The 117,650-nt window shown below is 40.8% G+C and overlaps 4 protein-coding genes across 6 annotated transcripts in view; 1 reads left to right on the top strand and 3 right to left on the bottom strand.

Annotated features, from left to right (window-relative positions):
* The window catches only part of LOC307265527 (putative G-protein coupled receptor 21), a 2,625-nt gene extending 677 nt beyond the window's left edge, over window positions 1–1,948 (bottom strand). Inside the window, exons 1-2 of the mRNA XM_080047281.1 lie at window positions 375–1,948; window positions 1–287 (exon numbers count right to left, since the gene is read on the bottom strand). The exon at window positions 1–287 is cut by the window's left edge and continues 677 nt beyond it. Of these exons, the coding sequence (XP_079903407.1) occupies window positions 1–287; window positions 375–1,130 (1,043 nt within the window). The 5' untranslated portion in view covers window positions 1,131–1,948. The remainder of the gene's footprint in view (window positions 288–374) is intronic.
* The window catches only part of rabgap1 (RAB GTPase activating protein 1), a 77,298-nt gene extending 32,476 nt beyond the window's left edge, over window positions 1–44,822 (bottom strand). The window contains exons 1-14 of one of the 3 annotated variants that reach the window (XM_080046959.1): window positions 44,718–44,821; window positions 33,630–33,865; window positions 31,346–31,375; window positions 29,421–29,682; window positions 28,485–28,698; window positions 26,746–26,920; window positions 21,619–21,779; window positions 19,665–19,775; window positions 18,503–18,569; window positions 18,263–18,365; window positions 17,250–17,419; window positions 16,961–17,129; window positions 10,844–10,937; window positions 9,082–9,232 (exon numbers count right to left, since the gene is read on the bottom strand). In XM_080046959.1, coding sequence (XP_079903085.1) covers window positions 9,082–9,232; window positions 10,844–10,937; window positions 16,961–17,129; window positions 17,250–17,419; window positions 18,263–18,365; window positions 18,503–18,569; window positions 19,665–19,775; window positions 21,619–21,779; window positions 26,746–26,920; window positions 28,485–28,698; window positions 29,421–29,682; window positions 31,346–31,375; window positions 33,630–33,782 — 1,860 coding nt within the window. In that variant the 5' untranslated portion in view covers window positions 33,783–33,865; window positions 44,718–44,821. Of the gene's footprint in view, window positions 1–9,081; window positions 9,233–10,843; window positions 10,938–16,960; window positions 17,130–17,249; window positions 17,420–18,262; window positions 18,366–18,502; window positions 18,570–19,664; window positions 19,776–21,618; window positions 21,780–26,745; window positions 26,921–28,484; window positions 28,699–29,420; window positions 29,683–31,345; window positions 31,376–33,629; window positions 33,866–44,717 lie in introns of all 3 variants that reach the window. The other 2 variants (XM_080046961.1, XM_080046960.1) reach the window with 2 other exon arrangements.
* A 5,275-nt stretch (window positions 44,823–50,097) lies between these two features.
* On the bottom strand, window positions 50,098–73,918 carry rc3h2 (ring finger and CCCH-type domains 2). Its single transcript, XM_080047082.1, has 20 exons — window positions 73,842–73,918; window positions 66,937–67,268; window positions 65,971–66,088; window positions 64,797–65,033; window positions 63,865–64,040; window positions 62,399–62,599; window positions 61,807–61,939; window positions 60,924–61,042; window positions 59,551–59,663; window positions 58,477–58,797; window positions 56,711–56,913; window positions 55,544–55,857; window positions 54,981–55,127; window positions 53,433–53,576; window positions 52,348–52,515; window positions 52,002–52,251; window positions 51,534–51,618; window positions 51,070–51,265; window positions 50,776–50,942; window positions 50,098–50,283 (listed from the first exon to the last, which is right to left on the bottom strand). Exons 2-20 carry the CDS (start codon window positions 67,165–67,167, stop codon window positions 50,136–50,138), a joined length of 3,471 nt encoding a protein of 1,156 aa, XP_079903208.1. The 5' UTR covers window positions 67,168–67,268; window positions 73,842–73,918; the 3' UTR covers window positions 50,098–50,135.
* A 16,001-nt stretch (window positions 73,919–89,919) lies between these two features.
* On the top strand, window positions 89,920–117,400 carry jak2a (Janus kinase 2a). The gene is made up of 24 exons (XM_080046266.1): window positions 89,920–90,172; window positions 99,016–99,296; window positions 104,299–104,422; window positions 105,813–105,933; window positions 107,019–107,164; window positions 107,757–108,051; window positions 108,209–108,328; window positions 108,591–108,748; window positions 108,854–108,965; window positions 109,221–109,407; window positions 110,055–110,179; window positions 111,209–111,343; window positions 111,510–111,597; window positions 111,949–112,076; window positions 112,281–112,419; window positions 112,585–112,736; window positions 113,272–113,422; window positions 113,599–113,732; window positions 114,141–114,330; window positions 114,680–114,804; window positions 115,425–115,597; window positions 115,816–115,933; window positions 116,258–116,371; window positions 116,584–117,400. The coding sequence occupies exons 2-24, from the start codon at window positions 99,044–99,046 to the stop codon at window positions 116,689–116,691; spliced, it is 3,396 nt and encodes a 1,131-aa protein (XP_079902392.1). The 5' UTR covers window positions 89,920–90,172; window positions 99,016–99,043; the 3' UTR covers window positions 116,692–117,400.
* Window positions 117,401–117,650: the final 250 nt, after the last annotated feature.

Here is a 117,650-nt window from a genome sequence, read left to right as displayed (position 1 = left end):
ACACCAAAGCTACCGTCGCCGCCACCACTGCGCTGTAAACAGAAGGAGCAAAGGCGTTTGAGGCCCTTCCTGAAGGCAGAGTTGGAGAGGCTGTAGATGAGACAGTTACAGAAGCTGTTGCTGATGGCCAGCCACGTGGTAAGAAATGAGGCCGCCGGGTGGTGGTAGATTCCTGCGCTCTCCAACAAAAAGTAGAGGATGTAGGGCAACCAGAGGATATAAAACACGCTTGTAATGCGAAACAGTACCATGGCGTAACGCTTGTCTGGGTATGCTGATGTGGGTTGCTGATAGTGTGATTGGGATTGTTGTGGTTGGGACAATTGGGGCAACTGCCCCATTACTGCACTGTTGTCCTTGACCACAGGTCCAACTGTCAACCCAGGGCCCTGCAGCTGCTGTGGTCGGTAGCGTGCGTGGCGTTGGCTGATCTCCCGGGTGTGCTGTCTGCAGATCTTGAAGATGTTGGCGTAGGTGAAGCAGACGGTGAGGGCTGCCGGGGCGTACAGCAGTGCAACGATAAAGGTGGTGAAAGCCGGACGGGTCCTCCACTCAACTGCGCACCACTCCACTACGTCGCCGTGGTAGCCAGGTTTCCCCCAGCCAAGGAAAGATGGCAGAAACACCAGGGCAGAGTACAACCATATCAAAAAGATGCAGCAGCGCACTCGACAAGGCGTTACTAGAGACGCATAGGTCAGAGGTCGTGTGATGGCGATGTAGCGGTCCACGCTAACACACGCCAACGAGACCATTGAAACGGATTTCAACACGGACACCATGTACCCGAACACCTGGCAGGTGAGTTTGGGGTCGAGGCCCTGCAGGTGATGGAGGAGGGACAGGGAGGGGAACAGGCAGCTGACCCCCACCAGCAGATCAGCGTAGGCCATAGTCTGGATGAAAGCACTGGTGGTGTGCTGGCTAAGCAAGGGGGCACAGTGAAAGACAAATATCACCACCAGGTTACCGGAAATAATGAGAACAGTGAGAAGTAGTATGACGGAGACTTCGAGGAGGCAGGTGGTGAAAATTTGGGAATAGCCTATCTCAAGCAGGCAGAAGGGGGCTGATACGTTTGACAGGTCAGCAGAGCTCTGGTTCAGTGGATCCAGGGAGGAATTCATCATCTTGGGCAGGAATACTTGTCTGAGGGGCCCGTCAAGGGTTACGAGGAACCCACAATTTTGTCAGGTAGCTGGCCGGTTCTGACAGTAGCTGTACAGTATAAGTCCTAACGAAAAGCTCCATGCTGCGGTTCGACAACGAGACTGCCGTCATTTGCCATTTCAAAGGCAGGAGGGATGGAAAGGATGGAGCACGGTGACAAAGCTTCCTGGGTTGGTCTTGGGTTCATTTGGCAGTTGTGGTTTTTCCAGAAAGATACAAAACCATCAAGGCAAAAACAGATTAACACGCAAAAATATGTCTTTTTTTGCTTCCCCCACTAAAGCTAACTCCCAGGCTGAAGGCACAAAATGGAATGTGACTTTGTTTAAAGGAATTCCAGTCCAATCTATGCTTGAAATGCCTCCGCTCCCTATAAAGTCAGAGATGTCTTCAACATCTGCTGCAGCTGCAGAAAGCACAGACTGTGAAGCTCTCCCTTATCTGTCTGGAGCCCACAGAGTCACAGACACAGCTTCGGACCTAAAGACATTATAGTGTTTAAATGCTGATTATATAAACTGAGAGGAGGCTGTTCTGTCCTTCTTTTTCTTCCTCTTGTTCCTTCCGTCTCATTCACCCTCTCTCTTCAACACTATTCCATGTCCGCTTGCTCTTCTTGTCTCAGTTACAATCAGGTCCTCCACAGTAAAGATCCCAGCAGACAGATGAAGGCAGTGTGCCGGCATCCAAACACACCGCAGCTATTATTTCTATCCAGAAGTACAGCAACTAAGTCTGGAGTGGAAATGAGGTAGGTGGTAAATACAGATGCAGGGAGAACCCCCCGTGTTCATTTATCCTCCTTTGCTGTCTGTCCTTTACTCTTTTCCTCGCTCCCTCTGCCACTCTCTCTACAGAAACAGCGGATATGAAACCCCTCCCCCTCCCCGTGGCTCCCACCAATGAGAAACTGCAAGGGCACGAGGCTGCCTCCTTCCCCCACCCTCCCTCCCTCCCTCCCTCCCTCCCTCCCTCCCTCTCTCTCTCCATCCCAGTCCCACCCCTCCCTCCTTTTCTTGCCAGCGTTTCTCATAATCACCCCGAGATTCAACTGTTCAACAACAACTGTTAAGATTAGGAAAGTTTCATTGTCAACCCAGCTCTTGTAAAAAGAAAATCTACTGCTGGCTGTTAAGGTCTCTGCAGCTCCTAACCTCATCCCGGAAAAATTCTGAGCGGTACAAATCTAGACGTTGTCTTTCTTACAGCACAGAAAAGTGATTGTATTGGTTTGTTGTGAAACGATAACAGCATGACTGGCTGCAGTTTACAGGAAGCATTCCTATACTATTCCTCTTATTGTAAACCAAAAGCCATACACAGTGCAGCACAGTGGCTGCCCCCTATAGCTTTGAGCATCCTGGCTTGTTCAAGCATTCTTTATAGTATGTGCTTAATATTGTAAAGGTAAAATGAGCTTGTAAAATCTGCTTCTATACATAAAATGCACATACAGAACTTGGCTCAAATGTGTTAAAAGGCGGTTATATAACTGGTCGACTTAAATTGAAAGAATCCATTAAGTTGGATGCATTATTATTTTCTTCAATTCTAATGTATACTTATCAATTCTAAAGCATTGCATTTGTACCTGGTTCCCAATGCCGGTACTGAATATCACCTGAATCAATTGTTCCTGATGAAGTCATTTTTATATTTGTAATCTACTTATAATAAACTGCCGCCACATACAAGCCTAACAGACTGAGAGATAGAGTTGAACACATGAAAGCACAGCGCAAATAATTCAATTTGCGCTCATAGCTGTGTGTAATCTGCAGCCGGTTCACTTACACAGAAAGTAATTATGCAATTAGCAAGTGGGTCTGCTTTCTAGGTGCAAACTGCAAGGGAAGGAGAGCTTGAATGCCCCAATGCAATAGTCGTCAAGCAAAACTTCTGGAAGTTGGGATGAAATACAAACATGTCGTGATGCTAAACATCGGAGGAACAGCACCGCCTTTGTACATAAGATGGTGTTTTCCTACTGAATATCCATGTCTTAGTGAATAAAGCAGTTTAGCCACTAATCCAAATACGCGTACATCATTATTTGACACTTTGGCAACGATTAACATAACCATCCGTCACATTGCAATAAGTCAGGAAAGACAGAAAAGCCCAATTGGTCCCCTTTTAAGTGATACATCTTACTTGACCTCCTGTTACTATTACATCATGGCATTTTTTTTGTGTTCAACTGTAACGTCTTTTTTGAAATACATAACTGGATAGACGAGGCATTCTTAACAGAACTTGAGGACAACGGGTGGAGTATCATGTGGAATCTCGTGATCGGCAAAACCTTTTCCTGACTTCTCTCATTTTTGCAGAAAAGTCACGCTGGTGACATTGACAATGATAATAACAATATTCATTAAACTAATATCATAATAACATCACAATTGGTCATATACACAGAACTAGGGCCTTTTACTATGTAAACCAGCAGATATAACACTTTGTGTGCATAAGTCTCGGGAGAGAGGGACTACAACTGTACGGATACTGAAAAATCTACAGTACTGTTGGCACAAGCTATATCTTAACGAACGATTATATTCATACTGTTCATGTTATAGATTGTCCGTATATGCATGTGTTTGTTTTTAAGTGTTTTTCTGTCTACTTGGCCCTAAACCGATATGCACCTGCATCTGATTTAGCATGCATCAGCAGATGCTGCACCTCCACTAAGATGGAGAGTTGCTTTGAAACAGTCAGCTAAACCCAGGTAGCATGACCTCACCAGACATTTTTCAACATCAACACAGCCAGCCTTTTATTTCAAGGCTGTGAAGGACTGGACATGTCTCAGTTAAGGAGCACTAGTATTCATTACATTTTCTTAAGCAGGTGAGCCACAGGAAATCAATTTCAGCCTTCACAATGTTTTAGAATAATCACTAAACAATATATTTTAAGGGTCATATGATGTGAAGATTCCCTTTAATTACTCCAAAATCCAAAATTGGTAACATCACTGGGTAACAGAGCTGTATGGTCTACATCGTCATCCTTAATGAATATCCTAAGACTGCAGATTAGTCTCGTGCAGAGCAATTTGGTGTAGCGTGATGGAGAACCCAAACATAGCCACACAGCCACTGACACACACACAAACACACACACTCACACCAACCTGCACCTTTCTCCCCCCACCCGCAATCCAGACACACTCCCGTGCCTTCACGCACCTCCTCTGCCAACTACACGAGGGGCTAAAAATAGATGACAGTATACCACGAGAAGGGCTTGGAAGAAGAGCATGAGGAATGGGAGAAAAGGACAAAGGACGGGAGTCAAATGAAGCGAAGTGCTCATCAAAGATAAGAAAGAGGAAGAGACATAGTGTAACTGCTGTAAAAGCATTTTGAGGCCAGGAGCAAAGCCGATGAATACAATTATAATATGATAAAAAGCTCAGAACTGTTCATATTAAACCCACGCTGGCGGTGGTGTCTCATAATGCTGACAATTCTATTCTGTTGTTATATAAATATAAAAAATAAAGAACTGCTCAGCTGATGTCTTAGGTTGTTATCTTAGGTTATTATTAAAAAGTCAAATGTCTGGAAGGAATGGAAAAATGACTAACTGATGCGCTATTGTTTATATCTGAAAAATAGTGAGGTTTACCCCCGAGCTGCAACAGAAAGAAAAAGCATAATCAAGAGATGTATGAACACATTATTGGGTGAAAAGATAACACAAAATAAAGCCTGTTCTTATGCAAGAGCAACAATGACTAAACACTTTCACCTGACTTTCCAAACCTTCTGGTGTTTGCTGCTTATTTCTTAAACTGGGAAACTGACTTCAATTGAAAGAGTTTCCATTTCTGCCAAACCGAAGTCAGAACGGCAATGCACACATAAGCCTATTGGGTCAGACAGGCAGACAGACAGACAGACAGACAGACAGACAAGCAGACAGACAGGCAGACGGGCAGTCAAATAGTCACACAGGAAAAGAAAGAAAGAAGCAGACACATCCGGCCGACAAGAAAGCTAGAGAGCAGACGGTGTGACAAAACACAAATAAGCCTCAGGACAGAGAGAGGTGGAGAGACACACACAGGATGACAGGAGCACAAGCAGGTTTGATGTGGAAATCAGAGTCAGAGTCAAGTGTAAACAAGTACAAATGATTAGTAAGACAGATAGACAGCGGCAGACAGTTTTGGTCATTAAGTGGGTCAGACAGGTAGACAGGTAGGCAGACAGACACGTAGTTACAAGTGCTTGTTTTTGCACTCCACAGGAGGCTGGCGCAGCAGGTCTGTGGATACATCCATGATGTGTGTGAGTGTTTTATGCTCAAATACACACACCTCAGGAGACATTTATATCATTCTATTCCCCTCAGGCTTGACACAGCTTTAATTTCAAGCTGTAATGCAATATCATACAACACCACAGGCAGGAGCTAAGAAGAACATTAAAAGATTGTTGCGACTAGCTAACTCTTTCACAAACTGTCAATACTAAATTGTGCTTTAAAAGACAACACTGACCTGCTGTTTACAAAAAAACTGTCTATAATGAACACAAAAGGTACATACAGTACAGTATTATATTATCCATATCCATAAGGCTTTGCTGGTACATAAAGAAACAGATAACATCTATAAAAATGGGTTGACCCTTATGCTGCAATATGGTAACAAATTCGTACAATAAAGAGGTGTTGCCTGCCAATATGTCACGTTGTATTTCATAAAATCCTCCTGATTCTAATCAGCGGGCGCCCAGACCTGTCTGCTGCCCAAAAAATACTTTGTTTGCCAGGCTGAGTAGCGGTCAGTGACTGGCTTATACACACTATAATCCATTGAGCAAATTAAAAAATGTGGGCCATGGCTACAGCGGCTTAATTAATTAATTGGTTACTTGTGGAGCGTTAATTAGTCAGCATTCAAAGTTAGACTTGTACTTTGAGTACTTGGCGGGAGGGACCCTCATGTCGGGGTGTATTCATTAGGGATCCAGGGGTCGGACCAGGTCAAATGAGACCTAAAGCCATGTTTCCAATTCCGTCAATGCTCTACATTCAGAGTTCGGATACAAAAGAGGGCTGGGACTGGGACATAATGTGCGTGAAGTGCAATACAGCACAAAGAGATGCACACAAGCCAGGCCGAATACGGGAATCACACAAAAAACTTATTAGGAGCTGGTACATCTATGTATGTATGGTATGGGGAAGGAATTAGTACACAAGAACATGAGCTTTAATTAGTACCACCAACAACCATGAATGTGAATACAAATGATTTCCTAATTAAGGCGTTTAATATTCAAAGTGCCATTACGCAACACATTTCAATTATCTTCACAACATAAAAGAGCAATTCTCTTAAAGGTGGAGTCAGTTGACTTTTTTTAAATCCATGTTGTACATATTACATATATTTATTTTTTATTGTTTTTTGCAAATTATGAATCGATCCAGAATTGCAGAAGATAGCAATCGCGATATTTACATGACACAATTTTTTCCAACCCCCCTTGTCTATAAGCTCTGTTAACGGTCAGATTGCTAGCTACAGCGGGCCCCCTGGAACCTAGAGCGAGGCGATACCAAAAAAAGTAGAGTTGAGCCGAGTCGAGTTGAGCTGATACCATGCAGTGGAAAAGCGCCATATTATGTTTACATACCCTTTGTTTACATACCCGTTTACAGAGACTAGGCTGTGATTTAACACTGGATTGCTGTTTTGGCGCCGCACACACAGTACGGCAGGTAGCAGATCGTGAGGTGATTTGAACTGATTTTGACAAAAAGTGATTTTGTCAACATTCTCCAGAATTGCTGAATCCACTATTAATATTCAAAGCCCATTATGCAACACATTTCAATACTCTTCACAACAATTCTCTTAACAAGACTGTTAGGAGAAGTGTTCTTGGCTACCTTGCCCATACTTGCTCAAAGGAGACTAAACAATAAAAGGCAAATTGTCGGTCAGAGTCAGATATAGCTGCACGTGTTCTCCACACTTCTCTGTTTGTTGGCTGACGTACAAGCTGTAATACTTCAGTGCTTCTGCAATAAATTCCTATTAAACTTTCTGTCTAGTGACTATCAATGCAAGTGGCATTGTGATCCACTGTTATTGTTGTCTGTCCAAAGGTTGAAATTCCATTCATTCCATTCATAAAAACAGCGGGGCTCCTACATTATTTTGGCATACAACTATATGAGTTTCTTCCTTTTTTTTTTTTAAATCAATTTCCAGCATCCAAATTCACCATCATCCCATGCCAGAGATGTAGAGAGGCAAAATAAATTAAAAGGCAGAGATAGGAAAAGAGCAAAAGAGAAAGGGAGGGAGGGGAGGGGGAAGAAAATGAGAGTGGGAGAAGAGAGTAGAAGGGAAGGAAGGGCAAGACCAACATCTTGTCACCACCTGGGACCCAGCTTGCTGCCCGGGGATGTTGCCTTACATAAGAAGAGTGGACAGATTCGCAGCCCCGGAAAAAAAGGACATAGACTAACACATTGTTCTCGGTACACAGGGGGGGTCTAACCATCCACAGCAGGACTTAAGTCACTACTTTTCACACACATGCACGCGCACACTCACACACACACGGTCACACAAGCGCACACACACACACACACACACACACACACACACACACACACACACACACACACACACACACACACACACACACACACACACACACACACACACACACACACACACACACACACACACACACACACACACACACACACACACACACACACACACACACACACACACACACACAGGCAGACCTACACATGCCTATACTGATTATTGCTATTGCAAATTGAAATGAAAAAGCTAGCTGTCACCTCTGAACATACGTACAGAAAGGCAACAACAAGTCGCTACGACAAACTTTATGTTTAAAATAAGCCTGTCAAAATCATTACAACTGAACAAACAACAAGCAGAATCATTTCAGATCCTAGACCAAGCATTGTATACAGAACATTTTGAAATCAAGTTCATGTTTCTACCTTCTTTTTTTAAATTATTGTTGCAGCTCAAAATCATAGCTAACCTCCTTAAATCGGATTCCTTACTTTCAGATATTTTGTTTCTTTTTTACGAACTTTGTGGGTATTGTTATTAGAAACAAGTGAAGGAATATTAGTTTTGAAGGCACATGGAATATGTCCTCTTGAACAAATTGTGTATAACCTTTTCCCTTGCATAATATGTTATCAAGCGGCCTGATCTTACAGGGCAAGTGATAGTTAGTAACTGTCACAAGTTCGAAAGCACATGCAACTTATGAAACCGCGGCTCTGTTATGAAACAGGGTCATCAGTAGTCCCTGAGGTGTACCTTCACAGAACTACAGTTTTAAACTTGTTTACACAATCACTTGGGGCAACCAGCATGAGGGGAATCACGGGGAATTCAGTGTGTCCTGTCCTGGCCCATCTTAACAATACTTTTGTGTGGTCTTACCTAGCCGGTTTCAAAGTATATATGGAAAAGTCAAGGTTTCAATACGGCCATTATCTCTGTCGTACCGTTCTAAGGTACTAGAACACACAGGATGTTAACATACAAGTTTATTAATGTTCAGAATATTCCTGCATCACAACCAACTTTTATTAAGAGAATTGTGTAGAAGGTGAGCATGTCTCTAAATACCTTGTTGAGTTGCTCACTTAAAGGACAGCTTTATTGAGGATAATTCAATTATTTATTTTATTATTTTATCATACAAGGTTATTAATGTTTAGAATATTCAATAAGTTGTTTAAAAAATTAAAAAATGATGTTCAAAATAACACATTTGAGGGCTGTAATCTCAATACCGCTCTACTGTGAAACTGTGGTATTTTTGCATAAGGTTATCATACTGTCAGAAAATCATACTGGCACATGCCTAGTCTTACCTTTGTAATTAGAGTGCGGTACTCCTCGACTTGGTGGTCATTGTTATGGCAGCCTGCCAGAAGCTGCCACACTTCCCCACGGAGAGCCTCTGGAATGCCACTACGCACCAGAGCCGGCAGCTGCCTAGGACGCACCGATAGGTTCAAGTGCCTGGGAGAAAGAGAGGAGAACGGAGGTAGTTTATCAAAGACATTCTCATTTTCTAATCATCTAAAAAAGGACAATCATTATCTTGATGATGGGTCAAGAGCATGACAATGCGGAGGAGTTGTTAAGTTAAGTTAGTTGGGTTATCTTCATTAGTCAATTTACACGAGGCACATTGAAATTAGTCTTTTCGCATATCCCCTCTCAAGGTACTGCATTTCGGATGGGGTCAGAGCGCAGGGTCAGCCATAGCAAAGCGTCCCTGGAGCAGTTTTGGGGCTAAGTGCCTTGCTCAAGGACACAATGGTAGAGATGGTGGGCACCGTAGACGCAATACCAGCCCTCACTAGTGTTGGTGCAGTCTTTTCAAAGGTCCACTATCGACACTCAAAGAGGAGACAATCAATCAAGGTCTCAAATGTCAATATTTCAGAATTTGCAATATAAGTACAACGTACACTCTGCTTTATTACTCAAATGTTTTCATTTTCTCACATACGTACCCTACTTAATTTTCCTCATGCACTATTTTTAGCCGAATGGGAAAAACAATAAACAATAGAAGACACTCAGCCAATAGATAATTGTAGCAACAATAAACAGAGGCAAATTATATTGCCTTCTCTGTCAACACATTTAAATCTTAAAAGCTGTTTGGGAAAGACTCAGAGTGATTAACACTGTAGTAGTGTAAGCAGCATAAAACTAACTCTGGCATCTGGCATCTGCCCTCTTGTAAGTGATTGAGACAGACGGAAGAAGAGGGTAAACTTGGAAGGCCACAGCTGCACCCACCTACTCACTAACGCCTGACTGACTTTTCTCCACTCTTTACTTAATTCATTCCTCTCTATTTTCTGAGTTTGTTTGGTTTATTTGTTCCAAGCGTCAGGTTATGCAATACATGGCATTTTCTTTTGGGGCTAAGGAGGGAAACAAAGGTATACTCTGTCAGTGTGTGTGTGTGTGTGTGTGTGTGTGTGTGTGTGTGTGTGTGTGTGTGTGTGTGTGTGTGTGTGTGTGTGTGTGTGTGTGTGTGTGTGTGTGTGTGTGTGTGTGTGTGTGTGTGTGTGTGTGTGTGTGTGTGTGTGTGTGTGTGTGCCTGTGTGTGTGTACCCGTGCTCATGCGCGCGCACGTGCGTGTGTGTGTGTGTGTGTCTGACGTATGTAATCCCAAGCCTTGTCCTTAGGGGTAAGAGATTGTGAGGGGCTTTCTGCAATTTGCCCCTCTGGACTCTCCAAGCGCTACATCGCAAGGGAGAGGTTTGTTGTGTGTTTTTCCGTGTATGGGTGTGTGTGTGTGTGTGTGTGTGTGTAGAGCTTAACACAGCTTATTAAAGTTCAGGCAGTTCTATTCACTTCATCACAAGCTTTTGATTAAAAGCAAATGCAGTAATGGGAGAGGGGAAGCCATCTTAATGAGCTGCTTATCACAAACTCATGCCTGCCTGCTGCTCTTTCCTCCACATACTACAGTACCTCTGCTAAACCTCTGCAAAAATAATTTGTTTGGAGCGTGTGTGTGTGTGTAGGTGTCTATGTAAGTGCACTTTAATTGCAAACGGCAACAGAAGTACTAAGGACAAAGTGAACAAGGGAACAAAGCCTCCTCACCACTTGGTTAATAAATCTCCCCAGGTCTCCAGGATCTTCTCTGCACACTCCTTGGAAACGTCACCTGAGCCGCTGAGTAACGGCTCATCATTATCTGGACACACAAAGTAAGATAAATTAGATACATTATTATTGTCCTTTTCCTTTTTAAATGTTAGATTAGCCCTTTAATGACTGAAAATCATATACACTTCACCAGAGCTTAATAGATAGATTGAGAAAAGAGTTCAACCTCTTCTTCTTCTTCTTGGGTCTTTCATTTCTACTTTTCATAGTATCAGCGGAAAAACTGTACTATTTATATGTACTTTTGTATCTTGAAATACAACAACAACAACAATAACAAGGAATGGACAAGCGGTCCAAGAATAAGATCAAACTTTACCAAAAGGAAACCAAAGACTACACTGTCAGTTACATAATAGTACCTTATGTAGGATCTCTCTGCCTTTTATTCTCATTGAAATCTCTCTCCCATTTACAGGAAAATACAAAAGACACACACACACACACACACACACACACACACACACACACACACACACACACACACACACACACACACACACACACACACACACACACACACACACACACACACACACACACACACACACACACACACACACACACACACACACACACACACACACACACACACACACACACACACACACACACACACAGCACTGATAGCTTAGTACTCTGTGGGGATACAGTACAAACAGTTCAGTAACAGTGTCTGCTCTACCACGGGATCTGATACAGCCCCACATGATAGACGCTACATTTTTTTAATATAAATTATGAGTCATCGAGGCAGGGCAGTAAATGTTCAACAAAAAATATCTGAAGGCAAGAAACATAATTCAGCTGTGGGTTGTGTGCTGGTCAGCCGTGTTTCATTTCACGCTGCTGGGCAGTAATACTTTGACTTGTATTGTTGTGTTCTGGAGGTGCACACTTCTGATTGAGGTCAGTGCTGACCAAGGACACCACAATGGTTTAGCGTTCCAGAGTCCAAGCAAATTATTATTTATTTGATCTTTCTGGCGAAGCTTTGAGGTCGTTTGTGTCTCACATGATCAAACACAATAAGTGGGTCAAAAAGTTATTTAGTCGAAAGTATTTTCTGGTTCCATGTGTTTACAACATTTTGTTATATATATATATATATATATATATATATTAGGGCTGTCAAATTAGCGCATTCATTTCGATTAATTAATCACAGAAAAATTAACGCGATTAAAAAAATGAACGCAGATTATTCGCACTTCTATAGTGCCCTTTGACCCAGTGCAAAAGTGGTGCGCAGCTCGGTGAGCTGCACCGAGCTGCACCTGTAGCTTGCATCATGGCTTGCATACACAGCCCGCACGAGTGAAAGGGAGAAAAGTAAAGAGAGAAGCAGAGGAAAGGGCGGGGCCGAGGGCTCTATGGACGGTTTAAGGGATGCTTTGGACAAATAAGCATGAAGGTAGGAAGACATCTTACTTTATTCTCCGCAGTGTCTGTGCATTATTGATTTAGTGGGTGCAACAATATAGGTTCAAAACAGTATCTCTCAATCTTCCTCCGTGTGTCTCAATTTTGTTTGCTAGCTGTCTCGTCTCCCGCGTAAACGGACACCCTGTGTGTGTGTGTGTGTGTCAATATTTTTGCCTATGAGTACGACGATGTTGAATGAATCGGCATAGGCATCTGTGGAAGTGCAGCGCTGTCTGTTGTGGAGACAGAAGTTACGAGAGACGGAGAGAGAGAGAGAAAAAAAATGTAGCAGGCTATACAGCTGTTTATAAACAGGTATAAAAGTGTCATAAAAGTATGCGATTAATTTATATTTATTAATCACAGAGCCTGTAATTAATTTGATTAATTGTTTTAATCGCTTGACAGCCCTAATATATATATATACAGGTCCTTCTCATATAATTAGCATATTGTGATAAAGTTCAATATTTTCTGTAATGTACTGATAAACATTAGACTTTCATATATTTTAGATTCATTACACACAACTGAAGTAGTTCAAGCCTTTTATTGTTTTAATATTGATGATTTTGGCAAAAAAGTTAAGAAAAAACAAAAATCCCTATCTCAAAAAATTAGCATATTTCATCCTACCAATAAAAGAAAAGTGTTTTTAATACAAAAAAGTCAACCTTCAAATAATTATGTTCAGTTATGCACTCAATACTTGGTCGGGAATCCTTTCGCAGAAATGACTGCTTCAATGCGGCGTGGCATGGAGGCAATCAGCCTGTGGCACTGCTGAGGTGTTATGGAGGCCCAGGATGCTTCGATAGCGGCCTTAAGCTCATCCACAGTGTTGGGTCTGGTGTCTCTCAACTTCCTCTTCACAATAACCCACAGATTCTCTATGGGGTTCAGGTCAGGAGAGTTGGCAGGCCAATTGAGCACAGTAATACCATGGTCAGTAAACCATTTACCAGTAGTTTTGGCACTGTGAGCAGGTGCCATGTCTTGTTGAAAAATTAAATCTTCATCTCCATAAAGCTTTTCAGCAGATGGAAGCATGAAGTGCTCCAAAATCTCCTGATAGCTAGCTGCATTGACCCTGCCTTTGATAAAACACAGTGGACCAACACCAGCAGCTGACATGGCACCCCAGACCATCACTGACTGTGGGTACTTGACACTGGACTTCAGGCATTTTGGCATTTCCTTCTCCCCAGACTCTGGCACCTTCATTTCCGAATGACATGCAACATTTGCTTTCGTCCGAAAAAAGTACTTTGGACCACTGAGCAACAGTCCAGGTCAACAGGTCAGGCGCTTCTGCCGCTGTTTCTGGTTCAAAAGTGGCTTGACCTGGGGAATGCGGCACCTGTAGCCCATTTCCTGCACACGCCTGTGCACGGTGGCTCTGGATGTTTCTACTCCAGACTCAGTCCACTGCTTCCGCAGGTCCCCCAAGGTCTGGAATCGGCCCTTCACCACAATCCTCCTCAGGGTCCGGTCACCTCTTCTGGTTGTGCAGCGTTTTCTGCCACACTTTTTCCTTCCCACAGACTTCCCACTGAGGTGCCTTGATACAGCACTCTGGGAACAGCCTATTCGCTCAGAAATTTCTTTCTGTGTCTTACCCTCTTGCTTGAGGGTGTCAATGATGGCCTTCTGGACAGCAGTCAGGTCGGCAGTCTTACCCATGATTGCGGTTTTGAGTAATGAACCAGGCTGGGAGTTTTTAAAAGCCTCAGGAATCTTTTGCAGGTGTTTAGAGTTAATTAGTAGATTCAGATGATTAGGTTAAGAGCTCCTTTAGAGTACCTTTTCATGATATGCAAATTTTTTGAGATAGGAATTTGGGGTTTTCATGAGCTGTATGCCAAAATCATCAGTATTAAAACAACAAAAGACCTGAAATATTTCAGTTGGTGTGCAATGAATCTAAAATATATGAAAGTTCAATTATTATCATTACATTATGGAAAATAATCAACTTTATCACAATATGCTAATTATATGAGAAGGACCTGTATGTGTATATATATATATATATATATACAGGGCTGTACAGTGCGACAGTTTTGATCGCATTTGCTACTGAAATTGATCACGTGCGATGATGAATACGAATCCTTTCGCACTCGTGCGACAGGTTGATAATGAGGAGAGGCTGTCTTTAAAACACAGAGGTCAGATGCACAACACTGCTTAAGAGGGCTCTACATTAACACTGCGGGTAAATGAGTCTAAGGCAAGTAAGTTATTGAGTCCACCCTTCAATTTGGCTGGTGAAAGATGTGCTCGGGATCTGTGTTCATGCAGCGATTCTAGGTATAAAAACTTCACGGCTTCAACGGCAATTACCGGAAGGAGACGGCACATTACCGCAGTTAAGTTAGCGCGTGTACAAACAGAACATTTCCTGTGCGCCTTCACATTAAAAGCCTGTTACTAGACAAACGTGAGTTGACTTTTATTTTGAAGCCAGTAAGAACAGGAAGTTAGCGCTTTTTTCTAACTTGAAAGGCAACTCCTTCAGCTGCAGAGAGCAGTCAACAGTAGCCTAGTCTATTTAAACAAAGTTTTAAATAAGCCACTGAAAAGCTACTCCCAACACATTCACAACAACCTATTTAATTTATCCTAAATTGTACCAATATGTATACTTATTTATTTAATAGGCTATGTTTAATGTTTTAAAGTTTGGTTTTAATTAACAGAAGGACATTATAATAATAATTCTGAATCAGCAAAAAATTGCAATTGGCAGGTTAGATTCTTTTTTCTAAATTGCAATCAGTGCACCCCTATTCATTTTTCTACAATTATTACTGCATCATATTAATTGTGAATCTCAAATGAGACCAGGATGACATGCTCAAAGGTAATTAGAGCAAAATGCAAGGGTTAAGGTTATGCAAGTTTTCAATAGCCTACTTTGTGTGCTACCAAATTTATTTTTGTGCTACTGAATTTTTTTGCTTGCTAGCACCGGTGCTACCACCTAAAAAAATAAGCGTACAGCCCTGATATATATATATATATATATATATATATATATATATATATATATATATATATATATATATATATATATATATATATAAATACCCTTTGCTATATCAAGAATTTGACTTTGAATAACACATCCTTCTGTTTTGTGTGCCTTTAATAAAACTAGTGCAGTGCCCGTAGTTAGCAGGTAAACAAAGAAAGATATTAGACAGTACATTTGGCTGCTATCATTGATGGCTAATTTTACACTGTTGAAGGTTATTATCAGTAACTTACTTTGTAGAAGTTGGCTATAGAGTAGGGCAACATTCCTTAGTGTATTGTGTAACAGTAAAGATAACCACAAACTAATTCCATGTGATTTGTTAAGTGAAATGAAACACAAAATGTGGTAATTAATTAAGTGTTGAAGCGTAAAGAAGAATCGAGCTGTACAGGTGTTACCTATACAATCTGATACCCTGCAAACTGCCATCCATACTGCACAATGCACTCAAACTTACAATCAGTTGCCTGTATAGTAGCCTAAATGGCTGCACTGTGTATAAAAGGAGGCTATGCTGCACGCCATGACAACATGGTCAACCCCATTACCATTACTGTTAGGTATTTGAAAGATAAGACAGAGTTTGGATAACTGTCAATTAACGTTAACGTATCAGTAGTCAGCTGTGTGTGTGTGTGGGGGGAGACTTGTGTGCGCGCACAGGCACACTCGGGCTTTCGGTTTAGCTTTTAAATGGATATAAAACATTTTGTGGAAGCATCCGAGACTGTGCTGTTAATTAACGTTAACGTGTCAGTAGCAGTCAGCTGTGTGTGTGTGTGTGTGTGTGTGTGTGTGTGTGTGTGTGTGTGTGTGTGTGTGTGTGTGTGTGTGTGTGTGTGCGCGGGCTTTCGGTTTAGCTTTTTTAACGTTAACGTGTCAGTAGCAGTCAGCTGTGTGTGTGTGTGTTGGGGGGGAACTTGCGCTCCGGCTTTCGGTTTAGTTGACGTGTCAGTAGCAGTCAGCTGTGTGTGTGGGACTTGGGCAGATATAAAACATTTTGTGGAAGCATCCGAGCCCGTGTTGTATTATTACAGTGAAAATAGCGTAAAGTGCAGTCTTTACCACTAAAACGGACAGGTGGAGCAGGTGAGGAGTGAGGAGTTGTTGAGGAAGTAAGAGTAGGCTGTGTGCATGGGCTGTGTACGGACTCCTGTGTGTGTCCCGCTCTTCAGAGGGAGGCGGGGTTTATTCTGAAATTACTTCATGCTCCGTTCTCACTGTGGCCTTCAGTGTGCGCACGTACTTCTAAAAACTTCACAATGAAGGATGCACACCTTCGTGCTGTGCGCAAGCAATATCCAGAAGCTCATGCCGATCTGACTAAAACTCAGAGATATGCGAGCCACAGACACACACAGACAGACAGACAGACAGACAGACAGACACACAGACAGACGTTTCTTGCTTTATAGATAGATAGATAGATAGATAGATAGATAGATAGATAGATAGATAGATAGATAGATAGATAGATAGATAGATAGATAGATAGATAGATAGATAGATAGATAGATAGATAGATAGATAGAAGTCATAATATAAGTGACGAAGCAAGACAACCACAGAGGGCATCCAATCACCTTCTTCTTCATCATCCTCAGGAGGTGAAGGAACTGTGCCACCAGGCCCAGTGGACAGGATGCCCGGACTGGCTGTGGTCTTCCGTCTCTCTCTCTCTGTCTCACTCTCCAGACTCAACACCTCATACAGTGTGTCAGAGGCCGGACTCTTACGTTCCTTACGCTCCATCTGAAGGAGACATGGAGCCACGGAAGAAGACATCAGAAAAAACACATGAAAAAGTGTCTTAGTTTTTAGGAATTACAAAACTACAGAGTTTTAACAAACTGATCGCACATATCAACAGACCTGTCGTAGTTTAAGGTAGAAGGTCTCGGTGTAGTTGCGCTTGCTGAACGGCCAAAAGAGCCGGTCATTGGGGGCGCACACTCTGACCCTGGTCTCCAGCAGGAAACGGACCGGCTCCTCCACTTCGGTGATCACCAGGTCCACTGCTGTCGTCATGTACATGAATTTATCTAGAGAACACAGCAAAAAAATCACCATAAATGTTATCCCCAGTGAATGTATCACTTCTGTTCACTGCCATCAAAGCCTCAGGAAACCTTGTCTTTATATAGTAAAAAAATCAATATATGATAATAAAGTTATGTGTCTCATCAAAAATCCAATTGAAATAAATGTTAATAGATATTATAAAACTTAGTTTAAAAAACAGCTTTTTGACTGTCCGTTTGACAGGACTGTGTGGGCACAGCCTTATCAAACGGTCTCCATGGCCACAATAATTGTTTTTATAGAACGTTCGGGCAGAGAATTGCGGTTATTGGTTCAAAATACTTTTTGTGTCATAAGAACCAGCAACTTATTCCCCAAATGACATAGTTATAAGGATTTAGTGGATTTGGGTTTACAGGGGGCTTTTAAAGATGCCCCCTGTATGCCCCCATATTTTAACCAAAACCTAGCACTGTGTAATTTAGAGGATTCAGTGTTTGCGGCCATTTGGTTTATCTGTCTTTGCTTCTTTATCAATTTTCCAGCATGAAAATGCAATCCAAGCAAACATTGTAACTACTGTGTTCTATCCACCCATAAAACTAAAAAGGGACAGAATTTATTAAAGTACAATTTCCATGCCTATTTAGTGTAGTTTTTATTTTACCATGAATTTCTCCTTTTTTTTAGAATTTGTACCACCAGCAAATAGTGATTTTTAACGCTTGGACCTATGTTGAATACTAGAGTGACAATATGTTTAAGTGAACAAACAAACAACCAGCCCATTAAAAAATATGTACCCAGGAAATAACAACTGCTGCAAATCATTCTGTTTTTAATTTGAATTTTTTGGCTGTTACCTTTGGGCGTTTCCTCATTCACAGCCTGGAACTGAGGCGTGTTGGGGTTCCAACTTCCCGTGATGATGTAAGACTTCCCGTCGGAGCTCTTTCCCATTGACTCCTGAAGGGGCACAAGTTGGGAGTTGGAAGTTGTCAAGCGCACACAAACACACAACGACATACACACACACACACACACACACACACACTCAAACACACACACACACACACACACATGAAAAAAAAACAGTCACCCACCAGGTCTAGCAGGTGCATGTCGCTGTTCTTCACGTTTTTCCCTGGGCTGAGCAGGAGACCGAAACACCTGAAAGCACATAAATACGGACATCAAAGGGTTATATTAAAAGGGTTACATCACAAACACACACACACACAAAAAAAAGAAGAAGAAAGAAGAGAGAAAGAGCGTGAACCAGACAGAGTGGAATATAAATCTCCCTATAGAGTAGAAACCGGTTACCACAAATAGCTTCCTGGACTGATTCCTCTAACACAGACCAGATCGTACGAGAATATTAAACACAGCACTTCAATCCTTACCCCTCTTTCTGTGGTCCATCAAACAATAACAAAGCACCGTGGAAATTGGAAGTGCGCAAAAAAAAGGTGATGGAATGTTTACATTTCAACAGATTTATTAAAGCGTGGAAAATAGAGGAGCACTCTGCAGACAGACTCACATCAATCACAATCCTTCACACTGCGCCGGAACACTTAAGAAAGCGACATAGGGCCGACACACACGGATGTAAAGAGAGAGATGTTCACTGGTATGTGTTTATCAATGGAAGCGTGAGTGATTCCCTTTCTTGAATGAATGTCAGGACGTATCTTAAGCAGACACATCTCAACTGTAGCTAAATGGAGACATCTCCGTCGGTGTGAAAGATTGTCTCTTCAAACATTTTTTTTACCCCTTTATTGGACAATTCCAGTGACATCAAATGTAACTAAGATCCTCCATTTTCTTGGTTTTAAACATTTTAGTCTGGATTATTTTCTGTCTGCTTTTATAACATTTGGAGATGTATCTGCTGTCTCGGTTGTTGTATTGGTAGAATAAATCTTTCTGAAAATAGTGTGATGTCTACTTCATAGAAAAAATATATCTTGGTTGATGAACACACGGACCAGAAGACTCAATTCAGTTTTTTGTTTTCCACCTTAAGGTCACTCATTGGATGTTATTACTATATAAATAACACATGAAAGAAAATCAACACTCAGTGATCCTATGGCACTATAGATTCAAGTAGAAGCTTCAGAAGCTATTCTGAAAGATGTCTTTGTGTGTGTGTGTGTGTGTGTGTGTGTGTGTGTGTGTGTGTGTGTGTGTGTGTGTGTGTGTGTGTGTGTGTGTGTGTGTGTGTGTGTGTGCTTGTGTCTGTGCTTTATTTACCTCTCAATAGCCAGTTCCTTGTTGGAGGTCTGCTGGACATAAATGACAATTTTCTTGCCCATCCCCGCGCGCAGCTTGAAGCTCTGCTTGTCCTTGTCTTTTGCTACAGCACTGGATATGTGAAACAGCAGAAGGATTGTCAATAGAAGAAAAAAAGAGGTGAATAAATGCGACTAAAGCGTGGTTCAATGATGAAGCATATACAGTGATACATCTGACAGTGTATCACTGTATGTGAAGCAGATTGACTATCATTTTAAACCTTATATTAAACATTTTAAAGTCAATTTTTTGGCTGACTTGACAGGGTGTTTAATTATATCTAGACTAGACTGGAAAAGAAGAACAAAAATCCTTTGTTTTTGATCCAAACTATCACACACACAATTAAAGCAACAAGGTTTTCTTCTGCTGCACAACTAGACCAATGAAATGTATCACTAATCAGTAAATCAACCGGATTGGAGAAAAAAAAAAGATGGTGGTTCATGATCATAATAATATTAATAGACCCTTTTATGATAATAAAAAGTGTGCATAAGAGCCATTTCCAATCATGCATTGGTCCTGGTTCTCTTCACTGTTCTGAGAGCAGAGGTTTGAGACAGGAACATTAATCAACATTCTCCAAACCTTCGCCATAGTACGTACAGGGATTATTTAGTAAAGAAAATAATATATCCATTAATCAATTTGAAATCTATTGAAAACATTTGGAACTTGCCATGATTTCATACAGTGCTCAGATCACAAAAACAACTCTATTTCTGAGTAGGGACGTCATGTACCAGATGGAGCGCCTTAGTCATCCAGACTGAGTGGTGGTTCCACACTGTATCTAGGTCCTATGACTACAGATAAAAAGGCATGTTTATATCCCATTAAAGGAACAAATGTGTAAATATATTCTTCTTATTTATTATATTTTAGATATTTTATTATTATATTTTGCATTTTTACTGATGCTTTTGTTATTTGCACTATCCTCTGTTGCTGCTGTAATGCTGAAAATGTCCCCACTGTGGGACTAATAAAGGATTATCTTATCTTATCTTAATACACTATATATTGTTCCATATATTATTTCCACAGGGAGAACATGGTTACATACAGTATAGTCTTGTGTGTGCTTGCATGTGAGAAGCTGTTTGTTTGCAAGTCACGACACTAAAAATAATCAGCCAGGAGCTAATGAGGAGGAAATGTGCGCCTGGCCTTAAAATAATCACAGGCATTTTTTCCCTGTTTGTTTTTATTTTGTGTTGTTTTTTCCAAATAAGCTGCTTATCTGCGACTGTTTGTGACCACGAGGAAGTGACTCAGTAAATAAAATAACAAAAATATCTAAATGAAAAAAGGTCAGGGAAGATGGCTTGAATGGAGCAAACACAGGAACCTTATGTTGTGTACTCGCTGATGACGATAAATCTGACGTTAATTAATAAAAGTGGTTAGAATATGTGTCTGCTGTGAGACGGAAAGGACCATTTAGTCCCTCCTTAGTGTTCCTCTTAACTTCCTCTTTAGTGATGTTTTTTTATCATTTCAGTTACGTTCAATTCATAATTTTCGAATTTTGTTAACTGAAACGTGCTGTCAGTTAGCGTTGCAACTTTTGGACATGTGTTGGCAAATTGTGGTAAATATGAACAATACTTAATCCCAGATAGTAGAAATGCATGTCCCTGTGTTTATGCGTGACAGACCATTTTGGGGGCCATTTTGAATTCAAAGCTCTTCACATTTTTTGGTAAGAATAGTGGTACCATTACAAATCAAATCCTTACGATGATTTTTAAGGATTTATCTAATGTCTCCAAATACCAAATTTGGTTACCGTTCAAAACACTTACATCTTTCACAAATTTACAAAACTGTACAAGCATCATAGATTACGGTTCTGTGTTCTAAACATTGAAATACATAATGCGTCGATATAAACAGTATGTCTCACCTGAAAGTACCCTTGCCATCATCCTCCCTGATTTCCAGGCTGACTGTGAAGGTGAACAAGTCACTGTCGGGGGTGAGTGGAGCGGCGTGCTGAGATGACAGAAGGGCCTTCTTAGCTGACCGCCGAAATGCTGTAGCAAAGCTGTACAGTATCCTGCTCACCTGCAGTCAGCACACACACAAAGCTCTCTGTAATGAACACTCAATTAAGCCATCATAATAGGGAGCTCTAATAACACAGATACAATTCAATATCCAGACAAAGCTGCAATCTCTGCTAAACTAAGCACAATACTATATGAACACAATATCCACTCAAAATGTTCCAACACGGACAATTCTTCTCATACACACTATATAAGGTGATGGATGCATGTTAAAGGAGACATATTATGCTATTTTTCGGGGATCAAATGTGTTTTTCTGATGTCTATAGAAAAGTGTTTCATGTTCTATTGTAAAAGAAACCCATTAGTTTTGTCACACTGTCTATGCTTGATCAACTTTTTCCAGCATTTTTTTGCCCTCTCTCTGAAATACTCAGTTTTGGCACCTGCCCCACTTTCCGAAAAATCCAGTCTGCTCTGATTGGCTAGGTCTATATGGGTGTGCATGCACCGCCCTGCTAATGAACTCTACCTGCCTACATGGGTGTTGGCACTGGCTGCTAATGATTAATTTATTAATCTCAGTTGTGCTTCAAGGCTGGTGGTGATGTAAGGAAGAGCTGACAGAGCAATTTGATTCTACTATCTGTTGCTTAGCATAGCAAGTCTGTGGCTCAAGTGTGGTTATCTATGGGGGTGTGTTGATATACCAATGAACTACCCTGCATTCCAGTACCCATACTTCCCTACTATTTAGTATGCCAGAAAAAGATTTAGGATGTCCCCAAAAACGCAATTGTAGTATGCTGAAAATACATAAATGCCCCACTAACTCCAATAGCATTTGGAGTATTCGTCTTTATTCTTCACATTTCTCGACATAATGAAAAAAAAAATTATGTGCTTTAGTACGTAGTGTAGTTAAAAGAAAAAGTATGTGATTTGGAACGCAGTGCTACAGAGTCTCTGGCTTCTCATTTGGAGCTTTCACATGGGAGTGTAATATGTTAATGAGCTTCAAATGGTGACATCACATTTCAAAGCTTTTTAGAATAGTGTCACTTTACTTTACCCATTTTTTTTTTAACATAAGCAGCCCAGAAGAAACTGACTGGTTTGTCTTTTGTCAGCTTTTGTTTGCTGGTAAGGACACACAAAAGCTCAACATTCTGCACAAACACTGGAAAAGCCTGTGTTTTCCATAATATCTCCCCTTTAAAGTGTGTGATATAAGGGAGCTACGATGTGACCCACAATTTATTTATTTGTGTTAGCTACTTCCCCTTCAAAAGACAAATAAGAGCTTCAAAATTAATCAACTTGTAGATATTTCCAGGAAAGAAAATAATTGGTGGACTGCTGAGTGTAATCAGTGCATGTTACCCAACAAACTGACATTTATTTTGACCCATATTCACAGACATTACATTAGGTGAAATCCAATAGAAAACATTTACTGAAGAAGCATGTAAGCATGTTTTTTCGGCATCAAGTTAAAATGGAGTTTGGAAGCCTAAAATTTGAGCACCAGGCAAAGTAATTACTTAGGCCTGGAGTCATTACCATTGATTAAAAAAGTCAAACCTCTGCAGAACTGTTATGACCATTTAGTAATATTATGGGGCACTAAAAAAAAACTTACATAATGACCTACTACTCTACTCACAGCAGACCCCTCCAGCCTTTTAACCATTTTTGTGTTTTAATCAACATACTGATTCATATTTGCCTGTGAATCGGAATGTGGAGGAATTGTTCCTATTAACATTAAACAGAGACAACTTGGTCCTTCTACAGACTGCAGGGTTCTGCTCAATCTCCAACCCCAAAGAGGAGAGGAGAAGAGAATAGGGGGGGTGTGCAGCTAGAGACTGCCAAGCGTGGAAAACTGGGTGGTAATGATTTATTTACATTCACTAAAAGTACATTTCCACTCACAAGACTTATACGATTTGTGAGCTTTTACATTTAGTCAAGAAAAGGTATTTTTTTTATTATTGTTTATTATACAGACATATGTGTGTGATAACAAAACAGAGCGCTCCCCCAACTAGAGGCCCCCAGCACAGTGGTTTTGGATCATCTTTAATTCTGGTAAACAGCAAAGCTTGAGGGGTGAGTGACTGAGGGCTGGAGTGGGGGAAACTGCTGTTATCAATAAATAACAATGTTCTTTTTTTTTTTTTGGAGGGCAGCGCATAAAGCAGCTTCTAACCTCTGCTACACAAAGCCTTTGTTATGTTCTTGGTACAGTAGAAGGATGTTAGGGCATCGCAGGAGGTTTATTTGTTGAGAAACAATGTGTGTGTGGTTGTAAGAGATGGGGAATGAGTAAAGTGAGATGGGGGAGGTCACCCCCTGTATTGAAATTTTGTAAAAAATAATACAATAGTATTTTTGTATTTTCTTGTCGATGCAAAAGTCAAAAATGACCAGTTTACAGATAGCCTTTATAGTTGTTGTGCACTGTGATGGACATTCAAAATGAATCCCTATCAAGTGATTTAGGCTGATATTCTCTTAAAACAAGAAAAAACATTGGGCCTTTCTGTTTTTTCTCATGAAGGTTTTTTTTGTTCAGACCAACAGTGAATTACTCAACAATACAAACTAACTCTTTATTCCACTCATAATTGTTTTAACCTTTTCTCTGAGTTTTATCCAGAGGGGTCTTTCCCTGGTAATTTTTGTACTTTTATGCAAAAACTGAAAAAAAAGAGATATGTCAAATAAACTCCTATGAGCACAACAGAGAGGTGCTGGGTATATGAGGCTCAGCAGGGTTTCTGTATCACAATCAACACCAGAAAAAACTGGGAATTGTTAAGAACCTAGCCTTGGGGTCTGACTAGGAGGTCTGGCACAATGGAGGCGGGGAGAACAACCGAGGAGGTGGTTTTGCTTTATGTATGAAACAGTTCCATTCCATTCCAAAATCCACAAATCTGTTTAAAGAAGAAATTACACAGACTCTCCAGAAGAAAGAAAAAAGCATCCCTGAAAGTAGTTTAAAGTAATAACTTCAATAAAAGAGAGGGACAAGAGCTTGCCTTAAGTTTTTCATTTCTCTTTTCCAAATTGTCGCATTTTTGAAATTATGAGTCAATTTAAAAAAAAAAATGCTTCACATGATCTTCCCAATCTCATTAAATAAGTGGGTCAAACAGCAAACAAGACAGCTGAAACAAATAAAGAGTAAGGATACATCGTTTTAAGTCTAGCTGTGATGGCCCTGCCACACAGGGTCACCACAGTACAGAATGGTGAAGTTTATGTCGGTTAAAGTTAAGATAAATTGCTTTATTGGTCAAGGCTATTCAATCCAAAAATTAAATAAATAAATATGGATCTTTAAAGGTATGGCTACGGTATCCAGAAAATATACATTTCTAAATAAAGAATTAAAACACCTTAAAGAATGAATAATGTGGTTTAAAGAGGTATTTGGTGTTGTTTACAGTTGATTTGAAGCTAATGTGAGGCATATAGAGCTGTTTTTTTTATTGAGAAGGAGGCAACCAATGGGCTCAACTCACTCCAGTCAAATGAGAGGGCTGCAAATAAAAGCTGGAGGCATTGTAGATTGGTTTGTTGCTGGGGGTTTTGGAGGAAGAGAGAGTGGCGCGTGCAAGAGGCCAGACTGTCGGGAACTGGGAGCCGTAGACTAGAAATTCATGTTGCTATGTAGAGTTAGTGAAAGACTATAGTGGGCATTATCTGCACATGCTTGTGTGTGTGCATTAGTTTTTTTAGTGTGTGCATGTGTGTGTGTTATGGGTGGGGGTCTGGGAAGCTGCATAGTAGGAAGATGTGGGAGTGAAGTGGCGTCTGTCTGGGGGCTCTCAGTGACATTGAAGGAAAGTGCTTCCATAAGAAATCAGGTCACTGAACACTCAAGCAGCACTTTAACCCACTTTCAGGAGTGGATCCCCTACTGTCTTCTTTTATATTTCTGCTTAACGTACTGCATATAAGTATAAGATACTTCTTCTCGGGGCACCCTTAGCTCAGTTGGTAGGGCGTCCCCCACCCTGGGCCGGGCCCAGCAGCAGACCCGGGTTCGATTCCCGCCCGCGGTCGTTCTCTGCATGTCACTCCCCTCTCTCTTCCCCATTTCACCTCTGTCTCTCTGCACTATCAATAAAGCATAAAAATATCTTAAAAATATCTTAAATATATATATATATATATATATATATATATATATATATATATATATACTTATTCTCCTCTACAAGTTGGCTAGTTTGTGAATGATGTACTTGTGCATTGCAATGCAGCCTGCAGTGTATGACATAATTCCTTGGGGACGACTGAGAAGGCTTCCACAATGATAATGAACCCAAAGAGAGAAGCTAGGGGAGATCGATAATTCAAGGTCAACCAGAATACTGCTGGCGAGTGTGTACACAGGTATATGGTCTGGGGTGGAAGAGACAGACAAAGGTGTGAAAAAAAAGAAAGAGAATGGCATGTGAAACACACAGCAGAGCTTTTATCGGAGGAACTTTAGCTCCCTCTTCAGTTCACAATCTGAACTGCAGCAATATTGCTTTTGTTTTTGTAGGGGTTTTTTTGGTCCGTGAGAGTCTCTATTGAAGGATGTGTTCAAAGTATTTAAGTTCTCCATTTCGGCAAAACTTTGTATAAATGCGTATCTGAAGCTAAAATGAGGTTCTGGAGCCTGCTAATCATATCTAGTGTAATCGTTTAGTATTTAATTATCTTTAAGTATTTAATTATCTTCAAGTCTGTTCTTCTGTATTGCTTTGTATTTATGTTTGGTCTGTTTTTACTGTTGTGTATCTGTCTTTCACTGGCGAGCAGCACAAACAAAAAAAATGACTTATGCTCTGAAAAGGCTGTAAGAAAAGAAGACATCCACCTCCTTTAATTATTCTAAATATAAAGCCACATATTAATTTCAGGCAAAGTTTGGAATGTTGTTTAGCATACATATATGAATCTATCCTTTTAATGTGTGTGCAGGAAACATAGTTAACTAATGACTGAATCCTCACCGCTTCTTGGATTTGGCAGCGGAACACATGGATCCTGAAGATCTCGGCATTGTAGTGGCTCTCTGTGAAGGCAAAGCAGTCGCTCTCTGGCGTGCCATCATGTCCTCGCACACAGAACAGAATCTTATAGATAGGGTAGTTGGCGATATCCGTATTCGCAACCGGGTCGAGCAACCTGTTGGAACAAAACATTTAAAAAATTTTGTCATTTGATGTCTCCTGTTGGAGAATAAATGTTATCAAAATCAGTGAATATCTCTTTACGATCCATTACCTGTCCGTACTGTGTGTGTGTGTGTGTTTGTGTTTGTGTGTGTGTGTGTGTGTGTGTGAACTGAAAAAAATCAAGTGTTAATACTAGTGGTGGGCCGTTATCGGCGTTAACGTGCTGCGTTAACGCAAGACTCTTATCGGCGATAAAAAAAATATCGCCGTTAATCTCTTATTCCACCTCCTGTTCGGCTCAGGGGAGATAATAATAGCCGGGGGCCGTTGTTGACACTTGAGGAGCCTTTATTCTCTCACACACCCGCCGCTCTCTCTCTCCATCACTTGCCCACGACACAATCGGGTATTGGAACGCAGGGTGGGTGTGTGTGGCCACCGGTCGCCACGTGACTATAAGTTTCCAAGTTTTAAACACTTCTATCTCTTCAACGTCAACGTCACCGTACCCGAATCCTAAATATCCCCATAGCAGACGCTATATTTCATCGGGGGGGAAACTTTGTTTTGCGCCACAGTTCGGCCGTAATGCTGCTGCACACACACACAGACACAGACACAGGCGCACACACACACGCTGCATGACAGAGACGAGGGGCGCTACCAAAAAGACGAGAGGAGCGGTTGGAGCAGTTGGAGCGTTTAGAGACACATGCGTGCACATTTATTTACATAAAATCGCAATCGCAGTCATTTGTGCAGTTATGTAAAATGTTTCACTAAGGAAAATTACAGAAAAAGTAACGCACAGTGACTTTGATGAGTAATTTTAATCTGATTACTGGTTTGGAGATAGTAACGCGTTAGATTACTTACTGAAAAAAGAGGTCCGATGCCGGTAACGCGTTACTAAGTAACATCTTGTTGAACATTATTTATTTTCATCACCAATTATCATAGTAGAACAGCTTCCTCAAGCAGTTTGTGATGCATGTTGGAAACAGGAGATGAGCCCCTGGTCTGATGCGCCACCTGGCTTGAGAAACACGTTCTCAAAGACTTACTTTGAGTCATTATTTAGGGAGCACAAAGACTTACTTTGAGTCATTATTTAGGGAGCACAAAGACTTACTTTGAGTCATTATTTAGGGAGCACAAAGACTTACTTTGAGTCATTATTTAGGGAGCACACACATATTATGAATGAATTCAAATGAGACATTTTAATCTAGATTAATCTAGATTAATTCCAAAATTAATCTAGATTAATCTAGATTAAAAAAAATTATCTATGCCCACCTCTAGTTAATACACATCCTAGGCTCTGTAAACAGGCATGTTGCTAGCTACAGTGGACCCCCCTTTGATAACGTACCCTTTGTTTACAACAGCTTAGGTTGTGTATTAACAGATTTTTTTTTTCCAGGGCACACACCGTATTGACAGGTAGAAGATCATGAGAAGATATTCACAGATTTTGACAAAGTGAATATGACAACAAGCTTTTCTTCAGAATTGTTGACTCCAACTTTACATGTGTGCATCAATATGTTGATTTTTTTCCCCCCGCTTACCTGACGGTGCCTTCGGACACGCCTGGCACAGACAGTGTGACGTCCAGGGGGACTTGGCACTGCCCTCTGAGGATACTCATCATACGCAGGGCCTCCACCTCACTGCGCGGGGCGTTGACCGAAGCACAGCCCAGATATGTCAGCTGGCTGAACACTACGCTGTCCTCGTCTGGGATGGGACTGCATGGACTGCCCTCTGATGAGGATTCATCTGCTGCAAAGGGACAATGGATTGGGAGAGTGAATGAAGAGGAGAGACAGAAAAGAAAAGAAAAGAAAAGAAAAGAAAAGAAAAGAAAAGAAAAGAAAAAAGGATTTGATTATTTAATGACTCCCATTCTTGTAAATTAAGATTATTGGGAACCTTTCTTGACACAAGCTGCACGGTTAAATCAAGGTGTATAAGTGAAATAGAATGGGATGAGACAGGTGGTTAAGTCACAACACAAATGAATAAAAAAATGCATCGTGGTGTCAAGTAAATGAAAAGAAGGTTGAAAAACTTCTGTTACCAGGTAATTATTCATTATGTAACACACTTGTGCTGGCATCATCTGTATGTTGTCATATTTGTCTGTATTGTAAGTAATGCAGGTTTGTGTTCATACTGTTGTGTATTGTGTCCATTGTTGTCTTGTATTGTCGTGTGTTTTTAGCTACTACCTCCTTTGCTGTGAACAAATTTGCCCTCTTGGGACATTAATAAAAAACCTTGAACCTTGTCTTGTTCATTCTATGCGTTCCAAACTTTATTTGGCTCGCCTCCGAAAAGCTTTTAGCATCTTACTTCGGGGTTCACGATTTCATGCGTCCATGCATTGCCGTAAACTGTCTCATGAAATTGTTTCTCAATGATATGATGATGATGACGTAACAATACAACTAAACTAAACTAAACTAAACTAAACTAAACTAAACTAAACTAAAGGGGATTACCTCTGTATGACCTCTCATTCAGCTCGCTCTCCTGTGCCGTCTGAACAGGAAGCACCATGTCCAGTATGGGTGGTGGTGGTGAGCTGAGGGGGTCAGTGCCTGGTGCTACAGGTGACGCTGTAGTGGGGAGGGGAGAGTGGTCCCCCCCACCCAAGCTGTCCATTCTGGGGACTGATCCTAGACCAGTGTCAGCTACCGACGGGTCCATGAGCACATCCTCTAATTCCCTCTGCAGCTGCTGCTCACTTCCATTGCCAACAATCTGTATACACGCACACACAGGAAGTGGGGGGGAAAAACAAATACACACATAGAAAACAGACATGAACACAACCACATCAGAAAGCAGAGGCAAAAGGAAGCATCAATAGTACAACATTGAGTTTAAAAAATAACAATAATAAAACACAACAACAATTGTTACAAAACAAAATTATTGCAGTCATCACAATTACATATCATTTAGTCTAATCTGTAGGATGTAGAATCTTAATGAACTACATTTATTATATTTTTCTCTTCCAGTGTATAGCAGTGGTCCTGCCTTAAGCAGTGATCCAGTGCTTCATTTCAAGAGACTTCAGTGTGTTTAAAAAGGGGAAAGATGCCGTGTATTGTGTTTGCGGTGAGAGATATCACATTCCATCCCATATTAGTGATTAGTAGGGACATGAGTTTGAAATACACAAGAAGGGACATGCCAACACAACTGTGTGTGTGTGTGTGTGTGTGTGCGTGCGTGCGTGCGTGCGTGTGTGTGTGTGTGTTTGCTTGATAAATAAATAACTAATAGCAATCAGAAAGCAAGCTTGAGGCAGGATAAACCACGAGGCGCCACAAGGCCCCATTCTCCCTGTCGTGGCAGCAGCCTGAGGTTAGGTGAGAAAGCAACCTTCAGCTGCAGAGGGCGCTGCTGCATTCAGCAATAAGGGATGACAACAGGTAACAATTTAACAGCCTTTGTGGTATCTAACTTTTTGCATTATGACATATTAAGGTAACATTTTCCAAGCAGGCTCTCCTTTTATAGAAAGCCTTAAATAATATGTGTGACTTAAAAAGGTATATGCTCATTTAATCAACGCTGTTTAAAGGTGCACTATGTGACTTCGGGTGTACAACATTTCTTAAGGTTTATTCTTATAACTGAAAAAACAAACTTTCCTCGCAGGAAAATTGGATCCATGGAGTACTGTTTGAAGTTAGAAAGCTACCTTAGAAGTTAGGCTACTGTTTTCACTTTTGTTGTTTACAGCAGCAGGGCCCACAGGTTTGTTTGATCATATTCTAGTCTTACATTTGCTTCCAGGTTCCTCCACATAATTAAGTTTTGATTCATTATAATAGAATTATTCAAAACTAAGAATTACATGTAGAGAAAATATGTTTTGTAAACTCACTGCATGATCTGCAAATGTAACAAATGACCCTCCCCTGAAACTGCGTAGTGCACCTTTAACTAAAGAAATTATCTAGAGCAAGGGATACTAAAGCTAAAGGGTCTATGTCATAAATCATACTGTAGTGCCATACAAAGCAACAATATTATTGTTTGAAGACTGATATGAAGCGGCTATCAGATCTATTTTTAGGTTCACACACCTGTCATAAACAACCTCACTACGCAACTGTGGCAGGCATTGTGATTTACAGGTAGTGCAAAAAAAGCCTGGGCAGCTGCCATGTACAACTACAAGCCTATATGTGAGAACGTACAGTATATCACTGCTACAATAAGGCTAGGAACATCGCTCAAACAGCCCGGCAAAAATACACAAATTAATCACAGACAGAATCACCACGGAATCACATCACAGAACGAGAGAGAGAGAGAGAGAGAAGAAATAGATCAGATACAAGCAAGAAAGAGGGATACGGAGAGAAGAGGAGGAAAAGGAAAGATAGTGAGAGAAGAAGAGACTGACCTTAAAGCTGACCCCTTCCTCAGAAATCACCTGTATAACAAACAACAAGTTTAGAACACACTGACTTCTGTCTGACCGGATGGGCTGACTGGGAGGGGAAATGTGCAAAAGAAGTGTGTGTTGTGGTGGGGCGAATAAACCAATACATGACATCCAGATGATCAAGAATGGAGTGATTGATTTCACCGCTACATACTGGGAGGACTGAAAGTATGTGGGGTAACACTTTGATTCCGTTTGACAGCACTGCACACAGCAGGCTGCGCAAAACTCACACCTCAAATCGTATTATCTTATATTATTATTATATCTACATAGGAGCAGGCCGCCATGTTGATTCTACATTAGCACAGAGTGGACAAACCTAACCACATAACTTTGTATATGCATACCTGTCGAAAATGCACCTGTTGGAAGACTTAAGAATAAGTACTACAGAATAAATAACTAAATACATCTTCACCTCATCACTTGATATTCTGTAAAGACATGACGCGAATAGGTGAATAATACCATTATTATTAACAAGTGTAGCAAATAGAGCATTGCAATGTAGATTTTTCTCCACTAGACAGGGCCAAAATACACCGTTATGTAACAGCATTATTACACACTGTACCTTTAAATAACATTCTCTCATCTCCATGCACAGCGAATTACAGGAAAACAAGTGAGGCCTTTTCCTATTGACTAAATGGGTGCAACATCTGTTTGATCCTGGTGCCATTCCTTCTATCTTTGCAACATCAAGTCGACAATTCCCTCCTTCCCTCACAAAGAAACACACACACACACACACACACACACACACACACAGGTAACAGTAATTTTTATATAAACTAATGGACACAGCGTGAACATGGAAGCCAGCTACTTGAGTAAATTCAATCAAAGGAAATGTGATAACTGGTAAACTGAAAGATGCGTGGCTAAAATGTATGAGGAGAGAAGAGGAGGAGAGGAGAGAAACCTGAACCCAGTAGGGACACACACAGGATGGTGGCTGCTAGCAGATAGCTACGTTTCTTTACTCAGTCTTCATCCTCTTTGTGTAGACACACCCTAGTCACAAGAAGCCATTATTCTCCCTGACAACCAGTTCAAAGCACTCGCAGTAGCATCGCCACGCTGTTTGGAAACTAATATCTGCTGGCCGAGTGCCCACTGAGGCACAGAATTGAATTGCAGAGGGCATACTGGAAGTCAGGCGCACTTTAGGAAGATAGCACATTGCTGCATACTAACAGAGCTAACTAACTGACATTTTCCAAAAGTAACATTTAAAAACAAATGGAATTAATCACAGGTTTTAGAGACAATAACTAGTTATTCACTACAAAGATATCAGGAAAAAATGTGCTCTACATTTCTGGTGACGTGCACGGCACGCATCAACAAGGACGTAAAGGCTTCCTTACCATAAGTACTAGCGAATGTAAAATGACAATCGTAATCGGGAACAATCACAGATAAAACAAACAAATCTGAGACCAACTGTGAGAAGAAGGTGGAGTGAGAATGTAGAAAAAAAAGAACAGGAAATGGTTAGCCATACATGGAGTTAGAGTGTGAGAGACAACATGTTCAAAGAGATGGGACGAGAGCTCTTGACATGTGAGTGATGAACACAAACCTGTTAACAATGGAGTATGTATGGATTGTGACCCCTTTACCTGCATTTGGAACAATCATGCTATAGGTCCTGAGATACACTAATACATTTACTACTTAAAAGGTCACATAGTATGCTAATTTTCAGGTCTAAATTAAATTATAATTTTAGTTTCTATTAGAAAATGTTGTGTCGAGAAAGCCCTTTATATTTCTCACAGGGCCGTTGCTAAATCTCCTCTTTTCAGCCTATGTCTGAAACGCTCGGTTTTAAGAGCGTTTAAGCCCCACCTTCAAAAAGCCCAGTCTGCTGGGGGTTTTGGAACAGAGGTTTTCAGAAAGGTGGAGGTGGAGAAAAAGAGTGAGAATTGTTCTTTCTTATACTTGGGGAATCTAGACACACTGGGCGGGGACACATACACACACATTTTGAGTAATAGGTGACCTTTAAAAATAAGAGTGGTGATATGAAAACATGAATTGCTTTGCTGTTTCTCTACTGAGTGTACACTCATGATATTCATAGTAAGAATCATCTGAGGAAAGGATGAAGTTGTCATCACTGTAAATGCCAGCAGACCAGTACCTAAACTATATGGTACTTAGTAGAGCTCCAAAAGTCTCCCTTGTGTTTCCGTCCATAGTACCTATACCTACAGCCCACCGTCCTTACCTTCAGTCCTGTCTTTTCGTCATCACTACCGTTATTAGTGGAGGAGGGTGTTTCGTCCCCCAGTCGGGACACAAGGACAAAGTCCTCACTGTTGAGGGTGGACACTGAGTCCGAAGACACGCTAATCTTCCCCACCGAGCCTTTGTCATCCATGGCTGCCGCTGTTAAACTCGCCCACGCTGCTCATGAATGGAAGACGGGAGGAGGAAGCGGTGGGAGATGATGAGCAAAATCACCTAGAAAAGGAAACCAAAAAAAGAAAGAAAGAAAGAAAAGAAGCAGAAAAACAGTCATGATGTGATGGAATCCATGAAAAAGCATCTCTTGACAGGGCAACTGGAAACTTGGCTAGTGGCTACTTAAAGGTGCTACAAAAACTTTTTAATATTTCTGAAACAGTCTAATTTTTCCTCTGATGGTCATGAATGACAAGTAACAGCAAACGAGACCATCAGTGCAAAGAATGCTATTTTTATATAGTTTTTCTTGATGCCTCATGGGTATGCTCACCCAGGAACAACAGCTGGCGTAGGAAAAAACACTACGGCTTTTGTCCAAAGGGGGTGCAAGAATGAACAAAAGCTGAAAGTTCCTCGGAGCACCTTTAACCTAACTTAGCTATTGTAAGAAACTTTTAATTTCTTTTTTTAAACAACAGTTAATTATTCCGTTACAGGTCTTTAAAACACCTTAAGGAAACTGTCAGCTAGCTTTCACAAACTCAAGAGAGGGAGCATAAAAAGAAAATAGAGCGTGAAAAAGAAAGGTTCCGCAAAAAAAGCTGAGATCAAGTGAAAGTGAAGGCTATGATAAGGCAGGATACAGGAGAGATCAGAGTTAAAGAGGATATGTGTGTGCAGGGTCATCTGATGCATTTATCTCTATCTCAGAATGAAAGAGGTATAATAATGAGCAAAATACACTGTGTGCACAATTATTAGGCAAGTTGTATTTTTGAGGATTAATTTTATTATTGACATGGCCCCCTTCCTCACCTGACTTAAACCCTATTGAGAACCTGTGGACCCTGCTTAAACGGGATATTTACAGTGAAGGAAATCAGTACACCTCTCGGAACAGTGTCTGGGAGGCTGTGGTTGCTGCTGCACAAAAAGTTGATCGTCAACAGATCAAGAAACTGACAGACTCCATGAATGGAAGGCTTGTGACAGTTATTGAAAAGAAGGGTGGCTATATTGGTCACTGTTTTTTTTGACATGTCGGAAATTTTTATTTGTACATTTTGAGTTGTTTTATTATTCTCACTTTAACAGATTAAAATAAACAAGTGAGATGGGAAAATTTTAGTTTTTTTATTTAGTTGCATAATAATTCTGCATACTAATAGTTGCCTAATAATAGCAAAACATATATATATTCTCGTAAGAAAGACAAAACCTCACTTTTACTTTCGTAAACATTCAGGTTTAGGTTCCTTAACATTTTGGATTGATCGAGAGCACTGTAGTTGTTCAATAATAAAATTAATCCTCAAAAATACAACTTGCCTAATAATTGTGCACAGTGTAGCTTGATGCAATGCAATAGGCAAGCCATGGTGATGCAAGTGCCATTTTGAAAAATAAATATGCATTCTGAAAAGTGAGACTGAGGGAAAAGCTAGCTTGCAACACACCTTCCTCTATTGATTACATTAATGTCATAGTTTTTTTTTTTAAGATATTTTTTTGGCATTTTTATGCTTTATTGATAGTGTAGAGACAGAGTTGAAATGGGGCAGAGAGGGGAGTGACATGCAGAGAACGACCGCGGGCTGGAATCGAAACCGGGTCCGCTGCTGGCGGAGGCCCATGGGGGGGACGCCCTACCAACTGAGCTAAGGGCGCCCCTATTTAGCAGACATTTTTATCCAAACTTACAACTATTCCATTGCCCCTTACAAAGTTTCGATTGTGGTCCCCCCCAACACCACATTAGACCTGTATATCACAGCCTAAAACACACACAGACATACACAAACACACACACACACACACACACACACACACACACACTCAACCATGTTTATTCTTTTTGTGTATGTTTGTATTGCAATAGGAGGCAAAGTTGAAGTTAGATTTAGTTTTCCGCGTAAAATAAGGTAGAGTTATTTTTGCTCCATTTGGGGCGTGAGGTAACTCCTGAAATATGGAGGTCCCATTGTGTAACACAGGAAGAAAGAGCCGCAACTGAAGGTTCTGGCAGAGGTTCAAGAAAAGACCAAAACAAGCTATTTCTGTCTAGTCTCCCTCTCTCCACTGGTTTCTTCTTCATGCCCTCCACCTTATCTCTCCCTCTGAAATATGCTGTTCTGCCAACCCTTATTGCTCTCAAATAAGAACCGCCCTTGCACTCCTACTTTGTCTACAAGGTTGCGGTTGCCGTTCCTTTCAGGTTCCTTTTCTTGTCGACCGCCTGCCTTTTCCTATTCAAAACAGGTCCAACAATGGATAAGTAATGTCTACACAGCAGAAAGGTCAAAGCAGTTCATAATATGCATTACTTAAGATAACATTGTTATACCGCCTGAATAAACATGGATTTAAGTAGCTATAGCTATCTCTCTGTTTGACTGGAAGGTTTTACAACATATTGTGTTGATAAATGATATTATTAGTTTGAGTAACATGAACTCACAGGTAGGTGGGTGGTGGGTGTTGTTTTTCACCTGCATTGCTAAACTGATGAGATGAGACAGGGTCAATGGTATGATGATTTGTCATTGCTACCAAGTTCCTTTACACTGTAGCCCTAAATGGAGCAGAAAGCGGTCATCTTTTACCAATACACATAATGTTAGTTGTTGTCCATTTTCGTGTTTACACTTATTGCAAAAGGAGGAGTAAGCTGTTCCTTTTGAGGACATCAATTGTAGAGTCTGGCAAAACCTTAACTCAGTGTCAGACTGTGGAGAAATATGTGTTTGAATATAAAAACCTTCAGCAGGCTCTTTATTACTGAAGAACAGAACATTTTATTACATCATCTAAATAACATGGTCACTCAGGCTTTTTATATAGCGATATCTCTGCAGTGATTTGAAGTTTGAAATTATCCAGCATCTCAACAAACATTATACTCTCATTAACCTGTCACTGTCTCTACACTCACCACGGCCAAACAGCATCCCTTCTTATCTGCTGCTTGTATTTTTCCAGGCCGTTAAAACAAAAGAATATGAACAAACAATATTTCTTGAAGGAGAGGTCAGGACCCCCCTCTCAAACTGACTGAACACTGGATAGAGGCTAGCAATTTTAACTGCCTAAAAAATAAAAACACTGCTTCCGGAAACAAATGTGTCTCGCACTGTTTCACAAAGAAACTAATACCAAGTTAATTTTAGACTGACGTCTTCACCTTTTTCATAATTGCTTCATGTAGTTCTGTGACTGAAGGCACATACTTTCTATTTTTAGCACACTTGTCCTCTGAGTGAATAGTCTAGTTATTTGTACTCAGATTGTATGTTGATTCACTTTGAGTTTCTGCGTGTTTTGGTGTTGTGTGTATAGGTCTGTGGCTGTTTATGATAATAGCAAACCACAGCTTACTTTGATAGATGCCTAAATTATGAAAGCATGAGAGAACTTTAATGAAGACGTACTCCGTTCGTACAATTTGAAAAATGCAGTGCCTACTGCCTACCTATGCCTTTCTTCAACATTCTTAAAGACTCTGAGTTGCGTCCAATAAGCCTTAAGGCCAGGACACACCAGCCCGATAATCGCCGTCGTCAAAAAAAATGGAGTCGGCCGTTTCAGGAAGCTCCAGCTTCCCGTCGCTGCTAAAGAACACACCGAGACGACTGTTTATTTTCCGTACGCTCGCGGGACGTAATGTCTCCACAACAGCAGGCGGCGCTAATCTGTATTGTGGCCCGAAAAAATACGAAAGCCGGAAATGATTGGACATCTCTCTAGAGCATAAACATAGATAGAAATACGTATTTATATTTATGGACCATAAGAGCACAATTTTTAGCAGAGAGTGTCGAGCATGGTGTCGAGCAGTCAACAAGGGTTGATGCATGTGAGTACTCTCAAAACGAAACGAACAAACACATTAAAACGATGGCTAGCTGTTGTTAGCTGTTTGTGCTACCCGCCTCACTTCCGGGCTTCACTGATTCGCTAGCCCTCCACCAATCAAATTGCTCCAAATGAAAGACGGTCAAACGTCGGCCGACGTCACGGCACACACCAAACAGATTCGTCTTTTTTTTTGACGACGGCGATTATCGGGCTGGTGTGTCCTGGCCTTTAAAGCAGCATGATTTTAAATGCTTATACATGATTGGTTTAAATGGTCTTATTTGATGTTACAAAGTCTTAATAATCATCAATTCTTTCGACAGAATTTTCTAGTCACAACCGAGTGTCTGTGAGCCAAGAGAAACATATGAATCTCTTATTGCTTATAACCACACACAGCAATTTAGTGACCATTGTCTAATCCCTTCTTATGGCCACTATAAACTAGAGTAGATCACTGCTTTCTTACTACACAGTCAATCATTTCACTAGAGAGCAATGTAAAATGCTCAGATTGCCCTACATGTGGAGTAATGTTGGAAAGATGGCGATAACCTCCTCTAATTCATTCATGTTTGAAGTAGCATACACGTTCAACCTTTGCAGTCAAGCTTACTAAAGTACACACACACAAACACACTTGTATTATGAACACAAATATGCTCCCACACACAAACGTGCACGCTGCACACACATAACCCTCTCACACTCCCTGTCTGTGACTAGCAGGCGGTTCCAACAGCCTTATAATGGCTGCCTTCTCACCCTGCTTTCCTCTCTAACCTCAGCAACAGCCCTGACCCGTGACGTCTCCTGCCAACATTCACTGTTCGTTATCAACCTTTACAGGGCCTTGGTACTATACTTCCAATGAGACACACACTACGTTCGTTGCCCTTGATGCTACAGATTCCTACACATTTATTAAACACTTTTTTGAATCTACAATCTAACATGCTTAAAATGTTTCTAAATCTCTTCTAGGGCTGCAACTAACGATTATTTTGATAATCGATTAATCTGTCGATTGTTTTCTCGATTAATCGATTATTAATCGATTAGTGTTTTGGTCCGTAAAATGACAGAAAATGGTGAAAAATGTTGATCAATTTTCCAAAGCCCATGTTGACGTCCTCAAATGTATTGTTATGTCCAAAACACACAGATATTTCAGTTTACTGTCATAATAGGATAAAATAAACCAGAAAATATTCACATTTGAGAAGCTGAAATCAGAGAATTTGGAAATTTTTTATTAAAAAATTACTCAAAACGATTAATCAATTATCAAAATAGTTGGCGATTATTTTAATAATCGATTAATAATCGATTTGTCGATTAATCGTTGCAGCTCTAATCTCTTCTATATTTTACAGTTTTGACCCAGACTTTGTTTGATTTAATTTTTTTTACACATTACATTCACTGAAACCATGCTCGACAACACCAGCATATTTTTGGAGAGGAGAGCAACAGGCTGATCCTTCATTCCCCCCCAGCCACACCCTTTCTCTCAACTCCTCAGCCTCTTGTGTCCGATTGATTTTTTTTTCTTCTTTTAAACATTTGGTTTTAAAATCTCAATTTGTCTAATCTTTATTGTATGGCAAAAAAAAACAGCAAATCCTCACATCTGAGTTTGAGTTATGACTTGTGGATAAGTCGACTTACAGCTTTAGTGTATAGATTCACATGCACATTTTATTTATATTCACAATGGTGCTATGCTCTTAGAAAGCTTGTTTCTCAGAAAGGGAAATGAGTTCAGTGACCGTAACAATGTGGCTCTTGTATTTTATAATGTGAGTACATAATGTTTGCCCATGTGAGGTTTCAAAATGAACAACTGTGTGATCTATCAGAGATTGTGAAAACAAAAACATAATTTACTGATAAGATGCAAGTTTGGGCACTAAACTTTAACCAATTGTTAAGGATTGCAAACAAGTGCTTTACAATTTCACAGCAGTAAGGTTGATTTAGTCTGGGTGTGTCTAGCAGAATACAACTGCATTTGGGGACAAATTGATTCTCTCTGTTTTTGTCACAGTCAGAAACACAAGAAAATATTTAAACTTGGAGTCAGTGACTCTGGAGAATGCTTGTTGTAAACAACACTTTTATTCAAAATAAGTACTAGCCTTCTGTGTGTGTGTGTGTGTATTCCGTTGTTTATACAGCCTAGGCTCTGCAAAGGGATAGGTAAAAAAAAAAAAGAGGGGGCTTGGACCAACTCACTGTAGCTAGCAACAATGCTATTGATATAGGCTAAGCTAAACTGATTGGCTTATATACCTTAGCTGTGTTGAGGATTTTGCTTCAAAATATTGACCGGCCCATTGTCAGTCACACTTGTTACAGTACTACTAAAAACAGACATCGATAGCATTGTTGCTAGCTACGGAGGGTTGGTCTGAGCTGCTTTTTTTACTCATTTACAGAGCCTCAGCTGTGTATTATTTTCTTTCAACGCCCATACAGCAAGGAAAGGTAGCATATCATGAGGAGATATACTGATTTGAGATATAAGATACAAGTGATATTGACAACTAAGCGTTCACCATAATCGCTGACTCCACATGTAAATCTCTTACAGGCATGTGAATGGACCATGTGTAAAAAAAAAAGAATAATACATATTTTTTTAAATGTGCAAGCTGTAAACCTAAGCCTGTCCTCTTTTTTTTCTGGGGCTGTTCCCGGCTGCCAGCTGGGCCCTGCTGCGTGCATCCTCTCACTAGGGAGAGAGGAAGACACAGCCAGACACAGCCAGAGAGCATTCAGGCTTGCAAACACACACACTGGCCTCACAGCAGTGATTACAGCCAGGCAGCCCCAGACAGCAGGAAAAGAAAGAGAGAGACAGAGAGGAAAAGGAGAGGGAGAAAGAGCGATAGAAAAAGCCCAACCACCATTCTAGGTGAGTCACAAGGTGCAGTACACAACAAAAGGGAATAGGCAGAAAGAAAGCAAACACAAGTGGAGCCCTGAATGTCATGAATAATAAAACGCAAGGAGACCCACACAGACCGGCGACTAGGGGTGCAGGGTTAAAACATATTTCACTACCAACAGTGCTCATTTGGTACTAAAATTGCATTGTTCCACAACACAACAAAAAAACATAATAATAGGGTCTTCTCAGACCACGTGTAAAATGAGATGAGAGAACTTGAAATAAATTATTCAACAATCATTTTAAGGAATTAGGCATGGATGACAGTAGATGATAATAACACTTCAGCTTATGATGCTTAGTAATATTTAACGATGGGCGATCATAAAATGTAATCTTATATCAATAACAATCCTGTGGGGACAAAACACAATAACTCCTCTTAATTAGAAAGGCTCATGTGAGTTAATATATCCAGAGGGTTGTGAAATAAATCAAATACATATAATAGGCTTGAAAGTACTTTTTTTCTCTCTTACTATTAAAATCCAATATTGTTGCATCCCTTAGAACACACACACACACGCACGGCACGCACACACTACATCTTATAGGCCTAAATCTTATCTAATAATCATCTTAATTCAGATCCCCCCCAGAGACTAATATTTGGCTATCATGGAATGTAACCTCTGCATGCCTCACACTAAACAACATAACAACCTCACATGACTGAGAAAGAAAACCAAATCTATCACACACACAATGCAGGCCCTGCCTTTAACTGCTGAAACAAACCGCTCCACTGTGAGATCCTGAGCTGCACAGTGTGTGGCTATTCTTTGCAGACATTTATTAAGCAGTGGCGTGTCCCCGCTGGTTCATAAAACACACCTATGGCTCATAAAAGGAAACTTGACGCCTGTGTGTACACAAAGTTTCTATGCGCTCCAACCACAAACAGTTGTTAAAGGTGTAGCTGTTAGGCATTTAGAAATGAAAACTGAAAGCAGCCAGTCTCACTGATATCAGGTTAATATGCAGTGAAGAGGAAAAGGTAGGTTTATTTAAAGCCATTTTATGTTTATTTTGCAAAAATCAAAGTGAGAGAAAAATATGATATGATCACAGCCAAATAAATATTGATGTATCATTAATTGTAATTATATTTCTGCAATCATTTAGGTCTAAAATCAGAGATGGATTTTATCACCTATACAGTATATGAGTTTATCTTCTACCAAAACATTGACAGTGAGGTCATATTTTGCCACCTTTCTACTCCACATGACTCTATTATTATTTGTTATCATGAAATATTTGTAATCTGTATTACATCATGCGTTGTGGTTTTCAAAGGAACTAAATACAGTGGGAATGCATTTGTGGGTTTCACATGTCACAAATGAACTGCTTGCTGCCAGTTGATCAGGAAGCAATTCAATTGAGGCTGAAGTATCATACCATCTAAAAACCAGCTCCGATATAAACGTCCTTTTACTACAATTCAAAAGATTCAAATGGTAAAATAATGAATAAGCAGTCGGTGATTCATAGCGTTGATTAAAGTTGTAGCGCTCCCGGGGTGATGACTGGAGGTCTGAATAATCTGAAGGAAATGAATTCATTTGTAAATACAGGCTCCTGGCTCTATCAACTATGTGTCTCAGGGTGAGTCATTAAATATCATTAAAGCAAACATTGACTTTTCAAGTGTGAATTATTAGCTGTGTGTTCTTAAGAGATCACGTAATGCCAGAACAGGCTTTGATTTTAGATGAAGGACGTTTGGTTAAAGCAGGATAGTCACTGGGGCCCATCTAGTGTGAACATCCTTTTACAGATGCTAAGCTCAAATTCACTGAATATCTTCTCCTCACAATCCGCTACCTGTTCGTACTATATGTGTGTGCTGAAACAAATCAATTCAAAACATAGCCTAGGCTCTTTAAACGGGCACGTTGTTAGCTCTGCCGGGCCCCCTTTGTTGTGCATTCTAGTTGACAGAGCCTTTTACTGTGAATTAACACCAGATTTTTTTTTCAGCACACACACAGTACAGACAGGTAGCAGATTGTGAGGAGATATTCACTGATTTTGAGAAAAAGTGATTTTGACAACAAGTGTTCTCCAGAATCACTGACTCCACATTTAAATTGACGGATACCATTTAGTTTGTATATTGGCCAATTCAGCAGAGACAAAAATCTGAATCAGCAAACAGTTCACTTGATTTTGAAAATGTCAATTCCTTCGCCCACACTTTTATCTCATCCATGGCGGCAACTGCAAGGAAATATGATGAAGCCAGCCAGCCCCCTGCCCCCCAACAATCAGTACTAGATTCCCAAATGACAGGTGCATCTGAGGGGCGTTGTTAGGATTTCAGAAAATTCAGGACAGTCTGTATCAGCTTAAAGAACCATAGTAGAAAGTATATTTGATCATATTTTCTCTGGGTATTGTGGCATTTATTTGTGCACGAGTCACATGCATTACCCTGCAATGAGGCTTTACTGTAATACCTGAGTTTCAGGAAACAGAGGAAGAACAAAGAGCGAAAGTCAACTGTGACGGCTGGCACATTGGGTTCACAATGACCATGCAGCTACTACTGGTATCAACAATGCTTTTCAATGCAATAACAAAGTCTCTCGGCTGATAACCTCTCATGTGCTGCCGTTAGCTCATTATGTGTTATTATCATTTGACAAAGACTGGAATAAAAAATAAATCCGTGCTAATGGATCATTTGCTCAACATATCAGTTTGTGTTGGTACTACTTGCACTGGTACTCATTAACTGATTGACAGAGATATTCATTGTTAGCGCTAAAGCACAGAATTGAGTTAGCATTTTTTAAGGGATGATGTTTAGCCAGTTTTTGAGATGTTAAAATCAGGAAGATACGTTTAACATAGATACAGTACACTTCAAGTATGTCCTAGAAAGCAACATATCATTCTATAAGTATATAATGCATTTAAAAAATGTTATTCACATATGTATGCAGTTAAACTGCTATTTTGTGAATGGGTTTATAGCACAGAAAGTCGACGCATTGTTGTAGTCAGTGTTTCTGTGCAATTCAGACGATGCTTCACGGCAGAAATCTCAAATCTTGAGTGTCAGTCAGCCATGCACGCCACCGCAGAGCCATTTCAAAACAATCCCTGGCTGGTCCCTCCCTCATCATGTGACAATAACACGTTCTACAAACGAACTAAATATCGTGGATTTAATGGCCATTGTGCAAGACTAGGCCTACCTGTATTCAGGTGATATGGTCCTACTGTATAGCGAACACAATGGTGGATGTGAAGCATAGTAAAAGTAAAAATGTCCCAAAAAGCACACAATATCTTTAAAACACACTACTACCAGCCTTTAAACACGTAGGCTACTGTTATGTTGAAACCAAATAAAGAGCACACCCAGCTGTCATTGCAGCCCGAGCTAAAACATTTGGCTAACACTGACAAATAAGCCAGGCAATGAATATAATTGGGCAATACATTTTGCTCAACAATTCACAGGAGTAACAGTGGCATTACAATGGCCGTCTATCGCCGTTTAACAGACAAACATACATATTGGGCAGCTCTCATTAATTGGCTTTCTGCTGTCACATCACTTATAATCTGGAAACAGGCACACCTGCTACATGCCAATGCAGCTTCACGGGGCCTCGGGACGTCTACCTCCTCCTACCCCCCACAGCTGTTTAACAGACAACTTAACCAACGCTTCAATCTTTCTGCTCGATAACGATGGGCGAGCCTGATGCAGCTAGCTCCAGTGTTAACTTATTGCCCCAGTTAGCACCTGCCTAACGTTGGCTACGATAGAGCCATCGATTTACAGTCTGACAAGAACGTTGAAACAAGTAGACAAACTATCCCGGCACCATACAATAATTAATGCAAACTACTATGCAGAATTAGCCGGGATAATTTAGCGAATACACCCGCTGACAGGCCGTCGCTAAAGCAGGCAGCTTTCAAACAGGCCATTACTGCAGAGCTAGTTGGCTAACGGCTGCTAGCAATGCTACCCTGGCAGTTTCATCCACCAAAAAAGGTATGCAACATTTCTTCATACCCGAATAGACAGCGGCATATAGGATGCAAACGCATGCACGTCACAATGTAGTTTACCTTTATTCCCACAGTGTTATTTATTCCAATGGCGGTTGGCACAACATTGCACTTTCCTGGTAACATCAGCAGCCAACTGCATCCAGCCGAGCTGTAAACACAAGACCAACCAACCCGCTGACACCCGCACTGCGCATGCGCCTGTCAGTTTCTTCGCCTGCGCTGAGTGAGGGGAGGCCTCCGCATTACCTAATGCCATGATGCTCACACAGCTACAGGTATTTGGGGGCAATTCCAAGTCACTGGAATAAAGTCTCAACAAGTCATATAGATAAGTCTGAATCTCAATAATAATTGTAATTCTTTGTGTAGCCTACTTGCATACATAAAAAACTAAATGTTGTTCCTCAGCACAGTGCATAATAGACAGAATATTATAAGCAATAGAAAATTGCAAGCAATTTGAAAGTTTTTCTGATTGTATAAAACTGAGATCAAGCCACACTAAAGAATAAAGCCTAAAAAGAAGGAAGGTTGCCTAGAAGGTCAAACTGTACTTTGATTTATTCCATTAATTCATTTTCTCAATGACTTCAGACCACATCTCAAAGCTGCAATCTGTTGTATAATAATTGCAAATTTCCTTTATTTTTTTGTTATAATTTTGTTCTCCTTGTGAAACAACGTACTTGTTGTTACACATTAGACAAGCAATTTTTTCAGCAGTACAAAGTCAATTTAATCAAATGTATACTCACATAATGCAGTAGTTTTAACATTATAAAGGCCCTCGAGTCACAACATTGGAGAGACCAAAGTCTAAGAATAGGGAAGAAATATATAATACATGTAATGGTGTATAAAACCCATGAAACATGGATGAAATATCGTAATTGTATATTGGGAAATGATGCCCCTTAAAAATAAAAAATTATCCACAAATGATGACAAGAATCAAAAGTATAAGCATTATTTGCTGTTGCTTTATTGTAGCATGCAATTTCAGGTGCTGAAATCTTCCTCTCAGTGCAACACAGAAGCAGTATGCTGCTTGGCCAAGCTGCCTGTAAGTCAGCAGGATACAGAAGAAAACATGAAAGAAAATGATCAGACGAATCCATCAATCACTCAGTCAAATAAAAGAGTTTCATCCATCATTAACAGCATACATCATCAGCAGCAGAGGTTAGACTTACTCCAGTCCTGCATGACCTTACAGTAAGTAAAAGAGAAACCTTTCACAATGGGATATTTCCAAGGAAATAAATGGAATACGTAACAGTATTATTTAATATGGGGACATTTTTATATATGCTGTTTCTTTAAGGATTTAAATTTTCCTCGTTCTGAAACATTACACAGCTGTCCCATTTATTTAAACATTTAAATATATCTGATTATCACAGGTTGTATAAATGAGCATCTATACTACAAGTGCATCTCATGATGGTGCCACACTGTATACAATGACGGATGTGTACCATCTCTTAGTTGTTCATTTACATTTCAATCGAACAATAGATTTGCAAATAAAAATGTCTAATACAGACATGAATAGTCAGAAAACATCAGTTCATCATATGTTTCACAATCAACAAACAGGCTTATTTTTCTCCATATAATATAGAATAACAAGATACTTTTTCTTTTTTAATAAAAAAAATTGAAACAGCTCCAGCAAATTGTCAAATTGAAAACAAAGAGGCAGACTTAGAATATACCGAGAAGGAAAAATACCACAACAGCCAAATGTGGTGATAACAATAATAGTCATAATAATAATAATAATAATAATAATAATAATAATAATAATAATAATAATAATAATAATAATAATAATAATAATAATCTCTATTGAACAATAATTCATTTTTCATGAGCTAACAAGTAAAAGGCTGCAAGCAAACTTCAGCACTTGACGTGGCCACACAGTGGGCATGTGCAGAACTCTTACAGCACAGGGTGTGTTGTATCACAACTACAGAATTGTCAATACTCCTCCGCCATCACAAGAGGGACTATATGTTGCATGCATGACGCAGGATGCAGGGAGGATGGGGGTGACGAGGTGAAAGGGGGGTAGGTGGGGGGGTCTGGCAGAGTGCACCGGCTGGCAGTGATGGGGTAGGAAATAGTGCAGTGCAAATAGCCACAACAGGAGTGCTCCATCGACACTTTAAAAGGAAACTGGGAGTATCACTTTGACATTAAGTTCAATACTCACAATACTGTTTCTACATACAGTAGTGCCCCAGCGCTTTCCCATGAGAACTGGAATAGCAAAGCCAATATTGATACTGAGAGGCAAAGGAAAACACTTGCACTGGCAAACAATAGAATCAGCCCAACACTTTAAACCCCATTTATGCTTTTTGGGCGAAAGGGGCGGAGTTGTCAGAAAGTGAAATACTCTGGTAAAATACTTGCACAGCATATTTAAGAGAAGAATATAGAAAAAAAAAGCTGAGAAACTTAGAAGTCTTCCCTGAGCGATACAGACAGACGAGGATCTGGCCTCCTCTAGTGGAACAAAGCAGAACTACACACAGTGAGAGAGTGACGCACTCCTCACACTCGCCTGTGGGCCTTTTCCTTCCTCTCACGTATAGTTTACAGAAGAGGAATAGAAAAAAAGCTGTAGGAAAAGTTTGGAGGGATTGATTGTACTGTTGTTGCCGTATACACAACATGGCACTTGACGTTACACGACTTCGGGGGTGAAGTTGTAAACAGATGCAGAGCGACAGTGGGTTCAGCTGAGCTAATCTCGAGACATGATATGACCTCATCATACGCGTATTATCATGGCAAGTCATGCCGAATTGTTGGTCTTCTACTCGCTTCTTCCAGCATTTAACTTGAAACTCAATAAGCAAATCCTCACATTTTACAGCCATCCTCTAGAATGGGATTTAATGTTTAAGCTGAGAGGATAGACATTGCTTTGGCGTACGCGAGACAAAATAAAGAGGAAGCTCAAAAGATTCAATGATTAGTCAGCCCTCCTCTTCTCATTCTCCACAAATCTCATAAGATTTAGAAAATGAGGTGTGAACAAACTCAAATGCTGTGTACACCTGAAATGGATTAATTTTCTGGTGCTGTTTATTTAAGTCATTAAGAAAAAGCCACACAAGACGCCTCATATCTATAAAAGGGGAGTGAGGAAAGGCTTGGGCTGTATGGAAATCACACCTACTACTGCACGTTGTTACAGTGACCTACACAGCATATTAATGACGACAGTGTACTCCAATGGCCAGCAAAACACAGAGAAACATAGAAGACAACACGACCAGTTTTCTCCCTGTAATGAAAAAAATAATAATAAAAATAAGAGTCACAAAGATCCTGATACAAAATATCTCCGACAAACAACTTCACAGAAGTCAGCAATGCATGTAAAATAAAATGAAGCAAAGGCAAAACTTTTTCAAAAAGTTTTCACGACAATATAGTACAAAGAAAAACAAGAGGTGGTGTCCTTCACTGAACATTGTTCGCGCTGCACATTATGGAGACTGGACTGAAAAGCACAGAAAAATGCCATGGGCTTACAAAAATGTCCCTTCCAGTGTTCAGGCTTCTGAAATCGCATTTTACATGAAACATGACACCTCCGGAACAGGACTGTGAGCGGGCAAGGTGAAAGTCATCGTAGAGCCCAATGTTCTTCTAGGTCTATGTGACACCAAGGAGAGAAAGGCCACTGTTTTGCATGTGTGTGTGTGTGTGTGTGTGTGTGTGTGCGTGTGTGTCGACTGTGTGTGATCCACAGCATTGTGTGTGTGCGTGTGTGTGTGTGTGTGTGTGTGTGTGTGTGTGTGTTGGGGGGTGTGTGTGACAGAGAGAGAGAGCTGCGAGCTCCGCGAGATTGAATGCCATGGAACCACTACAGGCACACAAAGATGAAACCATATTTCCTTAGAGTGATCGTGAGTTAATGTAGCTTTTTATAGAGATCTACTGAATTAGCTCCATCTGCTGTTGAAAAATACAAATGTCTGATCCAAAAACAATTGAATAGTCACGCGGTATGAGCTCAACTGAGAAAACAAGTTAGAGGATGCTCTATTAGGGATAAAGAGAAGCATACACACATCTGTGTTTTGTTGTCATCCCTCCTGACCCCCTACTGATTGTCTAACCTCCAGTGATCGATGATCAGTTTATGACTGTATCATTGTCTTCCATGACATTTTAAAGGTCACATGACTAATAATAGCGGTAGGTTATGTTTGTGTCTTAGCACAGTGGAGACCTCTGTTCTCTGCAGTTATTTATATTTTATTTGTATCATCTCAGGGTTTGAGTGCCCTCACAATTATTTTTCTTTCTATCTCTTGTTTTTCAGGGAATATTTATAAAGACCTGTTATGCTTTAATGTGACGACAAAGGCTATAAACTAAACCAGTAGCATGGAGCTAGAGGAGGTGCATTGCAGTGTTAATGATGCTTATGGGAAACAAATGCAAACATATTATAGCAAGAAAATAAAAAAATAATGGTGAGATGTTCATAAGGTGGTAAATGTAATAAATAACATCACTGTACCTTTGGTTAGCTACATGGCTCTGAACCAACACCTGCCATGGGGGATACAGGCACTAGATCGAGAGCAATTTCATGCAGTAAATAATATTTGTAACATTATTAAAAAAAAAGTTTTACTGTAGCATAATACTGTACTTCTATTTACTTTTCCAGGTAGCCAACCACAGTACTTTGAGCAAGACAGAATCTAGTGGGTTGGGATCTCAGTTCCTGCTGTCAATCGAAGCCACAAGAAGAACATAAGTAGAGTGCCATGACTTAAGTTTTTTTAACTTAGGGTCGAGGCCCTGCAGCAGACCCGGGTTCGAATCCCACCCGGGTCTGTTCTCTACATGTCTACCCCTCTCTGCCCCATTTCACCTGTTTCTACAAACTGTCAATAAAGCATGAAAAATGCAAAAAAAATAAAAATAAAATAATTATTGTATTGTATAGTCATAATGTGAAATGACACAAAAACAGGTCTATAACAAACAAACATAAGTCTGTCTTTGTCAGCCATGTTGAATGACAACAAACTAGATGGTGTGTAAACGCCAGCTCATGTAAAGTCATGTGGGGAAGATGCTGTGAGATCTCCAGATTTTCTCTTAATCGTGCCTGGGGATTGAAAACTATCTTACATGGACAAGACCAGCATCTACTGGCCAGGATAAACTGGTCTCGTGGCCTCAGGAGGCATAAACAGTGATATCGCTAGATTCTCTTTGGGGCCTGTACACTTAGGAAGGCAGGACTTGGCCCCTTTCGATGTGGCTGCGGCACAGACTGTTAACCCATATCTGTCAGGTTTTATTTGGGCATAGATGATTGATAAAGGCTGGGATTAAATGGCATTACCCTTTAACCCAGATCTGGTTGTGGGCAAGCGATACAGCTCTAGCTTGACGCAGGCCAGTGCATGACTTTGTGTGTCCTCTCTTTTAGCTTCCATTGAGCAGCATCTCTGTCACAGGCACGTCGGGACAAAGCCGTGTAGAAGAGTCCCCCAGTCCACGAGGTCCAGTCCTCATCACCAGCTTACCCACGGCCAGACCTCCTGAAACCAAGCCACCAGGAGACAGAGACTTCCTGGTAAACAGAAAGAGAGGATAGAGTGAAATAGAGAGGACAAAAGAGAGTAAGAGGTAGTGCACAATGTAACACGAAAATGGTTGTAGACCGATCCTCCAACAGAGTCTGATTTGAGAGATTTGGTTACGAACATTCAATGTATAGAGAGAATTACCTTCTTACTAAATCTAAGGACTTAAAAATGCTTGAGGTACTGGGAAAAATGTTCTGTGTTTGTGTCATCATAAGATGTGAAATAACATGCATTTCGGCCAGTGAAAAATGTGTGTGAATGAATAGGTGAACAACTATTTGTTCCATCCTTATGTACTGTTGTATTTCTATTGTTGTTTTGTTTCCTTTGGTTTGTTTTGTTTTGTTTTGTTTTTGGAAGATTTTTTTTTTTAATTTAAGAAGTAATGCACGAGCAGTGTACACTATCAGTGTACTAATAAAGATGACTAAGACAGAGGGTGACCTCCATGTAACGCAGTCACCATGGTGACTCACCTGAAAGCCATCTTTTTCAGCAGGTGAGCATCCATCTTTTCTGTGGAAAGATCCTCCATTTGGTGGTTGTCTTCTACAGGAGAGGAGAGGAGGGGAGAGGAGCAGGGAGGGAGGAGGAGGTGGTGGGAAGCATCCTGAGACTGTGGCCCGTCCAGGTCTAAAGAGTCCTGAAGGGGCAAAGATGATAACGAAAAAAGAAAGGTGATAAAAGGGTTTTTGGTTGTACATTAATCTATTACATGTTTTACGGTATAAGTTGCATTACTCTGGTGTGATTTACAGAATCAAACCAACCTGAGACTTATTGTCCTGGTGGTCTGAATCCTCCATGTCGAGAGCGCACAGTTCCAGCTCAATGTCCGGCTCGCTCTCGGCCCGGTTCCGCTCCTGGCTGTAAGCGGTCTGACGGGCTTTCAGATCGGACACCATCTTCCCTTCACTGCTTATTGACGTTCGACGGCAGTGAATCTCTGATGCACAAAGCTGCTCGCTGAAAGCAGAAAAACACACACAGATAGAGCCAACCAATTTTTTATTTCTTGATATAAATATCGTTAGAAAGTGATGTGTGTTGTTAATGCACAGCAACCATAGCAACGTTTCCTGTTCAATTATCACTTATTTGTACGTGGGTTTGAATGTTTTCCCAAAGTTCATTTGAAGTTGATTTTTTTGTGAGGGGAAAAAAAATTTTTTTTATGAAAAGGTAAGATATAAGAAAATAATTGAAGTGTTTGTAAATGTGTTTGTACCTGTACCTCTCTAGGAAACTGGAGTGGCTGGAAGAGTCTGATCCTCTGGAGCTCCACCTGTAGTCACTGTGTTCCAAGTGGGGGTTGTAATCTTCGAGGGGAAAAGTAATGGAAAAAAAATTTAACGATGGAGACAGTATACAGTATATCCTTATAGTTATAATCATATCGTATTTTACATATCTGTATTTTAAACACAGGTTTAAAAGGGCTTCACAGATAGGGGCGGGTAAATAGTAAAACATTGATGACATTTCCACCTTAAAAAAAAAAAAAAAAAAAAAAAAAAAAGCTAGACTACAAAATAGTTTTGGTTCTCACTTTTCTCATTGTATAAAAAGAAAAAAACAAGCCTTTTTTCTAATCTATTTTACATAACTTCTGCCTCTTAATGTGCCAGCTCTGGTCAAGCCTTCACTGTGAGTCTACTTTTTTTGCTTTCCTCTCTCATAGCGCCCCTATATTCCTCCTCACCTTTAAAGTTGATGGGTGTGGTGCAGGCGCTGCCCTGGCAGGCCGTGGCTTGCACAGGGTCGGTGGTGTGGTAGCCTGTCCGAGATGCCCTGGATATGGCTCCCCACTTGGAGATAATGGGCCCCTCGCTGAAGGGAATGATGGGGTCCTCGTCCTTTATGCGTCTGTAGTGATCAAATGAATGCAACCATCGCTTCCCCACGCCGCTACTGTTAACGCCGCCATCTCCGCCTCTGTTACTGTCCAACTCCTAAATAAATAAAACAAAACAATAACACCCCTTGAAATGAAAGAAAAAGGAGACTTGTCTTTAGGGTGTGTGCCTTTAACATTGTGTCTGTCTCACCAAGTGTTCTGAGCAGGAGTGAGCCGCTGACGTGTGTGTGAGCGCTTCAGGCTCAAAGGGGCTGAGGCAGGGCCCGATGGTACCACAGGACCACGGGGAGTAGTGCGCTATACTCTCCTCCCCTCTGAACCGGCAGCCTACGCACTGGCCTCCACTGCTCTCCAACTGCTGAAAGAGAATGTTTTAATGATGGTGAGACACTATTCTTGTTGCTGAATCTAGACTGATCTGCAAAGCATTCGTTTTAAAGAGGAATGTGCAAGAGCAGTGTTTTGGTGAAAGCAGCTGTTTGCGCATTACATATGGAGCACTATTGGATCCATTTCACTCTTTATTGCAGCTATGTGATATTAGTATCTATCTATACAATGACATTTGGGATGGCTAACTGGCTCAGCGGCAGAAGGTCTCATATGTCTAATATAGGAGCCCACTCATTTATATGTATGCTCTCACAGCCGGCGCTGACATGCTGCTGCTTTACTGCCGTCCCCGCGGCGAACACCGAGCATCATCAGAGGAACAGTTGGTCTTTTTGCCCGACTGTCTTGTTTACTTGTTACTTGTTGTGATGCAGAAGCATCAAAGATAAAGTGAGATCAGTAAACAAACACTTTAAAGAGATATGTCCTTGTAAGAGCTACATTTTAATGCGGAAGTCTGAACAATTACATATCTGAAAGCTTTAAACTGGCTGAAAGTCTGAGTCACTGCCTGTTAAAGTCTCGCTCTCTCTTCTCTCTCTCTCACACGCTCCCACCCACCCACACACACCGCAATTGTGCATTGCAATGATATCGTCCTCCACAGTTGCTAAGCAACTATATCTCCTACCTAAATAGCATTGAACACAGCCGAGGAGCAAGCTTTTGGGATAGGCATGAACTCCAACATATTTTTGGAATAGGTAAAATGCAGGCGGGAATTTATTGATCTCGGTTAACTGATCATGGGGACAATTTAATTTAACTTGTCATGTCTATAAATACCCCTTGTGTGTGTGTGTGTGTGTGTGTGTGTGTGTGTGTGTGTGTGTGTGTGTGTGTGTGTGTGTACAAGTGTTGTCTCTCCTATTTGCTTCCTACCTCGGTTCCAAAATCAATGGTGAAGATGGGGGAGGACTGGGAGGGCCTGTTGCTGGAGTGATGGTGGTGATGGTGATGGTGAGCCCACTGTTCCTGCTTCCTCCTGAATAAATCCTCATAACCCAGAGGAACGCGACCATAATCCTGCCCATGGAGAAAAGAAGAACAAATACTTAAACAAACATAGAAAAAAGCTATTTAATTAACAGTTTAGTGCAGATTAGGTAGCCAACATGTCCAATTGAAGCCATAAGTGACGACTGATAGGCTACTGATGTTTGGTCTAGGACTATACACAGGGGCAGATGGAGGAGCCATTCCTCAAGATGTAGGGGTGGGAACAATCAAAGGAGGTGTACATTTTGTGGATCAGTTTTTATCTAGAGGGAAGTTCATTAAAATAATTAAAATGTTTGAGGATGAAGATATTAGTGGTTTGACATCAGCTTGCCTCATAATGTAAAATGTGTTTCCTACCAAATACTGTACAAACAGCGGGCAGTGGACACAATGAGGTAAATTGCAGGACTATTGTGCTGCACTGCATCACATTGCATTGCAGTGTTCCCATAGTGAAATGTTTGCTTTTGTCTGCCCAACTGAGAGTTCATGTTACTGGATGTGGGCTCGCAGAAATGCGTGACAAAAATGCTCAAGTCTTGCAGCAAGTACACTCACAGTTATTCTTCAAAATATTCATCTTTTCAACATGATTTGAAACTTTCTAACATTGCTCAACTGTTTTAAACTGTTAAAATCCTATATAATTAGGGGTAATTTGGAATTATTAACACTGAGTCACTTAACATGTTGTATTTTCCACTTCAATTTAAATATGTATTAAAAATGGTCAGACTGTGTGTGTGGCCTGTATTTTGCGAATCCTTATCTAACACATACAAAGCTTTATTGGTAAACTAGCAGTGGTCCACACATGTCATGAAGCAATATCGTGATGTTGTGTGAAGGACAGTGAGTGAGTGAGTGAGTGAGTGAGTGAGTGAGTGAGTGAGTGAGTGAGTGAGTGAGTGAGTGGGGGAGGCAGAGACATATTTGTCTGAGTTGTGGGAGGACTACAGAGGAGGCTGAAGCTTCATACTGCAGCTCTGTGGCTGGCAGGGAAGGTGGAGGTGAGATGATATGTGGGCGTCAAGAAGAGAAAAAAAGCCAAGGAACGGAAATGTTGCTCAGGACAACGCTGCAATTTTACTGGATAAACTTGATGCTGCACAATGAGAAAAAAAAAAGCAAATAGCAGCAATAGTATTACCCCTAGCCTGGGCAGAGAAAAGCATGGTTTACTTCGCGTTTAGAGTGGAATATCTCTCTTGTAGTTTTATTTACTGTTTTTTTCTTTTGGCATTACTTTAAATAGATAGATACAATGTGCATGCTGGAATACAAGTTACTCAAACACTGCAGTAGCCAAGTAACAGCAGGTTAGAGCTGTTGTTACTGATTATCGGAAAGGGAAGAAAAAAAATCAGACGATCAGAAGGGAGCATTCTCAACGGACACACCATGAGACATGCATTGTTTTACCCCTACCCTGTGTAGGCCTGCACGGTGTTCAGCTCCAGAGCAGTAGTTGCTGTCTAGAGAGTTGAATCTCTCCCTGAGTGGAGGCTGGTAGACGGAAGAATGCAGCACCTCCGGAGGCAGCGAGTTACTCCTGGCGTCCTCTCTATGGTACAGCTTCAACGATAATAATTTGTATGTATAAGTTACAAGATACAATGATCATATTTACACAGCAACATGATGAATGAAAGGTGGAGTCAGCAATTCTGAGAAAGCTTGTTGTCGAAATAGCTTTTTGTCAAAATGTGTGATATTTCCAATCCTTGTCCTTAATGTCTATGTACTGTAAAAATCTGATGTTAACTGGTATGTAGACAAACGGTAAACAAAAGGGGCAACCGTAGCTATAACGACAGGCCTGTTTACAGAGCCTAGGCTGTGTCAACTCCAGATTTTTTTCTGCTCACGCACAGTACGGACAGTAAGCATATTGTGAGATTCACTGATTTTGACCAAAAGTTATTTCCACAACAAGCGTTCTCCAGATTCACTGACTCCACCTTTAATTTGATCATTAACATGAGGCTCACCTGAGGCCTCCATACTCTCCTGCTGTCATAGAGAGGAGCGTAAACACCGTGAGCCGGAGCCAGGTGTCCGTACTGAGGCTGACCCGGGTGTTGATGGAAGGCATGGGGTCCCATCCGATCTCTTGTGTGTTGGTACCCCGAAGAGGAAGATGAAGAAGATGGGTGTGGCGGTTGAGAGTCGCTGGAATAGGAAGACGAGCCATGCGGGCCAAGCGAGGGAGGCAGAGAGGATTCTGGGACATTGGAGGAACGTAGGAACCGAGCCATGCAGGGTTTGTGGGGAGGATGAAGAGAAGATGGGTAGTAGGAACCTGCTGAAGAGAGGGAGAGGGGGAAGAGAGGAGAAAGAGAAGAGAATCAGAATCAGAAATACCTTATTGATCCCAGAACAACAAATTCGGTTGTTCCTATTTAGAATAGAAACATGTTAAAGGAACAAGTTTAAAGAGTATGTGATTAAGGCAACACAGTTTTACCAACATTAAAAAATCTAACAATATAGTAAGAATAAGAAGTATATAAGTAAATAGGTATATACGTAAATAAGTAATTAAGTATGAACATTGGTATATAATATGTACACAATGTAAGTACTGGAAATAATAATAATAGAAATGTAACATGTACAAAACTGATATCATAAGTGTTACAGTGTTAGTACTGGAAATAATAATAATAGAAATGTAACATGTACAAAACTGATATCATAAGTGTTACAGTGTTAGTACTGGAAATAACTATGTCTATGATAAAAGTTATACAGAAGCTGCTACAGTATGTAAAATATTGACATTGGAAAAATGTTATGAATAAATATAGCATCATATCAATAATACTGAAACAGCGCTGTAATAATTAGCGATGTGTATACAGTAACATGATTGCACTGAAAAAATATCGCAAATGGAAGTAGATTATAAATAATAGAGAAGAGAAGAGAAGAGAAGAGAAGAGAAGAGAAGAGAAGAGAAGAGAAGAGAAGAGAAGAGAAGAGAAGAGAAGAGAAGAGAAGAGAAGAGAAGAGAAGAGAAGAGAAGAGAAGAGAAGAGAAGAGAAGAAAAGAAAAGAAAAGAAAAGAAAAGAGCACATTAATTTGCACTTTTTACCAAGACAACAGGGAATAAATGTTTTAATTCAAGCTTTCATGTATATCAAAGCTTGACTCACAGGTGGGTTGATAATGGTCATATGCAGAGTGGGGCTCCTGATAGTACAGCTGCTCTGACGCCTGAGAAGGATGCGGTGAGCGCAGCACGAACTGACCATGTTTGGGCAAAGGAGCGCCACCACCGTCCCCACGCACTGCTGTTGTCAAGGGAGATGACGCCAAAGAGTGACTGACTGGAGTGTTGGGAGGAGAGATGGGCTTCCTATGAAGGACAGACAGAATGATGGACAAACATAAAAAGAGGGAAATAACGTGGCAAAGCATAAATGTGCGGGACTATTTCTCTGCCAAAATCCCTACGCAAATTATCCAGTGTGAGCAAAATCCACACCTCAGGCGACTTGTAAATGTGGACCTGACTAGACTGATACAAATGTAAATGAGGTTTGGAACCATGCATGTAGGCACACATCTGACTCGCATCACACATTAATAGTAATGCTTAACTGGAAGCTTTATTAAGACGGTCACACTGAGGTAGAGTGTCAATAGCAGGTGCTGTACAAGCATGAAAGAATATTATTATTTAACTAAACAGCCGGGTACGGCAACCTGAGTGTGAAAAAGAAAAAAACAAACTCTCAAAAATAGTAAATACAGCAGGGAAGGTGACTGGCAAGTCACAAAAAAACACTTTCAATAATATCTCTCTCTCTCTCTCTCTCTCTCTCTCTCTCTCTCTCTCTCTATCTATCAGAAGCCACAAGAGAACCCAACATCTATCTGAACAGGACCAAACTAAAGCATGCCTCCACTCCAACCTACCTTGGGGTGACCCTTGACAGGACCCTATCCTTCAAAGAACACCTCAAAAGGACAGCAGCAAAGGTGAAGTCCAGAAACAACCTCCTCAGTAAGCTTGCTGGCTCAAAGTGGGGGGCAGCAGCCCCCACTCTGCGTACTTCAGCACTAGCCCTTGTATTTTCTGCAGCGGAATACTGTGCCCCTGTTTGGTCCAGGTCATCCCATACACACCATGTGGACACCCAGCTGAACACTACAATGAGGACCATCACAGGAACAATCCGCTCAACACCACTCCCCTGGCTCCCCGTCCTAGCCAACATAGCTCCTCCACACATCCGGCGAGTAGTCCTTACTCAAAGGATGCTCCAAAAGACTAAAGACTCCCCTTACCTTCCAATTCACATGGACATTTTTAATCCACCCACTGCTCGACTTCCATCTAGACGTCCAATTTGGAAGAACCCACCACCAGCTGATCTCAACATCCAATCAGTTTGGAAAAAGGAATGGGAGTCCAAGGATGTCCCAAATCAACACCTGGTGTCAGACCCCACCCTACCGGTCCCTGGTACCAATCTCCCAAGGAAGCAGTGAACAACATTGAACAGATTCAGGACTGGACATGGCCCCTGCTTGGCCAGCCTTCACAAATGGGGCAGCAGCCCAACCCCACAGTGTGCTTGTGGAGAGCAGCAAACAATGCATCACATCATTGAAGCATGCCCTCTACAAAAACTTAAAGGAGGACTTGTCACCCTTCATACAGCTGAGCAAGAGGCAACTGCTTGGCTAAAGGACTTTGCATTCGCTATCTATCTATCTATCTATCTATCTATCTATCTATCTATCTATCTATCTATCTATCTATCTATCTATCTATCTATCTATCTATCTATCTATCTATCTATCTATCTATCTATCTATCTATCTATCTATCTATCTATCTATCTATGCATCCACCCATCCATCCATCTATCCATCAAGCAGCAGTGAATAAGTAGTGCATGAACAATCTTACTGTTCAGTCGACCCCTGTGTATTTCTGTTGGTGTCGTTGGAGCCGTTAGCCCCATTGGATCCATTTGGCAGCGTTCTCTTCATGTCTTCCATCATGTCCGCCCCTCTGGAGATGAGCTGGGGGTGAGTCAGGCTGCTGGGCCCTCCCTCTGTGCAGTGGGCTGTACCCGTGTTATCCTCCAAGCTTGGGAGACACTGTCCAACTCCCGTGCACACATCGTCGTGAATGCTGCCCTCCATGGTAAAGGTTTTACCCATAACCCCCGGCGCCAAAGGGAACGCACGGCCCACACTGCCACTCTTCTTGTTCCTCAGCCTAAATCTGTATAGGGAAGATGGGGGAACAATTAAGTACAAAGGTTAAGGGTTATCTTTTCTTTAGGGGAAACACTTTTTAAAGGTGCTCCGAGGAACTTTCAGTCTGTGTTCATTCTTGCACCCCCTTTGAACAAAAGCGGTAGTTTTTTTTCGAGGCCAGCTGTAGTTCCTGGGTGAACGTACCCATGACAAAGGCATTGAGAAAAACTATATCAAAATAGCATTCTTTCCACTGATTGCACTGACTGGTCTCGTTTGCTGTAACATGTAATTTATGATCATCAGAGGACAAATTTGACCGTTTCATAAATATGTCAAAGTTCCTCGTAGCACCTTTAAGCAAGTTGGGATTGGATGTTTGCGTGTGAATGTGTGCGTGCACATGTGTATATCCTTAGCAAGGCAATAATAATGTCACAGAGGACCTTATGTAAATCCTCTTGCAAATACATATATGATTAGCTAAATAAAATCTAATTAAAGAAGAGAAGTGGGTTGGGAGAGCTACAAACAGCTACAAACCTCATTAGACCTCATAACTAATTAACTCAAACTCTTAATTTCTTCCTCATATATTTAACATAATACAGTTTCATTTGGCAGTTATAAGACTTATGTTAACTCCCATAGATGGAGACGCTGGCTTATGTCAAACATTTTATTTTTATAAGCAAAACATTTTTAAACAAAATGTTAGATGATCTCAATTTTTGAAAGCAGTACAGTCTTTTGCGTGTGCGTGTGAGCGCCCACTCACTTCTCCAGCTCATCCTGTGTGTGTGCGAATGTACAGTTGGTTCCTCGGGGACAGCCTCCCTGCTGACGAAGGTCTCGGCACATGCTGGTCTTGTACTTGCTGTTGGCCTGAGGCTGCAAAATGCACAGATGCAATGCACGTTAACTGTGAAATTAAGAAACGAATGCATGTAAGTCTTAAAGAAAAAGCACATCATTTCCCAACGCTTTATGGTGGTATTGTTAATATTGTTGAATAGCAAATGATAATATCACTCTTTAGTCGGATGTTGTGTGTTGTCATACCAGTAAAATATGGTAAGTGTAAAGTTCATGTCAAAGTGCTGGTTCAATTTTACTCTTAACAGTGACTTATGAACTATATACAAGGTGATTCCCATTTTTTATTTGAAGACGGCAGATATTGAAAGGGAAAGGGAAAATCTTGTGGCTACTGATACGGATGTCAAAGACAATGTGTCGGCAAAAACAATTGATGCAAAAAGTCCCAAGTCAAAGCCAGCCGAGGTATGGACGGACTACAAAGGATGTCTGACTTTAATGATGACCTTTGTGTTAGCCTACATTCTCGACCGGAAAACAAATTTAGTGGTTGATTGCACGGCGTCCCCAAGACAAACACACAAAAATATTTCCTGGTTTTTACACAGCTCTAGTCCAGAGAGATATTCAGACAGGCATGCAGACCCTGCAAAGAATATATATATATTTTTATTTATATTTTTTTTTAAATACTTTTCTTTTTGGCATTTTTATGCTTTTTATTGATAGTGTAGAGACAGAGTTGAAATGGGGCAGAGAGGGGAGTGACATGCAGAGAACGACCGCGGGCTGGAATCGAACCCGGGTCCACTGCTGGCCGAGGCCCATGGGGGGGACGCCCTACCAACTGAGCTAAGGGCGCCCCCAGAATATATATTCTTATTTTCTATTTCAAACAAACAAAAGCTATACGAACAAACATATTTCTAATCTCTTTGAAACCAGGTGTCCTCAGACTTGTCAATGAACTCATTCTGTTATCACGATGAGAAACATTTTCCCAGTCAGAATCTGCCCTATGAGTAATCATCACAGGACACCGGCTTTGATGAGGCAATCTAAACACAGTTAGTGGCCAGTGACCATTGGGTATTGTGTCCTTTTAACTATCTAAGATGCCACAGCCACGAGGAACAGTGTGCCTCTGTTGCATGAACACCTTATCTTCCATGCCGATGGCCTTCTACGGTGCCTGTATGGAGCAACTTCTACTCCCAGCATTGTCCTTCATTATTTACTCTGCCACTTGGAAAATAATAGTATGTGAAACGATCTCACCCATTTCCTGTATATAACTGTTGCAATCTCCTCTCCTATTGCATGGGTGTGTACCTGTGGAGAGTCGTGGCTCTTCTTGCTGAAGTTCTGTATGAATTCCACCAGTCCGTGAACCACCAGCTTCACCGCCAGCGTCACACTTTCCAGCTCCTCCCATGAGGGCGCTGGGGCATCTGCACACAGATCAACAACACAGTCTGTTTGGTATGGAGATTCTTAGCATTACTCAAGGTCTCAGAGAAGGTAGCACACAGGTAGCAGTTAGCCAAGAGCAAGTTCAGCGTGAACTGAGACAGATATCATAGAGATTAGACATTATGATAGCATTAGGTCAGGCAAATCTTTATAGCTGACTTACATTTGGATGAGGACAAGTGCTCTTACATCGTTATCTCCATTACAAAGTATGGTAACACACTCAGTTGATTGGCAGGCAAGTTTTACCACAAACTTAGTCATTGACATTTGCTAACTAGCACCAAAAAGAAAGAACATCTTAGATTAATACAGCTACAATGTTTGGTCTTCAACCATTTTAACATTTTCATATTTTACCTGAGGAAGCACAAGCACTTCTAGCAGCTAAGTAGCTTAACACAGAACGATTATACATTATACATTTCGATGTGAGTGCCATAATAATATTTCAAACGGAAACACGTCAAACACTCTGCTTTGTCATTGTGCTCTGCTGAATAAACGTTTATCACACGAACATGAGTCAGTCGTTTTTAGTCTCTCATCCTTTGTTCTTCGTTAATTGCATTTTCGTTTGTGAGTGCCACGGCTTGCCAATTTCCCTCCCTTTTTCACTTCATTCATATTCTTCGCAGCGCCGGACGAAACCCTTTGTTCAGAGAGGCGTGAATTGTCCCAGACTCATCAGCATTCACTCGGACGAACACTGTTGAAAGCGCACACACTTTTAGGTACGTACCTGGGTTGTGGTCTATGTTGGCCAGTAGCTCTAGGTGCGCTCTGAGGCTTGTGAGGTTGGCGGGGTCTCCTGTCCTCTGCAGAACGATGGTCAGTTCCTGGACGCTCTTTGCAAACGACTCAGGAGACTGCAACTAGAGCAGATAGATGGATAGAAGAGGGGAGTGAGTCAAAAAGCCCCATGATACAACGGCCCAGAGAGAAACTGAGAGAGATATTCAGACAGGCATGCAGACCCTGCAAACAATACATATTCTTATTTTCTAGCAAAACAACAAACAAATTCCAAACTATTTCTAATGCATGGAGGCTCTTTGAAACCAGGTGTCCTCAGACTTGTCAATGAACTCATTCTGTTATCACGATGAGAAACATTTTCCCAGTCAGAATCTGCCCTATGAGTAATCATCACAGGACACCGGCTTTGATGAGGCAATCTAAACATGGCAATTTAGTCAAATGGTCCAAAATGCCAATTATGTTATAGCTAATTGAGAAAACCAACTGTGATATCATATATTAGCACAGAACAGGTCAATGTGTTTGGTTCATGTGCTTCTACGGGTTTGTTACAATCCAATATACTGATATACCTTGTCAATAATGGACTGCATATGTGACTTGTGGATCAGGTCTCCGTACAGCAACGAGGACCACTGCTCTGGTGAGATTCTCAGGCCCGCTTCCATGGCGATGTGAACAATCTGAGCGTCGTGTTCTCTCCTCAGAGCCTCGTACGTACGAAACTCCTCCTTCAGCTGCATCAGAGAAGAGTCCTCGTCACGTTTAGTCACCTGACAGGAAGTAGAGCAGACAAAAGGGGGCGGGACCAAGACAGAGGGGTGATTAACAGACAGCAAAGGACGGGGAGGAGAAGGAAGGGTATATGGACAGTTAAATCATTGTTTGCAAGTCCTTGATAGAGAACAAGTAAATTAATGTTGTGTCAATCTTTTACTCCACCCTAAATGAAAAGTCACTCCCCCCTAGTATATAGCTGACCGTACACGACAATTTTTGTATGTTGCGTTATATTTTTCAGGTATCATTTATGTTTGCTTGAATGGCCAGTAAATCTTAAGAGTTATTGGGTTAAGTAGTGTACGTTGTAATCCACACTGCAATCTTTCAGTTATAGCGTGCTTTTAAAAAATGAAAATGCTGCATAACATGTTTGTTGTTTGCCCTCAGTGTGTTACACTATGGCAGTCTAGGGATAACTGACTGACTTGCTAATGATAAGATATGTTCATTTTGGGGCCAGTAATTGCTTAAAAAGATATAAATTAGTGTTTTGGTATGGGTCGCTTCGAGTTAAATGTAATTGAATTTACAGATCAGTCAATTTTTTGCATGTGGTGTCTTCAGACTTCAACTCAAAATTCAGATCAGTCAAAGGGAATCTCCCCTTCTCAGAATCTGCCCTATGAGTAATCATCATAAGACACCTACGCACACACCCCACCGGCAAGTGTATATCGCTTACAAATCTAACCAGGGCCTTAGTGGTCAAAATTACAACCGAGGAGGAATCAGATTACATCTTTCAGACGAGCAGCTTCCATGCTCTTTCCCTTGCTTATCTGTGCCGTCTCGCTCCATTCTGCAAGGCGGGGCAACAGGGGGCAAATATAGACTGCAGTTACATCACGGAGAGAGGGCTGGCATTTCTGCCCTGCCAAACATGTCCGTTATCACATGACACAGGCACATAAATACACGCGCGCACAGAAAGTATATCCACAGATGCCCATGTCCTTATTACAGGTATGGCTTTTAGGGCAGAGTCAGACGTTAGTCGTATGGGCGACCCTTTTAGGGAGTGAAGACTTTAATGTTCACATGTCCCTCAGAAAAAAATTATTGTTTTTGTTTATTGGGCCGAATTTTTTTTTTGGAAAACACCTCTATAATTAAAGACATAAAAAGGGTATTAATTGAAGCCCTACGTCAGCAACTGCACAGAATAGTGCAGCTTGCTCACATATTGTTGAACATATTCACATGTTTGACATGTATTTACAGTAGTTGTGTGTGCTCATCCTTTTTGCCTGCCTACCTTGAAGCAGGAGGCCCTGTAGAGAAGCTGCACCACATGGCCTATGCTGGTTTTGGAGGCCTGGGGGAACCGGGCCTCCAGCTTTTGGACTACGAACAGAACCAGCACCTTCCTGGACAAAGCTGAGCCGTCCTCCAGGGCCAGTAACACCAGCTTCAGCCCATCTTCTTGCATAGCTGATGGGGAAAAAGTAAGAGATGTTTGGGGATATAAAGAAAGTGGAGAGAATCAGAGAGAGATATTCAGACAATACATATTCTTATTTTCAATTTCAAACAAACAAAAGCTAAACAACGAACACATTTCAAACTATTTTTAATGCATGGAGGCTCTTTACACCAGGTGTCCTCAGACTTGTCAATGAACTCATTCTGTTATCACGATGAGAAACATTTTCCCAGTCAGAATCTGCCCTATGAGTAATCATCACAGGACACCGGCTTTGATGAGGCAATCTAAACAGGCGATTTAGATAAATGGTCCAAATTGCCTGGCTAGGCAACTTCTGGGCACAATGAGCCCAGTCAACTATAAAAGGCCACCAATTGCTTTGAATCCACACCCCAAACTGCAAATTCAATTTCAGGAGCATAAATCCAAAGTAGGCACAGAGCAAATAGTATTGTCTAATGACTTAACACTAACACAGGAAAGCCTATTTTTTCAATCCAAATGAAGCTGGGTGGATATGAACTCTGTTGAAATACAAGTATGAATTGTGGTTGTATTTAAATCACACTTCATGTCTCTTACACGCCATTTGCTTGTTTTAAATTGTTCTAATTTTCAAAAATATCTTCCATTCAAATGTCTCCCTAATCTTTTTTTTTGCCTTGCCTCAAAGAATTCAGTATTTTAATGAGCCTTTCGAGCATGTAGTTCATCTCAGTGATACGTACATTGCATTCTGTTATGTTGTGCAATAGCCTTACCGGGTCCGAGGAACTGGCAGCCCCTGGCCCTGACTGCGGCCCAGAGGTTGGCAGAGAGCTGCTGGGGGTTCTGGTGTTGTAGGATGAGCTCTGTGACGGTGCGTTCTCCCAGCGAGCGTCCGGCCCTCACCGCCCTCACTCGGCCCTCCTCCTCCACCAGCTGACAGTTGACCAGGGTCACCAGCTTCCTCTGCATGGGCCGACTGAGCACGCTGGGACTCAGGTTGTTGGCCACACCTGCGGAAGGTGACAGCTCTGTGGTAGAACAGTGGTATGTGTGGTGGTGGGATATAAAAAGCAATGACACAACAAAAAAAAAATCTTAAAGGAATAGTTCAGCATTTTTTTTTTTTTTTGGCCTCACTCTCCAGCTCTAGAAAAAAGGTGACAGAACCCGTTCCTGTAACTGTGCGAGCATTTTTAAATTAGAAATGGGCAAAGGTGGCTCATCCATGTTGGCTTAGCTCAAACACTGCTAGTCAAGGAGAGCAGGTCAAAAGGTAAACTTTACAATATCACTAAACGCTCCTGTGTGCTTGTTGGGACTTGTTTATTTACCAAGCTATGTTGCACTCTATATTTTTACACGTTAGGTTATTTCAAAACGAAATACATACTGCAAGGAGAGTGAGGCAAAAAGCTAAAAATTCATGTTGAACCTTTCCTTTAATCCTGAAAAGAACAGAGGAAAGGGCGATCATAGGTCTGTTACGAGCGATGAAGGGGAATTTAGAGGCCTCTTTATCAAGGTTCATCTCAACCCAATCTCTCCCACCAATGGTTAGGGAACAGATGTGACGCAGTGTGAATGATGATAGAAATTATCTAATTATCTAAAATCGTCCATTGCAACGGCAACATCACTCAGAACAATGCTTAATAAACAAGTTAAACTTCAAGAGAAATTTCAGTGAGGTTAATCTTTCTGGTCTGGTTACACAGAGAGCTGAGTTGTCCTTCAGTAACATTAATATATAAGCTTTCAGGCATCGTGGGAAGTGTGAGAAGCATGAATGCCAAGTTTGCAAAGGCAGCTCAACAGCATCCCCCGCACAAGCCCTCCAACATTTATTATCAAAAAGCTTCTTTCTATTTCACAAAATGGCCACAGATCTGAGAAAAACACAACAAAATACACAAGCATTCAACTTATATAATGCTTATAGGCACAAACCTTTCGCTCCGCTGATAGGTTTTAGGTAGAGAGCCAGCTCTTCCACACACACCCTGCACGCCTCATAGTTCTCGACTTCTGCTGCACTGCTCAGGCTCACCGGCTGCACATCCGGGACCTAAGAGATACACAGTGAGCAATGTTGTATAGAGTATAGCTGGACACCTTACTTAAGTAAGATTAGATGCCATACCAAAAAAATTACTCCGTTGCAAGTTGCAAGTCCCCTATTACAATACCACTCAAGTAAAAGTACAAAAGTATTTGATTTTGAAAATTATTTACTGTAAGTATCAAAATGATTTAGCCATGACATTGTTGGCATATGTGTATACAAAATGACGCTCAACATTTTATAAACTCTTCATATGTTTTATCTGCAAAAATCTTAATTCATAAAGTAACTAGTAACTTGAGTTATCAGATAAATGCAGTGGAGTAAAAAGTAGAATATTTCCTACCGAAATGTAGTGAAGTAAAGTACAGTTTCTCAAAATTGTACTTACAGTAAAGGAACTATGTAACTTTGTGTGTGAACATTTGTAAGCTATATTCTTATTACTGAATAAATTTAATTGACTCAAAGGAAAATGTGGATCCATGGATCACTGTTTGAATCTTACTGTTTCACTCTTGTTGTTTACGGCAATAGGGCCCACAGTTTTGTTGACAAGCATATTCTAGTCTTACGTTTGGTTCTAGGTGTCTCAAAATACTTCTGGTTTGATTAATAATCATACAATTATTCAGTTTAATAATAACATGTAGAGAAAAATATGTTTTGTAAACTATCTGCAGGCTATGCATAAGTAAACAAACGACCCTCCATCTGAAACTACACAGTGCACCTTTAAGTACAGTAATTGGGTAAATGTATGTTTGATTACATTACACCTCTCTTTGAGTGAGCAAACACAGGACACAGAAGACCAAGTTTTGACGTAGCTTATCTCCTCTCCGACTCACCTGAGCTCCCACTAGCTGCAGCAGGGCACAGTTGACGGGCAGCAGGTCTATGTCTGTGCTGATGGCCGTCTGGTCGAAGGGACAGGCCTTGCGGTGCAGCTTGTGCAGGCAGGTCTTACACACGGTGTGGGAGCAGCCCAGGCTGATGGGCTGGTGGCCGCTGCTGTCAAACTCATTGTAGCAGATGGGACAGGACAGGAACTCTGTCCACTGGGCAGCCTGCACCGGCATCTCACCACCACCACCACCACACCACAGAGGGAGACCTCACCAAGCTCAGGGGGAATGCATGTCAACGGGCAACAGCTCCTGCTCGCCAGTGTCCACGATGGCTGTGACGAAAGGGGACATGAAGATATTCAGTAAGTAAGTACGGACAACACAAAGTATGATGTATGATGTGGAAGAGATAATTGTGTATTGTGTGGAATTGTCCGAAAGAATAATTAATAAATAAATAAATAAATAAATAAATAAATAAATAAGTAAGTAAGTAAGTAAGTAAGTAAGTAAGTAAGTAAGTAAGTAAGTAAGTAAGTAAGTAAGTAAGTAAGTAAGTAAGGACGGAATATTTATAAAGTAAATTTTTTATTATTTAGCACTTTTTAAAACAGACCGTTACTGTGTTTTACATGGTACACAGGCATATTTAAATGAATGTGTGCACAATAAAAAAATAATTAAAAAACAGTCTAAAACAGTGCAACAGCGTGACTAGAAAGAAAACACACAATAAAAAGAAGGGAAATAAACTGTTATAAGAGCTTTGTAAGGGCTGACAGACAATGACACACACATCATGCCCTATTTATTGATTTGAATGTTATGAATCAAATAAAGGCGCAGCATTAGTGTATCACAAAAGGTATTTTTCCAACCACACAGACACTCTTCAGCCTTTCACCATAAAACTCATAAATTGATGTAATCTAATGTGGCAATAAAAGCTCTCTCTCTCTCTCTCTCTCTCTCTCTCTCTCTCTCTCTCTCTCTCTCTCTCTCTCTCTTTCTCAAAAGAGGTAGTAGCCAAATTATCCACAACATTGTGTCAGAAAGAAACACATAAAATAATTTCTAAGAACACAGTTTGTTCAGTAACGAGTCCAGGTCTATGTTTAACCAATCTAATATAAAAACAGTATACGCATGGGAAATAATTTAAGCATCATAAAAGATCAAAAATGTACTGCACCAATGATAACTTCTTATCATTACATCCTCTTCTAGTTGAAAGAGGGCCTGTTACTACCAATAAAAGCAAGTAGGAAACTACATTCTTTCAAATACCACATTTTTTTCTAAATCAACAGATCAATCGACACAGTAGCATAAGCTTAGAAAGATATTACCTCTTGGGTATATAGGAAATAAAGGTCCAAGGCTGAGTAATTGTTTTGAGAGCGAGATCAGTCAAACAGAATCTTGTCTTGTCTAATGAAGGCTGACACTGAATCGTAATAATACCGAATGAGCAAATCATTACATGCACAAGTGGTAAACACTGCAAGCTGAGACAGAAAAGGCTGAATAATACCACCATCATCCTGTTTCAGTTTGTAGGTCAAAGTGTTTGCTAATGTCAAATGTTTCCCAAACATCTTCCAACTGACTCATTGAGTTGTTTTATTTTGATGAGCACAATACAAGACTGTATTGACTTGGGCACGGTGCCAAACATGGACCCTTATCCCCTCCCATAAACACAGCTATAGGCACATATTTCTTTTATTTAAACAAATGTTTTTGTTTTTGCAAATTAAGATTTCTTTTATATTCATAAAGACTACTTGACTTGCTTTGACATTGCACAATTCTATAAAAACATTTCACACACAGGAAATGCTCTCCTACCGACGCACAAGCTACTCTTTCTAGGACCTCTTGCTATTTGATGCGTCATCTAATTAACCAAAAGCAGAGCCTCGGATAGGATACACTCAAACGAAAAAAGAAAAAAACACTCCATAATGCCAAGTGGTTTGGAGACAGTAGACAGTAAACACCTGTTGCATTTTAGAGTCTGTCGCATCTGTTCAAACTGCTCACCAAAATAACAGCTGGTACTACTCTCACATAACAGGTGCCATCAAAACTGAGAAAAAGCGATTCGTTGGAATGGGTTGGGCACGCACGCACACACGCACGCGCACACAATCACACACACACACACACACACACACACACACACACACACACACACACACACACACACACACACACACACAAAGTAAGTAAAGGAGATTAGAGAGGACAAAGCACCACAGTGAGCATGTGTGATTCTGAGAGCCTGTTCAGCCATGCATCTTATGTGTGCATAAAACAAGGCCGTTTCACACAGAATATATATATATATATTTATTAAGTATTAGTCTACAAAAGGCTGAATGTGTGTGAAAAAAAAGACATGCTACATATATTAAAAAAATTAACGACCAATAATATGACTGTCGGAGTTTAATAGGAATTGTCTGAGCTTGAATAACAACTGTTGAACAGAATAATAAACCAAATATCTGAACAATAAACATGCGAGCAGAGTCCGATAGAAGGAGAACGAGACCCGGTCGCATTACGCACGCATTACGCACGCGCTGAACGCCATCCATCGTGAACACCACATTTGTCCAGAGCTCCACTACGGAAATGCATTTGAATCTCAAGTTACCTATCATATGTGTGTCCATGTATGTAAATATGGCGATGTGCCAGTTCTAATGCAAGTTATGGCCTATACGCACCTTCCAAAACCAAACTGACCGCAGCGCTCGGATCCCACGTTGCCTCCTTGCGCGCGTGGACAAGCTCCTCTATGTCCTCGCGCATCATATTTCCTTCCACGAAGAAGAGCGCACATTAAATATATCACCGGTTTAAGCCTATAGCAGCACCACAGACTGCTGAACCACCGTCTGAGGCAGGAGCGAGGGCACTTGTGTGATGAAACGGACTCGAGGAGGGGTGTGTGTGAGGCTTGGAGGTGAAGAAGGTGGGCAGTGTGTATCTTGTCGCGCGAGCCTGGGTCTCTGGGCAACTGTTAACCGTGATTCACTGGCAGAAAAATCACGTTGAATGACACCTGTTCCTGAGCAACTGCTGCATTTTTTTAGTGGGGGGAGTGGGGGTGGGGGTTATACACAGTAGCATTATACAAGAGGTCATCTGGCCTTAGAGCACGTGCTTTGCCCCTGCCGTTCAATCTGAGCTGATAATTCTTCCTGCACACGAAGCTATATACAAGTCTGTGCGCTGTGTATTTTTAATAGTCCACAAGTACTTCACAGCACATTGTGAGTCCACACTATGTGCACAAGACTTCCATTAATTTCTTGAATGGAACACTGTTGTTCATATAAGAATGGAGGCGAGCCAATGCACACATAGGCCCTACAGACAAAAAAATAAATAAAGCCCCCACACAGTCATGAATAAGTCTAGTCTTGTGACAGCAGGGAGAAGTGGGCGTGATGCATTGTTACAGGAGACCTCAACTTCCTCATCAGGGCTCCTCTCTCCCTTCACTGATTCTTTTCAAATGAGGAAATCGACACGCAAGCTCCTTTTTTCATATTCTTTAAGGTCTCATTCCTGACTAAACTGTACCCAGAGTGTCCATTTTGAAGAGCTAAATCTGTTTATACTTAAACTTGTTGAGGGAAAAGGCTTGGTGGACCTGAGCAGTGTTCTGGCCTGTTGAGCCACCCACTCTACCACGCGGTGGATGGGAAGTACATTGTGTATTTACAGCCAACAGTTGGCAAGCTATTCCTCTGGCTCAGGACAGTGAGTCCTCACTTGTCCCCCCCCCCCCTCTATGTGGGGGAGGGCATCTGGAGTTTCCTTTGGCACCTTTCAAGAGGGAGAGTTTTGAGACAGAGTTTAACTATGAGGTGTGAACATTATAGGACAACAATTTGGCCCATTCTCACTTTTCAAGGGACTTCATTGGATTTGGACTTTGGCTGTAGTGGGTTATGGTTAGGGCAAAATAGGGGTAAAGGTTGATGTTGTCACATTGCCAGGTCTTTTCATACGTGTATAAAATGCAGCATTGCCACATTAATCTGTTTGTAAAGAGGGACACTAATGGGCCTGTATGTGTGTATGTGTGTGTGTGTGTGTGTGTGTGTGTGTGTGTGTGTGTGTGTGTGTGTGTGTGTGTGTGTGTGTGTGTGTGTGTGTGAACTAGTAAACTAGAAAGATCTCATAAATAAGATGTAACAGCCATCACGGCAATTCTGGCAAGACGATCTGCGTTTCATGTCTTCCTCGCTTTCCTCCCATCACTTTTTCCTTAAAATCTCAACCATCAACTATCCATAAAAGCCCCACAAAAATAATAATAATAATGGTTGTCTGACACGTTTATAGATTCCACAACAACCAGTGGCAGCAACAAGGGGCCAGCTGTCTCAGGGCGGTTGAGCAAGACCTGCATCTAGGGCTGCAACTAACGATTATTTTGATAATCGATTAATCTGTCGATTATTTTCTCGATTAATCAATTATTAATCGGTTAGTGTTTTGGTCCGTAAAATGTCAGAAAATGGTGAAAAATGTTGATAACATTTCCAAAGCCCATGTTGACGTCCTCAAATGTATTGTTATGTCCAAAACACAAAGAAATTTCAGTTTACTGTCATAACAGGATTAAAGAAACCAGAAAATATTCACATTTGAGAAGCTGAAATCAGAGAATTTGGAATTTTTTTATAAAAAAATTACTTGAAACGATTAATCAATTATCAAAATAGTTGGCGATTATTTTAATAATCGATTAATAATCGATTTGTCGATTAATCGTTGCAGCTCTACCTGCATCATCCGATTGAAGAACCCACAACATCATATCGCCCCAAAACATTCATACTCCACTACTTGCACACAAATGGAACACAAATAATAAACGGATGCATGGATGGAGAAACCAACACAAACACTCATACACGCCTTGCCACAGAACATGAGTAGAACCTGCAAAGCCAAGGAATCTGGAGTAATATGAGGCCTGCCGTCTCCTTCTCACCGTCACCGTGATCCCAGAATTAGAACATTCCATATTGTGTGTGTGTGTGTGTGTGTTTGTGTGTGTGCGCGTGTGCGTGTGTGTGTGTGCGTGCGTGTGTGTGTGTGTGTGTGTGAATAAAGATGCAACTGTTTGTGATGTCACTGGCTCACAGAGACACAGACTTGAAATGAAACAATCAGGAAGGAAGTAAATCCGAACACATTGATAACAACAGTCTCATTCTGCGATCTATCTGTGATCTATCTGCCAGTCTCACTATAATCACTACTCCAATTTACTCATTTTGAGACACACACACACACACACACACACACACACACACACACACACACACACACACAGGCTGTTCTGATAAGTGTTGGTGTTTTGGTATTCAAAACAATTTAAATATTTATCACTTTTGACATTGATACTAAAGCAGTCCCCTCTGCAACATGAACAACAAACAGATATTTAACATGAAATCTTCAGCACATACTTTTGGAACAGCCTGGTGGGGTTACGCCCAACAAGACTGAAACTTTGTGCCCACCGAGGAAGAAAAAGAAAACGCCACTCACTTAAAAGTCGAGCAAGCTATAGAAAGAATACTAACTGAGTGAAACACTTCAAGCTTTTTGTCCTATAAATAAATGTTTTCCGACAACAAATGCATATGCCCTGTGCGTTCATAAGAATAAAAACTGTAAACTATCACTTTCAGTGGTTAGAGGAGGCGTCGCCCATTGACTGCAAGGTGGAAGGAGGTCTTCTAACCACAGTCAGCAAGCAGGTATAAAGAGGATAAAGATATGGATAATGTTTTACATTGGGAACTGGTGATGCTTGTTAATCTTTGAAGAAGAAGAAAAACGCTCAACTTGCCCACAAAAATAGCAATACAACCCTACTCATATACTGGCATCATTTAGAATCTTGTTCTTGTACGGCAGCAATCATGGTGCTATAGCAGTTAGTTATTCTGTGATACTTGAAAATGTTTACCTCCATATTTAATTTAAGGATTACGACAGTGGTTTCACTGTCTGCTTGTTTTAGAGTGTACAGTGGGGATATGTGGCTCTTTCTGATTACTTATTCATCGTGTCTGTCATCACAGTGTGTGGGAGGTAGTTCCTGCATGGGAGGCTGGGTGAACTATTACAGCTCACTAGCGGCTGTAGTACACAGCACATGTACAGTATAGTATAAACCTATATTACCCCCTGTGAGGTGTGTCTGAAATAACAGCAGCAATCAGGTTGCTAGCAGTTTCGAATCAGCAGGTTATATTGTAGCCTATAACCTCCAACATGACAGGCTGCTGCTGCACAATTCAACTTTATAATGAGTAAATGACAGCGCTGCGTTTAAAGACTGGAGGTTACAGCAAATAACATGCAACACCTGAACTTGGAACTGCTGTGCTCAAACCAAGGAGTCACTTTGACAACTAAAGGGACGTTCCACTATAAATGTCACGTTTAAGAAATATTCCCAATCATCATGTTTGGAAGATCAGCACCATGTCTCCGACATTGCAGCCTACACTTCCTTACAGCATTGCAACGACTGACTCAACTCTTTCCCTGCTTTGCATTCGCAGCTGGAGATTAGCAACGGGCCCATCATTTCAATACAACCTGCCGTTTTACAGCTCTTTCCCATCATCAGCACCAGTTGCAGAAAATTCACGATGGATGGGGCTGGTTAGGCAAATAGTTCTAATCTAATTTCTGACACCCGTCAGCTAACGACCCCTCATTAACAGTAGAGGAGAACAAAAACAAGAAAACAGTCCAAATCTGAGATCAACATTTCAAAGGCTTTTAGACACATGTAACAAAAAAAACAATTTGACGAGCTGGAGAAAGCGCGCACCTCTGGATAAGTCACTTACCTCACGCACCACACCACAGCACCGGAATAAACATATTCACAAACGTCCCCAGAAGCGTTTCAAAAATAGTAATGATATAGGGCTATATGAGGGGGGGAAAAATCTTCATCAGTTGCAAAACAACCGCAGCAGCCAGCCCTGGGTGGTAAGTCTTGACGTAACAGCTGTATGGCACTGCATTATAGGGCATTAGAGGCAGGTGGCTTCAGTCCGGTTGGGATCCTCTCTGCCCCTCTTTCCGACAGTAGGTTAAAGGAGGGACACGGTGGCTCAGCAGGTACAGTGAGCCACACACTCTCGGCTTGACAAACCGGGGCTAGAGAAGAGATGGTGGTATCGCTCCGCCTATGATGGTGTCTGAACTGCGCCTCAGTCACCGGGCTGCACATGCGGAGAGCTGCTGCTGCTGAACCGCTATACGCATCACGGACACTCTACCCGAGACCGTTTTATTTTTCTCTCTCTTTGGGTAAACTGTCCCATGGTTCAAGAAAAATGCTCTTGCATGAATGCATGGGGAGTGGTGAGGTGGGCACTATTTTAATTTCGTGAGCAAGGATAAAAAGATGTAAAGGGGCAAGCCGGAACAAGCCGCTTTTCGAGGCGTGGGCTGTCTGATTTTAAAGGAACAGAGCGGCAGAGCAGCGAAGGATGCGCCTCATCGCCAAGTGCGCCTGTCCAGAGAAAAGTTCACACATACAAACTCTCGCACAGTCCCGGCTCGTTTTATTGTAGCTGTACGTTTAGAGAAGTGGCGGAGCGGAAGAAAAACTGAACCCAGTTTTCCTTCCTCATTATGTATTACCCTCCCATAGCAAAACCATAAATACATGCGTTTGATTTGCTCTGACTCATTGGAAAGGCTTGAATAACACACACTTATTTAGAATAACCTTAAATTAGATGTATGATTATAAGGCTGTGACAGGATTCGATAATAACTAAAGTCTATCTGAAGTGAATATAGGCCTTCTTATAGCTATTGCGTAAATGTTTCTTACAAATGAACGTCGGTTACATTCAAGCCATCGCCAAACGAGTTGACACAAAGTTGATTAAGCATCATCAGCTCAACAAAAATATATTTCTCAGCATGGCAGTGTTTACAAACTGGTGTCACCCCCAGAAGTAACGTACTATAGCTTTCATTGTAATTTTGCCAAATATAATCCAGTTATATTAAGCAAGCCTATTTATAAACTGCATCAGTCAGTAAAACACTGGATTGATAAGTAGCCTACTGAGGTAAATCCTATTAATTCGATAGGCTCACACATGTAGGCTATGTGCAAAGCTGTTGGCTTAAAAAAAGAAACTCTAGTTACTTTAAGTTTGAAGAGGCACTTGTCTCCGTGGTGACAACAAGTGGTTCATTTGACACAGTAAGGAACTCTTACATAATGAGTCCAGATAACATTACTGGAAGAGGAACCGAAGTTAAAACTTTGAATATTTTATTTGGATGATTCATTTATCTGTGACTCACTGTCAGCTAGTGTAGCTGTCCATTGCTTTAGTACAGACTATTAGATGGAAATCCATGACAGTTTCCACAGATATTGAGGGTTGCCCAGAAAAGGAATGGTAATCTAGTTAGAGGTCCTCAGGTCAAAACTTTCATTTACTTTATACTTTGGTTAATGTCCAAATACCTGCAAAACACATGACATTCCCATCAGCATTAGCAGTATGCTACTTCTTTTTTCTGGCTCTGTGCAGGCGATAGCCGAATGCCAGAGGCATTATGTTTAGGGTTGTCCGTACTTAAGTCTGTACGTACGTCCGTCGGGGCCAAGTTTGCACAAATGTCAACTTTGACTCAAGAATGAACTGACTACATTTTGGAGGTCAAAGGTCATAGATTATTGTGACCTCAAGTCTTGTGAGCACAATATTTCACGAATGCATTGAGGGGTTTTTGTCACATTTAGCACAAACCTTCACTTTGACTCCAGAGTGAACTGATTAGATTTTGGAGGTCAAAGTTTACTGCAACCTTACATATTGTGAGGATGGACCCTCAGTCATATTTTTGGTCGAACTGAAGGGAAGATTGGAATTTTTCTTGCAGTGGGGTGATTTCCCACTATCTGTCTTCCCACATATGCATGCATTCATGGTCATGCACATGAATGTATAGCTACATGTTTTAATGATCAAAAGACAGAAGAAAATGCATCCTTTTCTCACTATATAAATCCCTTTCATCACTCTCTGCATGAACCACTTTTCCTCCCTCTTCCCTATTGCCTTCATCCTCCTCATATCTTATACCTCCCAGCCTCTCATTCATAATGGAGATGCCCTGAATTCCACATCTTCTCTACTGTTTGAGTGTGTGTGTGTGTGTGTGTGTGTGTGTGTGTGTGTGTGTGTGTGTGTGTGCATTAGACACTGTGTATTATGTGTAAATTATTCTCAGGGAGGTATGGCTATATTTTAAACGCACCGGGACATAGGTGGACGCTCTACATGTGCTTTGATATATTTTACTCTATTTCTGTCTATTTTTTTTGTCTTCCTTGGTCACACACACAAACACACATTCTCGCGCAAATTCCTGTACTGAAACAAACACACGGCATCATGCGTTCACTATTTGTCTGCTCACACAGACTCACAAATATCAACTCAGTGGCGCCTTGGGATGCCCTGAGGAAAACCACAACTGTTCCTATTCACTGAGATGACGGGTGCATATCTGGGCTAGGAGGTTAAAAGGAGAGATATGAAGGGAATGAATGAATGGAGAGAAAGAGAGCATGGAAACCCTCTCAGCCCTGCAGAACCCACTCACTTATAACGTAATGCTCAGAGAGCCGAGCATAATGTCAGTGGGGTCAAATGGTGAAGCAATGCTCGTGTCTGTGAACCCTAGCCTCAATTTCAGAACATGCACATGATCTGTATTAAATTGATATATTTTACAGTTTTCAGTCAGTCAAAAATAGAATATCAAACAACTTACTTCTTTTATCAAGTAAACAATGGTTTCACCAGACTTTGTTGCAGTGATCACAGCAGGGTCCACATTGCATGCGGCAATGTTCACTGCCTTATTTATTACATATTTCGACTTACGATAGTTGCTCTCTTCTAGCTTATATATAGTTAAATACAGCATGTCTTCTTGGTATGGCAGAATAATCTATGCTTGCAGATGCACACAATTATTTGGCTGCACCATACCATGCAAGACCCAATGCCCAGCTAATCCCTCTATGTACTGTTTTTTCTGATACATTTTATTTTTATTTTTTTACATATTGTACATAAAATATCTTCCAAACAAATATAACATTAAGAGTTATACCTTGATGTATGCTATCCAAGAATGGTGTCAAGGCCACATTAAACATTAGACATCAAATTTGATCGTCACTCGACAGCCGACTCAAGCAGGTTCTGCAGGCTGCTCTTATCATGGGTGTCCTTAAGGTGGCGCCTGAGGCCTGGCTTGTGTGCAAAGTGCCAAGCACAGTAGTTACACTCATGGGGGCTTATCTCCCGTGTGCAGATTGAGGTGGTCTAGCAGTGTGGCCCTCTGGGAAAATGTGTTGTGGCACAGCGGACACAGAAAAGGCTTGACACCGTACGTGCGGACGCGTACGTGGCGACTGGCTGGTCAGGTTGCTCTTCTGTGAAAAGCCTTTCCCGCACATCAAACACAAGTACTGTCTGTGTTCCTTCAGGTGGTAACACAGACATTGTTACTACCTGAGGTGTGTTCCGCATATCTCTCCAGGTGCTGGAAGGCTCTGTCACACCTCCGGCACAGGTATGGCCTCTGGACCAAATAGGCTCTGTGGATCTCCTGTTAGCTCGTCTCCAGAGCAAGGAGAACTCTTTGGTAGATGTGCTCCAGACATGCAAAACAGATTGGAGTCCATCAGCTCTCGTTCACTTTCTTCCAGCAAGAACATTCCCTTCTCTTCGATTCTCTTTCCCTGTGTCGTCATTGTCAGCTTGATATGATGGCTTGTTTTTTTATGTGGACAGCCTGGATGTCTCCATCTTTCTCTAACTCCAGGGAATGGAGAAAACATGCTACATCTTCATTTTACTCTATTTTAGACATAACCATCCTCTCATCACGTCCGAACTTCCTCAGTCCTCGAAAATCCACCTTGGTTGCTTGACGGACTGTGGACTGAATGGCAACCGCTCCCCCTACCTCTGTGTGTGCCTCCTGGATGCCGGGGCTGGGCAGTTCTGCATCCCTTTCCTCCTGTTCTATGAAGCTGCTGGTGCCTTGGAAGTCCTTCTCCTCTGAGTGTTTCTCTGGGTTTAAGAAAGCCAGCAGTGTGGGACTTAGGTACCGGGAGACGGCCTGCACACACTTCTCCACAACCTGACTCATCTGGAGCGCGCTGGTTACAGTCAGGTAGCTCACAAGCTCCATCACAGCGACCTACAGTAATAGAGATGTAATGGTAAACCAAGGAACAATATTTTTAAAGATATTTTTTGGCATTTTTATGCTTTATTGATAGTGTAGAGACAGAGTTGAAATGGGGCAGAGAGGGGAGTGACATGCAGAGAACGACCGCGGGCTGGAATCGAACCCGGGTCTGCTGCTGGCCGAGGCCCCTGGGGGGGGACGCCCTACCAACTGAGCTAAGGGCGCCCCCCAAGGAACAATATTTAAAGAAAAACAAATCAGTGAATATCTCCTAACAACCCGATTACTGTACGTAATGTTTGTGGGCTGAAACAAAATCCAGTGTTAATACAAAACCTATGCTCTGTAAACAAGTACAGTATGTTGCTAGCTATGGTGGGATATCCACTGTTTTTGACAAAAGGTGATTTTGACAACAAGCCTTCTCCAGAATCGCTGACTCCACCTTTAACCATTTCATCCTGACAGTACAGTACTACAGGAACCCTGCTGTAAAATGGTGTATAACTGAAATAGATTTTGTTTTGTTCTGTTGGATATTCTGTTCTGCTGTCACTGGAAAGATTTCAGAGAAGCAGTAGATTATATTGCACCTCTAAGAGTCCCATGTTGCAGGAGAGGAGAAGCCTTTTTAACAACCTCTGCACTGGAAACTACACCCACTCTCAGCTCAGCCTGGCCTTCACGGAGCAGGAATTGATCACGCAAGAAGCCCGAGGATGCTGCGAGCAACACTGTGTGACAGTGGAAAAGGCCTCCTTGACCCTCAAGCAGGAGCGTGATATCAGGGCATTCCGTTTGCTTAGAAAGCAGTCACCGTGGGTGGGGAAACAAAACTGTAGAGTGTCTGGGGAACTTGACATGATGGTCCGTCTGGTTTTAAAAACACATCACAGTCACGGTTCTTAGAGTGTGAACGTAGAAATTAATAGAGAAGCTTTATTTTTCTGCTTTTGTTTTTAACGAGTCATGCCTTTACAAGTAGGTCACAGGCTTTTTCGAACAGTGTGTATACATTTTTGTAATCTAAACACGGTAAAAGTGTTTGCACCACTGCTGAAAAGTAATGTACATACATTAGGTTTATACCCATTGATCTGTAGCCAAACCATGATTCCCACATCATATTTTATTTTTGATTGGGTGGGCACAGCCCACATTTGGGTGGGCACGGCCCACCCTGGCCCCTGGCTACCGCCGGCCCTGCTGTGAAGTATCGTTTATCCAGTCTTCTTCCGTCTGTCTGCTGAGGATCTTTAATGTACCCAGTAGTGTGTGTTATGCAGGAGCACATGAGACCTATTATATAACCAAATGTGCAAAAACAAAATTAATGCAAATTAGCAGCTGAAAATATAGGCCAGTGACCACTTGATAATGTATTTCTTTGAAATCTTCAATTTGTAAATTAGCTATTTTTATCATCTATAATATAGTTATGATATTTTTTCATTCTGTATTTGTATTTTTTTTATCCTTCGGACTGTGGACTATAGCAATGCAATGCAATGTGAGTTGAATTGACTTATTGTTAATTATACTGTACATAAGCATGCCCCATTAAAAGATTTAACTCAACAAGAGGTTTGTTTCTTGTCAAACAGGGCCTGGAAACCCCCGGTTGGTTTTAAAACTAAAATAGCCGCATGGCTGTGAGATCACCCTATCGCTTACAGTACATTCAAGTATCTGCTGTTTTGCTGCTTAAAATGCACCAAGATAAAACCAAATAAAAAAGGTTCTTAGTCTGCTATTGAAAGTTTGTTTTTAAATAAGCAAAAATTAATAATAAACTAATTAACATATATATATATATATCTGTTCCTGCTGATGTCACATGAATTCCTGTAGATGATCAACCATTTTGAGATCAGCCATCTCGTCTGTGGTTTCCCTCAGGACTGCATTTTATGTGAGAACCTTAAGAGACATCTTTAAATCTGAATATGTGGAACATGTGCCATATCTGTGGTTTGGTTGTGAAATGTACTTCACTGCTTTCATTCCCACGCTGCCACAGAGGAGATAAGGCCGAGGTTAAAAGGTCAACAGGAGCCGCCTGTGGAGAAAACAGCAGATGCAGGTGAGTCTAATCTATGATCACCAACTGAGCAGGGTCCAACCACCTTCTCTGTTCTTCAAGATTGAAACAAAACTGTGCATGTTGCCCACATATCACCCTGTCCCCACACAACAACTGTATTTATTGAATACGTCCAAAAGAGATAGCACTCAAGGACGGTCGGATGAGCTGGAAGGAGCTAGAACACTTTAAAGGTGCTCCGAGGAACTTTCAGTTTGTGTTCATTCTTGCACTCCCTTTGGACAAAAGCGACAGTGTTTTTTCCAGCCAGCTATAGTTCCTGGGTGAGTGTACCCATGCCAAAGGCATTAAGAAACACTATATAAAAATAGCCTTATTTGCACTGATGGTCTCATTACATGTAATTAATGATCATCAGAGGGAAAAAACGATTTAATAAATATTTAAAAGTTCCATGTAGCACCTTTAACATGGGCTTCCATGCTATGTTGACTTTCGGACATGCTTTCAGAGAATAGGAATTTGGAATTTATTTGTATATGTTTTTACAATGCCTCCAACAACAGACTGTAAGCCAGACACCTGGCAGTTGAATAAACATTTAAGCGGCAGTTATAACAGACCTTATTATGACTGCACGTGTTGCTCAAGACAAGGTCACTAGACATCAACGCATCAAAACAGACTCCGCCAGCTCTATTAAACTGAATTCTCATTTTGAGTCCAAGGTCTCTCCAGAATTATTTCTAAACTGTTGAACATGTCATTACCTGGAGCTCTTCCAATGCTTTTACAGCTGTAACAACACAGTGTCCATTCGAATCCAATAAAGCATTGTGAAACCTGTAATCTCTTTCACACTTTCAAGTTGTTATTTCATTCTCATAAGTACTGTCAATAACAGTTGCTGTTGTGGTCCACATGCTTCACTTGGATAGCAGCTTAACTTTTATTTCATACTTAGCTTAGAATACTACTTAACATTGCGGCTTTAACATTTTCTTTCTTTTACACGTAGGCTATCAGTTGCAGTGTCCAATAAACCACAATTTGATCCCTGATATTGTCTCCATTTACTCATTAGCCTAATGAATCAATACAGCAGTCAATTGGCCGGTCCTTTGAAAGGAACCATTCCACATTAGAACAAAGCCAGAAGATAGATGACTTGAGTGGGTTTAATTCACGTTCACTTTGAACCCGATACTATAACCAGATCTTTGAATATGCAGGATAAAAGAAGATAAAGGAAACAGTTTACTTTTCATGTAACATTGTCCATGTGTGATCATCAGTTTTACTATTGGGGCGAATGAGCACCAAATAGAAAAACAATATATATTTTGCCAAAACAAAAGGTAAAAATATAAGGAACTCCAATAATCATACTGCACAGGTGTCCTGGTTTTGCAGTGGCTTGATATACTCCTGCGATGCTGATTGAGAACTTCAAGAGATAATTTCGGAGTAATGATGAAGACATTTGGTAAAAGTTAGTTTTATTTTTGGCTGGATTTTTTTTTACATTTGTCATGACTTCAAGGGACTTTTCATGGCTAATCTTTCAAAATAAATTATGTCTGTTGTGTATTGTAAGCTACTAAGTGCAGTGGTGGGAGAAGAATTCAGATCCTATAGAAGCAAGTAACAATATATGCTCCAGATTAAGTCAAATTATGGAAATATCATCAGAAAAATTAAGCCCACTTAAAAGTAGCCAATAAGAACCATAGATAGTATGATAAGAACTCATTAGGCTACCCAGACACTGTAGCCTATTGTAGCATATAGCCTACTATTGTATTAGCCTATCAATAACTACTGATGACTTTAATGTTGTTGCTGATGGTAGGCTATATGTAAAATCATATCCTGAAAGTAGGCCTATGTTATTTAAATGCAGTGGAGTAGGCTAAAATGTAGACCGTCCTACTTCCCTATGGCATAGGCCTATAATAGGCCTATAATAGGGTAGTGGAATAGAACTATGAGATTGCACAAAATGTAAGTGGGCTACTAAAGTAAAGTATTAGCCTACTATTTTAAACTTGTCATCAAGGACATAGGCTACTCTAGTAAATGTAGGCTATAGGAAATGTAGCCTACTTAGTAAAATTCCACTACTATTTTGTCTATAAGCTCTGGTGTTGACTAAAATGGTATTCCTGTGAAAAAAAAGCTTCCGTTTCAAACACGGAAGAAGCGATCCGTGGGTGGGTGGTCAAGCGTCAGAAGTCACAAACCAGCTGAACCGTTATGAGGCATTTAGCTCCCCCCTCTTTACCACCACCATCATCATAGTAGGCTACAGTGACGAGGCTGAAGTTGGCAGCTGATTCGCAGCAGCCGATTCGGCAGTTAAGGAAAAGTTAAGGGATTCTTCAGGAGCGGCGAAGTGACTGATTCTCCGTTGTTTAACCTCCTAAATCACCGCAGTAAAGCCACATTAATTAGTCTAGATTATCTAAGAGAGTCTAACCATTCTTTAAAAACTGTTTAAAATTGATTTAACCTTTATTAAGTTTGTTTAAAAGAAAGAGAGGGGAGATTTCACTGCTTTTTTTGCATCTGGACCACATTAAAACTGGTCCTGATTGAAAACCACTGCATCTAGACTCTTCAAATCTTGACTAGATTATCATAGTGAGGCTATAGATTATAGAAAACATAGTTTCTGATTTGTGAAACTTTTTTTCTATTTGTGAAAATGAAATAAAGGCACATGTCAACGCTTTTTTAGGGTCTAGACCACATTAGAACTGGTCCTGATTGAAAACCACTGCACCTAGACTCTTCAAATCTGGACTAGAATATCACAGAGAGGCTATACATTATAGAAAACATAGTTTCTGATTTGTGAAACTTTTTTTCTATTTGTGAAAATGCAAAGAATGCACATTTTAATGGTTTTTAGGGGTCCAGACCGCATTAGAACTGGTCCTGATTGAAAACCACTGCACCTAGACTCTTCAAATCTGGACTAGAATATCATAGTGAGGCTATATATTATGGAAAACATAGTTTCTGATTTGTGAAACTTTTTTCTATTTGTGAAAATTAAATAAAGGCAAATGTCAAGGCTTTTTTGGGGTCTAGACCACATTAGAACTGGTCCTGATTGAAAACCACTGCACCTAGACTCTTCAAATCTGGACTAGATTATCATAGTGAGGCTATAGATTATTGAAAACATAGTTTTTGATTTGTGAAACTTTTTTTCTATTTGTGAAAATGAAATAAAGGCACATGTCAACGCTTTTTTTGCATCTGGACCACATTAGAACTGGTCCTGAATGAAAACCACTGCACCTAGACTCTTCAAATCTGGACTAGAATATCACAGAGAGGCTATCCATTATGGAAAACATAGTTTCTGATTTGTGAAATTTTTTTCCTATTTGTGAAAATGCAATAAAGTTACATTTCAAGTTTTTTTTTGGGTCCAGACCGCATTAGAACTGGTCCTGATTGAAAACCATTGCATCTATTCAAATATTGACTAGATTATCAAAGTGAGGCTATAGATTATGGAAAACATAGTTTTTGATTTGTGAAACTTTTCTTCTATTTGTGAAAATGAAATAAAGGCACATGTCAAGGCGTTTTTGGGGTACAGACCGCATTAGAACTAGATTATCAAAGTGAGGCTATAGATTATGGAAAACATAGTTTCTGATTTGTGAAACTTTTTTCCTATTTGTGAAAATGCAATAAAGTTACATTTCAAGTTTTTCAGGACCAGTTCTAGTCTCTCCACTCAGAGAACCTGGGATACAACGTAACCAACCGTTCTCTATCGTGTCAAGACTATCTCTCCACCTTACATATTCCATATGTACGGGGACTTCTGTAAGACACACCGCGAGGAAACCAAGCAGACCCAGCTGCTCCTGCGGGAGCCTAAATAAAAAAAGGCAGTTGAGTTCGAATGACACGTCACCACCACCAGTGTTCACCCATGTGCCCAGTATAAAGGAACTATTTACAATTATACATATGTACACACTCCTCGCCAAGGCGCCAGACGCTACAAAGGCTAATCTGGCCCTGCAAGACGCTAAAGCCAGCCATGAATGGGTAGATGGCCTAGCCCAAACGCGCACCGTCCTGCTGCATTGAGCCCAGCACTCGCTCCAAGAATGGGGTGCTGGCTGCCACATTCATGCAGTAGAACCGGATAAAAGTCGACAGGGTCAACCAAGAGGCCGCCGTACGAATCTCCGATAGAGGGGCCCCTCGCCATAGGGCCCATGACGTAGCAATGCCCCGTGTGGAGTGCGCCCGCACCCCTACTGGGGTCGGCTTGACTGCCCTCTCATATGCCTGCTGGATAGCATCCACAACCCAGTGGGCAAGCCTGGTCTTGGAGACTGGCTGTCCAAGACGGTTGGGCTTGTAACAGACAAAGAGCTGGTCCGTTGTCCTATGGCCACGTGTCCGATGCAGATACACTGTTAGGGCCCTGACTGGGCACAGTAGTGACTCCACCCTGCTTCACCTTCCTGAGGAGGGTGGAAAGGGTGCAGCTCAATAGATCGACCGGCGTGGGACTCAGAACAGACTTGAGGGTGGAATGCAGGGTTCGGGCGCAGCACCACCCCAGCACCACCTGGCAAGAAGCGGCAGCAGTCCTCATGCACTGAAAGAGCATGCAGCTCTCCCATATTAATTGCGAGCAAAAACGCTGTCTTGAGAGAAAGCCATTGTAGCCTAGCTGTATCCAGGGGCTCGAATGGCTCATTCTGCAAGACCAACAGCACCACCTCCAAATCCCATGGGGGGACAGCTGGCCTTCTGCGATGTGGAGTAACCCTACGAGCACCTCTAAGAAACTGAGCAATAAGGTCGCAACAGCCTTCTGCCAGCTTCCGAGGTCCAATACGGGCTGCCTTTATGGCTGCCACTATTCCCCTCAATGTCGAGGGAGATTTGCCCACCTCCAACATTTCCTGGAGGAACTGGAGAATGTCATGGGCCGTGTCTCGAATTGCACCATGATAATTGTTGCCTTTATTAGTTAGAGAGAGAGATCAGAACCATATGACCCGACAGCAGACCTGGAACTCATATGGAAAACTGCCATCCTGTTTGTCTCACAAAGGCAAGAGGAAGTGATAATGATTTTCTATGCAGCCGTTGTGCACATTATGACAGGGAAGATGCTAGGATTGGATTTGCATTGAAAGAGTCCTTAATTGCCTGATTCTGCCTGATGCACTTGTTGTAACTCCCCATTAGCTGCAAGGAGATCCAAAATACTATGATGAAGAGATGTCATCAGCAGATGATACCTGCTGGAGATCGTTTATAAAACTCTGGTGTCAATTAAGTTGCTGCAATATATGCAAAGCTGATAGACGATGTCTGCAGAGAAGGCTTGCCATTCTGATGTGATTCTCAGAATAAGATGACTTCTCAAATGCAAAACTGAATCCTTAAAATCCATTGGTAGACATATTTTGCAAGTTTCTGAGAATTGGGAAACAATATCAGAAATGCTTCCTTTCATGACAGTATCAGGGCATAATCTCTACACAAAATCAGCTCACATCTACAGTATGTGCAGACAGGGCCGCCCATAAGGGGTATACAAGTGTGAAAGCTTTCTAAGGCCCAGCCACTTGGGGGCCCATGGTCTTTGGAAGCCAAGAACCTACCTAGATAACCTTTATTTTTAGATTTTTAGATATTTATGTCAATATCTATTCAAAGTTGGGTGTTTACACAGAGCCGCGGCTCCGCTTAAGGCCATTTAAAAAGCAGTAGAAAAGCTACTTGTGTCTGGGTGTGGTTGTGAAAAGTATTTGGACCCCATGAAAAAACAGGTTGGGTACCTTTTGTAGTTCTTCTACATTCTTATAAACAGGACAGGCTAGTTACTCTGTCATTGTCCTGAGTCTACAAACAAAAGGCTTTGACATAAGTCTTCAGGTCTGACCAGTTTTTCAGAAACCTGGCCAATTGACCAACCAGCCGGGTCATACCACAATGAAGCTGACGAGCAGCATCATCCTGTTTTAATCATTGTAACCACCATGGTCCTGCTTTCTGTATTGTTTCTAAAAATTAAAAATTAAAATAGACCTTAAAAAGTTCTTAATGCAAAGAAAGATACAAGGCACAAAGAAGTTGGAAATAACTGAAGGAACAGATTTGTGTTCAAAGATTAAGACATTTTTTGTAATGATTTCAGTAATGTTTTCAGTAATTTTGCAGTGATGAGAGCAGAATGAACTAAGCCTAAATGTTGCAACCAAATATAGGCCAACTTTATAGTTTTGAAGGGTAGGTTGGTTTGGTTATTCATGTAGAGAACCGCCTTTTTTTTCTTTTTTGTGTGAAGAATTTGTTGTTGATTGTTGATGACAATAAATCATTTGAAATATTTTGGTGGTATTGTTGAAATAAATATAACGCTTAAAAATTAACATCAACAACAAATTCCTTGGTGGTTACAATGATTAAAACAGGATGATGCTGCTCGTTAGCTTCATTGTGGTATGACCCGGCTGGTTGGTCGATTGGCCAGGTTTCTGAAAAACTGGTCAGACCTGGCTGGCCGTGTCAACCTGAAGACTTATGTCAAAGCCTTTAGAAGTTATAGTCCCCAAAGGGAAATTCTTTTTCACAAAAATGTATTTTATGGGAAGAGATAATTTAAACCTGTTTGTAGACTCAGAACAATGACAGAGTAACTAGCCTGTCCTGTTTATAAGAATGTAGAAGAACTACAAAAGGTACCCAACCTATTTTTTCATGGGGTACAAATACTTTTCACAACCACACCCAGATTCAAGTAGCTTCTACTGCTTTTTAAATGGCCTTAAGTGGAGCCGCGGCTCTGTGTAAACACCCAACTTTGAATAGATATTGACATAAATATCTAAAAATCTAAAAATAAAGGTTATCTAGGTAGGTTCTTGGCTTCCAAAGACCATGGGCCCCCCAAGTGGCTGGGCCCTAGAAAGCCTTCACACTTTCTACCCCTTATGGGCGGCCCTGTCTGCACATACTGTAGATGTGAGCTGATTTTGTGTAGAGATTATGCCCTGATACTGCCATGAAAGGAAGCATTTCTGATATTGTTTCAAGGTGAAGTTCCCAATTCTCAGAACCTTGCAAAATATGTCTACCAATGGATTTTAAGGATTCAGTTTTGCATTTGAGAAGTCATCTTATTCTGAGAATCACATCAGAATGGCAAGCCTTCTCTGCAGACATCGTCTATCAGCTTTGCATATATTGCAGCAACTTAATTGACACCAGAGTTTTATAACCGATCTCCAGCAGGTATCATCTGCTGATGACATCTCTTCATCATAGTATTTTGGATCTCCTTGCAGCTAATGGGGAGTTACAACAAGTGCATCAGGCAGAATCAGGCAATTAAGGACTCTTTCAATGCAAATCCAATCCTAGCATCTTCCCTGTCATAATGTGCACCACGGCTGCATAGAAAATCATTATCACTTCCTCTTGCCAGCATCAACCATAACATGCCCAATGGACCCCAACAACTAATATCAGTGTGGAAGCCCCCATGTCACTAACCTCTGGCTCAGCTGCTTTCATAAGAAATGCCTTCCACCAGTGGTTGATAAAATTTGATGATTGGGGTGGAATTGTGGCAGTGGGCATGTTCACATAGGAACTTACATGCGGAGTAGATGCATATAGGGTCACTACGTCTCATATCAACCAATGGGGTAAACACAAAGGATGTTTTCCCCAGGTGATTGCCATGCTGTGCAAATTGCATCATACTAGACCATGCTGGCCTTTGTGAGACAAACAGGATGGCAGTTTTCCATATGAGTTCCAGGTCTGGAACTCATATGGAATTCACCAGGATTCACCCTTAACTATTGACCTTAACTGTCTATGATGTTGTATGTGGTATCATAGTAATCCCTGACCATGAAAACATAGGGTTAGACATCACTAGTTATGTGGTATTATGTTTGGTTCAGGAGTTGTGATGAAAAATGCATAATTAGGCTATGGCGGAAAGTAAAATGGTCTCCATGGCAACCATGATTCAATTTTGCAATGGCTTAATATCTGAAAATGTTCAGAGCCCCAAACTGTATAAGTGTACCAAGTTTCAAGCTTTTCTGAAGGGGTTAACAATTTTGCACATATCCCCTCTACCATAAAACAGTACTTTAGGAAGCCGAAAATTGACATAAAGGTGTGGTTAAGAAACCCCTTAGAAAATAACTTTCCACCACTTGGATTCCTTAAGACTTTTAGTATGTTATTAATTATATATTCATGAGTCAAAAACAGTTGAAATGGCTTCTGTTGCAATTTTTGAGAGGTCCACCCATATTTTCTCACAAAATGCCTGTACTAGAAGCCTGCTCTTTCTCTTGTTGAGTCTAGGTGTAGTGGTTTTCGATCAGGACCAGTTCTAATGCGGTCTGGACCCCAAAAAAGCATTGACATGTGCCTTCATTGAATTTTCACAGATAGGGTTAAAGTTTCACAAATCAGAAACTATGTTTTCCAAAATGTATAGCCTCACTGTGATAATGCAGTCCAGATTTGAAGAGTCTAGGTGCAGTGGTTTTCAATCAGGACCAGTTCTAATGCCGTCTGAATCCCCAAAAAGCGTTGACATGTGCCTTTATTGCATTTTCACAGATAGGGTAAAGGTTTCACAAATCAGAAACTATATTTTCTATAATCTATAGCCTCACTGTGATATTCAAGTCCAGATTTGAAGAGTGTAGGTGCAGTGGTTTTCAATCAGGACCAGTTCTAATGCGGCCTAGACCACTAAACACCATTAAAATGTGCATTCTTTGCATTTTCACAAATAGAAAAAAAGTTTCACAAATCAGAAACTATGTTTTCCATAATGTATAGCCTCTCTGTGATATTCTAGTCACGATTTGAAGAGTCTAGGTGCAGTGGTTTTCAATCAGGACCAGTTCTAATGTGGCCTAGACCCCAAAAAAGCGTTGACATGTGCCTTTATTTCATTTTCACAAATAGAAAAAAAGTTTCACAAATCAGAAACTATGTTTTCTATAATCTATAGCTTCACTGTGATATTCTAGTCCAGATTTGAAGAGTCTAGTTGCAGTGGTCTTCAATCAGGACCAGTTCTAATGTGGTCTAGACCCCAAAAAAGCGTTGACATGTGCCTTTATTTCATTTTCACAAATAGAAAAAAAGTTTCACAAATCAGAAACTATGTTTTCTATAATGTATAGCCTCACTGTGATATTCTAGTCCAGATTTGAAGAGTCTAGGTGCAGTGGTTTATCAGGACCAGTTCTAATGCGGTCTAGACCCCAAAAAAAGCTGTGAAATCTACCCTTTCTTTCTTTTAAACAAACTTAATAAAGGTTAAATCAATTTTAAACTGTTTTTAAAGAATGGTTAGACTCTCTTAGATAATCTAGACTAATTAATGTGGCTTTATTGCGGCGATTTAGGAGGTTAAACAACGGAGAATCAGTCACTTCGCCGCTCCTTAAGAATCCCTTAACTTTTCCTTAACTGCCGAATCGGCTGCTGCGAATCAGCTGCCAACTTCAGCGTCGTGCTACAGTGTGCTATTAATCTGCTCATATGAAATGAGGAGACAATCCCCAAGCCGCGTCATACCGAGCAGAAAATGAGCTCGCGGAGAGTTACCAAGAGTCCGGTTGCGACAGAGTTTATGGAAATGTGTGAAGACGAAAGAGTGGTAGGCTAGTTGACAGGGCAGATAACGAAGCAACAGTAGCCTACTTTATTTGATGGGAAAGACAGCCGATAGGTCTGTGGCTTAGCTAGCTACCTTGAGCCCGTGTTGGACTACTGACTCAGACCGACAAAACGACGTATGGTGATTCTGGAGACGCAGCACAACCGAAGGGGACATCAGGCAAAGTAAGTTATGTTTGTCTCTTTGTGTGCGTGCGCGCGTGTGTGTTTAGGCGACCTTTAGGGGACACGACACTATACTTTAAACCTGTTGATTGGGGACGGTTGTGTTATTAGGGACAACAACTGTCTATGTCTAATAATAATGGTTGGTTATGGTTGGGGTAAGTCTCCAGGCAATTGAAGCTGGCTAAGATGTAAAGTCCTCAAAAGTGACACGTGCAACAACAACTGTGTCTGTGTGTATACTACGTGCTGTAGTTTGGTCTGGCTTTGCGAGACTAGTGTGTTGTCGGTAGTCCTACACCACTTTTCCTTTTATGTTTGGCTAACAGTTCAATATGAAAGTGTTGGACAAAAAGGCATACCCCAGAGATTCATAATATTGATTGCATCCTGTCACTAAGCTGTGAAATAGGCTACTTATCACCGCCATTGTGATATTTGATATTTCACTATGGTCTCCACTCAGTTGATTTGGTGTAGTTTCATTAGATAGGCCTATAGATTGGAATTATGGGGGCCGATATATTTTATTAATTTATTTTTTGTTAAAAAAAAAAAACAGTAGGCCTATGTAGTAGCCTACAATTTGTTTTATATTTTACATAAACGCAGAACATCTAAAATATTTTTGGCAAGGATCCCTAAAATTGAGTAATGAAAGAATTGTTCTAAGTGGGACATTTAACCGTTAAAATAAATGTACACGTGTTCAACTTATCTCGTGTTCAAACTACTATACTGTTATAACTACACTGTTTCTAAATGACAACAAACATATCTATGGCATTACTGAAATCTGATATGATCTTTATGGAGCATTCTGGAGGCTGCAGGTTTTGGTGCTGTCTTATTGTGTCAGATAATAGATAGGTAGTTCTAATAAATAAGAGATAGACAGTTAATTTAAGAACTAAGTTAATAATCTTCAGAGCTGTCAAGTCTCTGTTCAGCTCAAGCTCCATAATGTTGCCTCTGTGTTCTGGTTTTCAAAAGGGGAGCGGTGTTATCTGCAATGTTTTAGTCATCCCCAACCAGCAATACTAATACAGATTCTCAAATTGAATGTCACAGTAGGGGGGACTGCTGTGCTGAAGAAGTAGATGCAATAATAACTCAACCCTTTATCACAACAAGGAAATACTAAGTAGTATCTATTTTAGGGCTACACATGCTGTACATAGATTCATCTTGTGCAGATTTCTTCATGTTGTCTCAAAAAGCAAGAAATTATCTTCCAGATTTTTTTTTAACATGACATTTTAATTGCATGTAGGCAGTGTTGATTCATTAGGCTATATGTCATAGCACTTAGCATTTGGGTTTAGGTCTTTACGGGAAGAACATAGCCAGTGACAGACATGTAAGAGGAAAGTACATTGATCACATCAACACTTCAATTTTCTATCCAGGTCACATGCCAGGAACTGCTGCTGTAATGGAGAAAAATGAGTTTGCCAGTTTAAATAGAACAAGTTGCAAAGCTGCTACTGCTTGTTTTTCCATGTCACACTATTGCCAAAATAATGTCCTGAGTACAGGATCATAGAGGGACTTCCAGCACATAACTCCAAAGAGTGTGTGGTGTGGTTTAGGGTAAAATGAAATGTGAAGCACTGTGATTCCTGGAGAATGTATTCTTTTATTTTCTGAAGCACTGCTTTTGCTTTTGGCAGCCTGATGACCAGGGCTGGACTGGGACCAAAAATTGGCCCTGGCATTTTGGACCCAGACCGGCCCACCACAATTGATCGACCACCCACCAGAACACATTTATCACGGTCCCTTAAAGATGACTGTTCCATTGAATTAAATTAAAATGTTGGTTTATTTTGAACAAGTGTACAGACATATAATACAATAATATTTACAAAGTGTTAGTAGCTATAGTATTCTGTTGTGGGTGGTGCTCAAAAATGCCTCTAACATGGTAGGCTCAGGATGGACAAAGTAATCAACCTCCTGCTCCTTGCTCCCTCTCTCCAGACTCCTCCTCTGTGGATGGTGTCTCAACCTGTTTCATAAATGAGGAGAGACACACAATTGATTGAGGTTTTGAGGATGTATCAGTTAAAGAGGTGGAAAGATGCATTACAATATACAAATTGTTGTTTTACTAAGTAAACCAATGTGAAAAAAAGTGTACAAAAGTGATGGTCTAATGTGTATTATTCTAAAGTACATGATGGTCTAGAAAGCAGGTCTAGTAAAATAAACTTACCAGCTTGTAAAAAGTAAGTATGCTACAATTCTGTGGTGGTCTAATTTTCTGAATATTTGTAAAAAAGAGAAGCCTAATGCCTCAAACACTCAGTGTTGTGAAAGGAGAAAGTGTGACAACTTTATGTTGCATATTTGAGTGAATATACTTTTCTGCATTTACTGTTAACTTTGTGATATATTAATATATTTTTTATGTTCAGGTCAAATTACAGTCTGCATTTTTAAATTGCATTTAAATCATATATAAAATAAATGAAATTCAAGTAGGCTATGTTTAACCATGTCAACAATCAGTAGCCTACAGAAAAGTATATTTAAGTAAAACATTATTAAATCCACTATACTGAATAAGTAGGCTACAGCAAGAAGCAAAAACTGACAGCTTCCTCACTTTAATGTTGATCAGCTAGCAAAGTAATGATACTCTTTCAATACACCAACAACAGAGCTATTTAACTCCCCAAATAAACCACAAGAGAGCTAGCAAATGTTTAGTAGGTTGTTAGCTAAAGTAGCCACTTTGACATGGCTCTATAGATGGCTCTATCCATGATGTTAACGCAAGCAGCTAACTGTTGGCAAACTACTGCTGTTTTAAAATTTAGCAAGCTACACAATTATTCTCAACATAACTTTATTTTCAACTTCTTACCACTAGTCCAGCAACTGTCTCCTTTCCGTTTCTTCTCCGTTTTTCTCGAGTTGTTTTTCTGTCTGTTAGTGACGTGACTTGATTGAGTGATTGACAGCCGAGGCCCAAGGGGCGGGGCCTCGGCCCTCCGCTGTGTGTGTGATTGGGCCAGGCCCGGTACAGAACCAATCATGATGAATGGGCCAATATTTCATTGGTCTTTCAGGTTAAGTTGACAGTCTGCGCGGCCGAGAGGGAAGGGACCTCGGCCCACGGCTGTGTGACATGGGCCGGGCCGGGCCGGGCCCAGATTTTTTATTTTTTTTTTTATTTTTTTAATTGAACCTCGTCGGCCCAGGTCGGCCCAAAAGGCCGCCGGCCCACCGGGCATTTGCCCGGTATGCCAGATGGTCAGTCCACCCCTGCTGATGACTCATAGTCTATGCCAATAAACTTCATAGTTAGTCACTGTTTACAATAATCTGTGTTATTTTTGAAGTCCTGTGAGTTGTTGGACCAGTTAGGGGTAATTTGAAAGACACTGATCCCTTTTTTCTAAAAAATCTTTTCCACAATGCTGCTTTTATGTAGCTTTTAAACATAGCGCTGTGTGAAGTAAACACACTTCTATACAATCACACATACTGTGCAGAAAGGACAGGGAAACACCTGCATGTTCCCCATTTCACTGTGGTCTGTGCTTTACATTTAGTTGATGACGTAATGTGAAAAAAAAGTTTTCGTTGGAGAGTGAAGGGATGGCATACTATTACCACTGTGAGAGAGGTCCGTACAATGATTGTCTTAATAACACAGTTTAAACTCTGATAATAGGGATTTCTTTCTCCAGTGAAAACTTACACTATCAGCTTATTAGGACATACCATATTAATTGTCAGAGTATTGTTTAGGTTCTTGTGCAAGTGTTTATAACCTTCAGCTGCTGATGATTAAATTCATGTATTGTCCGTTACTATAGGGCTGGGTGATGGAACAATCTCGATAGTGGATCGCAATAAAATTGATGTTGATAACCATGGAAATTAAATGAGAAATGATGTTGAGGTCTTTTCATATGATAAAAAGATTAGTTGTGTTTCCCGTCCTTGTTGGCACTGACCGACGGCATAGTTTGCAGACTGTATTCATTTGTTCTTCATCCATTTTCAGATATCCAAACCACGTAGTAGTCTCAGTTTATTAGTTTCATTATGTTCAATAAGTTACAAGGCAAGCTTACTGTGTTGTTTTCTTACGGAAGATAAAGCACGTTTGTGAAGTTAAATGTTTGCATACAAATGTGATTCAATATTCTTTAATCACAAAATATGTTGATATAGATAATTATTGAACCGTCTGGTTTCTTCAGGCTTTAGCATTATCAAATAATTAATCATGTTAACTATCGATATCAAGGGCTCTATTGCTTCATGCTTGGGAGCTCCTTTTAGGAAAGTGTAAACGAGCCGAAACAACCACAGTGATGCATCTGTATACGGTAAGTGGGTTAGCAGTGGGCAATATGAACTTTAGACACAACCCCCTAATGTACTGTTTGCTCATTGACTAAAGATTACATCCGACAGTCAAACTAATGTTTCTGGATAGATTTTCCAGTCTACAGTTGACCTCTGTTAGAGAAGGTCTGCATAATTGTGGGATGCCTGCGGGACCTGCAGTTGTTTGCGAAGCACTTCTTCTTCATATTGTTGCGGACGGGTGGGGACACTGCTGCTTACTGATTCATGTTGGCCTACAAATTAAAATTACGCTGGGATATGTTTTCCGCCTCGGTTCTTTCATTTAAAAAATACCCACAATACATCACTCAAGCTCTTCCTCTTATCAATGCTGTCTTAAACGCAGGCCCATCCGCTTCCCCTTAAAATGAAATCATAAGGCGAAGCAGGTAGGCAGTTGAGTTTTGGGACAGAACCTTGTGGGGGCGGGCAAGTGCGGATATACTATAGCGGGTGCGGGTAGGTGGGGGATGAATGAATCAAGCCCCTACAGACCTGCTTACCTCTTTTGATTTTCCTTTTGTTTGCATCTGAGAAAGGATATTAAGGTAGGCTTTGAAAGAAAACAAATGCTGTCTTGCTAAAAGACAAAAGAGGACAAGGGGGGCGTTCGGGGTGTAGTGGTTAGAGCATCCCCATAGAGGCTCAGGCCTCGCAGCAGAAACGGGTTCGAATCCGACTATACTCTATGCCCCATTTAAACTCTGTCTCTCCAAATCTGTCTAATAAACTGAAAAATGCCAAAATAAATCTTAAAACAAATTTAGAAAAAGAGGTTTATCGTAACTAACCTTGTAAGAAATTCACATCAGACAGTGGAGATGGGCAATACAGTCTTAAAAATATCATCTTATTATACCACAGTATTATTATTTTTTATTTATAACTGTGCTTTTCCTGTGATATTTTACACATTACTCCCATGTAAAAAGCCATTCAGAAAAAATTAATCTGCACAAATCCTGTCGACAAGCTCTTTTTTAGGTGTAGCCTTGCCTTGGACTAGCTGGGGGACAGGAAAATCGCAGCCAACAATGCGGTCTAAAACTGATTTTGGAGGCCATTGCAATTGTTCTGCCAGTGCCATGACATGGAACTGAACAATAAAGCCAGTATATTGCACATTCCAGTTATTCCCATATGATGTAGTTAACAATTGTTAACAATTTTTAGTTGGTCAACATACAACTTGATCCGAGCTTTAAAAGAATCCCAGCAGTTGGTTGGTAAATGCAAGATGTCCAGTGGTGGACTAAAGAGACGGCATCAGTAGGCAGCGTGGAGCAGATCAGCCATTAAAGTCAAATGTGTCCTGGCCCAGATAAGACACAGAGAGGAACTGGTCTAACTCTCTGCCTGTCTGCTACATGATAAACGTTGTGGGTGTGTAAACACACTAACAAGAAAGTTACAGAGCAGTGTTTTCCTGTGTGGTGTGCTGCTGACCCTCCTCTTTCATTAGTCAAAGGTCTCCAACTATGTTGCTTCAGAAATGGTGTGCCTAACCTGCTCTTTAATAAGGCATTTGTGGATGAAGCGACAAACTGTGTTTACTGAAAATGTGTTTCATGGCCCATGTAGTAATATCCTTTATAAAATCATGTCGGTTTTTAATGCTGTGCCGCCTGAGGTCATGCCTATTCAATTTAGTTTTGGACCTTGCCCCTTACATGCAGAGATTTCTCCAGATTCTCTAAATATTTAAATGATATTATAGATTGTAGATGGTGAAATCCTTAAATTGTTTGCTGGAATGTTGTTTTTAAACTGTTGTTTTCCTCTGCAGTTCCTCCCAAAGTTCCTCCCATGATAATATCACCTGTTATCAGTTAACATGTTTATGTCAGTAATGTTCCAAACAGGTATTTCTTTAACATTCTACAGCTCTCCCAATCTTTTATTGCCCCTATTCTAACTTTTTTGAAATGTGTTGCTGGCATCAAATTCAGAATAATCATATATTTGTGTGCAGAATAGGACAGAGACACAAGATTGATACAATTGGGTGGCAATGGCATAGCCCATGTATCTTAAAGTCTTGGTTTTCCCAATAATAACTGCCAGTGCTTCACTTGCAGAGTCTTGTCAATACTGATGTCCCATGTAAAAAATGACATGTGTTCATCAAGACATGCAAAGGTATGCAGTCGTCGTAATCGCCAAGACTGAATTGGAATTACATTTTTTTGATTACCTTTTTCGATTTTCTGCAAGTAATATAATATCACCCGCGTAAAGCAGGGTGTTTACTTTTAATTCTCTGCATGTTACCCCCACTCCCATCTGCTTTATCTCCCTTCCTAAATTATAAGTACAATTATAACTGTAGAAAGATTATTCAATATAGACCTCAAAAAATACACAACACATTTAAAACAGAATATTATTAATTTTTCTTCTTTAGTATCTTACGGCCATATCAACCCTGATACTCATTCATTTTCATTTTCCTTTATTTATTCTCGAAAGATCAATTGAGGGTTACCCTCTTTTACAATGACGTCGAGACAAATTACAGATACACAATATACAATTAGAATACACAACAAGCTTACAAAGAGACAACAACAATTAAAACATTCAGATCAATTGAATAAAGCAGAACAATAGCCTAATTAAAACAGTTACTAGTGGAGTGGGGCTGATTCAAAATAATAACTTTAAATTGGTTAACAGTTACGAGTGTATTTATTTTAATTTGATGTTGGCTGTTGGATAGGCTGTTCCAGGAGTCAGGGGCACAGTGGCTAAAAGCAGTTTTACCAAGGTCAGACCGGGCGTATGGAACATACAACATAAGCATTTCAGTTGAGCGGGTTTGATAAAGCCCATCTGAAATATGCAGCATTGTTGTCAAATAGAGTGGTAGTTTTCCGGTCAGGGCTTTATATATAAAAATATGCCAATGTGCATCACGTCTCTCTTTAAGAGAGGACCACCCAACCTTTTCATATAAAACACAATGGTGTGTGTCATAAGCATCTCCTGTAATGAACCTTAAAGCAGAGTGAAAAACAGAGTCTAGGAGTTTAAGACATGAATGAGATGCATGCCGATAAACTACATCACCGTAATCAAGGACAGACATAAAAACTGCCTCAATAATCCTTTTCCTACTGAACAACGGGAAGGTGGCTTTGTTCCTATAAAAATATCCAATCTTTTGTCGCAGACGACAGACAAGATTTTTACTCACAGCCTGGACAAATTATACTGTCTGTCTCTCTCTAGCAAGGGGGAAATAAATCATGAAATACTGGAATTTATATTGCACACCATCTGCTACCACTTTAATGACTCGTCAGAAAGCCGGTTATCGAAAGCCGACTAGCAGTGCAGAGCCAAGTACCGGATGAGTGACGTTGTTTCAATATCTATCAATCTATCTTGAAAACACAAAAGATCTGCCTGCATTCTGTCTGCATGTATGGTCCTTAGTGGCTTACAGTATAGCAGTAACATAACCAAGAGTCTACAGCCATGGTAGCAGCTCAGTGGTGGTTTGAGTTTACTTCAATATGCTAAACATGCCCACCAGTTCTAAGGTGCTTATGGTATATGTTAACCATCTTAGTTAACCATGTTAGCATGCCAAACCAACCAAACTAGTATTTATTAGCCAATACGCTATTAACAGCAAATTTAGTTTATTTGAAATTATTTTAGGAGGGAACGTTAATGCACCAAATGTCTGTGGCAACCCATTTAGTATTCATGGGAATTTGTTTCCTAACAAACCACAAATGTTAAACTGCTGGTGGCCCTAGAGTAAAGGTCAGGGAAATATAGCATCCAGTCTCTGATGGCTATCTGTACCTACTTTTACTCAAAACCATCTTGAGAAAATTCAGTTTGCAAGAAAGTGGAGGGCCGACAGCCATCACTAAAGCTATGCTGCTAGCCTGCAGTTGTTTTGAATGTACTTTATTGATATACTAAAGTATTTCTACAAAATAAGTATTACATATTTTTGTTAGCACTGAAGCTGTCCCATCACAGGACCACAAGCCCCAAACTGTCAGCCTTCTTAAACACATTATAGAAAATTTTGTTTTTTTGTTGGTTGACCGTGTCATACAATTTTAGAACATGGAATATAGAAAGTACCAAACATTATGACCAGATATGAGAAAAGTACATGCCCTTTTTTCGCTTGTATAGTTTGGAATCTAGAACTGTTGAGAGCAGCCAAAGGCAGTCTGTATAAAAAGCCTACTGCACTGCAGACTAAGAAACCATAAATGTAACTAATTGTAGATAATGTTCATCTTGCCTAAGCTAACATGGTTCTAGAGAGATACACAGTGGCATCTCTGGCATCTGAATCTGCCATTGTGAAGTTAGGCGAGTAATCAGACCAAAAATAAATGTGCTATTCCGTCCGAGCTCCCTGCAAAACACATCCTCTGATATAATCATGTCCCAGAACTACAGCATATTCTGAACATTAGTCTTATTTTTTCCTCTCCCAGGTGGATGTTCACTTTTTTTTAGCAGCACATGGCCTGCATTCTGCTGACAGACATGGACCCACCCTCATCACATCGCAATGGCCTCTTGCCTGACCTCGAGCCAGCCACTGGGGTTGACTCAAAGCAGGAGAAGGATGCCACATGCCTCACTGTCCACCTTTACTATCGGGGAAACGGTGGAGGAGTGCAGGCTGAGGCCAACGCTTCAGGAGACGTGCTCACGTTTCCTCCTGGGGACTTCATAGCAGAGGAACTGTGCATCACTGCAGCGAAAGCATGTGGTGAGTTACAAGAGGATTTCAGTTCTGATGACGATTGCCCACAAACACAACGTAGATACGATTATTCATGTGAAATGTATGTATAGGCTATAGAGCTGCAACGATTAATTGACAAATTGATTATTAATCGACGATTAAAATAATCGCCAACTATTTTGATAATCGATTAATCGTTTTGAGTAATTTTTTAATAAAACATTTCCAAATTCTCTGATTTCAGCTTCTCAAATGTGAATATTTCTGGTTTCTTTAATCCTATTATGACAGTAAACTGAAATATCTGTGTGTTTTGGACATAACAATACATTTGAGGACGTCAACATGAGCTTTGGAAAATTGATCAACATTTTTCACAATTTTCTGACATTTTACAGACCAAAACACTAATCGATTAATAATCGATTAATCGAGAAAATAATCGACAGATTAATCGATTATCAAAATAATCGTTAGTTGCAGCCCTAGGCTATGTTGAGCAGTGTTCTTACATCCGTTTGATATGAGCTTCACAAGATGCAAATGTTTTAGAAAACTGGGGGAAAGAATGACAGATGAATATAGTGGTGTGAAAATTCTAAACTTTGAAAGGTTCACACAGGTTAGGTAATGTCCTTGTTTTTATCACAACATATCTGGTTGGTTGTTTGTTTATGCAGCATTTTGATTTCAGTTGAATCCACTGTTTAAACTTTGAATTGGCACGGCTAAACACACATTTGTTTGTAACTATACACAGTGTGTGGGGGCGACGCTAGAGTTTGCGCTCTGATAGCATCAAAATGTACTAAAAAAACATTTACAAACACATTCACAACACATGACCATCAAGGTCATCTGAGGGGTATACTACGAAGCGAGATTAAGGGCTGAGCGAGGTCTGTTGAGGCTAAAGCCAGAGTTTTTAGTATCACAAAAGGTGGCTCTCTTTCTACCTGGCTAGATCACCGTGGTAACAGAGGCTGCACGGCTAACCTGCTCAGACCAGTTTTTGTTCCAGAGTGTGAGCTTAAATTCGGCTCTTAAAGCGCTGCCCTTTAAAGGCACTACGAGTAAGATGGCACGTTGGCGTCCCCTTTGGACAAAAGCGGTAGTATTTTTACGACGCCCGCTGTCGCAAATGCTCGTGCCAGGCGCGCGAGTGTGAACTGAGAAGGGCGCAATATAGTGCATGTACGTGTGTTGAAAGTGTGAGGACTCTTTTCGGCTCCGTGAGAGTGGTTTTGACACTGCATCAACTAATGCCAGTCAGTACACACCTGATTGCAATGAGTTGATGCAGCAGCGTCACCTAACTACCCTCTCTCACGGAGCTGTGTCCTCACAGAAAGCGAATGAAAGAGAGACGGCAGTTTGTATGGATCACGATGAGGTAATGTGTTTGTGTTGTTGATGTAAATAATGACTATTTCAGATAATGGTTATCTGATGATGGTGAAGCAAAGCAAACGTTGTGTTAGTACCAACCGCTCATTCATTTAGGAGTAAACACAGTCTAGTTTCGCTCTCGTGAAATTGTATACACGTTGCTTGGCAACGTCCTCGTCCCGCCCGTAGTCACTCTCTCTTTTCGCTTTTCTTCATTGCATTCTCTTTTTTTCTTTGATGGTTCAGCCTCGTTACCAGTCATTGTGACGACAAATAACTGTCTCAAACAAGGCTCCCGCTCCCCTTCCCTCACCTAGAGGGATAGGCTTCTCAAATCACGCTGCAGCGCCACACTGAAATCTGCAACCAATACGGATATGTGACCATAGAGCCTGCACGAGCGAACCGAAAATCGGACTGGGTGTGCGACCAGACCAAAAGCAGTAATAAAAACTATATAAAAACGTCTTTCTTTGCACTGATGGTCCCGTTTGCTGTTAAAGGTAATTTATGATTATCAGAGGAAACATGAGGCTGTTTAAAAGATATTTAAATGTTACTCGTAGCCGCTTTAAGGAAACTACACATTTTGAAATCCCGCGGACCTGACTATATTGTCTGAGCGATACATTCTCTCGGAGGAAACTCGTTAAATAAGTAAACTTATTGATCAGTAAGTTAATGAACGAAACGAAGCCGTGACATGAGACTTACAGCAGAGTGAACTTTAACATCGCGCTGAGGCTTTTTGCCACATGCATACAGTTATTGATGCAGAAAATTTAAAATAGCCTACTGTACGCAACGCCACTCTATGCTCTCTCCTCAAATGATTTTACCTGGCGATCTACACACACTGGCTCTTAATGAAGCGTTCTATAAAATCACAGGTTGCAACATTATTTCACTGTAGGCTTCTTTATTTTCATCAGTAGCGATTACAGTTGGGACGTGACAGGTGACAGCTGTCACAGTTCGGACATCGCTGCAGACTCGCAGGTTAAGCTTATTCTCAGATTCATATTTGTCCGGAAAACACAGACTACAGGTTTTGTATCTATGCTATTTATTTTATTGGTATTTATAAGATGCAAATAAAGGGCTATTAGCATAAATCAAAATCAAAATTTTATTAAGTGATTTTTCACATATGCTATTCATTTGGGGACAGTGTCAGACTTAAATCACATTCTTAAGTGTAGGACTATCATCAATTAGGCTAAATGGTGTAGTGTTTAAATCCAAGTTCAACCTTTAATTGCTTTCAGTAGCCCAATTTTCTGACAGCATTCAACTCTCTCCTTATTTGCAGTAAGAGTGTTTTTGTTTTCTGCTGTTCTGTGATAATTCAGACTAACAAACTCTTTCTCTTGAGTAAGTAAGCGACGCACCTTTTTTTTTTTTACTCAGCTGCTCGCTATCAGTCCGTTTGTGTAAAGTTAGCGGCACACGATCAGTCAATTCTCTGCGGAAGCAGAGTCAAATGACGGGTCAAACGCCCCCTTTCATGGGGACGCGCACAGAGCCTGAAGTTGAAACTCTCGTTCAACATAAGAGGTTGATAACTGCCTTCGTACTACTGCCTTCGTGATACCAGTCAGCTCTGAGCGAGGGTATGTGTTATGTTGAACCAGATCAAGAAAAGAGAGCCGGCTCTGTTGAGTTTGCTTCGTAGTATACCCATCTGCTCTATCAAAGAGTTGAACCCGGAGCTGCGAATTTGTCGGAGCTGGGATCTGATGAGTGGATCTGTCAGAGTAATGTTTTTCATCCTTTTACTAGTGTTTAGTATTCCCTGTGAAGATTGTGAATCATTCAGATGAATCACTGTCATCAGTCAAGAAGCTGATTTCTTCCCCTGGTGCTCCTTGAAAATGTCATTCTGTTTTACTGTAAACATGTTGTATCTAATTGATCGTGTTCTTGTAACCAACCTTTTAACTTTTAACGTGTTCCATCACTTTTCATGCAGAAAAATCATATCATTGTGTTCAGTAAAAAAAACAATCATGTGCGCAATTTACTGGTCTTTTTATTTGATTTGAAATAGTTTCAAACAGTTTTAAGTGCATAGAGGAATAATGGGGAGAGATAGAGGGGACTGACATGCAACAAAGCTTAGCGGCTGTAATCGTACCGGCGACGTTGTGAATACAGTATATGATGTGTGTGCGTACTACTAGGCATCATTTTTAATAGGTCAAATTATTTATTTTAATTACGGTAAAAAAAAGAAAAGTTTTCCCGCCGGTTAAGATATCAAAATAGGTGTTTTCTGCCGATCCGATCACGTGTTTGTTTTGTCTACTCTAGCAGAACCCACAGCTTTCAGCTTGCCTTTTTGCCTCTAATTCTAGCAAACTCAGATCAGGAAGTTGTCGACTGTTGTTTTTTCTGTCTTCCCCTCTGCCTTAGCTCTATCTCTGTCTGCCACACTCTCTTGCTCCATCCCCTCTTAGGTTGATAAGAAACAACTTCTGTCTCTCTTCTTTCTATCTTCCGCTTTTTTTCTATATCCCCTTGTTGCTCTTATTTTTTATTTTCAACTTCCTTTTTTCCCTTCTTTGTTGTATTTTTCAGACTTCTACCTTCCCTCCTTCTGCCATCCATTCTCCCTTTCAGGGTTAATCTGTAGTCCAATGAACAATAATGTGAGGGATTTGTTAGGTGGTTACCTTTCCAATATTTACACATAAATGGTTTTGTGTTTAGGATATGAAACCCAAAGTGGTGACATGGACCTATTTATGTGTGCATTAATATGTTGTAGCAAATGTGACTTTGATGGTTCCTCTACCTTTGCACTTACTTATTGCCTACTTGATCCCATGGAGGCCGGGTTTGTGACATGGACATAGCCATTTCTTGTACTGTCTATGATATGAAGTATATGGTTAATCTGTATAACATACAATGCAATGATTCTCAGCTCCTAAAGTGTGAAAATAAAGTCACTCTGCGGTGCATTGCATACTGTATTATTTTGCATTGTAATAAATAATACAAGGTGGGACTTGCCTATAGATCAACCTTCTCACTACTCTGACTTCACTTCCCCTGTTGTGGTTCAGCATACTTCCTCTTACCCATCCCCGCAGCATTGCTTAACTCTCGTGAGTACATCCTGCGAGTGTGAGAAATAGTTCTGAGTAATGACCCAATTGATCTCGACTGCTAAAACACATTACTACAGGTGTTGTTGATGGTGATACAATGAAGACATAATGAAGAGTTGTGGGAATGGTCATAAAACCACAGACATCTGGGACGGATACAAAGAATTCCCAGATGTTGTGTGAAAATTCCTTAAGCAACAGGGAACCTAATTGTTATTTTCATTGTGTCAACCAATCCAATGTAATACACTATTGAGAAATGTAACAGTGGTCGTTGGTTGTCAAAGCAAAGATACTGGCAACCAGTCCTTATTTCGGTTCGTACTGTGTGCTGTTACAAACTCTTCCTTCATATGGATTATGGGTATGATGCTACAAACCATACATGCAAGAGTACAAGTTGACTCTAATCCAAAGTGAAAATACTTGCTTACTTGCTCCCTGTACAAGTGCAGTGAGTGAGGTAGATTGACCATTAGCGGATCTGTTCTATTATATTCCATTCTATGTCTCTTTCTCAGGGATTGCTCCAGTGTACTGCAGCTTGTTTGGCCTGATGCGGGAAAGTGATCGGATATGGTTTCCTCCTAATCACGTCTTCAAATTGCACCAGCCCTCCACTGAGCGCCTGCACTTCAGAATCAGGTAGACAGTGGTGTTTTTTTTTTTTTTTCATGCCTTGTGTTATAGGGGAGAGTGGCCTAAGTTGTGCAACTTTTCACTCAAAGTGACTTTAAAGTAAGGCCTTGACAGTAAAGTCTCCAACTCAAATATGTACATATATTTCAGGATGTTGTGCATCCCTGGCAATAAAAACTTTGGATCTGGAATAAACTGTTGAATAAATATAGCTTTCGGAAAAAAAGTTGTCTTGTTGCACAACTTGCCCCCGGTGTGGTGTAAGTTGTGCGGTTGGAGAGAATACCATGGTAAATTGTGCCATTGATATATATCTCATAAACCGTAATGCAAGACAAATCCATTAGACAATCACTTATTTAAGGTGTATTTAAAATAAATAAAGTAAATATTTTACAAAGATTGAAGGACAATTTTCTTAAACAAGGCCTAGCAGATCTAGGTGGTTTTACCTGCAAAGCTCACAATGACAAAGTCACCATTATCATCTTTCTGGCCATCTGAACTCTCATCAGTGGTGTCGTTAAGTGGAATGGAGATGTCACTCTCTTCTGAGCTACTGTAGACAATCACTTTCTTTTGGTGACCAGCGTATACAGCCATGCCACTGGCACAACTCTCAGAAATGTACTTTGCACTAGTTGCTCCGTGCTTGTGGAACCAACTGCCACCTAACAAATGTGATTCCCCCTACATTTCTGCCTTTAAATCAAGGCTCAAAACCCATATGGACACCCTGGTGTTTCCTCCCCATTAACTATCTTACCTCTGCACTACTATCTGTGTTTATGTGGATGTATGGGCTTTACGTCTTTTATTTTGGTTATTGTTATTTTACCTTCATTGTTTACCTACTGAATGCACTATGTACAGCACTTTGGACAGTGCAAACTGTCATAAATGTGCTTTTATAAATACATTTTACTTACTTACTTACTTATAACTCACCTAGGCCCTTTGGCACAAATCACCCCAATCCCAGAAATTTGGAGAATAAGCATGATGCAGCAATTTAGGGCTGACATTGTGCTAAATATATAGACACAAAGTGTAGCATACCAAAGCACTAAAACATGTGTCAAATGTTTTCAAACTTGTCTATAATTGTTCATACACAATAATCAAAAAACCTTGATCATGGAAATTTTACTTTGAAAGGCAAAACACAGTTTTTGAGCTTAAATGTGCTTATATCTTATTCCTTGTGTCTCCCTTCTTTACAGGATGAGTCAAATGGATGGCTCTTCTTAAATATGTGGTCACATTTCCAATTTCTTCCACGGTTTTCTAGAAACAAGGGGTGGCACAACTTCCAAAATGCACAACTTAGGCCACTCTCCCCTACTTGGATTATTTTTTTTCTTATTGGATCTGTTCTTTTCCTTTTTCTGTACAGGTACTATTTCCCTGGCTGGTATAACAACAATAATTCCTCCTATGCCCACCGTTATGGCATGTCCAAGGAGATGGAAAGTCCTGTGATTGATGATTGTGCCATGGCTTACCAATTTTTTCAGGTGAGTCTCTATCATTACAATTATAAGCAGCAGAATGGTGGTTGAAGGAAGATAAAATAGGCTTCTCTATGACTTACTGCCAGTTTGTCTGTCATGTCAGCCATTGTTTTGTTTTGAGTTGAGAAACCAGGAAGTGGGGGTAGTGAGTGTTTAGGAAGAACAAGGGTATGTCAAGGTTCTGTTTACAAACTGTGTGTGTGTGTGTGTGTGTATGGCTTGTCTTCTTATCTTTGTGAAGACACATTTTGACTTTTAAACTATTGTATTGAGGACATTCCTACAATGTGAGGACATTTTGCCCAGTCCCTAATATTTAAATGGACTGTTTTGAGGGTTAGTGTTAGAATAAGGTTTAGTTTAGCTGTGGGCTAAGGGTTGGGGTTAGTCATTTAGTTTGGTTGGTTAGGGATAGAGTAAGGGGCCTCGTAAAGCATTATGTCAATGAGTTTCACCACAAGTAGAGAAAAACATGTGTGTGTTTTGAAATGTGTTTTGCTCTCTCCCACATGCTTGTGTGAACTTGACACATTCAACTGCTGTATGTGCTTTGTTTTTATTGTCACATTGACACCATGAGCAGTGTGACAACAGATCGACCTTCTTGGTATTTGTTTCAGAGCCTGACTTGTACTTAACCAGTGATGAGTTTGTTGATAAAGTATTTAATTAAAGGAATTTTCCATTTTCCTATTTTAAAATGTCAATATCGTAATGGCTGTTATGTGCCATAAAGAGCTTATTATCCACCCGATAGCAGTTATTTTTTTGTTGGAAAATCAATAGATGTGACATTTGTCCATTTTGAGTGGATCCCCTCAAGCTGACAAGCAAAAATACTTGCAAACAACCCACCCACCCCCCCGCCCTCCCTCTACTCTATGATTGTTTCTGTTAAATGGCTCAAACTTTAATTAATGTTCATCCTCATAATGTGTAACGCACCCTTGCTAAGATATTTATCATTTGTTTAAACTCCTTCTCCCCCATCCAACCATTTCCATCACTTTATTTGACCTGATATCATCCATCAAATTTTGACATTTTGTGTTTTATTCCCCCCCCCCCCCCCTCCCCTCCCTCTTCAGTGGCGTAGTGACTTTCTGAACGGCTGGGTTCATATTCCAGTGAGCCACGAGGCCCAGGAGGAGTGTCTGGGCATGGCTGTGCTGGACATGATGAGGCTCGCCAAAGAGAGCGATCAGTCACCTGTGCACATCTGCAATGATAACAGGTAGGAGGCAGTCACTCACTCGCTAGAGAAGAATGACATTGATCAAATTGATTATCATGTTTTTGTGACTTGTTGCTGCTTCATTACTTAATCTAATTTAGGGGTAAAAGGGCTCTGAGAATAGAAAAAAAATCAATAATGTGGAAAATACGCTTGACCTGGGCAAATGATCACTCTATTAGAAGAGTGTAATACTTTGAGCACAGAAATGTGTACCTCATGCACACTGTTATACTGGTGTGTATGTGGTGGTGGAGCTCATAAACAAGAATGTCAGAGCAGTGTGACGACGGGCTCCATTGCATTAATTATTAATTATTATTATTAGTTAATGTTCCTATAATTTCTCTTTCACATCTACTCCTTATATTTATTATATTATTTTCAGTGTTGTATACATTATTATTTTGAGGATAAATTACACATGCACACTGGCTGGGCTGACACAAGGCCTACAGAGTGTTTGATCTTTGAACATTGGTTCCTCTTTCACTTGCCCCCTCCCTTTTTTGTTTTCCCCCCCGTTACTTATTCTTTTTTTGTCTTTCTCTCCTCTATATTCACCTGACCGCCCTCCCCTCCCTGCTTTAAGCTACAAGTCCTTCCTGCCCAGATGCATGCGCAGCCGCATCCAGGAATATAACATCTTGACTCGGAAGAGGATCCGCTACCGCTTCAGGCGATTCATCCAGCAGTTCAGTGAATGCAAAGCCACGCTGTGTAACCTCAAGCTCAAATACCTGATGAGTCTTGAGATGCTGCTGCCCTCCCTCTACTGTGAGCGCTTCCAAGTCACCGACCTGTCTGCACACCAGGTTACCATCGTCGTCATGGGCAACAAGGGCATCCAGTGGTCAAAAGGGAAAGAGGAGGAGGGGGCGGAGGAGGTGAGGACTCATGTTGCCAGGGCATTGCAATTGTATGTTATGTCAGTTTTTACCGATAGATGGCTCTCTAGGAGCGGTTGTGTGCATGTGTGTGTGAATGGTGTCTTTATTTAATACAAATGTAAACCACTGTTCTTTTCTCTGTTTGTGTCTCCAGGAGCTGCAGACCTATTGTGACTTCCCAGAGGTGATTGACATCAGCATCAAACAGTCCAATAAGGAAGGCTCTGTGGAGAGTCGCATTGTTACCCTCACCAGGCAGGACAATCAGACACTGGTATAGTACACGCTTAACAAGCTCTGCTCTTAGTAGTCATCTTCATTGGGACATGTAACTTCTACTCCGCTCTAATCTGCTGTGCTGATATCAGGAATGTGTTTAAATGATCACATACATCATCGATGCTTGAAAGACAGTTTAGCCATCAAATGAGTTACAGAACAGACATTTACCATTCAAGTATATATTTGTAGTTTAACTTTTTTAGTTTAATTGGTAAGTGTAAATTGTTTTGATTGCTTTCCGTCTGACCACAAAGGAACTGGAGTTCTGTTCGCTCTCAGAGGCTCTGTCATTCGTGTCCTTAGTGGACGGGTATTACAGACTGGTTGCAGATGCCCATCACTACCTGTGTAAAGAGGTGGCTCCTCCGAGACTTCTGGAGGGCATTCAGAGCTACTGCCACGGCCCTGTGTCGTGAGTATCACCCATATTGGCACATCATCACACATACACTGGTACAGCCACAACCGCAGAGCCATTGACACTTACTGACGCATTCGTCTGTCTCTTTGATCACAGGATGGAGTTTACCATTGGTAAGCTGCGTCGCTCTGGTAACCACCAAGGCCTGTACATCCTTCGCTGCAGCCCCAGGGACTACGACAAATACTTTGTGTCCTTTGTGGTGGGGGTAAGCTGTTAATTGTTCGTTCATCATAACCGAGTTGCTGTGTATGAAATTAAACTGTGTGGTTCACTTGTTAATGCTCAGGTAGTTTTTAAGGTGTGCATCACAGAACCTATTAAACATTGCCTCCAACCACTGGAGGGAGCCATGATGCTTGATTCTCTTATGTGTATACTTAATACTGTCGCCTGGCATATTTATCACCACTTAACTGTCTTTTTTTTATTTATCTTTTTTTATTTATTTTTTTATTGTTAGTATGAGACAATGGTGGACTATAAGCATTGTCAGATCATGAAGACGGAGGCAGGAGAGTACATGCTCAGTGGTGCTAAGAGGAGCTTTGGCTCACTGAGGGAACTAATGCACTGCTACCAAAAGGAGGCGCTGCGCAGTGATGGATACACATTCCAGCTGACCCGGTGCTGCCCACCCACCCTCAAAGGTTAGTGTGTTCACATTCAAAATCCACTGACAAGAACATGTACCTCCTTCACACATATTAATTCAAGTAATAGAACAAGTATACAGAAAAATGCAGTGACTACACACTCACTTTAGATGTTTGCATGCACATTAAAGAGATTTCCAATTTATTAATCTTATCGTAATAAATAGTAAGAATTTTTTTCCCATAAAGCTGCAAAAATAGGTAACAGCATGCTAAGTGTTGTCAAAGCTGATTTTTTAAATTTGGAACAAGACCTTGTGCACACACAGATTATGAAAGCAGCTGAGCCAGAAATTGTTACTCATTTTCTATCGATGTCATTAAACATTTTTAGGTAACACAATATAATTGCTAGCAGTTACAACTTAATCTTGAACATTTTGCAGGCCATCAAAATACACACTATGAGAAAGGCCTTAAAAGCGCAGGAATGCTCCCTGTTCAACATCCTGTTTTGAGACAGACAGTTACTCCCATAGAATTCCATTAGGGGGTCGTTAACACTGTTGTCTTGTTATTCTGGCACCATTCATTTATGATTTTTCCCTGCTGCGGCTAATTAGTCATTTCAAGCTTCTGTTTACAGCATATCAGATGCCTCCTTATTTTAGTCTAACCCTGCCATTTTTAACTTTCTACAGATAAATCCAACCTGCTGGTGTGTAGAAATAACCAAGGGGCAGAGGTTCCATCGTCTCCCTCACTCCAAAAACACAACATAAGCCAGATGGTTTTCCACAAGATCCGAAAAGAGGACCTCGTCATCGTAAGATAGCCAGCCATCTTTGACCTCTTGCTTTAGCTTTTTCTCTCGCCTGAACTAGGCCATTTCTTCAGTCCAACCAGGCTGTATTATTGTACAGAATGAGATGCGCTGTTGCGTTATATATGAACTGTTTATGTATAGAAGCTTACGACAGTATCAAATAGGCCCTTGTAAGCACAATTTTTGCCCTGAAGAGTGAAGTTAAAGATTTACAAAGGTGAACTGTAACTAAATGAATGGTCAGTACAGTACACTGAAGCAGGCCTTTTTTAGACTAGGTGACAGGTTTCAACTTGTCAATATAAGTGAGCGTATCAGAAGAAAACATGAAGGACTGGGGTCAGTGATCTCACTACCGTTAACAGAGACTGAAATCATCCAACTACTGAAGCTCAGCGTCAATAGCAGCCCCTGTTGCTGACACGTGTGCGGTTGTCTGTCCATGTGAGTGTGTGTCAGACAAAGCTCTCACCTTTGTGACTTTTCCATTTCCTTGTCGCGGTGTTTACCGTTTTTCGAACACTAGAGGTTCTGTGTGACGGGTATGTCACAGGAAAACCTCAGAGCGTTGTTTCTCTACTCAAACAGAGCTCAGGGTTTTTTTTTCTCTATTGCAACATTGTCTTCTCATCTGCCCTCCTGTTTTGAATTTGTGTTCAGTCTGTTTATTTTGTATAATCGTAAGCAGTCAAAGGACTATACTGAGGGGTGGGCTTTACTTATTTTGGTTTTTCTGGCTTAAACTGACTGGACCATTATTTCTACTGTCCTTCAATCTAGACTTTTTGCTTTTAGTTTTTTGATGTCTCATCTCAGCAGTGGCATTCAGTCATGTAATTCCGAGCATGGTATACCTTATAGGTCTGTGCCAAACAATAATTTCATAAAAATATGCCCCTTGGTTATACTACTTGGGAGGGTTAGTTAATTGGTTACGGAAATGTTCTTATTTACCCAGAGAAAGTTGAGACAATGCAGTCCATTCTGAAGCAGGTTTTCAACATGACAATGAAATGTATGTGTTTTTAGAATGAGAGTCTGGGCCAAGGAACGTTCACCAAAATCTTCTGCGGTGTGAGGAAGGAGCTGGGAGACTATGGAGAGGTACACCAGATAGACGTGGTCATCAAGATCCTGGACAAGGCTCACCGCAATTATTCAGAGGTTTGATTTTTTTAAGTTGATACGATTAAATTCACCGGTCTCTTTTGTTGGTTACTTGTTGTTTTTTTCCTGTCAATGACTGAAGAATTGAGTTGAGTGGAGACAAGTTCATGCGATCAAAATTCCAATAGTCATTTGTTTGTTATCTCCATTTTTTTGTTCATAGTCATTCTTTGAAGCAGCCAGTATGATGAGCCAGCTGTCCCACAAGCACTTACTGCTCAACTTTGGCGTGTGTGTGTGTGGCAATGAGAGTAAGTCTACAACTCACACACACACACACACACACACACACACACACACACACACACACACACACACACAGCAGCCCTTCCATTCATAGTTCAAGCCCTTCTTTATTTGTTAAATAATGAAGGAATTGTGTGAGATCCTCCACCCTAAGTTTGACAGTTGAGAATTAAAGCTTGACATCAAACAATAGGTCTTCTAATGCATTACTCATCTCCCTGTCTGTAACTGCTCGCAACGAGTGTTTTAAGAAACCACAAACTGGTTAAATAGGAATAGTTTTAATTGAAAGAGTTTTGCTTAGAGGATTTTCCTGTAAGGCTTGTAGTGACTAATTCAAATGATCTCCCCGTCAGACATGATGGTGCAGGAGTATGGTAAATTTGGTTCACTGGATACCTACCTGAAAAAGAATAAAAGCTGTGTCAACATCACCTGGAAGCTAGAAGTGGCCAAACAGCTAGCCTGGGCTTTGCACTACCTGGTAAGACTACTGACCTATACATAGTCCAATCTGCCCCATGTAGATGTGTTTACTTTGTACAGGGCAGACACATTTGCTGAAATCAGAGGTTAAAGGAACTACATTCAATTAACATATAAATCCAACTAGATTGAGTGTTCTAACTGAGACCCATTTCCACTTCCACCCTAGTCATTTATCTTGTCCTTTGCCATATCTGCACAGGAGGATAAGAACCTCGCTCATGGAAACGTTTGTGCCAAGAATGTCCTTTTGATCAGAGAGGAGGATCGGATGACGGGCAGCCTGCCCTTCATCAAACTCAGTGACCCGGGAATCAGCATCAGCGTGCTCCCAAGAGAAGGTGAGAGACACACAGCTGCATGTGCTGTCCTGATGTGGGGACAGACTTTGGACCTATAATAACCTGTGTGTGTGTGTGTGTGTTTGTTTGATTGATCTTTGAGTGCATTCACCGTATCTCCTTTTCTGTCTGTGCTTCTATGTCTCTGTTATGTCCGTCCATCAGTCCTTGTGGAGCGTATCCCATGGGTGCCCCCCGAGTGCATTGAAAACGCCCAAAACCTCGGTTTAGCCACAGACAAGTGGAGCTACGGGACCACACTATGGGAGATCTGCAGCGGCGGAGACAAACCACTCAGCACCCTCGACAGCTCCAAGGTCACAAAAACCAATTGACCTTATTGACTTGCTGAGAAATATCAGCATTATAGGAATAGTTTGACATTTTTGGAAAATATAAAATTCACTTCGCTGGTACCGTAGAATGGCAATGCTCTCTGCAGGAGAAGTTCTGTTGTCCTTGTTGTACCTAGTCTAATCTAATTTTTTACATTTTGGATGTGGTACAACTTAAACAAGAATGATATCACCTGTTAATTAGTGTGAGCTTTAGAGGTGCTAGTAGGCTATCGATTTCCCTGTTTCCATTACCCTAAGCTAAGCTATCAGGTGGCTGGCTGTAGCTTCACATGTACTGCACAGACAAGAGACTGGAATCAATCTGAATACTCCCGAAAGAAAACAAATAAACCTTAAATGTGCTCAACTTTTTTTTATATCAATAGAAAATATTATTTATATTTTTTTCAAATACATTTTGCCATGTATCTCATGTCCCCAGTACCTTTTTACAATTCCCAACTCAGTTTTAAAAACATGTTGTTTTGACTCTTTGCTCCTTTCCCCTCTGCAGAAGTACTTGTTTTACGAAGACAGGCACCAGCTGCCGGCTCCTAAATGGACGGAGCTGGCCAATCTGATCAACAGCTGTATGGACTACGAACCGTCTCATCGACCATCCTTCAGAGCAGTAATCAGAGATCTCAATAGCCTCTTCACACCAGGTAAGAAGACAAATCAAACCATACAAATGTGCAGCTTTCATCAGTGTCACCAACAAAAAAACTCAATAAATCTAGCACACAGATCTATTCATCATTCACACCAACACGCTAAGCCCTACACTAGCCTTTTTATTAAGATTTTGTATAAGATGACTTGGCACCTTGTTGTGTTGCAGACTATGAGCTACTGGTGGAGAGTGATATGGTGCCCAACAGGACAAGAGGCTGTGGTTTCCCATGGGCCTTTGAGAGCCAGGAGCCGGCCCAGTTTGAGGAGAGGCACCTTATCTTTCTCAAACAGCTGGGCAAAGTGAGCCATGCACACACATACTATATTTTTTTCTCAGCTGTCATTACAGATATTCTCATACAATCAGTTGTTAATACACAGCCTAGGCTCTTTAAATGGACATGTTGCTAGCTACGATATGCCGCCTTTGTTTACATACCAGTTAACAGAGCCTTCAGACTGTGTATAAGCACCAGATTTTTTTCATCACACACACAGTACAAACAGGTAGCAGACCATGAGGAGATATTCCCTTACTTTGATCAAAAATGATTTTGACAACAAGCCTTCTCCAGAATCGCTGAATCCACCTTTTAATGAGATCAATGCACCCACAGAAACTTTGGGACATCAAAAAAAAATACTTATCTCTTCTCTTCGCATATCTGTATTTCTCAAGTCTGTTCTTCCCCTAACCCCACTCTGCAGGGAAACTTTGGTAGTGTGGAGATGTGCAGGTACGACCCCCTGCAGGACAGCACGGGGGACGTGGTGGCCGTGAAGAAACTGCAGCACAGCACAGCCGAGCACCTCCGGGACTTTGAGCGGGAAATCGAGATCCTCAAATCCCTCCAGCACGAAAATATCGTCAAATACAAAGGAGTGTGCTATAGTGCGGGTATGGGCATGCTGTTTTTGTATCCATGTACGCAATATGAAATGGTCAGGAGACAATAATATATGATTTCCATAATTGTATAAGTATCTTTTATTTAATTTTTTTTATATTTAGATAAAAGGTAATTATTTTCTCGACTAATCTGGAATTTGAAATAAGATCTGGGGTTTTCTTTCACTCCGGTGACAGAGCAAATGTTCCTGACCAGCTTTCCTAGATTTGATATTACCACCCAGGCAGATTTAGTTAATCTGCCTGGGTGGTAATCATTTCTTTACTATTCCTACATTTGCTAATAATGCTCATGAAGCGGATATATCTCAATTATCACACTTCTTTCTGTCTGCAGGACGAAGGAACCTCCGTCTGATCATGGAATATCTCCCCTACGGCAGTTTGAGAGATTACCTCATCAAACACAGGGAACGCTTTGATACCAACAAACTGCTGCACTATGCGTCGCAGATTTGCAAGGTAAAGTGTTGAATTGCCGACCCGTTCATTTTGGTGGGAAAAGGGTATAAGATGGCTCAGACATTTTGTAACCCCGCCTTGTCACACATTCATGTTTGATACTGAACATCTGTCCTGTACCAGATAGATACCATTGAAATAATATTTTGTTTAATGTGGACTGAATCAGATTCATACTCCTTGTGTATGTAACGTATTATGATAGGTTAACAGATGATTGCGGGAGGTTGGAAATCCCCAGAGGGGCGATTATTGGTTCACAGAGCTGGGTACGGCTGGTCGGCTGCATTTGATCAGACTTACGGAATTAAAAATAGATTGTAAAAATTGGTATCAAATGATTGTTTGTATTATTATTAGGTTGTTGTCGACTTATGCTGTATTTTGTTTCCTTTTATCATAGTTGAGATATGAATATCTTTATAATATGTAGTTTCACAGTATCATGTATGCATATGTGTGTGTTTATATATATGTCTATTGTTACATATTGTTTGTCCCTTCATAAAAGGCAAACCCATAAAAAATTGTCACTTTATGAAAATGCCACAATATCTGTTCAACACAAGTGCATCTATAAATTATTTCTCTTTCTCTGTGTGATTATATTCATTCTTCAGGGTATGGACTACCTGGCCATTAAGCGATACATCCACAGAGACCTGGCAACTAGAAATATTTTGGTGGAGAGCGAGATGAGGGTCAAAATTGGTGATTTTGGCCTGACAAAGGTGCTGCCACAGGACAAAGAGTACTACACTGTCAGAGAGCCCGGGGAGAGCCCCATCTTTTGGTGAGGAAGATGCACTGCATGTGTTTGTTACAGGTGTAAGATGTGTTTTCGGATTTTTTTGTTGTTGTTTTTGTTCATCCAGACCAAGTGTTCCTATTTGGTTCTTGCTTATTTGTCTGCTTGTACTGTACGAATAGTGTTGACTTGAAAAGATATGTGCATTATTACGTATATGCATGTTACGTACTGTGTATATAATGTGTTTTGGTGCTTTCCAGGTATGCTCCAGAGTCCCTGACTGAGAGCAAGTTCTCTGTGGGTTCAGATGTTTGGAGTTTTGGTGTTGTCCTCTATGAACTCTTCACTTACAGTGACAAGAACTGCAGCCCACCAGCGGTACTGCAATTCTTTCTTCTTCCTACTTAGATGTTGCGTTAACTGTTTTGTAATGAGTTATCATATTCAACAGTATATATAATCAATTTTGATAGAGGAAATGTGCAACACAATCATATTTGGAGCTAATTAATTAATTTTTGCATGGCTGATAAATGCATAATTTAATGTATTAAGTTGTACAGAAAGACAGCCTGGCCTGGGACTGAAAGTGTTAATTGCTTTTTCAACTGTCTGACTAACCCAATTAAGCCATCAAACAATGGCCAGTATAATTTACTAAAGCCAACCAAATAGTGACTTTGTGTCTGTTTCTGTTTCTAGGTGTTTATGGAAAAGATGGGAAGTGAAAAGCAGGGCCAGATGATCGTCTATCATCTCATTGATCTGCTGAAACAGGGCTATAGGTTGCCTGCTCCTGAGAATTGCCCGAAGGAGGTCAGTATCTTAAAAAAAGAAAATCATGTTGAGAAGTAAAGGGCACCATGTTGTATACTTCAATGGCTTATCCAATAAAGAAATGAACCCTGTCATTGTTATGGCTGGTTCCATTACCGATGAAAGCAGTTTAGTTATTAAAATAGAATGCATCAATTGTATCAGTTTTATTACAGTAATTCTTTTCTATTTTGTTGTTGTGCTTCCTTTAGATTTACAAGATTATGACAGAGTGCTGGAGCGGTGATCCGAGTCTGCGCCCGACTTTTAAGACATTAAACCAAAGTGTGGAGACTGTACGAAACAGCAAGGACGGATGAGCAGCATTGATGCCTGCTGAACCTTTGGCCTTTTGCAGGGGATGTCTCCTGGGGAATCAGTCCTCAAAGACCTTTACAGAACAATGAATGTCTCAAAGACGTGTCACTATGTCCCCATGCCTGTTTTTTTTTCATTTGGTGCTTTACATGTCTGCCAGTCTAAGTTACATTTCTACTCAAATACCTACTTCCTTTCATCTTGTTATGGACACGGGAAGTATACAAATGATCTTATTCGTTCGTACACTACATCTTACTCAGGCACCAAACAAAAGAGAATTTTCGATGCTTAGGGGATCAATTATTTTGTGTGTTATTTCTACATATTGAATTTGACGACAGTCCAGGTCGTGCACGTTATCTAACTTGTGTTGAATGTTAAAGCCTTGAAGTGCCGAAGTTGAATGAAGCACCAACCATGTATATATACAATAACTAGCAAACAGTTCTTTGATTTTTGTACTTTTATTGTTACATAATGAACATCAAAATGATTTTGTTTTACCAAAGAGGATTTTCAGCAGACATCTGACTGCACACGTGAACTGAACCTTACTACACTGAGAAAGTGTGGCCGAAACTGGAAATGAGCAGGGTTCCTCCTGCTAACATGAGGACAGACTTTAATCGTTTTAAGACTGATAAAGGGCAGACCATCAATGTAAAGAAGCAGCTGTACATCTATCGCATGGGGACCCACTATGAAGAATTCTGCCAATAAATGTTTTATTTTTACAAATGTTTTGCACATTATGAGGCGATTCTGTGTCTGTTTCTGAACGGATACAAGCATTGTTTGGTGAGTGCTGGTAGTTTGCTGTGACTTCACATATTTCCAAACACATGACCTGTTCATTTTGAACATTACTTGCATTACATGCTGTCTGCTGTTGAGACAATTACCCAAGGGAAGACAGCAATAACTGATCATTATTCTCTTTGAGAAGTGGACATCTAGT

The sequence above is a fragment of the Ammodytes marinus genome (assembly GCF_949987685.1).
Source record: "Ammodytes marinus genome assembly, chromosome: 18".
NCBI lineage: Eukaryota > Metazoa > Chordata > Actinopteri > Uranoscopiformes > Ammodytidae > Ammodytes > Ammodytes marinus.
The sequence above is the reverse complement of the archived record's forward strand: the minus strand, read 5'-3'. Positions and strand labels throughout refer to the sequence as shown.

Coding starts and splice junctions, on each gene's coding strand:
- rc3h2 (XM_080047082.1), bottom strand. CDS start 67,167: ATGCCGGTGCAGGCTGCCCAGTGGACAGAGTTCCTGTCCTGTCCCATC. Junction 62,600..63,864: donor ACAGGGCCTCCTGCTTCAAG/GTAGGCAGGCAA, acceptor ACTTCCTGTCAG/GTGACTAAACGTGACGAGGA. Junction 58,798..59,550: donor ACACAGGATGAGCTGGAGAA/GTGAGTGGGCGC, acceptor TTCCCTATACAG/ATTTAGGCTGAGGAACAAGA.
- jak2a (XM_080046266.1), top strand. CDS start 99,044: ATGGCCTGCATTCTGCTGACAGACATGGACCCACCCTCATCACATCGC. Junction 110,180..111,208: donor GAAAAGAGGACCTCGTCATC/GTAAGATAGCCA, acceptor ATGTGTTTTTAG/AATGAGAGTCTGGGCCAAGG. Junction 116,372..116,583: donor CTGAGAATTGCCCGAAGGAG/GTCAGTATCTTA, acceptor TGCTTCCTTTAG/ATTTACAAGATTATGACAGA.